Here is a 144,179-nt window from a genome sequence, read left to right on the forward strand (position 1 = left end):
TCGAAATTTCAAAACTTGAGTTTGTTAAGAAATGAAAGATTTGGTACCTTGGAGATGTATTATTACCTGGGTTTTCAAATAGCGAATCTCCTGTGAGTTCTCAACGAAAAGCCCATGAAGATCCTTTTGTTCGATTAAGTCGTCTAAAGTATCCACTTTAATGTATTCGATTGACGAAAATTCAGATTTCATGGTACTTCCTAGCACAATAACGAAGAAAAGTATGAAGGTAGACCAGAAACTGAGAATTATTCGCCTCGATATCAAAATCGGATTTCCAAGCATAGCTGAAAATATTGAACGAGGGTCGGTAAAAATTCTGGTAAACTTATGAATTAATTAACACCATTTTAAATTTGCTTCTTTCATAAAATAATTTTGTTGGAGTTACAACGAAAGACGAGCATTAAAATAAAGTTAACAGTTTCTTTTTTTCACATAACCACTCACTGAAAATTTTAAACAGCTTTTTCGTTAAAAAAACGCATTTCGTTTATTATTTCGTTTACAATTTGAAAGTAACGAATTATTTTAATGTATTAACATAATATTCCCTAGCTCGTGCTGTTGACTTTACATTGACAAAGAGTCCAATTTTCCTAGAGAGTTTATAGTATCCGTGGGCGTCTTACAAGACAAGAACTTTTACGCCCAAAATAGCTTATAGGATATTCTCTCAGAAACGGTTTTAATTATCGCAAAAGCAAAAAAAAATTTTAAACTCCAAAATGCTTTGCTTTAGCGATTATGGCTCTCATGAAGCTAATACTAACGTTCGGAGAAAAAGAAGCTCAAAAATCTCCAACTAGTGTCGCAAATCGAGTATGAGAAGGATTTGAATGTCTTCCTATTATTGGTATGAGTCATCTTCGGTTCATAGATGTAGCTCGGTATCATCCAGATTAACGATGTTACAATCAAAACAGATGGGATCATTATTGAAACCTTAAGAAGTTCAGAGAAAGTAGCGCTATTTAATTCATTACCTTATCGACATGCGCAAATTATTGACTTTAAAAATGTACTTTGCGAAAGAGAAATTGAAATAAAGAAAGTGGGGAACTAAGGAGAATGAAGGCTTTCCCTGGTGGGCAGCATAATACTTAAGATGGGGAATAATCATATGAGCGAACCCCATAATAGTGGTTCTCATTACCGTGGTTCCCTAAACCGGGATTTAACAAGATGGCCCAAGGGCTGGGCCTTAATAGTAGCCACATCCTTATCTATTTAATAAGCACATAAGTAAAAAGAAAAGAAATATAAAGACCAAAACACACAATTTCAAAAGTATGCGACCCCACTTATAAATAGAGCCCTCCCTCATTCCCGACCCTTTAGAGATAAATTAGAGGAATAAAACTAGCCGCTTCTGTCTAGCCATCGTGGTACAGTGGTGTGTTACTACTGCGTGAGCGACCCAGGTTCGAATCCCGGCTGCGACCAAAAAGAATTTAAATTAAAATAAAATCTCTAACCGAGCTCAGCTCCCCCTATGAGTGGGGTACTATCGAATTCCTTTTAAGCTAAAATCTAACGGTAACGAAAGCGACAACCCCGACCACTACTACAACTACTACGGCTCGGGCCAAACTAAGAGCCTATCGTATACTACGATGTGGCTAAAAAGAAATAGTCGTTTATGGTGGTGTAATTTGAGTTATTTGAACTAAAGGAATATTAAGTCTGGTAAGGTTAATCAGTGAGCACAAAAATAGAGGAGAGTCGGAGAGGCCAAATTCTCCGTCAGCCCCCCTTTCAAAAACGTTACCAGTGCCAGTGGCTCTCTAGGAGCGTGGCGCACATGCGCAATCGGCGCAACCGAGAGAGAAAAAAGTCAGAGAAGTTTGTTTACATTATTACGGCCGAGGCTTGAGTTTTACGGTGTCGGTGTCTCGGTGATACTCCGATACTCGAGCCGCTTCGCGAATCTTGCGTGCCTACAGTGCTTCGACGACGGTAATTATCAAATTTGTTTCTTGTTTTTAATCTACTGACCTTTACCAGTGTTTTATTTTTTAACCTCTCATTATTCAAAAAAAAATAATAAATATGGTTATAATAAAGTATTGTTATTACCGCGGCTGTCGCAATAATTCGAGGCATTGGGACACTGCTCTGTTGTTCAAGGGGAGCACATGTGTCCTTTTTATCTTTTCCGTGGTTAAATCAGTTCTACCGTACGAAATAATCCATCTTTACATAGGTCAAATCTAGTTTTATGTTTGGGGAATGCCGGAATGAATTGAATTTAATATCGGGGCTACAGTTTTTCGTATTTGTTACAGTTTTTGTAACAACATTTCTTATAGGAAACCATTATTAGGCTTACAAATTATTAAAAATTGTAAATTAACCGTAGACAAAGCTACAGTAACCACGCTGAATGCTGATCTCTAGTGTGTAATGTTAGCCTCTCTCTAACCGCATTTTCGGGTTTACCCTTTTTGAATTTCCCTCTCAAAGGATCACGTGACGTCTTACTCCTCGGCGGTGCGCCGAGGTAGATGCGCGTAAGAGCCATGGTGCCCGGCCGTTATAAAGTACCTTCCCTCTTCCATCTCTGACTCTCCTTTGGATAATGTGCTCCCTGGGTTAATTAGGTAAGTTTTAGATGTACTTGATAGGTAAGCGTAGGTTTGTTTGTACTTGGCAGTAAAGGTTGTACTCGATAGGTTATGGTTTTTTTACACAAAATAGAGGTAAACTTTAAAACTAATAATTTTTCAACTACTGTTTCCCCAAACATCAGCCGCTTATTCCAATTTAGCATTTTTGCATAAAACCGCTCTTTTTTTTGGAATCGCGGTTGTTATTTCGGGAACTCCTGTTACATGGTTCACCCTTTAAGACGTACTCCAGTCTTTTTTGGTCGACCAAACAGACCTCTACTTTGATATTAAGTTATAATTTTCCTCTCTTCGATGAAAACTGATGGAATTTTCAGGCATATTGGTTGATAGAATATTTCTGATTGTATGTACTGATAGTTTTTGTAGTCCCTAGTTCCCAACCTTGGAAAGGTATTTCGGTTGGCCTGTCTACTCGGTATTCATCCGCTAGTTTTCACCTAGTATACCACAGGGGCCAGAAATATTTTTTCCTTTGGCTGAGGGACAACGAGAGTGATACGTAGCCCACCCTTTCCTTACAGCCTCACTTTCTGGTATTTCTGTTTGCCTTAGATGAAGTGTTATAAATGTTTTGAACGACTTTATGTAAGGGTAGATGCTGCATAAAGTGTTTTACCGATGTTTGGAAAGTGATGACTTCAGATGTAGTTTTCACAATCTTCTCAGGTGTTCTGGAAAAGAAGTAGGTGTCGCTACTGCCATATACGTGACTGGGACACCAAGGGTACAATTTAGGCAATAGTGACAATTCAAATGGCGTTATAAAAAAGTCCACTTTCTGAAATTCAAATATTTTTTAAATTGTAAGAGATAGTATTCTATAACTGATTTATTCAAGACCTTAACATCAAAATAAGCAATTTTTTCTATGTGGAAATTTTACCCGGCGAGCACACTCTCCATACTTATCCTAACGCTTTTGATGTAATGGAGGGATAATTTGTAATGGATGAATAGCAGAAACATCTTATATATAAATGCTTGTACGATCGCTTTTATGTTAATTCTTTATGCACACTCACAATTCGTTACTGAATTTGAATGATAACAGTTATACCATAAGATCATAAGATATGTCCCATACGTTTGTCACTGCTAACTGAGAGCTTGTAATGAAGTGATGTCGGTTAGGAAGATGGACCGCAAAACCAAGTATAGTCGGTTCTCGCGCCGCTTTCGAACTAGCTCTCAGTAAGCCTCTAACACAAAAAAGTACAGGTAGTGTCATACTTATGGAATACACGTTATAAACCTATGGTAACACTAAGTGACCGTTATGCAAGTCGTTTTGTTGGATTATTCTCAACGGTGGCTCGGCAAACCCCTAGTCATTAAGCCTGCCAAAACGTCATATCCTAGACCAGTAAAAGTTTAGGTTTATGATTAATTTCAAATTAGAAATCGTTTTAGAGATTTTCATAGTTTAAAAAAAAGTTCTTGCTAAATAAAAAAAAACGTCAATAGGTGCAAACACTATTTAATTTTTACTGTTTACATAGACCGGAAATTCTTCCTGGTTGGTTGCTTAGCGAGTGTCTTTAATAGAAGAAACCACATGATCCAAATGTTAACTATCGCATCCTACCACATGCACCCTAAGCTAAGGAGCATTGTACAGTACCTTTGCTCCCTACTCTTTTTATCCAGCATTGGTCGGGTATAGTCATGCCCTACCAACTCCGACAGTGTATGTAAGCAGTATTACTTTTCTCTCATTAAAACCTCTTGTTAATTAAACCCAAGTCTCGTAACTCAATCATATATCAACGTCAACACAAACACATTTATACCCGGACATAATGCGTTTTTAACACATTATATTAATTGTTTCTTAATGCCGTTCATATTCAAACTTAATTTTACAGCTTAGTTTCAGTCGTATTTCCCTATATTATAAAGAGTAAACTAGAAAACAAGCAAGAGCAACCATTTGAGTTGTTTAAAGAACTTTATTCAGCCTGTACTACGATATGTGATGGAACAGAATTGAACTGATCCAATAGCATTTAGAGGTATTTACTACACTCTCTCGACTTGCGTGTGTAAATCCCGTACAAATTATCCCTGCACAACACCAACGCTTTAGGACTCGGAGAAGCAATGAACGCAAACAGATACTCCCTTTGAGAAATTTGAAAACTGGTCAGAGGAAATAAAGTTCTCTGTCCCGTATTATAATATAGTAGAAAAACTTACATGTGAGTTTGGAGTTTTAGGGTTCATGTTCTGGAAAAACTCGTAGTTAACGGGTTCAAGATGAATGCTGTACAAAAAATCTATAATTAGAATATGATATTTTTGCTTGCACTAAATACTACAACTTAAAAATCAAACTAACCTGGTATTATACATCATGGCTAAATATTTTTTAGTTTCTCTTAACAGGATCATCGCGTATTCCACTATTTCTTGCTCCTAATGTATGGGCATTAGTTAATAAATTGCTTTTTACAACATTGTGTTATAAATGACGTATATTACGATAGCTTTAATAATTTAAACGATGTTAAAATATAAATTTAACATGGTTAAATATAAGGAGGCTGTGATGTCACACATTTCTAGCATCCGATACCCTAGTCTTTTAAGTGTAACCTGGAGTTCATAATAACCCCCTTTGGGGAAAAGTACGAAACTAACCATAGAGCTAATGGTAAAAATCGCGAACAACAAGATTTTGTCGTTGCACATAGAAAGGACTAGCCTGTTGATGGGCATACAACTTTACAGTAGATTGTAGTGGTATCTATGCTCCTTGTTTTCGTTCCAAAACTTCCGTTGGCTGGGATCTCCGTCGTTGAGAAAAATGGCGACTATGGTGGACGTAGAAACACGATGTAATTCTTATGCTAAAGATTCTGGGAATGAATTTGTCCAAACCATTTTAATTTAACCACGGAATTCTCACTCACACATTTCACAACAAAACATTAATGATCATCGTTTAATTTTTTGTAGAAAACTAGAAACCATCGAAAAGCCAGCTTCTTAGCCAATGCTTAATTTCCACCACGCCGACAGACGCGAGCCATTTTCGCTCCCAAAATCACAAGATAAAAATAGTGCTTAAGCGGAAGTGTGGAAGTTAATGCGCGTGGGTGCTAAAAATTGGATTAACTATTTCTTTGGGAGTTAAGCGGTGTATAAATCCGCTGAGCTTTACGGCGAAACTTTGAGGTTACGGGCTTTTTAACCGGTTTCGTACTTCCCCCCGAAACGGGGTTAATATGAACTCCTGGTGTAACGTATAGTTAAAGGTTGGTCCAGTAGCTCAAAACTTTAAATTTTTCTTCCAAAATTTAACCTAATTTATTTTTATTCCATCCATTTTAGTTGAAGTAGTTTAATTAATTTATTAAAAACCGCGAGTATCAAGATGCAACCACTGATTATCGCTCTCTTCAATGGGAATAAGTTTTACAACGATGCAAGAAATCAATTTCCGAATTTTTAGGGTACACCAAATATTTTAATAGAACAAATATGGATTTTTACCCTTCCCGCTTTTTATGACACCTTCGCGAGCGGTTTTAAATACTCCGTTTTTCATGAAATTCCGTTAACTATCGTAATATACTTATATGCAGATTTGTTGTATTATTCATTTCAAGACGACACTCACTGCCAAATATCCAAGTCTTAATTCCCTGAGGTTCAGGAAACTAAAGAAAAGGTATTAGATGTGGAAAATGTAACATACGTCACTTGATCAGAGAGGTAACAAGTTGTAAATCCAAAATATTATCTCTCCGAGGCGGGTGGAGGACTACCTACAAACTTTTGTAACTATATGTAGTTATTGCTGTTTATTGATAAGCAAACTGCAGAAGTTATAATTATTGATTCATTCATTCATAACAAGGTTGGCGTCTAAACACTATCCTTTCGTTTTACCTCAACAATAATGTTAGTTTGCCAGCTTGAATACCAGAAGTTGGATGAGGACTAGAAGTTTTGGGAAACCCAATTCCTCGCTCGACATGAATTTTTATCTCCAAAATATGGGTCACTCCAAGCGGAATATGGAGGTTGGTCCTCAGCACAGAGAAGGTCGAGATAAAAGTTTTAGGCTAAGTCACAAATTTTGGAACTCTATCAATATTCTCTAGGCCCCCAAACACTCCAAAACTAGTTCACTAGTGCCAGGATCTATTGCCTAGGCCTGTGCGAGTACTCGATTAAAGGCAATTACTGGATCGAGACTTGAGAATCAAAATTTTAGGACTTGAGAAATATTTCAAGTCCTCAAAAATCCTTAATACTATTGGACTCAAGAAGGACTCGAACCGAGGCTTTGTGACTTAGCAAGTCCAAAAGTATTTACCTTGAATTCGGTGACCCGGAATTTTAAGCAGAGCGCGGCATCTAGTGAGGTTTTATCGATTTAGAATTTAGAGTAGACAGGTAATTGGACAAATATTGGTTCGCAGAAATGCTGTTAAGCAAACCAAAAGTTAAAATTACTGTTTTGCGCGTTGTTTTCGTAGGACTGCCCACTAACCGAGCTGAGCGAGCTTTTTAAAAGCTAGGCTCAAAAATGATCGAGACGAGCCGAGCTGGCTTGGTTAACAAATATGTTTTACAGAAATTGCTACTACCAACTTAAGACTTGAGTTCGACAAGAAAAGCTATCCCATGTTTAGGAATGTGGTGGTTCAGTAAAACCCGCTCGGTAAAAAGTAAAGAAATCGTTATATGTTCACGGTTAGAGGCGAGAGACAGCAAATTTTCTCATGCTTTATTTCATGTAAAAATACAACGGAACGCTATTGATGGAGAGGACTGAAAGGAAAGCACTATTTCAGTGACTAAGCTCGCTATCAGGCTCGCGAGTTTTAGTGGCTCGATACCTATCGTCTCGGCTCGACCTTATAAAAGCTCGCTCGTTAATTATTCGAGCTGCCAAAGTGTCGGCTCGCTCGTCACAAGAACGAGCTGGCTCTAGCTCGTGCACAGTCCTACGTTTTCGTTATGTTTACTATTTTATAAGTCCTTTTTAGTAGATTTTAAATTATTATTTTTTTTTTGAAATATAATTATGTAAAATTAATTTATTAATAGTATAAATAGAAATAATTTATCAGAACTCAACTAGGACTTGAAACAATTTATCAGAACTCAACTGGGACTTGAAACAATTTACCAGGATTCGACACTGACCCTGAAACATAGTTCTGAAGCTGACATCAGGACTCAAGGACTCGATAGCATTTAGAAAGCTCGATTCAAGATTCTATAAGAGCTTTTTTAGGACTCGAGACCCGACTAGAACCCTAAAAAACGGGACTCGCACAGGAGTATTAATTGTTATATTGCCATTGCTACAGCCCTTTAACTTCTAGTCCTCCCCCTACTTCTGTGAATACTACTGTGATCTATCTCTAACCGCACTAGAAGAATTTAAACAAAGAATTGTTAACGAAATTACAATCAGACGCTCCGTGATCTTGATGTCATGACATGTGGTTCTATTAAAGGGATAGAATCAATCTTTTGACTACTAATGAAAAGCTTTCATTTTTTTAAATCAGATAGAACCTAAAATTACGTTTTCAAAAATATATAGATATTGATAGTTTTAATAACTTAACTATTAAAAGTATTAGTTTGCGGCACCGCTCCGATCGCTGCCCCCTCTACAGTCGATTGCAAATACACGAGCGAAAAATCTAAATTACTCCCGCGACCCTCCTCTCGCTCGGAGGTACAGTAGATTTACTGCTAAAAGTAGTTTTCATACTATTCTGCATTTTCGCCAAATTAATATACAATATTTCGATACGGATGCTTTGAAAGTAATAAAGGAAGGTAAATAGTTTCACTGTAATTTTGGTAAAAAAGTGAAAGTTTTACTATGTTTAATTACAATTAAAAATATGTTAAAACTTAGATTAGCGCCATTAGGCTAAAATAAAGCCATACCATTATTATACCTGGAAGCTAAGCCTTTGCCAAAATAGCGCAAAAGTGTGGTGTTTTGGACATTACCTGTAACAATTTTGACAAATCTCTATCATCCTTACTCTACAACGTAACCAAGAGTTAAGAGAACAAAGGATAATAAACATGAAAAATCAGAATTATGTTTACAAAGGTCTTCTCAAATATGCGCCACTTCCCGAATCCCCATTGAAGGTGAAAAACTACTATACAGTGGTTTAGAGCTCCCTACATTCTCCTATTTCCAAACAACCAATGAATCAAGAGACATTAGTAACGTCACTGCGTGAAAAACAAGTTGGGCGGTATTTCGCGGCTAGTTTGAATTTCAAAATATCTAACGTACTTTTCTTAATTTTAAACGTTTTAATTCGATATATTTTTTGGCACACATAATTTTAGGCACATTTTTTTACCTAAAACTGCCCTCATCTTGTACTAGTCGGAAAACATTGATTCTATCTCTTTAAACAACCTAAAATAATTCATTATAATGTTTGTTTAACTTTGGGTTGGAAAATTAAAAATAATAGGGTTCTGTAGGGTTCCTTGACATATGAACACAATGCATAATTAGCAGTGGAATCTCTATAATTGCTAGGAATTATGATAGGCGTTCGATTATCTTAACTAGTGATGCCGCGAATATTGATTTTGCCGAATACCGAATACCGAATATTCGGCCATGCTCTCGGCCGAATCACCGAATATTCGGGCGTGAGATATGTGCAACTCGCGCGAAACCGGTTATGAGCTGTAACCCGTTCCGCGAAATACGTACATCCCCGCACGGACCGCAATGGGACAGGTCTCATCATGGGAGAAGAAGGGTATGGAATGGTGAGGTGAATAGGCAGACGGCTACGCGAAATGTAGGGTCACGTGGGAAAACTCTCCTCTCCTCTCGGCACTAGCTGTAACGCGATTACTGCTCTGCGCAATATTGGCGCGCAAGCAGAAAGAGGGATACACTGTTTAGACATGGAAGAACTCGCGTAGTTCTTCCATGGTTTAGATCCGCTCTCTACCGCCTCTGCTACAGCGCGCCTGCGCGGAAGCTTTCAACGTTGGTGATATACTCGGGAAGGAGGGAATGAAAAGGGGGAAGTAACGATTTTTCAACGCGCTCTCTTTAACACTATAGGACCCGTCTATAGCGTTTTTAGGTTTTTGGCTCATTTGCGAGTAGATCGTGTCACTATATGCTTTCTTTTATTCATCACAACTTACCACTGGTAGATTATAAATATTAAAGTAAAAATTGTTATTGAAATAAATAATTTTTTAGTAATTTTTCCGTTTTTTTCCTTCATGACTGGAGATTCGGTATTCGGCCGAATATTACGAAATATTCGGCCGAATACCGAATACGAAAAAAATGGCCGAATAGGCCGAATACCGAATAGTAACCGAATATTCATGGCATCACTAATCTTAACAGCTCGATGTATAAATTTAAGTATGTCGCACAGTAGTTTTCGTTGTTGATTTCTGATATTATGAAAAAAAACCAACGTTCTCTACCGCAATGGACAGAGTCACGCGAGAAAACTGATTTGCCGTTTATCCTGAATCGACATCTTTTCTGTTTTATTTCAACTATGTTGTTACTTGTCTTATATTAACTTTGGAGAGTTTCCATAATTTGTAACACAACTATGAAATATATGTAATGACCATATTACAGCTCTCTCACAATCCAACAGTAGGTATGGGACAACTTGTCTCCATTCACGCTCTTCTCTCTCAAACCTTCCCTCATTGGCTAACAACTGCTTCCGCTCGCTTGCCCCACTAAAAATTTATTTCGCGCCAAAATCATTCCCCTGTTTTAGTTCACATTTTCACATATACCCTTTTCCCTTCAGTGCTGAGTGAAAATGCTGATGCACAAAGAGTTATATCGTCCAGTATATGGTATGACTTCATACGCAATCTTCATTACTCATCCTAAATTATCTTTGACTAAAGAAGTTTCAATTAACAGATGTTAAACTTAATTCAATAAAAATAGTTGGTATTAATTATTCCCCATTACCAAATTACTTAAACAAATTCTAGTTAAATTATTTCAAGAAATCATAGTCCAAATATATTATATTTCTAAACTTCGCTGTTATTAATGTTTGACACCGGAATTCTCGGGGTATAAGGCAGTCGACTCCCATTAAATGATAAGAAAGTTTTTGTTGGAGTTTACATTACATGCGGAGGTTGGGCGTTTCTCGTAACATTGGCTGAGAGATGAACTTAGATAATAGAAAATCAAGAATGATTAGTTTATTGGGAAATTGTTTGAACTTCTAAATTTAATATGTAAAATGACGATTTTATGAATGACATTTTTTTATTTTTCTATTAGGTTTTTATCACATGTCAAAAAAGAATGTTACAACTGATTCAGGTTATATGTTCACGGTTAGAGGCGAGAGACAGCAAATTTTCTCATGCTTTATTTCATGTAAAAATACAACCGAACGCTATTGATGGAGAGGACTGAAAGAAAGCACTATTTCAGTGACTAAGCTCGCTATCAGGCTCGCGAGTTTTAGTGGCTCTATACCTATCGTCTCGGCTCGACCTTGTAAAAGCTCGCTCGTTAATTATTCGAGCTGCCAAAGTGTCGGCTCGCTCGTCACAAGAACGAGCTGGCTCTAGCTCGTGCACAGCCCTTCGTTTTCGTTATGTTTACTATTTTATAAGTCCTTTTTAGTAGATTTTAAATTATTATTTTTTTTTGAAATATAATTATGTAAAATTAATTTATTAATAGTATAAATAGAAATAATTTATCAGAACTCAACTAGGACTTGAAACAATTTACCAGGATTCGACACTGACCCTGAAACATAGTTCTGAAGCTGACTTCAGGACTCAAGGACTCGATAGCATTTAGAAAGCTCGACTCAAGATTCTATAAGAGCTTTTTTAGGACTCGAGACCCGACTAGAACCCTAAAAAACGGGACTCGCACAGGAATATTAATTGTTATATTGCCATTGCTACAGCCCTTTAACTTCTAGTCCTCACCCTACTTCTGTGAATACTACTGTGATCTATCTCTAACCGCACTAGAAGAATTTAAACAAAGAATTGTTAACGAAATTACAATCAGACGCTCCGTGATCTTGATGTCATGACATGTGGTTCTATTAAAGGGATAGAATCAATCTTTTGACTAATAATGAAAAGCTTTCATTTCTTTAAATCTGATAGAACCTAAAATTACGTTTTCAAAAATATATAGATATTGATAGTTTTAATAACTTAACTATTAAAAGTATTAGTTTTCGGCACCGCTCCGATCGCTGCCCCCTCTACAGTCGATTGCAAATACACGAGCGAAAAAACTAAATTACTCCCGCGACCCTCCTCTCGCTCGGAGGTACAGTAGATTTACCGCTAAAAGTAGTTTTCATACTATTCTGCATTTTCGCCAAATTAATATACATTATTTCGATACGGATGCTTTGAAAGTAATAAAGGAAGGTAAATAGTTTCACTGTAATTTTGGTGTTCAAAGTGAAAGATTTACTATGTTTAATTACAATTAAAAATATGTTAAAACTTAGATTAGGGCCATTAGGCTAAAATAAAGCCATACCATTATTATACCTGGAAGCTAAGCCTTTGCCAAAATAGCGCAAAAGTGTGGTGTTTTGGACATTACCTGTAACAATTTTGACAAATCTCTATCATCCTTACTCTACAACGTAACCAAGAGTTAAGAGAACAAAGGATAATAAACATGAAAAATCAGAATTATGTTTACAAAGGTGTTCTCAAATATGCGCCACTTCCCGAATCCCCATTGAAGGTGAAAAGCTACTATACAGTGGTTTAGAGCTCCCTACATTCTCCTATTTCCAAACAACCAATGAATCAAGAGACATTAGTAACGTCACTGCGTGAAAAACAAGTTGGGCGGTATTTCGCGGCTAGTTTGAATTTCAAAATATCTAACGTACTTTTCTTAATTTTAAACGTTTTAATTCGATATATTTTTTGGCACACATAATTTTAGGCACATTTTTTTACCTAAAACTGCCCTCATCTTGTACTAGTCGGAAAACATTGATTCTATCCCTTTAAACAACCTAAAATAATTCATTATAATGTTTGTTTAACTTTGGGTTCACTCTAAACCGTTAATACCTCTTCACAGAGAACATGAGAAATTCTAATTTTAATTCATCTCATATCGGACCTGTAGTGCTTACTTTTCATTTCACTACGATCAACAAACAAACATCAATGGAAGGAATGACATTAAGTAATACTCTTCTTTATACCTAGCAACACCTAAATCAACGCTTAGGTTATATACAGGGTGTTTCTGATAAGTCTGCCATAAATCAAGGGGCGTGTTCTTTGGGTCACACTGAGTGGAAAGTGTCAAAGAACATGGGGTGTACAAGAATTTGCAACGAAGATATGGCCCCCCAAACATTGGCCCCTAAAACAAGAAAATATTCGAAAATGTAGACTAAAACAAATTCAGCCTTATCAACTTGTTTAGAAATAATGAGACAATTTCAATAGTTTCCCTCTAACATCGTTATTGAACTTTCACCTGGCAGAAGTGTATTAACTGAGTAGAAGTATGCCTACTATAGTAAAGTAAATTCAAAGTATCATGGTACCTTTCGGTTGGTATTACTTTTATTCTTAACAAGTTAACATGGACGTTACAGGTATTGTTCAAAATGTCCACCAGCGGCGTTAAGACAAACATGAACCCGTCTTTCGAAAGATTCTTGGACATGTTGGAAGATTCCTGGCATGTTCCTGATTGTTTGACAACCTTCAATAATTCGTCTTCGCAAGTCTTCCTCATCACGGACTTCATTCTTGTACACGATGTCTTTGAGATGACCCCAAAGATAGAAATCGCACGGATTTAAATCCCGAGATCTGGCTGGCCACGCAACTGGTCCTCCACGCCCAATCCACCTCAAATTAAACGTAGCATTAAGATGTTCTCTAACTGCACGGCTGAAATGTGGGGGTGCCCCGTCGTGCATAAACCACATGTCACGAAGTAATGCTAACGGTATGTCCTCGAGTAGTTCAGGTAAAGTGTCTCTTAAGAACGTGAGATATGCTTCACCATTTAGTCTGGGTGGAAGAAAATGCGGACCTAGTAAATGATTACCGACAATGCAGCACCATACGTTTAAAGAAAATTGCTGTTGGTGACTTCTAACCAAGGTTCTTAAACTTGCATCCGCTTATATAGGTTGGCTTATAATGGGGGGTAATTTTTCGGAGTTTTGGAACGGATGGTGGGGGGGCACGACACCTATGTTTTCCCTAGGAGAGACGTCACTGAATGTCTTAAAAAATAAAACAAGACGTAGCGTTTTTGCCCTCGATTTTTTTCCATTCTCCTCTCCTCGCCTCTCCCATCCTCTACCCGAGAGCATGCCGAGAGTCTCGAGTAGAGTACCCATCAGCTTCGGGCCTTCGGCTCGGCCGCCGCTCGGGTTCATGTCCGTTGCATTTCATATATATTAAAATATAATGATTGACATAGTTTAACCAAGGTAAATAATTGCCAATTAGGCTATTATTTAGTATTTAAATATTTAGTTTTCACACTGTCCATGTCACGTTAATTTTAGACTGACAACCAATGTAATCTAATTTCTAAAGTGTAGTTAACCAAGGCTTAATTCTTACAGGTTGATATTTTGTATTTGATTGGGAATTTCCTAAGGCAAATAATGCCGGTTTACACTGCGCGGTTTAGCAAACCTCAGTTGAAGCAAATAAATTTTTAAAATATCCATGGTTGTGTTTTATTTAATATAGTAAGGTATCAATTCACTTTTAATATCTCAGTTGAAGCAAACACCCTTTTTAAGTCCCAAGTTCAATAGAGACAGACAAAGTCATACATACTATGAGCCCGCCTTACTCGTTTTGGAGCTAATCCTAGACATTCAGCTACGTCACTCACCCCATGCAGGCTCGAGTGCGACGAATTTCGGAAGAAAGCCCAAAGTTTGAGAGAGATAGTCCCCCCTTGACTTCTAACACTAGTTGCGTGTGGGTTTAATTGGCGCCATTCGTGGTGGTTGTGATAGTTCAGAATTCCATCCCGGGAAAAATGTGCCTCGTCGGTTACTAAAAGGACCCGTGGAAATTGATTGTCCTCTACTCTGGCCAAAAACCACTCGCAAAAGTCGATGCGTCTTGGATAATCTGCCGGGTTAAGAGCTTGCACCTTTTGAATATGATACGGGTGAAACTGATGTCCGCGGAGAATTCGCCAGACCAAAACGTGATTAACATGTAATTGTCGTCCAACTTGTCTGGTACTTGTCGAGGGGTCCTCATCGAACATGGCAAGGACGTCTTCCTCGATTTCCTCCATGTCTTCTGGAATGTCTCGCTCTCGAATGTTGTTGGGTTGTACTTGTCCGATGTCCCTCAAGCGCCTGTCAACAGCCTCGAACGTACGACGATTTGGTATGCGTAATTGCGGAAATTGTTCCTGGTATCGCCGCTGTGCTTCCACTGAATTGCCCTGCGCCAGTCCATACATGAGATGCATGTCTGCATATTCTGCATACTGTACTACCACACGTTCGTTCGAAGTGATACTGTGACGTTATCAACAACATCGCGTTACTTTATAGCAAACCACTGTTTAGTTTTTACGTTTGCGTCATGACTGTCAGCATTGTTTTTTATTCACGGACTTCATTCTTGTACACGATGTCAAAAAAATCTTTGAGATGACCCCAAAGACTTTTTAGCAAACCACCGTTTATTGTTTACGTTTGTGAATAAAAAACAATGCTGACAGTCATGACGCAAACGTAAAAACTAAACGGTGGTTTGCTATAAAGTAACGCGATGTTGTTGATAACGTCACAGTATCACTTCGAACGAACGTGTGGTAGTACAGTATGGCGTATACCAATGCAGAATATGCAGACATGCATCTCATGTATGGACTGGCGCAGGGCAATTCAGTGGAAGCACAGCGGCGATACCAGGAACAATTTCCGCAACGATGCATACCAAATCGTCGTACGTTCGAGGCTGTTGACAGGCGCTTGAGGGACATCGGACAAGTACAGCCCAACAACGTTCGAGAGCGAGACATTCCAGAAGACATGGAGGAAATCGAGGAAGACGTCCTTGCCATGTTCGATGAGGACCCCTCGACTAGTACCAGACAAGTTGGACGACAATTACATGTTAATCACGTTTTGGTCTGGCGAATTCTCCGCGGACATCAGTTTCACCCGTATCATATTCAAAAGGTGCAAGCTCTTAACCCGGCAGATTATCCAAGACGCATCGACTTTTGCGAGTGGTTTTTGGCCAGAGTAGAGGACAATCAATTTCCACGGGTCCTTTTAGTAACCGACGAGGCACATTTTTCCCTGGATGGAATTCTGAACTATCACAACCACCACGAATGGCGCCAATTAAACCCACACGCAACTAGTGTTAGAAGTCACCAACAGCAATTTTCTTTAAACGTATGGTGCGGCATTGTCGGTAATCATTTACTAGGTCCGCATTTTCTTCCACCCAGACTAAATGGTGAAGCATATCTCACGTTCTTAAGAGACACTTTACCTGAACTACTCGAGGACATACCGTTAGCATTACTTCGTGACATGTGGTTTATGCACGACGGGGCACCCCCACATTTCAGCCGTGCAGTTAGAGAACATCTTAATGCTACGTTTAATTTGAGGTGGATTGGGCGTGGAGGACCAGTTGCGTGGCCAGCCAGATCTCCGGATTTAAATCCGTGCGATTTCTATCTTTGGGGTCATCTCAAAGACATCGTGTACAAGAATGAAGTCCGTGATGAGGAAGACTTGCGAAGACGAATTATTGAAGGTTGTCAAACAATCAGGAACATGCCAGGAATCTTCCAACATGTCCAAGAATCTTTCGAAAGACGGGTTCATGTTTGTCTTAACGCCGCTGGTGGACATTTTGAACAATACCTGTAACGTCCATGTTAACTTGTTAAGAATAAAAGTAATACCAACCGAAAGGTACCATGATACTTTGAATTTACTTTACTATAGTAGGCATACTTCTACTCATTTAATACACTTCTGCCAGGTGAAAGTTCAATAACGATGTTAGAGGGAAACTATTGAAATTGTCTCATTATTTCTAAACAAGTTGATAAGGCTGAATTTGTTTTAGTCTACATATTCGAATATTTTCTTGTTTTAGGGGCCAATGTTTGGGGGGCCATATCTTCGTTGCAAATTCTTGTACACCCCATGTTCTTTGACACTTTCCACTCAGTTTGACCCAAAGAACACGCCCCTTGATTTATGGCAGACTTATCAGAAACACCCTGTATATTAATAGCTTAATTAATTTATAAAGACCCATTTCAAATATTATTGTCAAAAGATGCTCTTGGAATATCGAAATGAAACAGAGCTTTATAGCTGCAAAACTAATAAAGGCATCGAAATTCCGAAACACATTTTTGGTTTGGATTGTGAAAATTAAAAATAATAGGGTTCTGTAGGGTTCCTTGACATATGAACACAATGCATAATTAGCAGTGGAATCTCTATAATTGCTAGGAATTATGATAGGCGTTCGATTATCTTAACAGCTCGTGTATAAATTTAAGTGTGTCGCACAGTAGTTTTCGTTGTTGATTTCTGATATTATGAAAAAAAAAACCAACGTTCTCTACCGCAATGGACAGAGTCACGCGAGAAAACTGATTTGCCGTTTATCCTGAATCGACATCTTTTCTGTTTTATTTCAACTATGTTGTTACTTGTCTTATATTAGCTTTGGAGAGTTTCCATAATTTGTAACAGAACTATTAAATATATGTAATGACCATATTACAGCTCTCTCACAATCCAACAGTAGGTATGGGACAACTTGTCTCCATTCACGCTCTTCTCTCTCAAACCTTCCCTCATTGGCTAACAACTGCTTCCGCTCGCTTGCCCCACTAAAAATTAATTTCGTGCCAAAATCATTCCCCTGTTTTAGTTCACATTTTCACATATACCCTTTTCCCTTCAGTGCTGAGTGAAAATGCTGATGCACAAAGAGTTATATCGTCCAGTATATGGTATGACTTCATACGCAATCTTCATTACTCATCCTAAATTATCTTTGACTAAAGAAGTTTCAATTAACAGATGTTAAACTTAATTCAATAAAAATAGTTGGTATTAATTATTCCCCATTACCAAATTACTTAAACAAATTCTAGTTAAATTATTTCAAGAAATCATAGTCCAAATATATTATATTTCTAAACTTCGCTGTTATTAATGTTTGACACAGGAATTCTTGGGGTATAAGGCAGTCGACTCCCATTAAATGATAAGAAAAAGCCCAACGTCATAAGTTTTTGTTGGAGTTTACATTACATGCGGAGGTTGGGCGTTTCTCGTAACATTGGCTGAGAGATGAACTTAGATAATAGAAAATCAAGAATGATTAGTTTATTGGGAAATTGTTTGAACTTCTAAATTTAAAATGTAAAATGACGATTTTATGAATGACATTTTTTTATTTTTCTATTAGGTTTTTATCACATGTCGAAAAAGAATGTTACAACTGATTCAGGTTGTTTTATAACATTTTAAAACTATTAATAATATATTGCACATTAAAACTAATTTATCCATATTTTCAAAATATGACACTAATTTATTTAAATATTTACAATGTAACACTATTATTAACCAAAAATGTTTTGATTAGAATCAAGACCTAAAAGTATCGATAAGACTGAGGGTATCACTTGTCTGAAGGATCAGATATTAATTTTTCTTTTTAATTGAAACTTATATGCATGCTTAAGAAAAAACAACGTTCCATTACCGTTTTCCGTTCAAATCAATTATTTTACTGGTAATCAATTTCAAAAATTTACTTATCTCGGCTTTTCGACCACAATTCCATTCCCCGAAAACATTTTATCATTACATTAATTACTTTTGGGAGAGTACGTGTATGGTTTTGCGTTTTAAAAGGTTCCTATAGACGTTACATCCCCATTCGTGACCGGCACGCTTCCCAGTGGAACATTTTTATTATTCTAAAACCAATGGCGCCAAATTCAATAGGGACAGTAACATTTTTACTCGCTGTTTTGCAAAATGATGTAATATCGAGTGTACTTTAGTGAACCGTCGTATTAATCTTTCTCATAGTTCAGGGCATGATCAGTGTTACTGCCCAATTTCTCTCTCTAGTTTCTAACAATGGTTAGAGACTATTTGATATGGCACGGCACAACGTTATATACATTTGTAAATTCTAAGTAGCACAAAAGGAAAAAGAATCAATTTTTTTATATTTTGGTTTGAAAGAAATAAACTCATCATAGTAGTTATAACGAACAGAAATTCAAGAGAATGGCACCGGTAATGAGCAGCAAAAAGAGAGGAAAGTTTGCTTCAAGGTAGCAGAGGGACATGGTAGTGAGAATAGTAATCTATAATTTTGTTCGTTCAAACCTTAATATATCGTGAAAAATTCAAGTGAGGAGGCGCCACTACCTAGAAAGATTGATTTTGGCAGATAACAGCGAAAAAATTATGTTCTACACACACTGGGACTATGGGAGAATTTCTGGGCCGCAGGTCGCACATGATGAAATTTCAACTCAAGTTTACATCAATTCTCCCTGGTCGTACTAGTAGCAGGTTAAGCTACAGTTTGCTCAGGTCCTGTTAGTCTCGAAAGGGTTATATAGTCCTTGTAACTTTCAAAAGGTTGTTGTCATGGCTAAACAGACCGCTATTACAGTTTTTTTTATTGTTTTATAGGTTTTTTTGACACGTTATCTCCCAAAAGTAATTAATGTAATGATAAAATGTTTTCGGGGAATGGAATTGTAGTCGAAAAGCCGAGATAAGTAAATTTTTGAAATTGATTACCAGTAAAATAATTTATTTGAACGGAAAACGGTAATGGAACGTTGTTTTTTCTTAAGCATGCATATAAGTTTCAATTAAAAAGAAAAATTAATATCTGATCCTTCAGACAAGTGATACCCTCAGTCTTATCGATACTTTTAGGTCTTGATTCTAATCAAGACATTTTTGGTTAATATCTGTTCCTTCAGTCTTCATTTTAATTAAGAATTTTAAGAAACTGTTTTACATTTTCAAAATCTGCACTTAGCAGAAACATATATAAAGGGGACCATAACTTTAGCTCAATCAGACATTTATTTATAATGATACTTCAAAAAAAAGCGTAAATCAATAAAAGTTTGTATTCTTATTGTAATTAACATAATACAATTCCTACCAATCATTTACTGAAACGCGAGACGCCCACCCACAAGTACCTACAAGCACCTACAAGTACCCATAAGTACCTACAAGCACCCACAAGTACCCGGGACAAGCACCCGGGTCAAGTACCCACAAGAACCTACAAGCACCCACAAGTACCCGGGACAAGCACCCGGGTCAAGTACCCACAAGTACCTACAAGTACCCACAAGTAATCACAAGCACCCACAAGTACCTACAAGCACCCACAAGTACCTACAAGTACCCACAAGTACCTACAAGCACCCACAAGCACCTACAAGTACCCACAAGTACCTACAAGTACCCACAAGTACCCACAAGTACCTACAAGTACCTTCAAGTACCCACAAGTACCCACAAGTACCTACAAGCACCCACAAGTACCTACAAGTACCCACAAGTACCTACAAGTACCCACAAGTACCTACAAGTACCTACAAGCACCCACAAGTACCCACAAGTACTTACAAGCACCCACAAGTACCCTCAAGTACTTACAAGCACCCACAAGTACCCAAAAGTACCTACAAGCACCCACAAGTACCCACAAGTACCTACAAGCACCCACAAGTACCCACAAGTACTTACAAGCACCCACAAGTACCTACAAGCACCCACAAGTACCTACAAGTACCCACAAGTACCCACAAGTACCTACAAGTACCCACAAGTACCTACAAGTACCCACAAGTACCTACAAGTACCCACAAGTACCTACAAGCACCCACAAGTACCTACAAGCACCCACAAGTACCCACAAGTACCTACAAGTACCCACAAGTACCCACAATTACCCACAACTACCCACAAGTACCCACAAGCACCCACAAGTACCTACAAGTACCCACAAGCACCCACAAGTACCTAAAAGCACCCACAAGCACCCACAAGTACCTACAAGCACCCACAAGTACCCACAAGTACTTACAAGCACCCACAAGTACCTACAAGTACCTACAACTACCCACAAGTACCCACAAGCACCCACAAGTACCTACAAGTACCCACAAGCACCCACAAGTACCTATAAGCACCCACAAGCACCCACAAGTACCTACAAGCACCCACAAGTACTTACAAGTACTTACAAGCACCCACAAGTACCTACAAGTACCCACAAGTACCTACAAGTACCCACAAGTACCCACAAGTACCTACAAGCACCCACAAGTACCTACAATCACCCAAAAGTACCCACAAGTACCTACAAGCCCCCACAAGCACCCACAAGTACCCACAAGTACCTACAAGCACCCACAAGTACCTACAAGGACCCACAAGCACCTACAAGTATCCACAAGCACCTACAAGCACCCACAAGAACCCACAAGTACCCACAAGCACCCACAAGAACCCACAATTACCCACAAGCACCCACAAGAACCCACAATTACCCACTAGAACCTACAAGTACCCACAAGAGCCCACAAGTACCTACAAGCACCCACAAGTACCCACAAGCAACCACAAGCACCCACAAGTACCTACAAGCACCCACAAGTACCCACAAGCAACCACAAGCACCCACAAGTACCTACAAGCACCCACAAGTACCTACAAGTACTCACAAGTACCCACAAGTACCCACAAGTACCTACAAGCACCCACAAGTACCTACAATCACCCACAAGTACCCACAAGTACCTACAAGCACCCACAAGTACCTACAAGGACCCACAAGCACCTACAAGTATCCACTAGCACCTACAAGCACCCACAAGAACCCACTAGAACCCACAAGTACCTACAAGTACCCACAAGTACCCACAAGAACCCACAAGAACCCACAAGTACCTACAAGCACCCACAAGTACCTACAAGTACCCACAAGTACCCACAAGAACCCACAAGAACCCACAAGTACCTACAAGCATCCACAAGTACCCACAAGAACCCGGGCAAAGCACCTACAAGAGCTCAAACGCCATGTTTTTCTTGCTTAATATCCCTCTAACGGCGTGAATCACGACAAAAACGCCGTAAGTCCAATATAAAAAATTAGGGCTAAAATGCGTGTCTCTAACAGTGGTAAAACGCCGTAATTCCAATCCCCAAAACAACTTAAGTCAAGGTATGTGTTAATAATGATAAAAATCAATACTTAAACTTAATTTATCTTAATGAAACTAAGAAAAGGCACATCTATGGACTGTTATCTTTCATTTAAGATGGTTCCCAAACGTAACGAATGAATAGTTTTCTTTATACACGATCCCAATTAAGGTCATTTTTCAAAAAAATCCCATGTTATCTCTATGGAACAATATAGTATCTTTCACCAAATGTCGGATTAATTTTATGGATTCTAAAACCACCCTTAACAACTTTTTTCTTTATAGAATTAACTATTAGTTGGATCTCTTTGAAATTTTAACCACAAAATTAGGGCCCAAATTTTAGTTCACTGGCATAATTTCAAAGCAGCAAACACAATACGAAAAAAGTTACGGCCAATCAAAGAATCCTCCTTTAGCATTACAGGCAGTATCAAGTCTTATCTAAGAGAGCGACCGCTCTCCTAGAAGAGCGACCGCTCTCCTAGAATATTCCCATTTTTAAAATGTGCCACTATTTTATTTACAATTATAAATTCCTATGTGATAAAATAATTCACGTTGTAACATTCCTATGTGATAAAATATTTCATGTTGTAACACTCCTATGTGATTAAAAAAAGTTTATTTTATATTTTAAATTTAGAAGTTCAAACGATTCTCTAAGATTCAAAAAATTCCTGATTTTCAATTTTATAACGTAATCCCTCAATCTCTTTTTCTGGGTTTAAAATTTCGCGGGTAATTCAGAGGTTAGAGGTTTGTAACGTTCTTTTGTAAAAATATATAAAAATAGTCGAGTATATAATTATTTTGAGAAAATATAAGAAATTCTAAGTTTTGAAATAGCTCCAAATCTCACACGTTTATTTTAAATTCGGGCTTCAGCTGCCAAACATGATATATGGGTCGCCAAGTTTTCGGGTACTTGGATCCATGCTCGGTAACTAATCTTTTACTTGTGTACTGAGAGGGGACTGCTGGACAGTTCATCGCCGCCATACACATTTAGCGACATTTATCTCTATCTGAAGCACGGCCTTGTTCTAAAATTAAACCGTTACACCCTTATTGGGGCTAATAAGTAAATTTATTTAAACAAAATATTTAAAATCTTTATTTGGATGGTAGTTTTACGCGCTTAACATTATTTGTGTGCTTGCATTGTTTTATATTATTTGTCGGTAAATATTATGGTTCATTGGCAATTCAATTCGGAACCTTTTACTAGTTTAAGCCTACACACAAAACCCCTAGACAACATTTTGTAATATTTTTCTCGCTCAACCCAATAGTGAAATTGACGCGAGTTTCCGGGCATTTAACTTGTAGCTGTTAGTTAACACAACGTCTATTTCTTTTAGTTTTAAGGAGACTAACAGAAATCGCTACAGGTTTTTAAAATCGACATCCATGCGTAGTGCCGAAATAAGCCAGGTCTCCCTACCCTGAGTACTCAGGTTTGTTATAATAATTTTGGCGAAGACGTGAAAGATAACTTAACTTATCTTTTCTCTTTGGTAACTAATGAAATACGAGGTGTGATAATGACGAATAGGCTCGAAGCTTTTCTTAAGACACAACGTCTCATGTTTAACCAACACTTAGCAAATGTAGCAATAATATATATAGGAAATGAAATTATGCTACTTCCATTTATAGAAGTTGGATCTGGGTGTCGTTGTGTAAGAAATATTCAGATCAATTGCGCTGTACTCGTCGTCCATTTCCGGGCCTGTTGCTCATGCAAGTGGCTCGCCAAATACCACTCGTATGTTCTTAATCTCAAAATTCACATTTCGACTTATAACGTTTGTGGGAAATAAAAGCTGTAGCATATACAAAGCATAGCTACCAAATTGGCACACATTACTTATTTATCTAATACTTGCTTAGCACTTTGATATACCCTTTATTAAACACGACCGAAACACAAAGTTTAGTTCTCGTTGTTAAATATTTCCTTGGATTACATTACTGTAGTTTGTATGAAATTTAAATTTTTTTCTTATATGAAAACTGCAAAACACAAAAACCAAATGCCTCAGACTCGGTTGTTTGAAGATTCAAACGGATTTTGAAGAACGTTTCTGGCTGCTTTAAGCAAAAGAAACCCATCAATTGTAATTATATTTTGTAGGAGAGTATTATATGAAGAGAAAATCTCCATTCTTATATATTTGACTCCGAAGTATTTCCATCATCTTCAAACTTTCGGTAGGGTCGATTCAAACGCCCCGATTTATTCGAAATTTATGCTATTTCTCGAGTAAATTAAATGAGAAACCAATTCCGAAAATTTCCATAACGTGGCAGCATTAGTCACGCTTTTACCGAATCGCGAGGTTTTCTAGGAAATATCGTCTACCAAAAACTCTTTATTAAAATTTCTCTACAAAATACGATTTATAAAATGAACGTTTCAGTACATACGACGCTACACATCATTGTGACTTCGAGAAGAACGGTAAGTTACCTACCGAACCATCAGCTGTCTCCCATTTTTGTCCTTTTAATGTGCTAAGACTACATCTGAAACCTATTCGATATAGTAAAATATTCAGTATCTGATGAAATAAATGTCTAAGCGAGTAAACATTGAAATACGAGTGTATGTAAATGGATTGTTCCTGGAAACTAACAGCTAAAGCTAATTTAATAAAACGACTTTTCTACTTGAAAAACATTGGTTTGAATAAATAAAGAAGTGTACAGTACGTTATTTTCGTGACTATGTGAAAGTTACGAGGCTCTAGAAAAATCTGTACTTTTTTAACTACAGCCCCTTTCAGACGTTGCTTTTTGACTTAACTATATGAGTAGAAAAATGGATCCCCGATCAACGTTTTTATCACCATGTCTTTGGTGCGGAGTCAGCGCATTCATTTTTAATTCTATACACACCTCTTAACTAGTCTACGAAGCTTATTTGTGTTGAATCATCTAATAAATCAAAAAGAAGAATAATCTAAATAGGCCTTAATTGTAGGCTGAATTGAGTTTATTTTTTGTTTTTGCCCCTTGGTTTTAGCCTGCAAAATGTCTTCTCTATTTCGTTCAAGTTTGCTAAGCTGCAAATGTGTCATATGTGTCTTAATGACAACAAATATGGCTCTTTGCGTTTCAGTAATGCTCAGTTTCATAAGCAAAATTCGTTTTCACATTTTCAATAAAGATTTTGGGTGAAAATGGTATTCGGGAAGCTTTGAGCAAGTCTTAAAACCATTTTATTCATTGCAGTTTAAAACTATTGGTTTAAGCACACCAGTATTACGAATGTTTTGCTGGGAATAATGTTTTGTTGGGAAAGACAGTTTTATTATGTGCGTAACGTTCCATTCGTAAACGCTGAAACCATCTAAATACCGGATGTCCGATCTGAAGAAAATAAGATGGTCAAACAAGAGGCTCTGTTTGCCCTTCTTTTTTGGAACGGATTTATATTATGTCTAATATAACGCTGTTGAATAGTAGCGAATGCTGTTTGACATCTAGGTTGAAAAGCCTAATTTCAAGTTAACGTTTAGGCTTCCTGCTTTGTAGTTTTAGAGAAAATAGAGCCCAAAGTGCCCTACTTATGATATCCATGTTCCTTTATAACAAGTGGAAAGTTTTACCTCGTGTTTATGACGTTTCTGATTAAGGCCGATGCGTTACTTGACATTATAAAACTATCGAAGATCAATAAGAATGGGTCTTTCCCGTAATGCAATGCCTTTTTCTGTTTGTAACCATGAAGACAAAAATATTCCAGGTGAGTTAGAGTGCTCATTAAAACTGCGTTTCCCTTGTTGAAGAAGGGATCAAAGTTATTATTCTCCACCTTCTCCAATTCCTTCAATCTTCTTCTGTATTCTTTGAAGATATTCTGACTAGTAGCCTGTTAATGGGGATTTTTTGTTATCATCATTGAATTTTCCAAATTCATTTAAAGATAGGTTGACATGATAATGTTTTATGGGTTCGGTCTATGCTCCCTAACCTCATTAAACGAGTTTGTCCTTTACCACTGAAGCCTTACTATTGGGGATTTTAAAAATGAGGATAGCAGGCATTATGATTCCTTCATACCCTCACTTCCAAGAAACACAGAATTTAACATGGCACTAAACTTGAAGTCACTTTCTACCTCAACATATCTGGCTACGTCACCATGTAAAAGGAGACTCAAGTCCGGGTATTTCAAAATATCGTCGAAGTTATTTATGTTGCGATCAATGTGCACCGTCAATTTTGTCGACAGGTTGGCCTTTATGTTTTCTACCAGAAAAAAACAACTGACGAAATAGATCGCAAATACAAACTTCTTGGTAGTTTCGCATTTGTTAGCCAAAATAAGAGAAAGCAGTCTTAGACCAGGCACGAATCGACTGGCATACGCAAATACGACATTCCAAAGTTAGAAGTTAAACAAGATGAGGAAAAGATTGATAAAAACCCATACCTAAAAAGTAAAGAAATAATGAAATGTGAAATGTTTCGACTGTTTTTCTATGAAATGTGAAATTTTGGAACACAGAGTTCTAGTAATTTCCATCCACCTGATGAAGAGTAATATTAAATTGGAGAACAAACATGCCTTAGGATCAAAGACTTGAAGGACTCCGGTCAATGATATTTGGTATTCGGCTTCGCAGAAATACGACAGCATGTTGTTCTCTGTGTACCAAAATGGGTGCGTGCATGTTTCTTTATGTTTTTCAAAGCAATTAGTGTCAAGTCTATGATAGCCAATTTGAAGATCGAAGAACTAAAACGAAACATAAAATTAATATAATGTTCCGCTAGTGTGTGATGAAGAAAAAAAATACCTGCGGGTAGTTTTTATTCATCACAGGAATGAACGTAACATTTACCCTGAAATAAAGTAAATGTCCTCTGGTTAAAATTATTAACGCAAACGCTGGAGAAACTTACCTCCCTGCCGCAAACACGAGGAACTCAATGATTAGTTTGCTCCCTGGATGATAATGATTCAATTCGTACGTTCTCGTAATATAGTTGTACTGGTGCTAAGGAAACAGACGCATTATAGAATTTTGTAAAATATAGCTTATTTCTTGTGATTAAGTATATTGTGAAATATAGCTTATTTCTTGTGATTAAGTATATTGTGAAATATAGCTTATTTCTTGTGATTAAGTATATTGTGAAATATAGCTTATTTCTTGTGATTAAGTATATTGTGAAATATAGCTTATTTCTTGTGATTAAGTATATTGTGAAATATAGCTTATTTCTTGTGATTAAGTATATTGTAAGAAAACAAGGTAAGAAATTACTATAGGGTTGACGTGGGCGACACGCATTTAGGCGTATTTCTTAGGTCGTTTGACTCCTATCTTTCGTTGAACGGACTATATAGGTTTTCTGTCGCTTTCCCATTTAGAACACTATGTTTTTATCCGTGAAATATCGGAGTCGCCGCCACAGGGGCATGCCAACCACGGGGGCAGCGAGGGCGAGTCAAATTAGTACAATATTTCATTGAAAGAGAAATTTTTCATTACCCAGTATAAGTGTGTGTTGTATAAGTGAGAGAAAGTCCGTTTTTGGAAGTGATTAAGAAATTACCGGTCTCAATCATTGACATGTTTGTATTCTTCAATTTTTACTCTATGTAGTTATGTAATAACCAATGGAGTTATGTTCTGATGCCTAGTTATTTAGTGGTATGCTCGCGAATAGGCAGTGCGATTCCATAGATATTGCAATCGTGAAGGGGACTCTTAATAGTGACACCTTTGAAGGTTCAAAAATCGTCGCGCGAGGACGGTTTTGAAGTGAAGCTCAGGTTCTAAAACGAATTATGAAATGCATGTTAAGGGAGTGTAGAATCATTTTTAAACTCGTCCTGGAAATGAAGAATTTCTCATTGTGTGATAGTCGTGTATGTGAATATATCGTCCCTGACTTCCACCAGTTTTCCTTTCAATATACATCTATAGACAATGCTATGGCAACCACGGTTTTCTGTACAGTATACAGTGTTGCATTTCTTTCACATATAACCGTGGCTAATCATAAAGTTGATTGAGAAAAAGGGTGTTGCTGCTAGCGCTTAAAACTATTGTAGCTATCAACTTTGAGAAAGAAGAGGTAGGCTAAAGACATATTTACTATTTCCTACGATTTACGAAAAGAGAAAAAATATATGCTAAACTAGAAATGACACCTTATAATATCATGGCTACTGTATCCCACGAGTATTGAATTGATCAGGCATCAACTCTCAAGTTTATGCGGCCCTCTTCTTATTTTTATAGTGTATGCGAGACCCTGTACAGCCTTAGAATATTGTTGGGTACTGAACAACCTTAGCACATTGGTGTATGTACTTCGAAATGATTTTTGATCTAGTATGATTTTGGAAGGAGGTTAAGGTAGTTTGAAGTTGTATACACTAGTGCAAAATATTTTACACAACTTTCTCTACCAGTGTGGGATTTTGCACACGCTCCTATAGAAAGGTTTGCACGCCCTTGGGAGTCGAAAATACGGTAATTCATTATGTTTTACACCCATTGAAGACATGCACTCAGAAGTAATGACCAACTTTAACTTGAACCTTTAAATCACCTCGCCTAATTGAGCACTACTATATCTAGCTCAAAATTAGAAAAATAACTATTTATTTATGTACAAACAATTATCTTCTAAGGCTCCTTCGAGTGTGCGCACGTAAGTTTTTTGCTCCTGAAAACCTCACGTAATCCTAGGGTTAGCACTAAAGTTACAATAAGAGTGAAGTAATTATAACATAGTCCAAATTAGACCTTGTACTGACTGAATATTGGTTGAATATTCTACTCAAATGGACAATTACTGCCTCAAAAACTGTATTTTTGGCCAGAAAGATGAAAATGGGCGATATATTCCTTGGGTGCTACCACATAGCAAAAGCGCATAAATAACCAGAAAGTGAAGAACGAGAAGCCTAAACCGCAACGTGAAAAATGAGTTCCCCCAGAGTTACTTTCGCGTAGTTTTACACAAGGTACATGTGTAAGTTGGCTCGAAAATATAGTTCACTAATTTCTTTATTTTCATGTCGCCTGCTATAGTTTAATTCCAAGGCTTAATATAATCTAGTCATTTAGGTAGTCGGGAATCGGCACATTTGTCAAAATGTCAGATTTGAATTTAGCAAACATTTTAGAAAGCTACGAAAAGGATGACTTTTTCCTGATTGATAAAGAATAGAATGCATGAAAAACAATATCAAAATTCAACTTAACGAAAATTGAAAATTCCACGACGATTGAACCGAAAGAGCGCTAAAGAACAACCGTTAAGCCTAGTTAAGCAGCCGATTTCTCAATAGTATTCCCCACTATCCCCAGGAGCCGCTACCATCGCGAACTACTTTCCTCTTGTCACGTGACATTAACGATGGCCTAATATATCTCTGATTCGATTGGTAGTTGAAAACGAGGCTCACCAACCACCCATTTTTGTCCCCCCTTGCGTCTCATTTTACACGAATACCGTTGCTAAAGGCTGGAAAGGTTTAATGTTTTTCACTTTCTGATCTATGCGCTTTTGCACATAGCTTGTGTTTATATCAAGGCATCTGAAGCAAAACGCTTCTACTGCTGCCCCATATGTAGAAACCGAATGAAAGAAGCTTTCAAAACCACCAAGGAATTGGATTAAACAACGGATCAGATATTAACACTTAAAATTGAAATACAAAAACTCAGAACAGAACATGTAAGTTTTGCCAAAAATAAATGTCAATGCGGAGACCGAATTAATGTTATGGAAGCCCAATTTGAGAAAAATCTCCTTAAGTTTTGCCAGTTTCCAAAAGATAGTATCCGACACCGAAAAAAATGGTAAAACCTCGGACGCTCCAGCGTCATCATGGTTTCAGGGTTTATCTGCCAGAATATCAACCCTTGAGGCCCAACAAAACCACAACCCAATCGATGCTGGAATATCTATTTTATCCCGACCACGGCTCCCTGTTGTCCTGGGAAGGATACAGATGGACAAAAAAGAAGTAGTAATACTATCGTGGAAGTGGAACCAGGATAATATATCAACTACAACCACAAACCCCAAAAGACTCTTCTCCCAGGCACTACGAGCAGAATTTACCCCGCAACCAGCTGAACTCGTTCCACCAAAGAAGAAGGGGAAAGAGAAAATTATGGGCCAAATGCCACAGGAAATGGCTAATTTCTACGAATTAAGGTTCGAGTATATTATTTCGAATTTCTGAATCAAAGCCAAGGAGGAAAACATCACTAAATTTATCATGAAACACGAGATAACGCCGCTTCCTATCAGAAGGACACGCAGTTACAACACCGACTGGAGATCCTTCATAGTCAGGTACACGAATGAGACACCAATTATATGTGAAGCAAACCTCTGGCCGGCTGGAGTTACCGGCTCTAAATTTGGATCTAAACACCCGGTAAAAATCTGGCGACTCGATGCACACCCAATGGCCTTGGTCTTATCTTACATGCCTAACTCGAGGTTCGTGGTCTCGAAATGTCACAAAACTCAATCAACAGCAGGCTTAGAAAACCATCTTAATGACTTTGGCATAGATTGTGTTAACGTCAAGGTACACACAAAGTTTTATTTCGACTGAAATCGAGAATCTCCAACAAATACGCGGACGACAGCGCGCTTATAAAATCATCTGAGTGCTTTGGAAAGTTAATGAAAGAAATGAGCTCGGAAGTGGCCATTTTGAAATAGGCACTAGAAACACGGAATCTTATCTTGAACGAATTTAAGACTGAATATATGATATTATGGCCGAATAGTAAATCGCTGCCCACTGACTTGGCTCGCTTAACTAAACGGGTGTCATCCTAAAAATATCTAGGGTTAATAATCGATGACTCCCTATCTTGGAAGGATCACATTGACTATGTTTTGAAGAAAAGCACATGTATGATGGCAATTCTTCGAGCCCTCTATAAATCATTAAACTCCAAAAATATAAAATCACCTCTCCAAAGCTTTAATACAACCAATGCTTAATTTTGGTGACCTATTTTATAACTTAGCTAAAAGTTCCTGCTTAAGCAAGCTTCAAGTAGCCCATAATCACGTGGCCCGTTTCACCTCGAAAAAAAACGCACCTCGGCCACTGACACTCTTAAAGAATTGGGTTGGCTAAATCTAAAAAAAAAGAAAACTGCCCTGAGTACCTACTGGACCACTTCATTAAGCTAGATAATAAACTTATTTATACCATTTGAATTTCTGGGTAAACAATCTTCAGAACTCACTTGCAAAAAATAGTGTTTAGCATTGTGGCATTACACTATGGAACTCACTAAATAAAGATATCAAACGCTTGGAATCTAGTACGCTTTTTAAAAAAGAACTTTTGAAAGTCGATAGATTGTAACAACACTTTTAGTCATAATTATTTTAACTAAGTTCTGAGATTTAAATTTTAAATTTCTGACAACTTATTCAACATAATACATAATTTTACTAGTTTAATTTATTAATTACAAATAGGGACCGCTTTGTAAATCAGATTTATCTGAATGTGTTAGCTCCCGAATAAAAAAGCCTTTAATTATTATTAAGTTGTTAACAAATTCTAATCTAACTTTTAAGTATGATGCTGGAAAGACGAACTAAACAACTTGAATAAAACCTTTACTTACGTATAGCAACATGGCGTTCATTACATTTTTATTATCCATGAGGTAGGCTATTGTTTATATATCAAACGTCTCGAAACAAATACCATACAAGCAACAAGTGACTCTGGATTTGCAAAGAAATAATTGGAAGTTATACAAACAGTATTTACAATGATTCATCAAAAAGTTTATATATATGAAGTATAAAGTAGTGTCAGCGCTACTACTAGCCACAAACCTCCTGTTTCATTGGCAGACAAATATTTTAAGTTTCTACCACAATTTTACGAATGATTTTAAACATAAAACCTAAGACAAATTATACTAGACCCAAAATGGTAGGATTTTACTTTATCTAACTAACCCAACCAACACTGGTTTCTGACTAATTACACCACGGAGAGTTCGAAAAAAATTGTAAACCCGCCGCAAGTTGGCCAAAACTATTTTGAAAATTTCAAAATAGCGTGTAATTACCGTCATAAAGACCGCTGCGCGCCTAAACGCGTTCTGCACTCAACCTTGAAAAACTACTCGGGGGGTAAACGTAATAACAAGGACTCGCGACGGAAATATAGCTATGAAATTTTAAACACCCGCTGAAACATTTAAAATACTCATACCAGGATAGAAAAATATTTCAAAAAAGCTCCAATTTCAACAGAAGGGTCTTTCAAAGCCGCAACACGTACTAAGAGAGTCGGAAAAAACATTGCCGTACATTACCATGTGAACGATAACACCAAGATGGACAACGAAAATAAGTTTCTCTTGCATCCTAAAACTAAATCAGAGCTAACTACTTATCTATCTAAAAAACTAATGAGTCACTTTAAAGAGAGCATGAAAACTTTAATAATTTCATATCAAAATATTTTATCGGCGAATTTAATGAAGCCTTCAAAACGGAAGAAATGCAACATGGCCGGCATTACTTAGAAGAAGCGGACCAACAAATAATCCTTCACGCTTTAGATGTTGCAAAGAGAAATAAACATATCAAGTTGGAGATACACTCGCTAGACACCGATGTTCTGGTGTTATTAACTGGATTCTCCGAACAAATACCTACCAAGACGACAATGATTAGAAATAAGGAGTCATTTAAAATAAGTGATATTTATTATCGACTTGGACCTAATCAATCCAAGGCGTTAATTGGCTGGTACGTCTTTAAAGGATGCGATAACACAGGGTGTTTTGCAACAAAAGGAACAAAATTAAACTTAAGGCTTTTCTTGCCAGCGACGAAAACATCTTGAATGCTTTCTCACTACTTGGAACAACCTCAGAGCATGTTTCAGACGATATTCATAAGCAAATAGAAAGATATGTGTGCTTACTCTATAAGAGCCGTGAAGATAAAAATACGGATTCTATAAGAGAACTTCGTTGGGAAATATTTGCAAGATGAGGAAAAGAAGGCAGGCAACTTCCACCAACAAGGGCCACATTAGCTCCCCACAAAAATCGTGCTCATTTTCATACTTTGGTTTTAAAAACTTCATATACACCAATTCCGAAATTACCGTGACTGAGTTTGGATGGATTAACAGCAATGGTGCGTTTCGTCCAAATAGATGTACTTTGCCTCCAGCACCAGAAGCTCCTTTAGATCTTCGTAAATGCAAAAGCGCATAGATCAGAAAGTGAAGAACATTAAACCTTTCCAGCCTTTAGCAACGGTATTCGTGTAAAATGAGAAGCAAGGGGGGGACACAAATGGGTGGTTGGTGATACTTGTTTTCAACTACCAATCGAATCAGAGATATTTTAGCTCATCGTTAATGTCACGTGACAAGCGGAAAGTAGTTCGTGATGGTAGCGGCTCCTGGGGATAGTGGGGAATACTATTGAGAAATCGGCTGCTAACTAGGCTTAACGGTTGTTCTTTAGCGCTCTTTCAGTTCAATCGACGTGGAATTTCCAAGTTTCGTTAAGCTGAATTTTGATATTGTTTTTCATGCATTCTATTGCACCATTAAGTTTTCCGTCTTTATCAATCAGGAAAAAGTCATCCTTTTCGTAGCTTTCAAAAATGTTTGCTAAATTCAAATCTGACATTTTGACAAATGTGCCGATTCCCGACTACCTAAATGACTAGATTATATTAAGCCTTGGAATTAAACTATAGCAGACGACATGAAAATAAAGAAATAAGTGAACTATATTTTCGAGCCAACTTACGCATGTACCTTGTGTAAAACTACGCGAAAGTAACTCTCCGCCGCGGCATAAGACCAACTCTTCCCGTCGCTCTGTAAGGGGGACGGAAATCTTGAATCGACTATGGGGGAACTCATTTTTCACGTTGCGGTTTAGGCTTCTCGTTCTTCACTTTCTGGTTATCTATTCTAGGAGAGCGGTCGCTCTCTTAGATAAGACTTGATACTCCCTCTAATGCTAAAGGAGGGTTCTTTGATTGGCTGTAACTTTTTTCTTATTGTGTTTGCCGCTTTGAAATTTTGCCAGTGAACTAAAATTTGGGCCCTACTTTTGTGGTTAAAATTTCAAAGAGATCCAACTAATAGTTAATTCTATAATGGAAAAAGTTGTTAAGGGTGGTTTTAGAATCCATAAAATTATTAAGACATTTGGTGAAAGATACTATATTGTTCCATAGAGATAACATGGGTTTTTTTTTTGAAAAATTACCTTAATTGCGATCGTGTATAAAGAAAACTATTCATTCGTTACGTTTGGCAACTATCTTAAATGAAAGATAACAGTCCATAGATGTGCCTTTTCTTATTTTCATTAAGATAAATTAAGTTTAAGTATTGATTTTTATCATTATTAACACATACTTTGACTTACGTTGTTTTGGGTATTGGAATTACGGCGTTTTACCACTGTTAGAGACACGCATTTTAGCCCTAATTTTTTATGTTGGACTTACGGCGTTTTTGTTGTGGTTCACTTCGTTAGAGGGATTATCAAGAAAAACATGGCGTTAGAGCTCTTGTAGGTGCTTTGCCCGGGTTCTTGTGGGTACTTGTGGGTTCTTGTAGGTGCTTTTAGGTACTTGTGGGTGCTTGTAGGTACTTGTGGGTTCTTTTGGGTACATGTGGGTTCTTGTGGGTACTTGTGGGTTCTTGTGGGTTCTTGAGGGTGCTTGTAGGTACTTGTGGGTTCTTGTGGGTACTTGTGGGTTCTTGTGGGTGCTTGTAGGTACTTGTGTGTTCTTGTGGGTACTTGTGGGTGCTTGTAGGTACTTGTGGGTGCTTGTAGGTGCTTGTGGATACTTGTAGGTGCTTGTGGGTGCTTGTGGGTGCTTGTAGGTACTTGTATGTACTTGTGGGTGCTTGTGGGTACTTGTTGGTACTTGTGGGTACTTGTAGGTACTTGTGGGTACTTGTAGGTACTTGTGGGTGCTTGTGGGTGCTTGTAGGTACTTGTGGGTGCTTGTGGGTACTTGTGAGTTCTTGTGGGTACTTGTAGGTACTTGTGGGTACTTGTAGCTACTTGTAGGTACTTGTGGGTACTTGTAGGTACTTGTGGGTACTTGTGGGTACTTGTAGGTACTTGTGGGTACTTGTAGGTACTTGAGGGTACTTGTAGGTACTTGTGGGTGCTTGTAGGTACTTGTGGGTACTTGTGGGTACTTGTATGTACTTGTGGATACTTGTTGGTACTTGTCGGTACTTGTAGGTACTTGTGGGTACTTGTAGGTACTTGTGGGTGCTTGTGGGTGCTTGTAGGTACTTGTGGGTGCTTGTGGGTACTTGTGGGTTCTTGAGGGTGCTTGTAGGTACATGTGGGTTCTTGTGGGTACTTGTGGGTTCTTGTGGGTGCTTGTAGGTACTTGTGTGTTCTTGTGGGTACTTGTGGGTGCTTGTAGGTACTTGTGGGTGCTTGTAGGTGCTTGTGGATACTTGTAGGTGCTTGTGGGTGCTTGTAGGTACTTGCGGGTACTTGTAGGTACTTGTGGGTGCTTGTAGGTGCTTGTGGATGCTTGTAGGTGCTTGTGGGTGCTTGTAGGTACTTGTGGGTGCTTGTGGGTACTTGTTGGTACTTGTGGGTACTTGTAGGTATTTGTGGGTACTTGTAGGTACTTGTGGGTGCTTGTGGGTACTTGTAGGTGCTTGTGGGTGCTTGTAGGTGCTTGTGGATACTTGTAGGTGCTTGTGGGTGCTTGTAAGTACTTGTGGGTACTTGTAGGTACTTGTGGGTACTTGTGGGTGCTTGTAGGTGCTTGTGGATACTTGTAGGTGCTTGTGGATACTTGTAGGTGCTTGTAGGTACTTGTGGGTACTTGTGGGTACTTGTTGGTACTTGTGGGTGCTTGTGGGTACTTGTTGGTACTTGTGGGTACTTGTAGGTACTTGTGGGTGCTTGTGGGTGCTTGTAGGTACTTGTGGGTGCTTGTGGGTACTTGTGAGTTCTTGTGGGTACTTGTAGGTACTTGTGGGTACTTGTAGGTACTTGTGGGTACTTGTAGGTACTTGTGGGTACTTGTAGGTACTTGAGGGTACTTGTAGGTACTTGTGGGTGCTTGTAGGTACTTGTGGGTACTTGTGGGTACTTGTATGTACTTGTGGATACTTGTTGGTACTTGTCGGTACTTGTAGGTACTTGTGGGTACTTGTCGGTACTTGTAGGTACTTGTGGGTACTTGTAGGTACTTGTGGGTGCTTGTGGGTGCTTGTAGGTACTTGTGGGTGCTTGTGGGTACTTGTGGGTTCTTGAGGGTGCTTGTAGGTACATGTGGGTTCTTGTGGGTACTTGTGGGTTCTTGTGGGTGCTTGTAGGTACTTGTGTGTTCTTGTGGGTACTTGTGGGTGCTTGTAGGTACTTGTGGGTGCTTGTAGGTGCTTGTGGATACTTGTAGGTGCTTGTGGGTGCTTGTAGGTACTTGCGGGTACTTGTAGGTACTTGTAGGTACTACTGGGTGCTTGTAGGTGCTTGTGGATACTTGTAGGTGCTTGTGGGTGCTTGTAGGTACTTGTGGGTGCTTGTGGGTACTTGTTGGTACTTGTGGGTACTTGTAGGTACTTGTGGGTACTTGTAGGTACTTGTGGGTGCTTGTGGGTACTTGTAGGTGCTTGTGGGTGCTTGTAGTTGCTTGTGGATACTTGTAGGTGCTTGTGTGTGCTTGTAGGTACTTGTGGGTACTTGTAGGTACTTGTGGGTACTTGTAGGTACTTGTGGGTGCTTGTAGGTGCTTGTGGATACTTGTAGGTGCTTGTGGGTGCTTGTAGGTACTTGTGGGTACTTGTGGGTACTTGTGGGTACTTGTAGGTACTTGTGGGTGCTTGTGGGTACTTGTGGGTGCTTGTGGGTGCTTGTAGGTACTTGTGGGTGCTTGTGGGTACTTGTGGGTACTTGTGGGTTCTTGTAGGTACTTGTAGGTTTTTGTGGGTACTTGTAGGTACTTGTGGGTACTTTTAGGTAATTGTGGGTACTTGTGGGCGCTTGTAGGTACTTGTGGGCGCTTGAACTTTTAGGGTAGCCCTGACTATATTTTGTTTAAGGTTTTAAGCTTAATATTAAACAGACGTTAGTTTATGCTGCAAAAAAGTTTGAAATTGACAATCTCGGATCGTCTTTATGAAGTATTAAGGATATCCGAATTTCATATTGGGCTTATGACAATTTTGAGCTAAATGTTAAACGGACATAAATCAGCATTTTTAAAAATTTTGTAAAATTGGCAATTTGGTCCTATTTCTGGAATTTTTAGGGGGGCACCTCGCGTTTCAATAAATGATTGGTAAAAATTGTATTATGTTAATTACAATAAGAATACAAACTTTTATTGATTTACGTTTTTTTTTTTTGAAGTATCATTATAAATGTCTGATTGAGCTAAAGTTATGGTCCCCTTTATCTTAGTGCAGATTTTGAAAATGTAAAACAGTTTCTTAACATTCTTAATTAAAATGAAGACTGAAGGAACAGATATTAATCAAAAATGTCTTGATTAGAATCAAGACCTAAAAAGTATCGATAAGACTGAGGGTATCACTTGTCTGAAGGATCAGATATTAATTTTTCTTTTTAATTGAAACTTAAATGCATGCTTAAGAAAAAACAACGTTCCATTACCGTTTTCCGTTGAAATAAATTATTTTACTGGTAATCAATTTCAAAAATTTACTTATCTCGGCTTTTCGACCACAATTCCATTCCCCGAAAACATTTTATCATTACATTAATTACTTTTGGGAGATAACGTGTCAAAAAAACCTATAAAACAATAAAAAGCTGTAATAGCGGTCTGTTTAGCCATGACAACAACCTTTTAAAAGTTACAAGGACTATATAACCCTTTCGAGACTAACAGGACCTGAGAAAACTATAGCTTAACCTGCTACTAGTACGACCAGGGAGAATTGATGTAAACTGAAGTTGAAATTTCATCATGTGCGACCTGCGGCCCAGAAACTCTCCCATAGTCCCAGTGTGTGTAGAACATAATTTTTTCGCTGTTATCTGCCAAAATAGATCATTCTAGGTAGTGCCGCCTCCTCATTTGAATTTTTCATGATATATTAAGGTTTGAACGAACAAAATTATAGATTACTATTTTCACTACCATATCCCTCTGCTACCTTGAAGCAAACTTTCCTCTCTTTTTGCTGCTCATTACCGGTGCCATTCTCTTGACTTTCTGTTCGTTATAACTACTATGATGAGATTATTTATTTCAAGCCAAAATATAAAAAAATTGATTCTTTTTCCTTTTGTGCTACTTAGAACTTACAAATGTATATAACGTTGTGCCGTGCCATATCAAATAGTCTCTAACCATTGTTAGAAACTAGAGAGAGAAATTGGGCAGTAACACTGATCATGCCCTGAACTATGAGAAAAAACAATACGACGGTTCACTAAAGTACACTCGATATTACATCATTTTGCAAAACCGCGACTAAAAATGTTACTGTCCCTATTGAATTTGGCGCCATTGGTTTTAGAATAATTAAAATGTTCCACTGCGAAGAGTGCCGGTCACGAATGGGGATGTAACGTCTTTAGGAACCTTTTCAAACGCAAAACCATACACGTACTCTCCCAAAAGTAATTAATGTAATGATAAAATGTTTTCGGGGAATGGAATTGTGGTCGAAAAGCAGAGATAAGTAAATTTTTGAAATTGATTACCAGTAAAATAATTTATTTCAACGGAAAACGGTAATGGAACATTGTTTTTTCTTAAGCATGCATTTAAGTTTCAATTTAAAAGAAAAATTAATATCTGATCCTTCAGACAAGTGATACCCTCAGTCTTATCGATACTTTTTAGGTCTTGATTCTAATCAAGACATTTTTGATTAATGCGCTTTTGATTTAAGATTTTAAGTTCGCAAGTGTTGTAAATTAAAATGGTGTTGCTCTTTATTTCGGTTATTGTATTTAAATTCCGTAGATTTAAATTAATAAAAAAAATATAAAGGATAAAGAATATTTAAGTTGTTGAAGTGGTGTATTGCTAATTCATTTTGTTAAAGAGTATTTAAGCCTAGGCTATCGAATGTAAGATAAACACCAATTCGACAACATTTATTTAAACATTCGTCATTATTTAAATAAACTAAAATTAATTGAAATGGTGGAAGATTTTTTTAAGACAAGGCTAAATATTTTGTTTGAGATGTGATAAACCTGTTTCAGTTGAAAAATCAAACTTGGCAAATTCTCTGAAGTAGAATACAACTGCTTCCTGACTAATCTACTGGTCCAAATGTCATGAAATTTTAATGAGAGGTGTGTTACAATTAGAGATGGCCGATACCAGGCTTAACCCGATACCGATCGATACCGGTACAAACATGAACCGATACCGATCGATAACGAAATGGTATCGGTTCATCCGTACAGGCGCATACTAAGAAAGATTTTCGCTTATTAGTTGTTAGATAAACTGAATTCAGGTACTTTTTATATAAATGAGAACTCGTCACGATTGTAATTCATAGAAATAAGATATTATCACCATCATTACGTTACTGAAAGACCTAAAAATGTCATGTAGCGCCATATAACGCATTTTAAAAGAGTATCGGTTTAGTATCGGTATCGAACCAACCGATCCGATACTATCGGGAAACCCTGAGTATCGGTGCCGATACCGATATGGTATCGGTACCGGTTCATCCCTAGTTACAATCTATTCTATTATATTAATAAGGATTCAAGCTTCTAGAGTGGATAACTATTTTAATAAAACTTGATTTCCAATGTCATAATTGTAAATTAAGTACTTATTGCACAATATCTTTGTATCTAATGGCCCAAATGTCCAGAAAATTTAATTAGAGGTGTGTTACAATCGATTATATTATATTAAAAAGGGTTCAAGCTTTTGAAGTTGATAGATTTTTTAATTAAAATTAATTTCCCATGTCACAATTGTAAATTCAGTACTTACAGTACTTACAGAAGTATACTGTATAATCATTCAGTTCTGGTACTTACAATTGTTTTCCACATTAAAAAACCAACCCCATTATATTTATCCAATACTTGCCTTTAGGGAGTAATAGTTTATAAAACCTAGACCTCTTGCACCAATTTTCTGAGATTTGTAAACGTGCAGAGGGGCAGATGTCACGAAAACCCTTGTGGTGATGCCTAGCTGACACCAACATTTTTGAAAGTTATACTTACTTGTTGGGCGAGGTATTTAAAAAATCAATCAATTAAAATATAAAGTTTATCGTCAAAATAAGAAATGATAGCATCTTCAAGAAAAGTTGACAAATCCTAAAACAAAGCTTCAAAACTAAGATCAAGCACCACGCAAGAAGCTTCAAAATGTCATTGAACAAGCAGAGGATCGCTGTGAGGAAGCTTTTTGCTTATTGGGCCTCCTTGACAATTATAATTTAAAACTATCTCTCCACTAAATAATTCTTTTTACCAACTGCAACTGGTATTATGATACTTTTCCCCGACCTTTTTCAGTTAGTTTCTTAATCATGATTTTTCTATGTTTAATTCTTTGTTTTTGTAAAATGTGTGATATTTTCAATACATTTCAACTAAAATTGCGTTTACATAATAAAGTTCTTTTGGCAGAAACACAAGGGTTCTTCTGAACTTTCCCAAAATAGGTGTGTTTTAGGCTTTAGGGCCTATAATTTTGTTTAATTATAAGATTTTTTGAGTAATGTTAAGAAACACGTTTAATCTAGGAAAGGGAGTGAAAGTATTTTTTTTATAAAGCTAATTACTTATGAATTTTTAACCAGTTTTAGATAAAATCGATTGTAACACACCTCTAATTAAATATTCTGGACATTTGGGCCATTAGATACAAAGATATTGTGCATTAAGTACTTAATTTACAATTATGAAATTGGAAATTAAGTTTTAATAAAATAATTAACAAATATAGAAGCTTGAATCCTTTTTAATATAATATAATAGATTGTAACACACCTCTCATTAAAATTTCAGGACATTTGGACCAGTAGATCCGAAGATATAGTCAGTTTTAGCACTGAGCCCATCATTTTGGTTTTGAAAATAATTTTTATAAAAAAAAACTATCCACTCTAGAACCTTGAATCCTATTTAGAATAATAAAACACGTCGAAACACACGTCTCATTAAAATTTCTGGTCATTTCGATCAATAGGACAGAGGATCTGGCCAAAAAACCGACCTCCTCCCATAGAACGTAATGTTAATTTTCACAGACTTGGAATTTCCCGCCAAGAATCCAAAAGTTGCACTTTTTGACCTTTTGAAGGGGCTTCTATAGGGCGAGCAGCTTGCGTCGTGACGCGCGTGATGGAGTGGGCTATGCTCTGTCTCAGTCTGTCTGGCGCCGTCGTATCTACAAGTTTAGTTTAGCCCAGCATTTTTTTTTAATTCTAAGAAGTTGCATTTAATTTTGACTCTAAATTTAACGTTAATTGTCGCTTTAAATAGTTATAAAAATGGCATCAAAATTAAGGTGAGTGTTTGTTTGAACACTGATTATTTAAAACAGTCCATTGAATAAAGCCACGCGGCCCGCTGCCTCAATGGCCAAGGCTTAGGATTGAAACAGAATAAAATTAACTTTTCAGAGATAATTTAATATTTGGAATGGGAAATCCTTTACTGGATATTACTGCCAACACGGATGACGAGTTTTTACAAAAGTATTTGAGTTTTTAAGGGTGTGACGTGTTGTTTTTAATTAATTGCGTAAATGATTGAAAAAACGCGATAGATATGGTATGAAGCCAAACGACGCGATTTTGGCTGAGAAAAAGCATAAACCTATGTACGACGAAATGGTATCAAAATACAATGTTGAATATACCGCCGGTGGTGCTGTACAAAACACAATGAGAGCTGTTCAATGGATTCTTAACAAACCCAATACCTGCGTATTTATGGGATCAGTTGGGAATGATAATTATGGCAAAGTACTTGGGGAGAAGGCTTTGGAAGCCGGTGTTAACGTTCGTTACCAAATTCACCAGTCTGAACCCACAGGCACTTGCGCGGTAGTCTTAACTAAACAGGGAACAAATAGATCGTTATGTGCTAATTTGGGAGCCGCTAATCATTTTACCAAAGATCATTTGGAAAAACCGGATAATTATAAGTTGATTGAAAGTGCTGAAATCTTTTACGTTTCAGTATGTATCGTTTTAGACACAAAAGAGTCTTGTAGAAACATTTCTATGAGTTATGGTTTTTAGCAAGGTGTGTGTTTGTAATATGCACATCTTTTGTGATACTGTTTTTTGTACGTGAGTGTGTGTGTGTTTATGGACGCCATGTAAAGTATGGGTACACAATGGTTAATAAAAGAGGTCCACAATGAGCCCCCAATTTGCATGGGGAAAGCGGGAAATTGGAATTATTTCTGTGTTCACTCTCCTTTTTATATTGTCCCTTAATTTTTCAAATGGTATCTCCTCCAGTGGCAGCTCAAATAGAGTAAGAGACTTCAAGAAGCTTATGGTAAAAGGGGGTTGATTTTTATCTTTTATCTTGTACAAAATCGCTGTCAAGTGAAAGGGGGTAATTGGTTCCACTTAAATTTCTGTATTCCCACGAGGATGGGGAGTGTTTGTTTGCTCTATAACCAAAAGGGAATAAAAATGGGAAAAGTAGTTTTACAACACGCCATTTGTAACTTCAATAGAACTATCTCAGTTGTGACGTCAGCAGGGAGGAGAGACTTGAGAGGGAGTAATAAAGTGAATAGGTGGGTTCGTTCGCTTCGTGGCTAAACTAGTTTTTCTCTGGCGCTGGCTCTGCCACTCGTCGCGTCAAATTTAAAACCGGCTTTGAACTGGAAGGGGAAGGTTGTTTTTGAATATCCGTCATGGTGACTGGTGAACTATAAGAAGGGTTGTTGGCGGTAGTAAACGACGTCAGTCGTGCCTGCGCGTTAGCTAAAATCGTGGAACGGAGATAGAAATTCCTACCCTCACTTTTTCTCCCTTTACCATTTGTATGACGGTTTTTTAGCATTAAATCAACACTCCCTCTCAAGTCTCTCCTGCCTGACGTCAGTGTCTATCAGGGCTTAGTTTTGGCTGCTAGCTGCCATTTTGGTACCGCTTAGGTTCTATGGGAATCTGAAATAGGCCTATAGACCCAACCAGTAAATAAAAAATATGGCTTTGTCTTGTCTCCATCTGAGGAATAGGATCACGTGACTAACATAGTTGACTGTAGTACCACCATCTGTCGTTGAGCGACGAAAATAAATCTCTTATTTTTCTGATCGGATTAAAGGGATAGAATCGATGTTTTGGCTACTAATGAAAAGATTTCATATTTTAAAATCAGATAGAACCTAAAATTACGTTTTCAAAAATATATATATATTGATACTTTTAATAACTTAACTATTTTTAATTAATTTTTAAAAGTATTGTTTTTTGGGACTGCTCCGATCACTACCCCCTCCTGCGTCGTTTGGCAAAAAAACGGTTGAAACATCTACCCACCCCTCCATACGCTCCTCTTATTTGAAGATATGGTAGCTTTACGACTAACAGTACCTAGTTTTCATACTATTTCACTTGTGGATCACAAATAAACTTGGCCTTAACTTTTATTTCGATTTACGTGTTTTGAGAGGCGTGAAAGAAGCTAAATAGTTTCATAGCAATTAAATCGTTTAAGTAAGAGGTTTAGCACATTTAATTTGAAAAATACATCTTAAAAGCTTGAATTTAGGGCCACTTAGAATAAAAAAATCGATCATGGAAACTAAGCCTTTGCCAAAATGTCGTAGAAAGTGCGTTGTTTTTGACTGTACCAATACAGACTTGGACAAATCTCTGTCATTTCATAGTCTACCAAGTAACGAATTATCCGAATTTGAATTTTCCTCACTTGACTCACGAATTTCGAAAGATTCAACCGAGTCTAAACTATCGGATTCTACTACAGAGTCAGGCCCGTCTGATATTTCGGATTCCGAGCTACGACTCGACGTCGACGATGACATTTTCTATTTGGCTCCTGTAGCAGACGACGGAAAAAAAAACCTACTATCCTCAACTTGAGTTCCACTATATACTCCTATTTCCAAACAACCAATGAATGAGTGGACGTTAGCAACGTCACTAGGGTAACAAAACAAGTTGGACGGTATTCGCGGTTAGTTTGAATTTCAAAATATCTAACGTACTTTTCTTAATTTTAAACGTTTTAATTCGATTTTTTTTTTGGCACACATAATTTTAGGCACATTTTTTTACCTAAAACTGCCCTCATCTTGTACTAGTCGGAAATCCATGATTCTATCCCTTTAAAGTCTGACTCTTGGGGTAAAACAGGTTCTGCGCGTGGCAAAATCAAGCCAATCAGGTAATCCTTTTCTCGCCTCTAAGCCCGAGAACAAGATCTGAGCGGTTATAAAAATTCAAAAGATTTGTTGGTTGGGTTTATTGGTTTACAGATTTTATGAATAATTTTGATAGAGCGTGTAGTTATACTTGTATATAGAGCTATATCAGTTGAAGGGGGGAAACGTCACAGTTGGGCCTTCCAATAAACGAAGCCGGTTTTCACCCTCCCTCTATGCGGGCCGCTGAAGAACTCTATGCCAAATTCCCCGCACAATATGGCGCCAAGGCGGGGACTAGCGAAACCCCGCCTCAAAATCTCTCCTCCCCCCGAATTGAAATAGCTGTATAGTTTGGATATATAGGTAGTGCGTAAAACAAGTGTTGCCAGTCATACGTGACTTGTGCAATTCTACCTCTATCTATTACAACAGATACTGAAAAAGCTGGTAGTATTCTGTTCAATTCAGTATTTTCAATTCGGTTCCAAACCCGAAGAGATGCTGCTAGAGTCACGAATTACTACTGGCAACACGCGGTTAAAGTTAAGAAACGGGGAGGGGTGGGGTTAATTTCTCTAGCCCCCTAAGCGCACGCGCACAATCTGTATTACCATTCGCTTGTTAGAAAACGCGTGTACTTGATATTACGATAGCGAGGATGTTGGGGGGGGGATGAGAAATCGGCCGTTAACTGTGGAACGGTGCAAGTCCGGTGGGAAGCTTGAAAATGGGGAGGAATACTCGAAAAAAATGGCTGGCGGTCCACTTCAGTAACGTTAGACGAATCAGGAAGACCGCCCGCCATCTTTCCGAGTATTCCTCCCCCATTTTTAGCGTCCCACCCGACCTAAGTCGTTCCACAGTTAGCGTAACAATCCCTCCCTACCCCCAATCCATACCACACCTTGCTAATAGGAAAATCTTGACTTTCGTGACTTGCTTTTTTCGAGACTCTTTAGTTGAGGAATTTAAGATTCAAGTTGGGTAATTGATGCGTTTAATTCCTTTCGAAGGGTTTCTTTCTGACGGTCAGTCCAGAATCGCAAATGTTAGTGGCAGAATACGCTTCATCGCATAATCGTTTATTTTGCATGAACCTGAGTGCCCCTTTCATCAGTGCCTTTTATAAAGAGCCATTGATGAATGCGTTACCTTACGTTGATATCTTATTTGGCAATGAAACGGTTTATTTTATCTTCTTTTTCTTAATTAAGTTCAATTTAGAGATAATTTATCTTGACAATTTTGATAAACAAATAGTTCTAACTCCAGCTTTGTTTTTTATGTATGGTACATTTAGGAAGCCGATACTTTCGCTAAAGAACAAAATTTGGGGGTAAAGCAAATTTTCAAAATACTCTTGTTTTTAAAGGAAGGTTGAAAGGGAAAATCAAGCGAGCGATTTTGCTTATCACCCTCCCTTTAAAAACAAAAGTGTATTCATTAGCTTTTTATCTTAGGTAACGTGTAGGAAAGAGATTGCTCTGAAAATATGTAAAATGCCAAAAATTAATGATAAACGATCAAGGACTACCATAATTACTCAGGGAAAAGATCCGGTAATTGTAGCCAAAGGTATTTAATTACGCATTCTTTTAATTGGCAATATTTCAAAATTAAATTTCTAGATTAAAAAAAAATTAGTTGTTTTTTGATAAAATAATTATTTTGAAGCGTGTGTCTTTTAAATCTTTTAATTTTAGACAATGAAATAACAGAGTACGAAGCGGTTCAACTAGACAGTAACTTGGTTTTTGATACAAACGGAGCCGGGGACGCGTTCGTCGGAGGTTTCTTAGCGCAACTGTCCCAAAATCAACCCGTAGAAATTTGCGTAAAATGCGGAATTTTCGCTGCGACTGAAGTCATTCAAAGATCTGGGGTGACGTTTCCTAGCTCATATTCCTTCAAAGTTTAACCAAAAACAAAGAATTTAAAAATAATAACAAAATTATTGAAATTTAGGCCTAAAAACAATTAAAATAAAAAATAAAATCGCAAATTATTTTAATGAAGTCTTAATTTAAAACTCGATCAACTCTGCAATTGATAGACAGAAAATTGCAAAACATTGAAAACAAACAACGGGTTCCTATATAGATTTAATTTGAATAAGAATTAAATTTGAACTTTTTGAATTTTTTTTTACAAGTTACTAAATAAATAAGGAGCTTTGATTTATTTCATCTTTATGTAAGAAAAGAAAAAAATTCCGAAGGCTTAGCATTTCGTTTTGGTACTGGTAGTTGGTGTGTGCGTCGGTGTAGGGTTCATTTTTACAGCTTCTACGAAAACTGAGTCATTTGTGTTTCATCTTTGCCTCTTTGAATACCCCCTCCCTTTCTAAGGATGATTTGTGACTGCATCCCCCATTAAAATGCTTTCTTAAGATTCAGGTCGTGCTACTCTCTCCCCCCCCCCCAAAGAAATGAAACGTAGCTGGTCTAGACTGCCTTTTTCAATATATGCAATTCCAAATTTTATGAATTATAGCGAATTTAAACATTTTATTCGTGAAAATTTATATCGCGTTCAAAAAATCTCCCTTCGATCTTCCGATAAAGAATTATTAATAGATTTAATTTTAGAAGTAGGAATGGAGAACAGAGTGTTGTGGCTGGGCGCGCGTCAAAGTCCCGGAATCAACCTTTTAACGGGACGGGTGGTGGGGGGTATGAAAGAAGAGGCGGAAGGGTCATAGCAACAGAGTTAACAAGATGACTCAGTCATATTTCTTTTTACCGCCTTCTAGTGACAAGAATTAGTATTACTATATACATTATAAGATGACCCCAGCTAATTTAGAATTTCGGGTTTTTTTTTATTTTTTATAAAATAGCATTCCTATTATGAATAAAATAAATCTAGTAATAAACTACAGTAACTTACTCATTAGGTTCATTTTAAACTTAACCTACTGAACTTTATCTTAATTAAATTACAGAATAAAATTTATTAAACTAGGGTCGGTACTGGTAAATGTGAACGATTCTATATTTTCTTTAACATTTTGTAGCTAATTTTTGGGCGGCTTAAATTCCTTTTAAAAGGGCTCTATTTGTAGATTGAATATTGAGGATTAGGATAAAAATGGTATGAACATTGTAGGAATACGTGGATGAAAGATACGAACTTATATACACACCAACTCGGACTAATCAACTTAAGTTGATGCCAATTTTAGGTGTTGCTTTATACAATACCATCGGGGAATAAGCTTTGGCAAAAGTTACAATAATCCCACGATAACGAACCTTTAATCGTTAGATAGATCACGTTTTTCGCTAGAAAATTGATATTAATATCTGTGGTTTCGATTCGGAATTCGATTTTATAAATAGAGTTGGAAAAAACCAAGTAAAAATTGCAAATGTTTCAAGGTTAATTAGAATCCTTTTTAAGCTATTTTACTATAAAATAAAAAGTAAAAGTGGTGTAAGGAATCTACGTTCGGATAATATTAACTTTAAAATACATCATTGAACCAAAAAAGACTCAAATGTCGCGCCATTAGTAAGTTTATCAATTTAGCGGTAAGAGGGCGGTAGCTACCACTACTTATTGGGCGGGAAAGCGAGAAAACGAGACAGCTGGTATGCGAGGTATCGAAATAAATAGGACTTCTCAACAAATTATTGAACATTTTGACTCGGGTATTGTTTTAACTATATCCTATTATCGTATTATCACTTATCACATCTGCGTAAACTTTAATCTAGGTGCATGAATTTAGGCCCTACGTAATGGTAGCTCCTTCAGGGTTGCCACGGAATTTTCAGAACCAAATTCCCTGACTTTTCCAGGTTTTCCCTGACCTTTTTCTCAGATTTTCCCTGACCTTTTAGGCCGAAAGTGTGAATGTTTACAGCACGTTTTAAGTGCTTATAATTAAATAAACTCTCTACATTAAGTTGTCCCATGTATTTGTTGCACCAAAACAAATAAGAAACATTTTAACTATAAATAACAGTCTAATTACTTTACAAAAACAATTCTAGACATTTTTAAGGATTAATCTAGAGTTTTCTGTGTTGAGAGAGCATGAGGAGAAACTTTGATCTGATTCTTGCGTCAGACTATGACAACTTCGTGCCTCATAAAGCTAAATTCCCACTCGACCGAAAAAAACCGGCGCAAATCACGCAGCATACAGTAGAAATTTTACCTTATACCGTCGTCCGGCTGTAGACTGTTAACACTACGACTGAATTTTGAGTTTGGCGGTAAATATTTTTGGGTCACGTGACAGATTAGAGTGGTTTCCATAACATTTATTACGTAATCTGAAATGAAATCTCTGTCCCATTGCCGCTTAGATCGTACAAGAAAGTATATTTTGTAACCTCCTCAAAAAAGACTTCCTTATTAACATCTTACCTCTATATACTTCCATTAGATACATTTTTCTTTCTTCGTGGCATGATTCCGACCAAAAAAAAATACATGGCGACTATCAATCTATCTAGCGTATGCGTGCACTCTGGAAATTTATGACGTAGTCAGCGGGATAATTTCATTGTCTGAGACACCGGCGTAACGCCGAACACGACCGAAAAACAGAACACAACTTGCGCCCGGCCGAGCGGAAATTCCATCGGGCTAGGCCTAAAGATTTTTCGGTCGAACCCCTTTCTGCCGGGTCTCTGTCGTGATTTCCGTCGAGTGCGAGTCTATCTTAAATGTAGCAGGTGATATTGTAAAACCAGCCCCACTGATGTCAAGTACATTAAACTTAACTTGTTTGAGCGAGTTGCCGCCTCTGTTTCTATCGAGGTAATGTGGTGAAATATTTTTGACTGTGATAAATGAGATGAACTTAAATTGGCATCATTTAATAATAGAGCTTTTTCAATTCGGGGGTAAGGAGAGTTTTTGAGGCGGGATTTCGCCAGTCTCCGCCTAGGTGCCTTATTGTGCGCGAAATTTGGCTTAGAGTTCTACAGTCGCCCGCACGGAGGGAGGGTGAAAACCGACTCCGTTTATTGGCAGGCCCAACTGTGACGTTTCTCCCTTCAACTGATATAGCTCTATGCAGGCACATTTTATTTCAAACTCATTCAATGAAACCTTCTAACGTTAAATTATTATTTAATGCAAATAAAGATACAAAAATGTTACATTTTAAACGTCATCTGGTTCATCATCCGAATCAGTCTGATAATCAATGTATACGGTTTCATCGTCATAGTCACCCTCCCTCCGTGTGGGCCACTGTAAAACTCTTTGCTAAATTTCGCGCACAATAAGGCACCTGGGCGGGGACTGACGAAACCCCGCCTCAAAAACTCTCCTTACCCCCGAATTGAAATAGCTCTATTATTAAATGATGCCAATTTAAGTTCATCTCATTTATCGCAGACAAAAATATTTTTCAGCACATTACCTTGATAGAAACAGAGGCGGCAACTCGCTCAAACAAGTTAAGTTTAATGTACTTGACATCAATGGGGCTGGTGTAGAAACAAAGTTAAAGTTCGCGCCCAAACAAGCCGTTATAGATGGCGCCAGTTTACCCATATTTGTTATTGATTTTTTACTCTTGCTATTTCAGTACATGTTGTAACCTTCGGAAATAAACTTATTCTTTGTCTTTTTTGTACACTAACATGTTGTGCCAGTATTTTTGCTTTCTAGAATAGGAATTACCTAAGTATTAGAAGTAATTCCAATAGGTTATGGGCCTCGTACGCGGAAGAAAGTAAAAGGTACTGAACGAATTAAACAGAAACTAAGTAATCAAAGGATTATCAGGTTAGCTGTTCCCAATATAATAGGGCGGGGTCGTTAGTAAGAACAAAGAATGGCGTCGGAGATAATGAAGGTTCAGTTCGCAAAACTGAATAATAACAATTATAAGACGTGGAAATTTAAAATGGAAATGTGCCTTATTAAAGACGAGTTATGGCATGTCGTATCTGACGCAGCACCGGAGCCCGCTACAGATGCTTGGACAAAGGCAGATGGAAAGGCGAGAGCATCAATTAGTTTACTCGTCGAAGACAATCAACTGCAGCATATCCGAAACAAAACGACAGCAAAAACCGTTTGGACAGCTCTAAAGGACTACCACCAGAAAAGTACCTTATCATCCAAGGTATTTCTATTAAAGAGGCTTTGTAGAAGTCAGCTTAGCGAATCTGGAAATATGGAGGCACATTTTATGCTCTACTGGATCTCGTAGACAGATTAAGGGGATTAGGGCAAAACATCCAAGAAAATCTAGTGATGGCATTCCTGCTGTGTAGCTTACCTGAAAGCTACGACACGCTAGTGATGGCATTAGAGACCAGACCAGCAAGCGATCTAACGTTAGAGCTAGTCAAAGGGAAATTGATTGAAGAATTTAAAAGACGGGAAGGCTCTATGGAGAAGCAGACTCATAATGGCGAACGGCAAACAGCGCTACAAGCTTACGCTGGTTCGGGCAAGAAAAAAGGCGGTGGAGCTAAAGGCTCTCAGCCGAGAAGAAAAACGGGTTGTTATGAGTGCGGGAAGGCAAACCACTTCCAACGGGATTGCACACTGTATAAAGCAAGACGCGTGAATGAAAATCAAAGAAACACGAGAGAACACGCGAGCTTAGCCACACAGGATCCACCCAAAAATAGTTATGCTATTTTTAAAATCACAAAGAAACCCTCAAGAAACGGTTGGTACATAGATTCAGGGGCCACATGCCATATGACGAATGATAGAAGATTTTTCACCCATCTGGACGAAACCTTTAAAGACGTAGTTTACACGGCTGATGATTCAACGTTAGAAGTAGCCGGAAAGGGTTTTGGTATTTTACAGTGCCGTAAAATGAACAACCAGAGCATTGAGATAAAAGTTACAGATGTCTTGTATGTACCACATCTCAATGGAAGTCTAATATCAGTTCGAAAACTGACCGAGAATGGCTTACGTGTGAATTTTGAAAGCACACGTTGCACGATTTCTGAGAATAACCAGATTACAGCAATTGCGAATTGCATTGGAGATCTATATCAACTAGATCAACCAGAAACGGCTATGTTGGCGAACCATGGAGTAGCGAAAGACTGTATTCACGTCTGGTACCGTAGATTAGGACATAGAGACCCAAAAGCTCTTCAGACGCTAGTCAATAAAGAGTTAGGAACAGGAATCAAGATGTCAAACTGCAACTGCAAAGAGACGGTTTGTGAGACCTGTATGAAGGGAAAAATGGCACGTTAACCATTTCCTACTTCAGAAACTAGATCAAGCAAAATGTTGGATCTAATTCATACCGATCTCTGTGGGCCTATGCAGACGGTGACGCCAGGAGGAAGAAAATATGTCCTCACGCTTATCGACGACTACAGTCGGTACACGACAGTTAAGCTGTTGAAAAACAAAAACGAAGTCGCTGAACAGATAAGAAATTTCGTTAAGCTATGTGAAACTAAATACCAAAGAAAGCCGAAATGTTTCCGATCGGACAGAGGTGGAGAGTACGTGAATTAAGAGATTACGGAGTTCCTAAAGGAAGAAGGAATCTAACTGCACCATACACACCACAGCAAAATGGCATAGCAGAAAGGAAGAACCGATCCTTAATGGAAATGGCACGCTGTATGCTAATGGACGCTCAACTACACAATCGGTTTTGGGGAGAGGCCGTAATGAACGCCTGCTACCTGCAAAACCGACTACCAAGTAGAGTTTTGGATAAAACCCCTTTTCAACTATGGTTTGGAAACACACCCGATTTGCGTCATATCCGAACATTTGGAAGTACTGCTTTTGTTCATGTTCCGGATGAAAAACGTAGGAAGCTGGATGGTAAAGCCACTAAGTTAATTTTTCTGGGATATGAAGATGGATCAAAAGCCTACAGGCTTGTCGATATTGCAACGGACAAAGTCACTGTCAGCAGAGACGTCCGGTTTATGGAAGAACACTGTCAAGGTATACGCACAGCAGGAACACTGCACCCTGAAAATTAAAGTATTACCATTGAAGTGGAACTTCAACTAGCATCTGTAGAAAATCCACCTATCGTAGAAACGTCTAGTAATGATGACGAAAGCGAGGTAAACGGCAGTGAAGACGGAAGCGATGGAGGTGAAGTTGAACTAGAAGTAGTTAACGATCAAAGGCAAGTTGATCAAGAAATACTTGACGACGATCAAAGACAGGTTCGAAGATCGGTACGAGACAACAAAGGCCAGCCACCAGAGAGGTTAATTACCACTATGATGACGAAACAAGAAAAACAAAACGGAGATCCTCGTTCATTAGATGAAGCACTCTCGAGTCCTCATAAAAATGAATGGATGGAAGCCATGAATGAAGAGATCACGTCTTTAAACGAAATGGGAACCTGGAGCTTGGTAGATTTACCACCTGGTAAGAAAGCCGTAGGCTGCAAATGGGTGTATAAAACCAAAACAGATTCCAAGGGAAACGTCAGTCAACACAAGGGACGCCTTGTTGCTCAAGGCTTTACGCAAAAATTCGGAACCGATTATGACGAAGTTTTTGCTCCCGTAGGAAAACACTCAACGTTACGGACTTTGTTAGTTCTAGCGGGTCACCAAAAGATGACTGTACGTCATTTTGATATAAAGACGCCATTCCTCAATGGAACATTAGATGAAGAAATCTACATGAAGCAACCTCCTGGATTTGTTGATAAAGATTCACCGGAAAAAGTATGCAGACTTCAACGAAGTCTTTATGGCTTGAAACAGTCAGCACGCATTTGGAATGAACGGATAAATGCGGTGCTCGAGGAGGATGGTTTTCAGAGAGGGTTGTCTGACAAGTGTCTTTACACTAAGAAAGTAGGAAACACGTACGTGTATGTTTTTGTCTACGTCGATGATATAATTGCAATTGCACCAAATGATGGCATCGTGGATAAAGTCTACGAATATTTGAAGAAAGAATTCGCCATTAAAGACCTAGGAGAATTGAAACTATACCTCGGCGTTGAAATCGAACGCGATGCGTACGGGATTTTTAAAATCCACCAATCGGGCTATATTTCTCGCATACTAGAGACATTCGGTATGGAAAATGCAAACCCAGCGAAAACACCATTAGACACGGGCTATTTAAAGGATGCAGAAGAACGTCTAGAAGACCAAGAAATGCCAAATAAAGAAATATATCGGCAAGCGATCGGTAGTTTGTTGTACGTAGCCACGTGCACGCGCCCAGATATCGCGGCAAGCATTTCGATTCTAAGCCGAAAAATCACCAATCCAAGTTCAACAGATTGGACCGCTGTCAAGCGCGTGATGCGTTATTTAAAAGGAACCCAAGGTTTTAAACTGATGCTTGGATCAAAGAACGCTAAATCCAAAAATCTAACGGGATACGCGGACGCCGACTGGGCTGGAAACAGCGTTGATAGAAAATCAAACATGGGCTATGTTTTCATGTGGCTCGGTGGTACTATAAGCTGGACTTGTAGAAAACAAACAAACGTAGCACTCTCTTCTACCGAAGCTGAGTATGTAGCCTTAGCTGAAACCTGTCGAGAAGCACTCTGGTTGGAAAAGGTACTAAAAGACCTGAAGCAAGAATGCGGCAAAACTAAAATGTTTGAGGACAACCAAAGCTATTTGAAAATGGTTGAAAATGAAAGTGTCACTCAACGGACCAAACACATTGACACAAGGCACCATTTTGTTAAGGATTTGAAAACTGTGTTTAGTTTTGAGTATTGCCCAACAGAATTAATGCTCGCAGATTTACTTACTAAACCATTAGAGCGAATGAAAACGAAAGACCTGTCAACGTCGCTTCGACTAACTGAGTAAAGGGAAACTAATATTCTACAACTTTGAGAGAGGGTGTAGAAACAAAGTTAAAGTTCGCGCCCAAACAAGCCGTTATAGATCGCGCCAGTTTATCAAATATTTGTTATTGATTTTTTACTCTTGCTATTTCAGTACATGTTGTAACCTTCGGAAATAAACTTATTCTTTGTCTTTTTTGTACACTAACATGTTGTGCCAGTATTTTTGCTTTCTAGCATAGGAATTACCTAAGTATTAGAAATAATTCCAATAGCTGGTTTTACAATATCACCTGCCAAATTTAAGCTGGACTCGCACTCGACGGAAATCACGACGGAGACCCGGCAGAAAGGGGTTCGACCGAAAAATCTTTACGCCGAGCCCGACGGAATTTCCGCTCGACCGGGCGCAAGTTGTGTTCTATTTTTCGGTCGTGTTCGGCGTTACGCCGGTGTCTCAGACAATGAAATTATCCCGCTGACTACGTCATAAATTTCAAGAGTGCACGCATACGCTAGATAGATTGATAGTCGCCATGTATTTTTTTGGTCGGAATCATGCCACGAAGAAAGAAAAATGTATCTAATGGAAGTATATAGAGGTAAGATGTTAATGAGGAAGTCTTTTTTGAGGAGGTTACAAAATATACTTTCTTGTACGATCTAAGCGACAATGGGACAGAGATTTCAATTCAGAGTACGTAATAAATGTTATGGAAACCACTCTAATCTGTCACGTGACCCAAAAATATCTACCGCCAAACTCAAAATTCAGTCGTAGTATGAACAGTCTACAGCCGGACGACGGCATAAGATAAAATTTCTACCGTATGCTGCGTGATTTGCGCCGGTTTTTTTCGGTCGAGTGGGAATCTAGCTTTATGAGGCACGAAGTTGTCATAGTCTGACGCAAGAATCAGATGAAACTTTCTCCTCATGCTCTCTCAACACAGAAAACTCTAGATTAATCCTTAAAAATGTCTAGAATTGTTTTTGTAAAGTAAATGCTCTCTTAGACTGTTATTTATAGTTAAAATGTTTCTTATTTGTTTTGGTGCAACAAATACATGGGAAAACTTAATGTAGAGAGTTGTCATAGTCTGACGCAAGAATCAGGCCGTCAGATTAAACCTAAGCCACGTATTTTCCAGTCAGATTTTATATTCTGTTATTTAGCACGACCAGATCTATCAAACAACCACGGATTCATACATGTACCTCATGAGGTAAGAAATCATACCTCATTCGACCATTTTAACCCCCGTCTGATTTATTGATGGCCCCCTTTGATGACGTCAGATTTCATATATTTGGAAACGCCATTTCCAGTTCTATCATTTGCCACCTTTTTTATTCATGTACCTCATGAGGTAAGAAATCATACCTCATTAGGGTCAAACATGACCCCGCCCCCCTCAAATGCCCCAGCTGTGACGCGTAAAACGGCCAAATCTATTAATGAGCATCAAAACTGAACTCATTCCAATGGTCAGACCTTTTGTACTTCATGAGGTAAGATCCAGGCCACTGGCTCTTGGTCTACTAACACTGTTAAAATCTAGTTTTCTTGACGTGAGCGGGACGTGACTTCTTCAGCCCATGAACGCTAGATCTCTAAAGGGTAGATCGTTTGCTTTATAAAATAAATAAAAAAGGAACGGCCACGGTCGTTAAATAGTTTTTTTTTCAATAGGTTTGTGAAGAGTCATAAAAAACTGATTGACCTTGACTGTTCCGAAATTCACCCCCCCTATCGCTTCTCCTGATTCTATGCTAAAGAAGGCTCGGTTTTACAGTGGAAGGGGGCGTTTTCCGGCCTAGCGGTCCCCGCTCACCTCATTTCAGTGAGCCCGAGCGCGAATTGTGCGAGGCTCATTAAAATCATTGATAAAATCACCAGCCCGAGCCGAACCTGAAAGTTTATGTAAAAGATTTCTGAGCCTGAGCCCGGGCTCGTAATGCGTCACAAATAAAGTGAGCCTTGAGCTGAGCCCTGGTTTAACTGTAAAATTAACGAGAGATTGAGCTCGAGCGAGGCCAATTCAAAACTATGAAACCGCTCATTTTGAAAGGGCGCTCACTGTTTCGAGACTGCGCTCAGCTTGGTTTAGCGCCGCATTCAGTGCCAAGAGAAAACAGTGTAACTCTTTGGTTTGGTTAGTAAATACACGGGCCACTAAACTAAGAGGACATTTCACCGCTAGCTTTGCGCACACAATCCGCTCGCCTCTTCAAAGAAAAGGGCTCCTATGTGAGTGAGGAGGGGAAAAGCGGATTGAATAGGAACTTGTAACACGTACCGCAGCGCCATCTACCCTGAAATGGATTTATCCTCGCACTTTGACTCTGTTTTCTGCTACTGTTTATAGCGAGGGTTGGCGTGCGAAGATGTTTACATTTTTACACAACAGTTAACTACTGTTAGGTTTAAGGTTTTAATTTAACTTATAATTAAAAGTTGTACATATATAAATCACAATTATAAACTATTGCATTTAGAAAGTAACCTAACCCTCTGTAACACCACACCAGCACGCACCAGATAATCCGCCTTTCCCAAGCTACGGAATATTTAAAAATGGATGCGTTTTTCAAAAATACTGTTTTCCATCCTCACTCGACTTGTTAACGAAATGACGTGCTTTGTCCGCTAGAGATGACAATAGTAAAAACCGTTTGCCTGGAGAGACGCCCGATAACAGAGCTGGAATGTCCTCTTATATTAAATCCCCTTTGTTAACTCTAACTTCCGGCGATAGGGAATAAGGTGGATTAGCTGGGGTCATCTTATAATGATCATAGTAATACTAATTCTTGTCACTAGAGGGCGGTAAAAAGTGTAATATGACTGGGTCATCTTGTTTTTTAATACAAGTCGGCTATGGCTAAACACTCTTTTTACGTAGTGAGTTATCGTGTAAAAATAGGTGCAAAAATTATTTATTTCAACATCTACACTGCTTGAAAGAAATATTCTCCGGAAATACGAGACTAAGCTCGAGCTTTAGCTTACAAAACTGAATGAGCCCGAGCTCGAGGTGAGTCTTAAAATCTATCGATTTTGAGCCCAAGGTGAGCCCGCGAAAGATATTAGAGAGAGAGAGCTTGAGCTCGAGCTTAGCCCATAAAAATTATGTGAATAAACCCGAGCCCGATGTAAGCTGATTTATTAAAACTAACTGAGCTTGAGCTCACATTGAGCTCTAAGGAAATATGGTTTTAATTTCGAGCTTGAGGTGAGCTCGTTATTAATTTCTATAAAGTAACGTGAGCTGAGCTGAGTCCAAGCGATGGTGGACAGGTATGTTTTCCGGTCCCTTTAAAGATCCAGCGTTCACTTTCAGCCAATAGCTGTTTTTCTCCCAATAGGGAAGATTTTGGCGTAAGAGTCGCACCTAAACTGGAGATCTGAGAAAAACTATCTCGAGGTGGGAAATGTGTCGCCCTTCTTCAGTATTGCTACACAAGAGAGGGGAGTCCCAAACCCCGCTTTAGGTTACTTCCTAGTCTAATTTAATGGACTTCTGACCATAGTAAACAACTATCGTTTTTTGCATATACGTTTTCTACACTTTATGACGCGTTTAAGAGAACCACTGTATCAGTAATTGCTATAACAGGTAAACAGCTATTTCGGGAAACCACTATTAAGGGAACTACTATAATGAGGACAGCTATTATGAAATCCGCTCATACGGAAACCGCTCATATGAGGGCTTCCCATAACAAAGGTGCATAGATAACCAGAAAGTGAAGAACATTAACCCTTTCCGGCCTTTAGCAACGGTATTCGTGTAAAATTAGAAGAAAGAGGGGCACAAGGGGGGGTTGGTGAGCCTCGTTTTCAACTACCAATCGAATCAGAGATAGATTTGCTCATCGCTAATGTCACGTGACGCAAGTAGTTTGCGATGGTAGCTGCTCCTGGGGATAGTGGGAAATACTATGGAAAAATTGGCTGCACAACTAGGCTTAACGGTTGTTTTTCTTTACCGTTCTTTCCTTAAAATCTACGTGGAATTTTCCAGTTTCTTTAAGTTGAATTTTTATATTGTTTCCAAGACTTTGTTATTGTTTTTATTGAAATACCTCGCAAAAAAACAGCAGAAGGCAAAAGCCAAACTACCCAATATAATTTCTACGCTAAAGGTGGCCACAATGTTGGTTTACAAACTCAATGGATTTGGAATTATCCATAGCTAAACCAAATTCTTATGATGTCAGTCCAGTTTGACACTTTAGTAAAGAAATTGATATTAGCGTGGGAACTGAAAAGTGACCGTATAACGATATCAGAATTAAAACTGAATCACTCGGTTCTGATGTAAATAGTGTTGAAACTCAAACAGAAAAACATGTGTTGCACCTTTACGTTTTCTGTCTTTATCAATTACGAAAAAGTCGTCTTTTTCTAAATGGTTTGCTAAATTCAAACCTGACATTCTGACAAGACTGTCCCGAATCCCGACTACCTAAATGACTAGATTACATTAGGCATTGGTATTAAACTATAGCAGACGACATGAAAATAAAGAAGTAAGTGAACTATATTTTCGAGCCAACTTACGCATGTGCCTTGTGTAAAACTACGCGAAAGTAACTCTCCGCCGCGGCATAAGACAAACTCTTCCCGTCGCTCTGTAAGGGGACGGAAATCTTGAATAGACTATGGAGGAACTCATTTTTCAAGTTGCGGGTTAGGCTTCTAGTTCTTCACTTTCTGGTTATCTATGCGCCTTTGCCATAATAATAAACAAACCTTGTTAGCCATGAATGAAGTACGCGTGAACAAAACGATGCATCATCTTCTCTTGATTCCTGTAAGTTTTAAAATAATATTTTTAATTGCAGCGAAGTTTTATGTGTAGTAATTTTGACACTCATATTTTTGAGAAGTGAAAACCAATATGAATAATTGATTGCAATATTCCCATTTTGACTTCGATTTCGTAAGTATGTTTTCCGTGAAGTAGAGCGCTGTCAGTTAGGGTGTGTAAGACGAGGGTAACGACTACCAAAGGATAAATAACCGACTCAATTACCAATCCAAATTCATCATTTTTGTCGTCCTGAAAAATTTCTCAAACTTTAAAAACACCAGGCATAGAATATGAATTTAGAATCTTTACTAACTTGTAAATAGTATTTTATGATGGCGGATCTAAGTTTAATCGTTTCCGTTAGAGTAACGAGAAACCAAAACAGTGTCAGGATTCCTGACAACACTGGGCCACCCCCTCTAGCGTAAATAATGAGAAATAACGCCAGGGTCTGAACACATAAATTAAAAATTATTGAATTAAATGTGTCAAGAAATGTCATGAAGAATTTTAAAAATATACATGTAGAATTTAAAAGATCTTAGTGTAGAATTTAAAAGATCTAAGTGTAGAATTTAATAGATTTACGTGTAGAACTTAAATGATTTACGCGTAGAATTTAAAATATTTACGTGTAGAATTTAAAAGATTTACGTGTAGAATTTGAAAGATTTGCACGTAGAATTTAAAAGATTTACATGCAGAATTTAAAAGATATACATATTGAATTTAAAAAACTGTTTACATAAGTTCCGAATTGAAGGACCACTTCCAAATTGTCAACGACTAGAAAGTCCCCGTCGTAAATTTGTTTTCCAAATTTTAAGGCGCTAATTGCGGCGAGTAGCAAAACCAAGAGCTGAAAACAAATGGCAATAGTAAAACCTACTTATTAGACTTTTTTCTAACGGGACCAATAGGAAGAACCAAAACAGTGCATGTTGTTCTGTACATTGATGTTTTTTGATCGTTAAGTATTAAAGGACTTACACTTTTTGTAATGGAAAGATGAGAACAACGAAAGCTTCGTCGTGGCGCCTTAGCGATGAGCGCTACTTCCAAAGGAAGAAACAACCATAGTATGGCGCAAGGCACCCAGACCAAGATGGTCTTTTGAAAACATGGCGTGAAGTCCGGATCATCCGTGTGCCATGCCAAATTTGTGTTCTTTCACAAATAATTACACATGCCATGATTAATCGCAAGCATGAAAGAGGGAGATACGGTTTCCATTGAAATTTCATAATCCCTCTTATAGCGATTTCCAGGCTCTATACATATTTTTAGTGGAACACCTCACCAGGCGTTTTACCTTCATTTAGTCTAATATTTCCAAGGCACGTAACATACCTTCGTACTATTTGTTCCTGCAGAGTCAAACACTCGGGAAATTATAAGCATGTGTCAAGAAATCTTTGCGGAGTGAGTTTTAAAAATTTGTATGGGGTAAGCCTTAAAGAGCACCACTAAACCTTGATCCGAATCGGCCCTATCTTTTACATTAAATGTAAATTTTCGATCCGATGTGCAAAGTCGGCTTCCATCACGTTAAATACTTTTAGGAAAAGATTTGGTTTTCAATTTCTACAAAACGTTCAATGGAAACCGTATGTCCCTTAAAACTCAATTTCATAAAATGTTATAATCAGAGCCCTGCTAAGTAATAAAACACGTAACATAAACAAAATGTAGACTCACAAAAGTCATCCAAAAGTAATGAACTCATTTGAATATGAATAACACTAAAACTTTCATAAAACTAATAAATTTGAGCAATTGGCTTAACAGACTAGTCGCTGTGATCCTTCCAACGTTTTCCAATAAGCCGTAACTCTAAATTTAGACCTTGATCGAGGTTCGTTCGTAAAGCACAACTGTTTTTCAGAAAAACATTCGAGTACATTAGAGCCGCGTAAAAAATTCCAGAATTCAGGCGATAAAATCCTTTGCATGCTTTTTTGACCTGTACATTTTGTCCTTAATATTTTAACCGAAATTTATGTTATAATCGTCTGATAGCAAACGATATATCTTGTTCGAAAAGAGAAAAGTTTATTTAACAATTTATCCTTCTACAGCCTAATCAGAAAGGAATAAGAATCTTTATATATAACCGACCGAACAAATAAAACCACGTCAAGGCTGTACAGAATACTACAAAAACCAGGAGTCCATTACACTGAGGGGGGGGGGTTATGGACTCCTGCTAAAACCGATATAAAACCTATCTTCAAAGCAGGGTTCGAATTAAAAAAAAGCCCAGAAAAACTCCACGGATTTGATTGGGTTTTACGGTACTTTTACCCAATTAAAAAAACCCACTAATAAAGCCACTTAATAAAACTCATAACTGAGACCGTCAATTTTGATTAATTTGAATGCCAGAATAATTGCTTTTTAAAGATAGTTTAAGACATTTATTGTTTTAATTTCAAAAGTGTTATTTAATAATATGTATTATTTTTTATGAAACATTTAAGACTTTTTTTAGGGTTCGTACAAAATTTTTGGAATGAAATTCCCTGACTTTTCCAGGTTTTCCCTGACTAAATTCCAGCAATTTCCCTGACCATATGCAATAACTTACAAGGCGTAAATATATGAAAACCAATCTAAATTCACTCGAATCATTTTTGCACGAGTTGTCATTGTTATAAAGATAAGCCAATTAATTCGTTTAAATTTAACCATAAGTAAATAAATAACCGGAGCGAGCGAAGCGAGCTCCGCGAATTTGGGGTTCTGCTCAAGTCTCAGACAACACTTTTTTGGTCACCCTTATACTGTCATCCAGACTATCAATTTCCCACCAATATATTTTTCCCTGACATTTCCCTGACTTTTCGCTGACCTTTTAGGCCCATTTTCAATTTCCCTGACTTTTCCAGGTTTTCCAGGTCGTGTACGAACCCTGTTTTTATTAAGCTGTTACTTTTGAATGACATTTTCTACCATGCACGCAACTGCTAAAGATAAAAACGCAAAAACCTAAAAAAAAACCAGAATAACGAAATAAAACCAGGCGGGTTGGGGTTTTTTTTTAATACAACACGGGTTTTTTTAACCCTTCTTGAAGGGAAGATAATCAACCGAGGAGGGTTAAGACTTTTAGCAAGGGTACTTATTTCTAACCAGTATGAACCTTTGAACTCCAAAGGGTCCACGTCGAAAATCTAGGTTAGACCATCAGGGCACTAAGCCCGTGACAAATGTGGATAATACACCAAAATTAATTAAAAAAACTTTAATAATAATTTTTTAACATTCTCCGTTTTCGAAGCAAGTATTTATGCTTTCTACTCTTCGAATAACAGCTACTTCGTGTAGAGAAACTATAATCCTGTACTGAGACCTTGGTAGACGCAAGTGTTATAGATGAAAAGCAAATCCCCAGAGTTGTCTATTTCAGACCGTTCTTTCCCGTCTTATTCAAACATTAATTTTACAATGGATAATTTTGTCTTTAGTCAAACTTTTTCTTAATTGGTGAAATTAATTTTGAGATATTTCCTGTTTCACTGGTCACCTTGAATTCAACTGAACATTTTTGAGGAAGCCGAGTTTGAAAAATTAAAAATTTTCTTACATGTTAATTTGTAAAATTTAATTTACAAACATTGTTCATACAGATTAAAAACTAAACGTCACGTTAAATAAAGCAATTGAAATGTTATATTAAAATTTACACACGTTTAACAGCACGCACCACTAGTTTCGCCTAGTCAAAATTGTTACAGGTAATGTCCAAAACACCAGATTTTTGCGCTATTTTGGCAAAGGCTTAGCTTCCATGTATAATAATGGTATGGCTTTATTTTAGCCTAATGGCCCTAATCTAAGCTTTAACATATTTTTAATTGTAATTAAACTTAGTAAAACTATTACTTTGAACACCAAACTTACAGTGAAACTATTTACCTTCCTTTATAACTTTCAAAGCGTCCGTCTCGAAATGAGTTATATTAATTCGGCGAAAATGCAGAATAGTACGAAAACTATTGTTTAGAAGCCAGTATGTACAGACTGGTGTTCATGTGGGATGGACAAAATGCCAGATGATGGTGTTGTTTAGAAGCCAGTATGTACAGACTGGTGTTCATGTGGGATGGAAAAGGGCCAGATGATGATGGTTGTGTTGTTTAACAGCCAGTATGTACAGACTGGTGTTCATGTGGATGGACAAAAGACCAGAAGATGGTGGTGTTTAGAAGCCAGTGCGTACAGACTGGTGTTCATGTGGGATGGACAAAATGCCAGATGATGGTGGTGTTTAGAAGTCAGTATGTACAGACTGGTGTTCATGTGGGATGGACCAAATTCCAGATGATGGTGTTGTTTAGAAGTCAGTATGTACCAACTGGTGTTCATGTGGGATGGACAAAAGGCCAGATGATGATGGTGTTGTTGTTTAAAAGCCAGTATGTACCAACTTGTGTTCTTGTGGGATGGACAAAAGGCCAGATGATGACGGTGGTTTTGTTTAAAAGCCAGTATGTACAGACTGGTGTTCATGTGGGATCCACAAGGGCCAGATGATGATGGTGGTGTTGTTTAAAAACCAGTATGTACAGACTGGTGTTCATGTGGGATGGACAAAAGACCAGAAGATGGTGGTGTTTAGAAGCCAGTGCGTACAGACTGGTGTTCATGTGGGATGGACAAAAGACCAGAAGATGGTGGTGTTTAGAAGCCAATATGTACAGACTAGTTTTAATGTGGGATGGACAAAATGCCAGATGATGTTGTTGTTTAGAAGCCAGTATTATAACCATCTTAACTCGAAAATCAAATTAAATTTCCGATTAAATCTTAAAATTAACAACGAAATACCTTTAATTAACACAATAAAGATAATACTAGCCCTTTAAACTTAAACCTATCCCTTTAAAACAAACTGAAAAGAGATTCACGGTTTCCAAAAATAACTACAATGAAAGAGGAAATAGCCCATCAAATTTGGCAGCGAACTTTTAGAACGATCCTATACCACAGTATCCACAGTGAAAAATGAAATACCTAGCAACGAAAACTTTTTCCAAGAAACCAGAGTAATACTACGCTTATTTAGACCACCAAGCAACAAGACCTTGAGTCACTATCCTGGTACCTGGCCCGAGAAACTTCTAAAACATTTTTCTTTAACCCATAAACTGACCAATCCGTATTTGGTCCCAAAACAAAAAGTTTTGCCTATTCGTTGATAACATGAATCCGCCCGGCTACGTCATAAATATGGTCCACTATTCGCCAAACCGAAGTCAATCAACAAACGTCATTGTCCCAGAGATCCTCGCAAAACCTAGAAGTTATAAATACGAAGTCCCTCCTGTCCCACCCTCAGTCAATACCTGAACTGTCTAAACGAGACCCTGTCGGCTCACCTTAAAGAAATCCTAAGACATGCGGAGATTTTATTTTAAATCGAAACCTTTATTTTTTTCGATACTTTCATTTTTATTCATTTGATACCTTTATTTTTCATAAAGTTGAATATTTTCGGAGAATTTATTTTTAACCCCTAGAAGAAGAGAGTGCGCGAATTATTATTAAATCGAGAAAGAAAAGAAAAGAACATAATTAACCCTTAAATCGCGAAAGAAAAAACAAGTTGGAAAAACCAAAATATTACCTATCCGAGTCAAGAAGAGGACTACTACTACAAACTTATTAACCTAGATATAGGCCTAGAATTATTTCTCTTTTCTGAAGTAAAAATTTACGAATTATTAAAGCAGTACTCCAAGCATAGCGAATATACAGTAAAGCAGACGACATTTACATCCAATAAAGATATGTCTTGGACACATTTAAATCAGTAAATGGGGAAAAAACAGGAAATGAAGGGTATAAATTTTGGAGGGATATAATCTTTATGTGTTTGAAAAGGCTCAATTGTCTACGCCTCAATTGTTAACCCTATATTCTTACAGCTACATACACAACTGGTTAGCAGTAAAAACACTATTGTCTCGTTTCACCTCAACGATATTCTTAGTTTGCCAACATGAGTGTTAACGTTACATATCACCAAAGCTGACTTGTGGTTAGACGCACTGAAAGTCAATGCGCACCATAATAAGAATGAAAACTTCTAAGCTATACCCGATAACGATTACCCCTTTCACTGATCTAATTCCTACCATGATGCTTTCTTCTCTTATAAAATATAAACCTGATTATTTAAACGTGTAATTAACTTTCGGCTCACTCTGAACCGTTAATGTCCCTTTATTACAGACACGAAAATTAAAACCCAAAGTTTACTTCACCTCAGGTCTCTATTATTTACTTTATGATTCACTAAGCCTATTGTGGAAAATAATTGATTTACCCGCCAGAGCCCAGGCCTTAGCTTTCTTCACGAAATGATTAAAGCAAGGATTATTCTATATACAGATGTAGTATAGATTAAGCAATATATAAACAGCCATTTCAAATAACAATATTAAAAAATGTCCTTGGAATATCAAAATGAAACAGAGCTTTCAAGCTGCAAAAGTACTAAATGCATCGTAATTACGAAAAATATTTTAAAATATTCACTTTATTTTATGGAAAAAGAGAATATTAAGGTTCTGTAGGATTACTTTACACATCAAACAAAGCGAACTGCTAACGCAGCCCACTAGAGTAACAACGGACGGACACACACAGACAAAACAAGTTGGGAAAACCAAAATATTACCTCTCCGAGTCTAGAGGAGGACTACTTACAAACTTATTTTCCCAGATATGGAAATGTTTCTTTTTTTTATGAACAAATACTGAAGTTAAAATTTATGAAATATTAAAGCAGTATACAAAGCATAGCAAATATACTGTAAATCAGACGACATTTTACATCCAATAAGGATATACTCGTACACATTAAAATCATCCGATGGGGGAAAAACGGGAAATGAAAAGATAAAACTTTGGAGGGATATTACCTTTACGTGTTTGTAAAGGCCAAATTTTCTACTCCTCAACTGTATACCCTCTATGTTCAAAGCCATATTCACAACAGGGTTGCCATGTAAACACTATCCTCTCGTTTCACCTCAACGATTTTCTTACTTTGTCAACATGACTTTTAACGTTACATAACACCAAAGCTAATTTGTGGCTACACACACTGAAGGTAAATGCGCACCATAAAAAGCATAAAAACACGAAGCTATAATCCGATTACGATCAGACCTTTCTCTGATCTGGGCTGCGTTCAGCAGAGCTCACCAAAAAAGACAGCGGATTTTGGAAAACGTTTACCTGTGAGCTCTGTCGTCATAGCTTTTCTCCGGTCATTGGTGTTTTAAGAATAACTCTAGCGCAATAAAGCGTGCAAGGTACCAAGGCTTAACAAAAATTGTATGATAACATATTTTAAGAGATAGATAACAACAACTTTTATAATTAAAATTAGAAACTAACATGTCTCTTAAACTTCTCGCGTGATCAACTTGTTTCACGCCAATTAAATAGCTATAGTCCCATCAGAATCAGCAAGAGCTATTTGTATTAATTCCTCCATGCTTTTTTCGCCAAGCTGAGAACTACGCGTTTTACGTCACGTTATCTAAAAACCCGACTATTTTCCTTGAAGTACGCGCTGGCTCAGCGCTGAGCACCGTGACGTCAAAATTCAATAACAAAAGCCCGTTCTGTAGGTCACTGCTACCAGCGCTGCCTATTGATTAACAAAAATTCATTTGACCAATATAGTTGCGTTCTTCTTGAAATCACTTCAGAAAGAATTATGCTATAAACAGATGTAGTATAGCTTAAGTAATATATAAACATCGATTTCAAATAATAATAATTAAAAATATTCTTGGGATATCAAAATGAAACAGAGCTTTATAGCTACAAAATCACTAAAGGCATCGAAATTACGAAAAATATTTCCAAATATATATTACACATTATGAGAAAACCAAATTTTAAGGTTTTGTAGGATTTATTTCCACAAAACAAAGCGAACTGCTAACGCGGTGCACTAACGGACGGACGCACACAGACTAAAACATAGGCTGCTTTTTAACTCTTTACGTTTTAATTTTGAGTTGAGAAACTAGATTATCTTAAATATTAAAATAAATATAATTAATATTAAATATTTTCTTCGTTAGTTGTTCGCCTTATTGAGCGTTACATCGCGTTTATAAAGAACAATTAGACATTCTTGAGAGACTTGACTAATATTGGCGTTTGAAATGAAGCATACGCCGGTTGCATTACCTTACTCAAATAGGTAGTATATAAGGGTGTCGAACTTTAGTTAAAAGCAAGAACAACCGCAATTGCGAAAACCTTTGGTGGACAACCCACCCTAGGGAGGCTAGACGTTTCTCGTAACCCTAGCTGATCGCCGCGAATGTCTTAAACCCAACGATGACGATGGAGTAGAAGCCAGGTGTACAGACTGGTGTCCAAGTGGAATGGACGAAGACCAGAAGATGGTGGTGATTAGAAGCCAGTATGTACAGACTGGTGTACATGTGGGATGGACGAAGACCAAAAGATGGTGGTGATTAGAAGCCAGTATGTACAGACTGGTGTCCATGTGGGATGGACGAAGACCAAAAGATGGTGGTGATTAGAAGCCAGTATGTACAGACTGGTGTCCATGTGGGATGGACGAAGACCAAGAGATGGTGGTGATTAGAAGCCAGTATGTACAGACTCGTGTCCATGTCGGATGGACGAAGACCAAAAGATGTTGGTGATTAGAAGCCTGTAAGTACAGTCTGGTGTCCGTGTGGGATGGACAAAGACCACAAGTAGAGGAGCTATTTCCGTTACTGTGAAAGCAGTTCGGAAATGGCGAACACGTTTGCTCCGATTTGGAAACTGCGAACGCGGTCACGTGGGTGTAACAACAGACACACAGACACACAGACATACAGACACACACACACGATCGTTACAGAACCTCTCCGTGACATACGTCACTCGGAGAGGTAAGAATAGACTGCTTTTTAACTCTTTCCGTATTAACTTTGAATTAAGAAACAACATTATCTTAAATATTAAAATAAATATAATTAATATTAAATATTTTCTTCGTTAGTTGTTCGCCTAATTGAGCTTTACATCGTTTTGATAAAGAACAATTAAACATTCTTGAGAGACTAGACTAATATTGGCGTTTGAAATGAAGCATACGCCGGTTGCTTCGGCTTACTCAAATAGGTAGTATATAAAGGTGTCGAACTACAGTTAAAAGCAAGAACAACCGCAATTGCGAAAACCTTTGGTGGACAACCCACCCTAGGGAGGCTAGACGTTTCTCGTAACCCTAGCTGATCGCCGCGAATGTCTTAAACCAAACGATGACGATGGAGTTAGAAGCCAATGAGACAGATTGGTGTCTGTGTGCAATAGACGGAAGACCAGTAGATGGTGGTGTTTAGAAGCCAGTATGTACAGACTGATGTCCAAGTGTGATGGACAAAGACCAGAAGATGGTGGTGTTTAGAAGCCAGTATGTACAGACTGGCGTCCAAGTGGGATGGACATAGACCAGAAGATGGTGGTGATTAGAAGCCACTATGTACAGACTGGTGTCCAAGTGGAATGGACGAAGACCAGAAGATGGTGGTGATTAGAAGCCACTATGTACAGACTGGTGTCCATGTGGGATGGACGAAGACCAAATGATGGTGGTGATTAGAAGCCAGTAAGTACAGACTGGTGTTCGTGTGGGATGGACAAAGACCAGAAGATAGTGGTGTGAGAACTCAAGTAGAGGAGTCATATCCGTGACTGTGAATGCAGTTCGGAAATGGCGAACACGTTTGTTCCGATTTGGAAACTGCGAACGCGGTCACGTGGGTGTAACAACAGACACACAAACACACAGACACACACGATCGTTACAGAACCTCTCCGTGACATACGTCACTCGGAGAGGTAAAAAGATCCTGAATTACAACCCTTAAATCGTGATAGAAGAAAAAAAAGATCCTGAACCCCTAAGAAGAATATGGAAGAGGAGCTACTTGGCGTAAGAAATTAAAAAACTTGAAACTATTGATTAACTGGCTTGAAACTATGGTTAAAGAACTTGGATTATGGTTGACGGATTGATTCATTTAAAAAAAATCTTCACTTTCTATTTTGAACATTATTCTTTTAGTGCATAATTGCACGCTTTTAACCTAACAAACCCCTAAATTTAATTTTTAAAATCTTAAAGCCTGTAGGAGGTAATCCTATTAAGGAGCCATTTCAAAGAGGTTATAAATTGCAAACCTCCCTTAGATGTAAGTTTAATTGTCTTGTTCAATTTCTTATTTTTTACCCCTATAAAAGTTTGTGAAAATTTATGAATAAGATTGATTATTATGTTGATTATTAAAATTTGGATTAGAATCTATTTTGACTCTCACTTGACACATACCATCGAACACGGTCACTTTTGATTCAGAAATTTTATAAGCCCCTCATTTCCGCTAAAAAGGCTCCCCACAACTGACTGCATTCTAACATATAGTCTAGCGTTTACGAGGATGAATCATTAGTGTAAAAAAGAGGTAGGTGTTTGTCTTATACTTTAACCCCTCTAATAAGAATGAAACACCCCACCTTACCCCCATGAAATCTTAAAGAGCATAAAGAAAAGACTCATAACACACACAGACTGACACGTCGAAATTAGAACCTCTCCTTGACATACGTCACTCGGAGAGGTAAAAATTAGGGGTGTGCGAATACCACTTTTTGAGTATCGAACTAGTTACGGAATACCAAAAAAAAAAATTCCTTATCAAATACAGAATCGATTCCAAATTGAATACCGAAAAGTCGGGCCTTGCCTTTTCCTGCTTCTAAAATTACATCTATCCCTGATCACACCAACATTGAGAGAATAATAAAAAAGGGGGAAGTTATTCAAATCCCACAAACAACTGACGCCAGTACACCGCGTCTATACTCTCTAGTTCCAGAGTTTTATGGAAATTTAACATCTGCCATAAAGTAAAGGTATTGGCGGAAAAATCGAGGTGGTAGATTTAATCATTGAAATCCTAGCTCACAAACAACACTGAGTTCAAAAGAACACTAAACTTCATTGCTATGTAAGTTTTTAAATTTTTATATGAACCTTTTAGCACATTTCAGTCCCTACCTGTAATACTTCTTAGTCATGTAATTTATTGATGTTTAGCGCCTTTCCAACAAAATATCCAAGGCAGGACGTTTAGATTTTTGCAAATCGCAATTAACTTTCCATAAACATGACTTTTTACAGTTATACAAAGATGTCATTCCTTCAGACTCTCGTTCGCTCATCTTTGATTCTTTTTACCTCTCCGTGTGACGTAGTCCAGGAGAGGTTCTGTAACGGCCGTGTCTGTCTGTGTGTCTGTGTGTGTGTCTGTCTGTCTGTCCGTTGTTACACCCACGTGACCGCGTTCGCAGTTTGCGTATCGGAGCAAACGTGTTCCCAATTTCCGGACCGCATTGACAGTTCACAGAAATTTGGAAAATTGTATTTCTCTCCGTTTGCTACTCTATACTTGAGTACTCACACCACCATGTTTGGTCTTCGTCCATCCCATATGAACACCAGCCTGGTACTTTTCTGGCTTCCACCACCACCACCATCTTCTATTCTTTGTCAATCCCACATTGACACCAGTCTGCACTTACACTAGCTTCAAACACCACCATCCACTGGTCTTCCGTCTATTCCACATAGACACCAATCTGTATCATTGGCTTCTAACAACACCATCCACTGGTCTTCCGTCCATTCTACATAGACACCAATCTGTATCATTGGCTTCAAACACCACCATCCACTGGTTTTCCGTCTATTCCACATAGACACCAATCTGTATCATTGGCTTCTACTCCATTATCATCGTTTGGTTTTAGGATATACGCGGCGATCAGCTAGGGTTACGAGAAACGTCTAGCCTCCCTAAGGTGGGATCGCCACCAAAGGTTTTCGCAATTGCGCTTTTTCCTTACTATTATAATGGAAACGAATCGTATATATACCCCAAATTTGAAAAAAGCGGGCAAGAGGGGTACCCTTCACTTTAAACGTCAATATTAGCAAAGTTTGATAAGATAATAGGTATAACTTTATTTTAAACGATTTAACTATTATTAATGTTAATTATTGAAGATTAAAATAATTAAAAATAATTATATTTATTTAAATATTAAAGATAAACCTCTCGTGCAAAGAGAGAGATTATCATTGCCTCCTATATCTACCAAGGCCCGTGCATGCGATATATTTCATTCATTGCCTCCTATATCTATCAAGGCCCGTGCATTGTGATATATTTCATTCATTGCCTCCTATATCTATCAAGGCCCGTGCATTGCGATATATTTTTCAAAACAACAACAAAAATGGGAAACCCCAACTCAGAAACATAATAACGTTTTCATTGGATACTTAAGTTTATATAATCTTCTTGACACGGAGAGGTAATATTTTGGTTTTCCCAACTTGTTATCCTGATGTTATCCATTTTTAGTCTGGTGGAGAATATCGAATTTCAAGGTAATTACTATCTCGCTTATTAGGAGAAATTACGAGACTTGTCTCCGACCAAGGTTACCACCCTGTATAGAAATAAAATATGCTTTAAGATACATGTTTTGATCTGAGATTGGCTACCATAGACTTTTGTGTTCTACAACTTCTACAGCCTCATTCTGAGTGTTATAATTAAGCTTCAGGGGGTTGTTGTAGCGTGAATAGATAGAAGCAGATCGATTTCTAAGAAATAATTCATCAGAACATGATATATTTTTATTTCTCTAAATAGAATCACGACATGAAAAAGCCAGTAAGTTTGTCTCCGATTATTTTCGATTATTTGTTAGTTTAACTTATATACACGTTTTTACTTTTGCGCTCTTTAGAGCAGCGAAAGTATTGTTCCGACCTCTGTTGGCTGGACGGCTGGCTGGATTTGGTGTAACCGCATAATAAGTTTCGTCATAAATAAACTTTTTGAATTTCAAATTTCCCGCGAATTTTTTACTCGAAATTCATCCGTAGTACACCTCACACCTCATAGGTGGCGTAACGTATTTAATTTCAATTGAAATTATTTTTCTGTCGGCGCCGGGCCTCGAACCCGCAATGTCCCAATCCATACGAGACGTCAGTGAAGAACGCCCGAGCGCGCGCCTTACCACGAAGCCACGCTTGCTTGTAATATAGAGTCAGATAATTTATAGTGAAGAGAAGAGAGAGGTACAACGATACGGACCCCCCCCCACCTCCCCGACGCCCGCCACGAGACGAGAGAGAGAGGACCCCCCCCCCACCTCCCCGACGCCCGCCACTGGATGCTGTCGAATATATATTGTATCGCGCTAGAGGAGGAGAGATCCAAGAGACAGACAGACTTCGCACGCGCGCCAGACTGCCTTTAGCGCTGTGTTCCTTGCAATTTTTTTTGCTATTTAATAATTATTATATATCTTTTTAATCCTAGGCAAGATTAGATTTCTACTTGGGAACATAAACATTACAATTAATACTATCATATTAATCAAAAAAGAAATTAAAGTTCTCCCCGACTGAAGGCGCGATAAGCAGAGAGAGTTTTCTAATTTCACCAATGATATCGTTTTTGAAGAATCGTCTGCTTAAAAGTTAGGGAGGTTGATTTACTAAGATGATTGATGATTAGATAGTTTAATCAGGTGTTTAAATGTAACTTAATTCCGGCGATACCATTAATGACAAACGCAGTCAACATACTCATGGTTTAATTAAAGTTAATTAAATTGAATTGCTCAAAGATAATTATAAAATTAAATCAACAACTCAACTATCGGCTCAACGATAATTTGGCTAGTTTTTGTCAGTTTTGCTGTTTATTTTAACGTAATTAAACAATGGTTAAGTACTGCAGCGTGTATGGGTGTAGAAATAATGCCACAATGAGTGGTGTCCGCTTTCACCAATTTCCACGCGACGTTAAATTGTCGAAACAATGGGATATAGCTTTAAAAATGGGTAAACCACACACCAAGTCCATGGTTGTCTGCTCCCTTCATTTTAAAGAAGATTATTACCGACCTCAACCGAAATATGAACATTCAGGTATGTTTTAAGCGTATAATATTAATTTAAAACCAATTATAATTAGAGTTATTATTGTAGATAAGTTAAGTTACCCTCCCAGACCCTTGGCTGTTCCTTCCAAAAAACTGCCGTTAAGGAAACATGATCAACAAATATTGAATGCCACCTCCATAATTTCATTAACAGGATTACAAAGTAAGGGTCTATTTGATGCGATCATTAAAAATATTAACAGTAAATTCATACCCCTTTTTCATGGACAAATAAGGTAGAGAGGGCCAAGAATGGGGGAAACTACGAGTCTCGAGATAGGGTATTTTTGACACTCATGAAACTAAAACTTGGCATTTGATTTCATTCACCGCTCTATCAGCTTTGTTTGGAATAAGTAAAGTTCAGACCTCAAATCATTTTAAATTAACTCTTACGCAGTTCCCAAGCTTGTTAAAACCCGTGAAAAAAAATGCAAATAAATAATGCATTAAAAATAAATAAATTTATTTATTATTTATTAAATAATAAATTTTGAAAAACAATTTTATTTAATAAATTTGTAAGGTTCTATCACATTTTAATGAACTTAAAAATATCACTTCAGCCTTATTTGCGCCATTACATTCCGTCCTTTTTATTCCATTTCAAATAATTTGGAATGTAGTAATTAAAATAAGCAAAAAACCTTTTGAAAAAAGTAATTTGTAATCTTGGTAAAAGATTGTTAATAAATTTTTGGTCTTTTGGCACATCAATAACAAAACAGTCATCTTCCAGTTTAGAATAAATTCCAAAATGACAACTTTGAAGTCCTAAAAGTGCCAAACTAAGTTGCACTTGCCCATAATACATTTGTTTGGGTTTCAAAGAAAATGTTCCGTCCTTCTTGATTACGTAAGGAGTTTTCTTGAGGACTTTTCTAAGTTTCCTTTTTCACCAATGACTGGACACTTCATTTCGACCAAATTATCGTTGACTAGACCGTCAGGGGAACACCCCAAGAATGGATAAGAAGGGCTGACTTCGAAACCAATCCTCGTTACTTTTAAATTAGACTTTTTTTTCAAGCAACAAGAGTTTTTTTTTTGTTTATAATTCCATACTGTGTGAATTCATTTCCCTTAAAGTTTGACTGAAGAGCTTTTCGAATTTTTTCAGTAGTATCTTTTAGAAAATATGTGTAATACTTGTAGCAATTTTGACAAGAGAGAGAGAGCAACAGGTACTAAACAAAATGAAAACAGTATTACCAATTTTTATACTAATGTTATGACCAAGGCTTAAGAGTTTACATAACTAACTTGGTTAATATTAGGGTGATTAGGTTTTCAACACTTACCATTTTTGAAAATATTCTCTTCTGAAAATTGTGGTTCATTCATTGCAAGAAATTTCGAGAACTAATTTTCATTTGGCACTGAAATATCAGTTTAAACATCACATACACATTGCCGCTGATGCTGCTACAGGTGACAGGTCTCAGGCCTGCCATTATGGTTTCCCCTAGATCAAGCTTCGTGTTTTCTCCGCACGGTGGCACTAGTGAAACTTTTCGTTCTAGGCGCGGAATCTGGCAGCCCTGAACTAGGGAAATTTTGGTCCAAAAAGGGAAATTTTAAGGGTTAGAAAGGGAAATTTCATTTGTCCCACCTGGCATCACTGCTTTGAATTTCCTTTACTCTGGTTCTCTTGCGAACTCTGTGTTTAACGGCTGTGGAAGATTTCTTCTGCTTTTTGTGAATGCTAATTGAAAACTTATTGTTCGAAATAAGTATTTGTTTTGAATTTTGTTACCATAGTTCTCATTTTTTTTTATTAGGCCTATTAATTTACCACTAATTATAGTTTATTTTCAGAATTAATTTCAAGTAAGTATTTATTTCAACGGGTAGTTTTGTTTTCTATCATTGTCATATTTTATTATTTGTTAGGCCTATTTACGCGTAAACCAAGATTGTTTTCAGGATATCGAACAAGTTATGAACTAAGTTAGGACATTTTCAACGGTGTGAAATCAAAATTGACCTTGTGCCGTTTTACTCGGCTGTTATACAAATACGAGAGAGTTCAGAAATGGCATCTAATGTGAAAGAAACAGCAGCGGAAAAGATGAGAAGGCTACGTTTGAATCCAGAATTCAGAGAAAGAGAAAAAAATCAAAGACGAGAGAGATATGCGGCAAAAAAGAAGCTAGAGAGGCAGTTGGTGTTAGAATCTCCTGCTAGTCAGGGCCCTTCTACCAGTGAAAGCTCTTTAACTCTGCAGAACCCATCAACTAGTCAAAGTTCTTCAACTCTGCAGAACCCATCAACTAGTCAAAGTTCTTCAACTCTGCCGGACCCATCGACTAGTCAGAGTTCTTCAACTCTGCCGGACCCATCAACTAGTCAGAGTTCTTCAACTCTGCCGGACCCATCGACTAGTCAGAGTTCTTCAACTCTGCCGGACCCATCGACTAGTCAGAGTTCTTCAACTCTGCCGGACCCATCGACTAGTCAGAGTTCTTTAACTCAGCAGGACCCATCAACTAGTGTGGGCTTTACTTGTCAGGACCCATCAGCTGGTCAGCATCCTTTAGCTTCAGTTGTGGATCAGAAAACTAATAACATGCAAAATTATCTTTTGAAACGGAGACAAAAGCGAGCAGATTCTAATTATGCTCAATCTGAGTTAGAAACGGATAATCTTTCTAGGAAGAAAAGAAGAGGAAATATGGATTATGCTAAGGCGGAAATCCAGAGAGATAATTCTACAAGGCAAATTAGGCGTGAAAATTCTGTGTACCGTGAAGCCGAAAACCAGAGAGATATTTTGTCAAGAATTGATCGGCGTCAAGATCCCAACTATAGAGAAGCTGAAATGCAGAGGGACAACGCTACAAGGCAGATTAGAAGACTTGATGAAAATTATGCTGAATTCGAGCTTATGACAGAGTATGCTAGGAGAACCGTTAGGAGACAACACTCACAATATTTCGAAAACGCCTATCTGCAAAATATATCATATGGTCCAGATTATAAATGCGAATGCTGTTCTGGACTATTTTTCCGTACTTCTGTTAAAAAAACAGAGTCGGTGAAATACTTGTCAGTTGAAGGAGTACATGAGAGAGTGCTTCCGTCACATATTTTGTTGTGTGGTTCTTGCCACAGCTACGTTTCTAGAAGGAAAGTACCACCACTCTCCAGAGAAAACGGCTATTTTTTTCCTGATTTGCCCATGGAGTTGAAAGATCTTACAGAACTTGAATGTAGAATGATTTCTCCGCGATTACCGTTTATGCAAATAAGAAAACTAGGAGTTGATCAGCAAAGAGGCATTCGCGGTAATGTCGTAAATGTGCCAGTTTCAATCGACTCTTCTGTTTCAATTCTGCCCAGAGGCCCCACTGACACTCAAGTTATTCAAATTAAACTCATGAGGAAGAAGGAATATCAACACCACTATATGTTTGAAACAGTTCGTCCCAGAAAAATACTGGATGCTTTAAAGATTCTAATAACAACTCCTTTGTATTTGAAACATGAAGTTACAGTTCCAGATGAAGTGGCTTTGGAGTTCAGCGAATCTAATAGTGTAAATTTCGTATCGAATGAGGAAGATATGCCAACTGAAGTAGAGCACACGCCCCCTGTTGGTACAGATCAACTAAATAATTTCGTATCGAATGAGGAAGATATGCCAACTGAAGTGGAGCACACGCCCCCTGTTGGTACAGATCAACCAAGTAATTTTGCTGTAGAACCTCAACAAGCACCTGACAGCGACCAGGAATGGGACGAAATTGATGAAGAAACAGCATTGAACAATGGCAACAGTGATACCCTTTTGCTTTCATCTGAAGATCTAATTACGCCCCAGATTGAGAGTATTGCTTATGCTCCTGGAGAAGGGCAGACACCACAATCAATTCTTTATGATGAGGACTCCGAATACCTTTCTTTCCCGAGTATTTACGCTGGCCAAGCTTTGAAGCTACCACCTAAGGCAACGTACACACAGCAAATAAAATGGGAGTTCAGATGCAGCGATAGGCGTTGTGCCTCTAGTATTCCAAAAATATTTTATTCCTATGTTAAATTAGTATCGTCAAAACTACGGAGCGCTACTAATATTTGCATGAGAAAAACCAAGTCCAAGGCTGGCCAAGCATACACAGCGGGAGCATTAACAGCGCCTGGAAGTTTGGATTCTTTGGTGAAACACGATGATGGTTACAAAGTTTTGGAAAGCGTCAGATCTTCCCCTGGCTATTTACAACAGCGTGAGAAAGATCTTCTGGCTATGGTTCGCCAACTTGGTAATCCTACGTGGTTCCTCACGCTGAGTGCCGCTGAGACGAAATGGGAAGAGCTTTTGGGGTCCTTGTGCGTCATTGCCGGGCACCCTCGAGAAACTGCGAAAGAATATGTAAAAACCTTGGGATTTATGGAGAGAGCTAAGCTTATCAACGAGGACCCTGTCACCTGCAGCCGATATTTTGATTATCGTTTGAGAGAATTTTTCAAGTTTCTGCGAAGCAAGGAGTCACCGATTGGAATCATTGATGATTACTACATTAGAATAGAGTTCCAAATGAGGGGATCACCACACGCCCATATTCTACTATGGAATAAAAACGCCCCACAATTGAGAACCGATAACTCCAATCTAGAAGAGGTTATCATATTCATTGATTCCAACATTACCTGCTCGAAAGGGGATGGAAGTGAAAAATGGAACAACTTGGTCAAGCTGCAAACTCACAAGCATTCCAAAACCTGTCGTAAGAAGAACGATAGTGGACAGTCATCGTGTCGTTTTGGCATACCTTTTCCGCCAATGGGAAGAACCCTTATTTACGACCCTTCTAAGCGTGATGAAAACGAAAACGTTGAAGAGGTTGAAGCCTTAAGCAAATTGGTGCGAAATGCTATCGAGAATTTGAAAGTCGAAACTGCACCGGAAACATTTGAAGAATTTTTGGAAACGCTGAACATAACGGAAGAGCAATATATTGCAGCTATAACTTATCCAATTAGAAGGCTCACTGTCCTTCTGAAAAGGTCGCCGCAGGAAATAAGAATTAATCCATACAACAAGAAGATTTTGGAGTTATGGAACGCTAATATGGATCTTCAATACGTCCTAGACCCGTACGCCTGCCTCATGTATATAGTTTCCTACATCGGCAAAGCCCAAAAGGGGATGTCACAGCTCTTGAGGGAGGCAATCAAGGAAGCGAAAAATAAAGGCAGTGGTATAAAAGAGAGATTAAAAGTTATTGCTAATAAGTTTATTCATTGTGAAGAAATTAGCGCCCAAGAATGCTGTTACATACTACTTTCCATTCCAATTTGCCGGAGCAGTCGTGCTCATATTTTCATAAACACTTCACCCCCTGAAGAAAGGGTACACATTTTGAAAAGACCATCTGAATTGGAATTATTGCCTGATGATAGTACTAACGTTTTTTCTGATGGAATCATCGAGCACTACATTGTGAGGCCCGATGAACTGGAAAATCTCAGTCTAGCCGCTTTCGCCTCATGGTATGAGTTTTCCCGAACCAAACGCAATAGGAGAACCCAAAATTTGAACGAAGATGAAGACCAAGAAATTGAAACGACTAATGTGGAAACGTCTCTTGAGCTGAAAGATTCTTCAGGATACGTCAGGAAAAGGATGCAGGCTAAAGTAATCAGATTCAAAAAGTACAGTATGGTGAAAGATCTCAAAAACTACTGTCGAGTGGAAATTATGTTATTTTTACCTTGGCGTTGTGAGGAAACCGAATTGCTAGAAGCTAACGTAGAAGAAATTTATGAAGCCCATAAGCAGGAAATATCTGAAGCTAGAAGGGAATTTATAAGTGAAGTTGATGACTTGGATCTGGACCAAATGATTCAAGAAGTAAGAGAAAACCAACACTCAAATGACGTTCAAAATATTCAACCTATGATTGAACATCAAAACGAGCGTGATAGAAGTTTCACATTGGATGACCCGGAATTTTTTGTCAACTCTCTTCAAGAAGCCGTTTGTGACGTAACTTCTGATATTCAACAGTCTAGCGCTGCCGACTTCACTCCAACAATTACTCTTGTCAACAATGAAGAATATTACAGCATGCTTCGAAAACTAAATTTAAAGCAGCGAGAAATTTTCTGCTACGTACTAAATCATTTCAAAACATCTCAAGAAGAACCTCTGAGGATTCTGATAACAGGCGGTGCTGGTGTTGGGAAAAGTCTCTTGATTCAAGCCATTTTTGAAGCCGTATCCAGGCATGAAAAGAATAAACCCGGTGCCGATCCATCACGATTATCTGTTCTAAGAACGGCATTCACCGGGAAAGCGGCTTTTAATATTGATGGTGTCACTCTTCACTCTGCCTTTAACTTGCCAACAAATCAATTTTCTGGCAAGATGAATCCTTTGGACAACGACACTTTGAACAGAAAAAGATGTTCACTTTTAGGCCTGAAACTTCTGATAATAGATGAAATATCTATGTGTGGAGCCAAAATCTTCAATTATATTAATGTAAGAGCCCAACAAATCTTCGGATCTCCAAAGCATTTTGGTGGTATTTCAGTTGTTCTCGTGGGAGACTTCAACCAGTTACCCCCTGTTGGGGATAATTACACATTTATGCCCTTAAAAGAAAAGAACAACCCCTATGCGGCCCTAATTGGAAGTCCACTGTGGGAGGAATTTAAGTTGTATGAGCTTGATGAAATTATGAGACAGAAAGATGACAAAATATTCGCTATGGCTTTAAATCGAATGTCCATGGGAGAGATGACACCCGCCGACGTTGACTTGTTTAGAAGCCTGGAAACATCTATTTCAAGGCCCCTACCTATGGAAGCCCTTCATTTGTTTGCAACAAATGATGAAGTAAATGCGTTCAATGAATCAAAGTTATGTTCACGGAATGCTGAAAAGATATGCTCTGTCGCATTTGACTCGGCTACGGGTGACGCTAGCAATGAAATCAAAACAAGAATTCTTGAAGCCGTAAAAACCTTGAAACCCCAAGAAACCAGCGGTTTACCAAGAGAATTAACCCTAATGGTTGGTATCAGGTACATGATCACCAATAATTTGAACACCGCCGATGGTCTAGTAAATGGTGCAACTGGAAGGTTAAGAAAAATACAGTATGGTCAAAATCAAAAAGGTGAACAAGTCCCCGTTCGAGTTTGGATTGAATTTAACGATAACAAGACTGGAAAAGAGACTAGAGCCCAGTCTCAAGGATTAATGATAGCCAATAATATTAATGAATTATGGACGCCTGTTGAGAAGGTTGTCAGAAGTTTCACTAGACGTTCAGGACAAAAAAACATCTACGTTTCAAGAAAGCAGTATCCTCTAGTAATTGCCGAAGCTATTACTGTACACAAGAGCCAAGGAGACACCTATTCCGAAGTAGTTGTTCATCTTAATCAAAAGCGAAAGATGAAAAGGCCTCAGTTATACGTCGCTTGTAGTAGAGCCAAAACTTCAAACGGTTTGTTCATCGTGGGAAAGTTCACGGCGCCTAACCCAGTGGTTAAAAGTAAAGACTCTGTTGCCTTAGAGATGGAGCGACTTCGAAAAGATTGCCCGTTGATGCTACCTATTTTGGATCAAAAAACGTCTATTTATGTGCATAACGTACAGTCTTTAAACTGTCATTTACAAGATGTAACCTCGGATCTCAAGATAATGGAATCGGATATGATATTTCTTGTGGAAACCTGGGCCAAAGAAACTGACAATTTTAAAATTCCTGGATTTTCGGAGCTAAATGGTATATGCCTTCCTCGTCAGTCTCGACGAAAACCATATGGAGTATCAGCTTATATCAAAGAAACTGTAACTCACACCAGAATTCGTATGTACACTTCCGAACCAACAACAACCTCTCATATTGAATGCTTGTGGCTGGATGGATCGTTAAATGATTTACGCCTTTCTGTACTAGCAGTTTACTCTTCCCCAGCTTGCAACATTCGCGACATAATATATGGTATTGGGAAATGCGTGGCGGAATATTATGATGAAGATATTCCCAGCGTCATTGTTGGTGACTTCAACATTAACCTTCTTGAGACATCATCTCTTGAAACCAAGAAGCTAATCGATTTCTTCTCTGATAATGGGTTTCAACTTTTACAAGGTCTTAACTTGAAGCAATCAACTGATGGTGGTACTCAACTGGATTTAGCATTTGGCGATGAGAAATTTTCCACCATTTTCAGCGCTAGTTATCGAGAATGTTACTATTCTTATCATAAAGGAATATGTTTACAGTTTAAATAACCTAGAATCTAAGACATCATCTGACTTCTCAAACCAATTTTTCAAATTTTCAATGATGAGCATTGTTCCGGATGAAACTAGAAGATCAACATTGATCTCGATGAAGCTACAAGATCAACAGTTGTCTGGATAAAACTACAGGTCAACAGTTGTCTGGATGAAACTACAGGTCAATGGTAGGCTTGGGAACCTAGTTAAAGAAAACCATATTAGGCTTGGAATCCTAGTTAAAGAAACCCATATTAGGCTTGGGATCCTAGTTAAAGAAACCCAAATTAGGCTTGTCGCCCTAGAGAAAGATGCTCTCACTCGCAATAAAACATGATCTAATGTTATAATCATATTTTTTTAAGTAATTAACAGAATTCCAGATGAATCTACAAGTGCTACTTGAAACTTCAAGATCTGCAGTAACAAGATGAAACTTCAAGATCTACATTAACAAGATGAAACTTCAACTACAAGGTCAATGGTGGGCTTGGGAACCTAGAGTAAGAAACCCAAATAAGGCTTGGGATCCTCGAGAAAGACACCCATATTAGGTTTAGGATCCTAAAAAATTAAGCCCACATATATGCTACAAGATGAAAGGTAGCCCAAATCGAAGTACTTGATCTACAATGTCCAGATTGAGCTACCTACAACTGTCAAGATCAACAGTGGGCTTGGGATCCCAGAAAAAGATACCCCTATTAGGCTTGGGAACCTAGAGTAAGAGACCCATATAAGGCTTGGGATCCTTGAGAAAGACACCCATATTAGGTTTAGGATCCTACAAAATGAAGTCCACATATATGCTACAAGTTGAACGGTACTATGGTAGCCCAAATAGAACTACTTGATCTACAATGTCCAGATTGAGCTACCTACAACTGTCAAGATCAACAGTGGGCTTGAGAACCCAGAAAAAGATACCCCTATTAGGCTTGGGATCCTTGAGGGAGACACCCATATAAGGCTTGGGATCCTTGACAAAGACACCCATATAAGGCTTGGGACCCTTGGCAAAGACACCCATATAAGGCTTGGGATCCTTGAGAAAGACACCCATTTACGTTTCAGATAATAGGATAAAAGAGGCCCTCCATATAAGCTGCAACAACAACATTAATCCAGATAAAACTAAGAAATCAGCACTGTTTCGAGATTGAAGTAAGTAAAACTACGAGGTCAAAAATACATTATACTTGTAATAGAGCCAACACTGCAAATTAATCTTTTTGTAAATAAGGGAATCAAGGCCCCCCAACGAGGGAAGCATTTCCAAACTGTACAACTACTAATTTTTCAATTTAATTTCAATTAGTAAGAAAGTAATCTAACAATTTTGATAAAGAAAGAAACCTACTAATGTATGATTCTTACTCATTAGACAGGCTATTTGTTTTCTCTGGTATCAAATTTCAGACAACATGACTGGGGGCTAATTCTAGGCAATGGTTGTATATTGGTATAATAGTACAAACATTGAATAATTTTAGCCATCAGTCATATATTATGCTACAAATGCTACTTTTGCATTAAGAAAAAGTCAAGAATTTGTTCATTGGACAGAAATTTGTTACTAATTTCATTAAACTGTAAACCAAAATCATACTAGATTGATTTTCTCATAATCGGAGTATTATTTTATATTTAAATTAACAAAACCAGGTTCCAGTTCACTCACAGAACAGATTTTGTTAATTACTTATTTAATTAAACTGTAAACCAAATTCTTACTAGATTGGTTTTATTCATAATCGGAATGCTATTTTATAAACGATGGGAAAAAAACCGGAAAATTTTAAATTTGCCGGGGTCATAATTCTACTCACTAGAGGGCGCGCAAAAGTGTAATCTGGCCGGGGCCATCTTGTTCTCTTTATTTTCTAATAAAACATTTCGTTTGTAACAGAGGGTAAGCTTGCTATTTTCATTGCGAGTGAATTCAGATAATACAATATGTTTGGTGCTTTTTCGATTTAAATCCTTCCGCTATGGTTAGATGTTAGATTATTCGTCTTAATCCAAATATTCCTTCGTAGAAAACCGCTTAGATTTAATCATAATAAATTTTATTTATTTTATCAAAAACATTGCGCCATGAATAGAAGCCAAGTTCCGCTTTTTATTCGAGTTACTGAGCTTTAATAACACGCATTTCGTTTATTTCTTTTAAACACCGTATTAAAGGCCGTGTCTCTCCTTATTGCAATAAATTTACAATATAAGGTTTAAGAACGATTAAATCGTTTCACTTACTTGCGTTGTGAATAGTTTTTATTTTAATAATTCATGCTTGAAAATAAGTTCTATGGTTTATATGACATAAATGTTATAATTCCATAAAACAATTTCTGTTTATTTCACTGATAATCTTTACGTATAGATAGTAAGTTTACTATTTGTTTAGTTTAATAATTATCTCATCTTTAATATCACGTTTCTCTTTAATTTCTTTCTCTTACAGATAGTAAGTTAGTCTGCTTTGCTCAATTTACGATTTGAACTAGAAATACATTTTTCTCTACATTTCCCTGAAAACCCCGGCTATTAACAGTCAGTAAGTATTCTTTGATTATGCCAAGTGCTAAATTATTAATCGTGCGTCTGATTTGAGAATATAACAATTTTGTTTTCATTTTGAAACGTTCCACTTTGTATAGAGAGTAAGATTTATCGGTTAAGTTGTACATGATTTCGGGAGCCATACTTCAAACTAGAAGGAAGGAATAAATTCTCTTACTCAGAGCTACCCATAGTCTACTCTCGTTATGCTTACGCAGTTATTATCAACCGGTGGTTTAATAGACGTGCCAAACTTGACGTATGGGTGGAAAGTTCCTTCCATCTTTTTTCATTTATGGCTCCGTGATACATTCATGGAGGAAAAATATTAAGAAGAAGAAACGTGTCTGGCTTCAAGCAATCCGATAAGTGGATAATAAGGGTTGAAATGTAGGCTATTTTGGTGAAGTTTTGAGGACGATAAAAGGTTCGTTTAATTGCGTAGTCATGTTTTCTCATTCTGCGGCCCCAGTAGTTCCCCAACATGTTTATCTCATCGAACACTGTTAAAAAATGCTGTCCCAATTTGGAAGTAAAAGTTTCCAAACGGCTGACTCTGAGACAGCTCAGTTTTTCGTCTATTTTTGGATAACGTAAATTGTGTCCAAAAAGGGACGATCAAATGATAAGCCTGATTTGGAGTCTCATCCAAAATTGGATCCAGCATCATTAGGGATCAATTATGACGCAGAAATGGTCAGCATATTATCCATATTTTACGCAAGTTGGGGAAATGTACTCGTAAAATTCCAATATCAAGCGCATATTTGACTAATGTCTAAGAGATTTTGAACTGCAATGATAACCACATTGAATAAATTTCTAATCGATATTGGACTAATATCGAGCCCATATTGATGTAATATTTAACCGATCTCTGCCTAATATCTAAGCGACATTGGATAATTGTCGAACAATATTGGACTCATGTGAAGCCTATATACAGGCTTGATTATTTACTTCACCGAGTGCCAGTAATATGGAGAGGTCCAGTTCTTGACGTCTTCATCTGTCAGTGTGTATGTCTGTCTGTCTATCTGTTGGTCTGTTGTTACTCCCAAGGGACCACATTCGCAGTTTCCTAATCTGAACGTAAGTGTTCTCCATTTCCGGACAATATTCACAGTTTACGGAAATCTTGAAAACCGTAATGACCCAAGTAAACGCTGACCACTAGTATAATATCTGTCGTCACCAATCTGTCTAACTACACCATCTTAAGGTCTTTCAGTCACTCGCGAAAGAGACATACTCTAGGCGTCAAACGTCAATAATAGCAGAAGTAATATAAGAAACCTCCCTACGGGAGGGAAGTATACAAGACGCCATAGGTATAACGTTAAAACACGCGAGACATCCTCGAACCGCCAAATACCATATTCAGACACAGATGATTCCTGATATTACTAATAAATATTCACATACGGTTATTTCGAAACAAAAATCTAGTTTGAAGATGATGAACATTATGAATACAAGAATAAAATTTCGAGATAGATAATAACACCATTTTAAAATCTTTCTATGTATAGTGTTAGTCATATACCTTGGCTAGGTAAGGATTTAATTAAAATTTTATGCAAAGACCTATGAAAATCCTATAATCTAGTCACTGCCTGTCTATTAATGATTGATTATCATCAAAATCTAAAAATACTGCATGAATTATTTCATTGGAAAAGTTTAAAATTACAATGAGTTTGTGAAATTGACAAACTTAAGCAGCCGACGCAATCACTTAAGCAGCCGACGCAATCGCTTAAGCAGCCGAAGCAATCGCGAGATCAGAGAATGTATTCCTACGCTCTACGCGGCCCAGCCCTATTTTTTAAACTTTGTTTACGGCCGTATAAGTGCGCGGGGACATTCGCGGTACGAGGATGTATCGGGAATAATTCGCCTTTGTACACTTTCCTCCCGAAGGGAGGTTTCTTATATTACTTTTGATAATAGCTAGGTTCAAATTATAATAAGAAAAAGTCTCTTTAAACGATACAACAAGAAGTGTGAAAAGTAACTCCCGATTAACATAATTATTTATTCAAATTTTGGAGAAAAACCTCTCTCTAGTCAAAGTTTATATAGGACGAGTAACGAAGATTGCATATGAAGTCGGTAGACCGGATACATTTTATAGTTTATGCAAAAAGCGAGTAATTAAGACTTTACTCCACTGTATCATGAAACTCAATCCAAACTTAATATAGGACGAGTATTGATATCGTTAGTTAATAAAAACGGGATAGAGAAGTCGTTTTGAGGTAAATAATCGAAAGATATTTCAATTGTGACTCTAAAATATAGTAGGGGTTGGGAACGAGTGGATTTTTATTTTGCACACGCCATCATAGATGGCGTTATTATTTTGCACACGCCATCATAGATGGCGTTAGCAAAATATTGCTCTATACGGAAAATTTGACGAGGGAGAAGCCACTCTGTAATAAAGTCTTTCTGAGGGTGTAAGATGGCAAGCGTATAACGCCGTTTAACGCGAAAATACACTCGGGATTACTTTTTACAGTTTTTATTTCAATATTAGAACGGATTGTAGGCATATCGCCCGAATTTACGGCATTAAAACCTCCAAAGAGGTAATACCGGGGGAATACGCCAGTGGCTGATCCCTCGGACGAGGTTGTTCGCTTTTCGACTCTTTCGAGCGATGTTCGGGGCTCGCGAGGTTCGCCTAGGCGCCTCGCTATCACGGCGATTCGATATTATGTACGTAGGTAACCTCGTATTTTAAGCTTAAGATGATACTGAGTGGAGATTGCAGCTGTGAAGAACCGAGCGCTATTAGGGGCGCCTCAGCTTTATCGGGAGACGGGAGTCTATAGTAATGTACGCGGGAAGCTAATATTTTCAGTCGGCAGCTCTAAGCCTTTGCTTAACTGAATTTTCTACTTTGATTTAAATATTAATTTTTTAAGCTAAGTATAGTTTTTGCGATCTAAGTGAGACCATTTTTGTTCGTAATATATTCTTTTACTAATAGCTCAAGTGTTGTTATAAAATTCTAATTTTAAAGTAATAAATGAATTTATCGTAGGTAATTAATTTACTGCCTTAGTGTAATTTATGCTGAAATAAAATTATGCAGTGAAAGAGGAAGTGACGTACATTTGGGTAAGTGTTTCGCAGGAGATTCAAATGTCGATTTGGGCTAAAGAATAAGAGAATAATTTGAGATGGTGAAATGTTTGGCGGGAGATTCAAATGTCGATTTGGATTAAAGAAATAAGAGAATAATTTGAGATGGTGAAATGTTTGGCGGGAGATTCAAATGTCGATTTGGATTAAAGAAATAAGAGAATAATTTGAGATGGTGAAATGTTTGGCAGGAGATTCAAATGTCGATTTAGGTTAAAGAAATAAGAGAATAATTTGAGATGGTGAAATGTTTGGCGGGAGATTCAAATGTCGATTTGGATTAAAGAAATAAGAGAATAATTTGAGATGGTGAAATGTTTGGCGGGAGATTCAAATGTCGATTTGGATTAAAGAAATAAGAGAATAATTTGAGATGGTGAAATGTTTGGCGGGAGATTCAAATGTCGATTCGGATTTGGGTTAGAGAATAAGGTTTTAAGCTCTCTTTCCTTATGGAACCAACCCTAATGTTTACATTTGGATTTGGGTATTTAATCATTGAAATTTTTAGAGAATAGTGTCAAGTGTTCAGCTAATTTCCGCTCTCGCGAATTTCCAGGAGGCTCAAAGTATTTGACTTATATCCGCCCCTTTTCAACCTTGTCTTGCTGTGATTTATTTCGTCGGTTTTATTTTAAGCAGGGACAGAAGTAAGATAACTTTGAGACACTTATAGGGGTCATTGCCTCACTGGACCAATGTCCTATAAATTGATTGGGTGTGCAAAATGTTCTGGTTGCTGGACCAGCTTGTTTCTTCTCCGAGTGACCTAACGTGTCTGTCTGTATTTTGTTCTAACTTCTGCAATTGCTTATCAATAAAGGGAAATTACTGCATGTCTAGGTAAATAGGTGTGAAGGTAATCCAGAAATACTATTGCACTCCGCCCTTTTTACCTTTACCCTTTTATATTATACTAACCTATCTTTGTTCGGGTCTAGCCTATAGGGCGTTTATGTTGAGTTAGTAAGGTTGGGTTTAGCAACAAGAATCGACGGCATCCATTTTCGGATTAAAGCTTGGACCCTTATATCGCTTGCCACCCAAATTGGGATTATTTTGTGTAAATTTGGACAGTGATTGGACTCATTTTTCGAACAGTGAATCCTCACACTTGTTGTCAAAAATAACAGGGTGGACCCAGCCATATTTTTTTCTTCTTTCTTTTTTCCAAGCTTATTTTATTTATTCGGCCAAGTCTGAGCATAAACTTAAATTAATATTTCTTTTGAACATTCTGTTACGCATAGGAGGTAGGAATTCTGTTGAATTCGATTATTCATTTATTAATTCTTTGCCCAGTTTGATAGCATTTATCGTTTTTATTTTTTAACATTGTGTTATGCATAGGCGGTAAGATGTCTCTGTTATATTTCAAACATATATTTTTAATTATGTGAGAAGACTAGTTTAAATAAAATTCATTTTATTTTACTCTTAAATATTGCGTTTCACATAGGATGTAAGATTTTTTTCTTAATTTCGAATTTTTAATAACAAGAACAAATTCAGGATACCATAAGAACGTGAAATGGTAACATTATTCTCTGGTACCGCGGAGTCTTACTTCTTTCGAAAACTGTTACCGCCTTCGGTCTAGGTAACGCCTTAAAACCCGTTTTTAGCTCCATCGATGGGTTATAAATCACATTCAGCTTGTCTAGCCTTAAGCCCTGGCGTTGTACGCCAAGGCTTGAGAAATCCGTTGTAATGATTTTGCTCCAGATAAATCTGGCTCTCTAATAGAAAAATCTAGAATCTTTACAACTTCATTATGGTCCACTCTTTTTAAATATATCAGTTCATCATTAACGATTAAAACAGTTTTATTCATGAAACAGATCCCAACACTCCTACTCCTAGACCTGGCCCCTGTCAGACTCCATTTTCGGTCACTGTCGGAACAGCTAGGAACGTGAAATGAATGACTCTAGAGGGCGCTAGAATATTCCCAAAAAATATAAGCCCCTCCCTCTTATTATGAAAAGTATGACTTCAAGGCGCAAGCATTGTCTTGTTTCAACGTTCTCGAGGTATCCTTAGTTCGTTCTTGTTAATAACTATATGCCTATATATATCTCATATCTTAAATTTAATAAACATTTTACCCATTTTGACAATATATATATTCACTTCTTGACATTGCGTTATACAAGTTGGTAAGATTTCTGAGCTTTTCAATTATTTATTTATAAATTATATTCATTATTTGAAAACCATTTTTTTTTTATTTTAAACACTGGTTTTGTTTGTATAGGCGGTAAGATTTCTCAGTTTACCGCAAATATTTACTTCTTATTTGTGTGCCTAGTTTGATAACATTTATCTTTTTTATTTTTAAACATTGTGTTTTGCTTAGGATGTGAGATTTTATTTTTTTTGGATTATTTCGATTATTTAAAAACTACATGCCTATTTTGACCATATATATGTTTTTATATTTTTGTGCATTGTGTTATGCTAAGTTGGTAAGATTTCTGCGCTTGTCAATTATTAATTTATTAGATCTATTAAAATTTTTGAAACAGTAATATTTTTTATCTTAAACTTTGTATTATGTCCCTATAGGTGGTAATATATCTTTGTTAATAGCAAATATATATTTTTTAATTATGTGTTAAGCCTAGTTTGAAAAGATTTTCGTTTTATTTTATTTTTAAACATTTGGTTTTGTTCAGGAAGTAAGATTTTTCTGATCATTTCGATAATTTAATATTTCGATGCCCATTTTAACAATATCAGAAACCGGTTTATGTACTAAGAACGTCGGATCATAGCTGTAGTCTCTTGTACTACCCTCGCGGTATACGGACTAAATACCCCCAAGACAAAAGACCCCCGGTCATAATCCCCCCATTTTTAAAAACGTTCAAAATCCCCCCTCTCTCAAGACAAAATCCCCCGGTCATTTTCCACCCATCGTAGTTAAGAGTACAAAATCCCCCCACCCTCTAGACAAAATCCCCCACCCTCTAGACAAAATCCCCCCACCCTCTAGACAAAATCCCCCACACTCTAGACAAAATCTACCCACCCTCTAGACAAAATCCCCCACGCTCTAGACAAATTCCCCGGTCATAATCCCCCGACAATAAAAAATACAATATCAATATTATCTAAAACACTGGAAGCCTCAGCGATCTGGTGGCGTAGTTAATTAATTAGCTGGCACCTTTTCCAAAATATTTTCCTATTAATTAGCTGGCACCTTTTCCAAAATATTCTCCTATTAAATAGCTGGCACCTTTTCCAAAATATTCTCCTATTAAATAGCTGGCACCTTTTCCAAAATATTCTCCTATTAATTAGCTGGCACCTTTCCAAAATACTCTCCTATTAATTAGCTGGCACCTTTTCCAAAATATTCTCCTATTAATTAGCTGGCACCTTTTCCAAAATATTCTCCTATTAATTAGCTGGCACCTTTCCAAAATATTCTCCTATTAATTAGCTGGCACCTTTTCCAAAATATTCTCCTATTAATTAGCTGGCACTTTTTCCAAAATATTCTCCTATTAATTAGCTGGCACCTTTTCCAAAATATTCTCCTATTAATTAGCTGGCACCTTTTCCAAAATATTCTCCTATTAATTAGCTGGCACCTTTTCCAAAATATTCTCCTATTAATTAGCTGGCACCTTTTCCAAAATATTCTCCTATTAATTAGCTGGCACCTTTTCCAAAATATTCTCCTATTAATTAGCTGGCACCTTTTCCAAAATATTCTTCTATTAACTAGCTGGCACCTTTTCCAAAATATTCTCCTATAAATTAGCTGGCACCTTTTCCAAAATATTCTCCTATTAATTAGCTGGCACCTTTTCCAAAATATTCTCCTATTAATTAGCTGGCATCTTTTCCAAAATATTCTCCTATTAATTAGCTGGCACCTTTTCCAAAATATTCTCCTATTAATTAGCTGGCACCTTTTCCAAAATATTCTCCTATTAATTAGCAGGCACCTTTTCTAAAATATTCTCCTATTAATTAGCTGCCACCTTTTCCAAAATATATTAGCGACCAACAAAGGTATGCCTTTTCCAAAATGTTATTTTTTACATTTATTGGGGGGAATGTGTCCTGGGGCTGGGGGGAATTTGTCCTAGGGCTGGGGGGAATTTGTCCTAGGGCTGGGGGTATTTTGTCTTCATCATCCATTCGGGGGAAATTGTCCGGGGGATTTTGTCTCCTACCTGAGGGGATTATGTCTTTTTCTTCTCTAATGGGGGGATTATGTCCGGGGGATTATGTCCAGGGGGGATTATGTCCTACATTCTACCCTCGCATACTTTATTGGTAAACTTTGTCTGCTTATATTTTGACTCCACCCACAAATTTTGTTTCTAGAGGTCAAAAATGTCATTGTTATCTCTATTTTCGTGGTTAAATATTTTTTTTTCGAAATTGCTCCAGTGGTAAAAAAGCAAAACGGACAACAATGCCATATAACTGCCGATTTAGTAGAATTAAGTTTTAAAGTTACGAATATATTTAATTGATGCTTCCTCAAATATTTTCTTCAAGTATCTGGTTTTTCTTTATTTTGTACTATAATTGCTATTGTAGTACATTTATAAGTTATCATTTTTATTTACTTGCCTTATGCAGTATCTATATTTAAAGCCCAATATATGAGAGAATAAGGCGGATAGATGGCCAGCGCGAGTTTTGAAATAATAAACCACTCCCATCAAAACATAAAAAGTAGTCGAGGATGGGTAGGAAATTTACTAGGTTCAACCTTCTTCTTACGTAAATCCGTTTTTGACAACGTATATATAAATATATATACATTTTAATTTTTGCACATTGCGTTATGCAAAGTTGGTAAGATTTCTGAGCTTGTCAATAATCTAGTTATTAGTTCCTTTCCTCATAATTTGATTACAATTGTTCTTTTTATTTATTGCGTTTTGTCTGTATAGGCGGTAAGATTTCTCTTTTTATTGCAACAATATATTTTTTAATTATGCGAAAAGAGTAGTTTAATAATATTTCTGATTTATTTTTGCTATGAAACATTGTGTTTAGCATAGCGTGCAAGATATTTCTGATTTTTTCAATTAAATAATAATAATAATATGCGTATCTTTTTTTTTAATTTTTGGCATTGTGTTTTGCAAAGTTGGTAAGATTTCTGAGCTTTTCAAATATTTACTTATAAATTCTATTCATTATTGGATAACAATTATTTTTTTATTTTAAACATTATGGTTTTGTCTGTATAGGCGGTAAGATTGCTCAGTTTACCGCAAATATTTACTTTTTATTTGTGTGCCTAGTTTGATAACATTTATCTTTTTTATTTTTAAACATTGTGTTTTGCACAGGATGTGAGCTTCTATTTTTTGGATTATTTCGATTATATATAAATATATGCCTATTTTAACCATATATATATATATATATATATATATATATATATATATATATATATATATATATATATATATATATATTTTAATTTTTGCACATCGCGCTATGCAAAGTTGGTAAGATTTCTGAGCTTATCAATAATTTATTTATTAATTCAGGGGTAGATTTAATTTTAGAAGTAGGAATAGAGAAGGGTTAGTATTTGCTTCAGTCCGACTCATAGCCCAGTAAAGAGCCTCTCCCAACAACACGTAACGAAAAGTTTAAAATATCTTATTGGCTCACTTAAACTACGTTTTGATGACGTTGCTGTCAGGGACGGCGAAAAATTCGTAATTCGTCTTTACCTCTGTCGCTATGTCCCGCCTCTTCTTTGATACCCCTCCCCCGTCTCGTGGAAGGGGGTCCAGGACTTTGACGCGCGCCCACATTACTCTGTTCTCCATTCCCACTTCTATAATTAAATCTATTCCTGATTAAATCTTTTCCTAATTTTATTACGACTATTCATATTTATTTTATTGCGTTTTGTCTATATAGGCGGTAAGATTTCTCTGTATATTGCTAAAATTCATTTTTTAATTATGTCTAGAGTTTGATCTATATTTTTTAAGTATGTAAAAAGACTAGTATAATAATATTTCCGATTTATTTTATTATTAAACATTGTGTTTTGCATAGCATGTAAGATATCTCTAATTTCTTCGTTTAAATAATAATAATATGCCTATTTTGCAAATATTTTTTTCAATTTTTGGACATTGTGTTATGCAAAGTTGGTAAGATTTCTGAGCTTGTCGATTATTATTTTATAAGTTCTATTACTAATTCAATTACAATTATCCTTTTTTATTTTAATTATTGTGTTTTGTTTGTATAGGCAGTAATTTTGTTTTTTTGCTAAATTTTACTGTTCATTTTGTCCAGAGATAAAACTTTTCGTTTTATTTTACTTTTTTAAACATTGTGTTTTGTCTGTATAGATGGTACAATTTCGCTGTTTATTGAAAATATTTATTTTTAATTATAAACCTAGTTAGTGAAAATTTTCGCTTATTTGCAATGCTTAGCCCGTAAGATTTTTCTGTTTACTTCATATTGTTTTTAATAATTATTTTCCTTGTTTGAAGACAGTCTTTTTTGTTTTATTTTGAACATTGTTTTTTGTGTAGTCAGTAAGATTGCATATCTGAATGATATATATTTTTGTTCAATGTTTACTAGGTCCAATTCTTATTAATTTTTATTTGCTTTTTAAAAATTGTGTTTTGCATAGACAGTAAGATTTTTCTTTTTATTTCGGTTAATTCAGTGAATAGGTTGACAACAATATTCGTTATTTTTGTCTTTATTTACTTTGTCTTTGAAAAGGAGGTGAGATTTTTCTTTTTATTTCGACAATTTTTATTATTATTGATTTATTAGTTTTATACCTTGTTTGATAACTATTTCTGTTTTCTTTTGTCTCTGAATATTTTGTTTTGCATAGCCAGTAGGATTTTTCTGTTTATTTCGAGTTTTTATTTATTAGTCTTATACCTTGTTTGATAAATATTTCCGCTTTATTTTGTATTTCAATGCTTTATTAATTTGAAAACTATTTCCGTTTTGTTTTTCTTAATTATTATTAATTTTTTTTGATAAAAGGTGAGATTTTTTCTGTTTATTTCGAGTTTTACTATATTAATTAATTGCATAGTTTGATAACTATTTCCGTTCTTTTTTCTTAACATTTTTTTTTCGATAGAAGGTGAGATTTTTCTGTTTATTTCGAGTATTTTCATTAGTTATTTACCTAGTTTGATAACATATTCCATATTATTTTGTTTTTATACATTTTGTTTTCCATAGTCGGTATGATATTTCTGCTTATTTCGAGTTTTATTTATTTACTCTAAGCGTAGTTTGATAAACATTTGGATATTTTTTCATCATTATTTTTTGTAAAGGCAGTAAGATTTCTTTGTTTGTTTCGATTAATTTACTGAATAGTTTGATAACAATTTCCGTTAATTTTATTTTTACTTACCATTTGCATAGGAGGTAAGTTTTTTCTGATTCTTTCTATTATATTCCTTATTAATATGCCTAGTTTGAGAGCATAATTTTTTTCTTCAATAGAATGTAGGACATATTCCCCTTACATATGGGAAAGATTCCCCGGACAATACCCCCCCCCCAAATGCATGTTGATGACAAGATACAGGCCACAGGATAAATTTCCCCAAAATGTGTTTACGATAAAATACCCAAAAGCACGGTTTATACATTACACCACCAGAACCAGTTCACACGAAAGCCTGCAGTATTTTACGACCTTACTATTCACTATGACGGGGTATTATGACCGGAAGGTTTAGTCTAGAGAGTACTTTGTCTAGGGAGTGGGGCTATTTTGCATTCTTTCCGAGGATGTAAGGAAAATGTCCCGGGGGATTTTGCCAAGAGAGCCTTTCAGACTTGAAAATTCCGTACCGCATAAGATAAGCGATTAGAAGCCACAAGTATACAAAAGAGTCATTTCAAATAAGGTCTTAGTTTCTTAAAAATACAATTTCACGAACTTTAGTCTTGCATGCCTTTTTTGAAAATACTCTATGGATTTAAGAATTTATATTTAGGATTTACTTCAAATTGGTGCTCCATATCACTATAGAATAGCTGTTCTGGTACAACTTTGATTTTTTTTTAAGTTTCCTTACATGACAAGTGCTAACACGTGGGGTGGCGTAGCGGTTAGCACTTTCGCCTCGCAGCAAGAGGATCCCAGGTTCGATCCCGGACTGTGGCACCGGGTGAAAATCTGGGAACAAATCCTTCTGCGTAGAGTTTGTAAGTTCTCTCCCCGCTTGGTAAAAGGAGTTTTCCTCCGCGGTCTAACCCGGTTTCTCCTTTCTATCAAAACTTGCAGAGGTTAACGGTAATAGTTAGTATAGGGCGCTGTAGGTTAGCTGTGGCATAGGGGCTAGCCACCACCCCCCTATGCATTGTAAAGGGACTCACCTGTAAACCAGCCACAGGCTTAGTGTGGATATCCCTTCATAGACAAAAGCTTATATTATTATTATTATTATTATTTCCGAAAGCGTATTTGTCGAAATTCAACTAGCTTCCCGTCGTTCGTTAATTCTTGGTACTACATATTTTCCCCCCAGCCTATCCGACCTAGAGTATAAACAGTACACTAACCAATTATTAACAGACATTGACCCTTCCGAGACCAATGTTATCTTACTTGGCGATTTTAATTTATCGGGCGTCAATTGCACGCTTTGCAGCGCTTGTGTCCCATTCGACCGAATCCCAATCGACCGAACGCGTTTCCCATTCAACCGAAAACAGCCCAAATGTGCGGTTTGGGGAAAATATATATCAAAATTTAAAAAGCAAACGTTTTCACTTTTTTTAAGGCTTTTTTTCCCCCTACGGTTTTCGTTGTATATATATATTGATGTTTGAAATGTAAAATTTAACTTTAAGAGTGATTGATAACTGAGAGAATTGCTAATAAAGGCGGCTTTCTTTACATTAATAATGGCTACTTGTTTCAATTGAATAAGAAAAAGGATAAAACTAGTTACTATAATTGTAGAAATCCCTCCTGTAAGGTTCGAATAATAGAAGTAACCTAACCTAACCTAACCAAACCAAACCAAACCTAAACTAAACCTAAACCTAACCCTAACCTAACCTAACCAAACCTGACCAAACCAGACCAAACCAAACCAAACCAAACCAAACCTAACCTAACCTAACCTAACCAAACCTGACCAAACCAAACCAAACCAAAACCTAACCAAACCTAACCTAACCTAACCTAACCTAACCTAACCTAACCTAACCTAACCTAACCTAACCTAACCTAACCTAACCTAACCTAACCTAACCTGACCAAACCTAAACCTAAACCAAACGAAACCAAACCAAACCAAACCTAACCAAACCAACCAAAACCAAACCAACCAAAACCAAACCTAACCTAACCTAACCTATCCTAACCTAACCTAACCTAACCAAACCTAACCTAAACCTAACCTAACCTAACCAAACCTAACCTAACCTAACCTAACCTAACCTAAACTAAACCTAACCTAACCAAACCTGACCAAACCAAACTTAACCTAACCAAACCTGACCAAACCAAACCTAACCTAACCTAACCTAACCTAACCTAAACCTAACCAAACCTGACCAAACGAAACCTAAACCTAACCTAACCTAACCAAACCAAACCTAACCTAACCTAACCTGACCAAACCAAATCTAAACCTTACCAAACCAAACCAAACCTAACCTAACCTAACCTAACCTAACCTACCCTACCCTAACCTAACCTAACCTATTCTAACCTGACCAAACCAAACCAAACCTAACCTAACCTAACCTAAACCTAACCTAACCTAACCAAACCTGACCAAACCAAACCTAAACCTAACCAAACCTAACCTAACCTAAACCTAACCTAACCTAAACCTAACCTAACCAAACCTGACCAAACCAAACCTAACCTAAACCTAACCTAACCAAACCTGACCAAACCAAACCAAACTAAACCTAACCTAAACCTAACCTAACCAAACCTGACCAAACCAAACCAAACCAAACCTAACCTAACCTAACCTAACCAAACCTAACATAACAGTAATGTTTTGGAAAAGGCATATTATTTGAGAAGTCAATGAAGCTAAACATGAACATTTCGGAAAAGGCGTTCCATAGTAAAATGATTTGTAAAATTTTACTAACCTAACATAACGAACCCAAACCTAACCTAACATAACAGTAAAGTTTTGAAAAAGGCATATTATTTGAGAAGTCAATGAAGGTATAAAACATCAATATTTTGGAAAAGGCGTAACATTGTTAAATGATTTTTAAAATATTACTAACCTTAACTTAACCAAACCAAACCTAACCAAACATAACAGTAATGTTTTGGAAAAGGCATATTATTTGAGAAGTCAATGAAGCTAAACATAAATATTTTAGAAAAGGCGTAGAATAGTTAAATGATTTATAAAATATTATTAGCCTAACCTAACCTAACTTACAATTTCCTTCTCTGGGTTTGAACCCGAGCCTCTGAATTAAAAGCCTGATATTCTACCATGCTGCTGCAGTGATTGGAAATCCTCACAGACATTTAATTAACTAATTCTTTCAAATAAACTCCCATTCAGCAGAAACCCGCCATTGGGCTGGAAATTTACATATATTCTCCATAAAAAACCAAAAAGCGGTTTCGGTCGAATGGGATTCGGTCCAATGGGATAATACCTTTGTAGCAGTCAGGGCTGCTCTTCCCTCATTAGATCTAAAGCTGCACCCATTTTTGATTTATGCTTTACTCTTAATTTGACCCAAGTTAACATTCCTTCTAGCACAGTTAATCTCTTAGATTTGTGCATAACTAATATTAATGGTTTATTAGTTGAACCCCTCGATGACCCATTTGTTGATATTGATAAGTTTCACCCGCCTTTCTCTGTTACACTTACCGTTGACCTTGGCCCTGAGTCTCCACCTCGGGGTTCTGCCTTTGCTTACGCTAAAGGGGACTACCATCTCCTTTATACTACCCTTCGCGATTATGATTGGACAGACGTTCTTACTTCCACAAATGTTGATTACTGTGTCGATATTATTACCAATCGTCTCGTTGACACCATGAATCTGGCAATCCCTAAAAAACCTAAGCACGGCAAATCGCAATATCCCCATTGGTACTCTTCTGATCTTAGACTGACTCTCAGAAGAAAGCGGTACTTCTTTAGGAAAATGAAGCGTACTGGTGCGATCGCTGATGGTATTGAATTTCGTAGACTTCGTGCTACTGCTCGACGACTTCTCGCTCGTGATCGTGCCGTTATGCTCAAGTAGACGTGCCAAGATGCTCTTTCGCATCCAAAGAAATTTTGGAAATTTTTCAAGGGCAACCTTCGGGATAGGACCCATTCCCTTGCTTTAAAACGGGGCAAGGAATTGGTCTCTGATCCTCACACGCTTGCGGAACTTTTCAGGACCCATTTTTCAGCTATTGCTGTCGATAATACGAACCCTGCCGACACTTACACATTTGATGCCTCTCACTTAGTTACGCACCCTTACTCTAATCAGACCATATCACTCGCTGACATACACCAGGTAATCATTAAACTTCCGGCTAAGTTCTCAACAGGGGTCGATGGTGTTCCCCCTTTTGTCATCAAGGGTTGCGGAGATATCCTCCTACCTCTGTTGGAACATGTTTTTAATTTATCACTTTCAACTGGCATTTTCCCTTCCCTTTGGAAGCAGGCTGTTGTGGTACCCGTATTTAAATCTGGTGCCGCTTGTGACTCTAAGAATTACCGCCCGATCTCATTATTGTGTGCCCTAGCTAAGGTTTTTGATAAGGTGATGCATACCCACGTCCAGCGTTGGTTTACCATGTTCCCTAATGATTGCCAGCGTGGTTTTGTCCCTAGCAAATGCGTGGACACAAATCACGCTGCTTTCATGAACCTCGTCGCCCCTGTCGTTGAGACTCGCGGTCAAGTCGACGTGATTTACTTGGACCTTGCTAAAGCGTTTGACAGAGTTTCTCATAGATTTTTACGGGATAAATTATTTACTTATGGCATGAGCGGAGTACTTTTGGATTGGATCTATAATTATTTACACAGTCGTACAAATGTTATCAAGTGCAATGGTTCTATGACTTCGGTATCATATCCCGTCAATTGTGGAGTCCCACAGGGTTCGTCCCTGGGGCCTCTACTTTTCAACATATATTTGTATGATCTTCAGTTCAAAGTTATCCACTCCAACCTGCTTCAATTTGCCGATGATAACAAAATTTTTAAAATAGTCGATTCAGACCATGATAGATTGCTTTTGCAAGGGATATCGACGCTGTGGCACAGTGGTGTGTTCATAATAATATACCGATCAATCCATTAAAATCAGTTCATGTTACCTACACTCGACGCATAAGTAGAGCAATACCCACTCATTATGTTATTGATAATTCTGTCATACCTATCAAAGATAAGACCAAAGATCTCTTGGTGTTATCTTTGATTCTAATCTTCTTTTTACTGACCATTTCCATGGAGTTGTAAATAGATGTAGGCGCACCCTCGGTGTAGCCCTAAAAATTACCCGTAAACTTGGCTCTCTTGTACATTTCCGACTTTTATACCTAAGCCTTGTACGTTCACGTGCCGTATATGGATGGGTTGCTTGGACTTCAAGGTCAAAGTTCTTCTAATAATTAATAAAAATGTCTTCGTGGACAAAGACTAGAAAAAGTGAATGATAAGTGTTAAAAAATGGATTAGAACTGTATCTAAAAATAATATTTAATGTTGGCAAAAATTAGATTAGATTTTAAACTTAAACGTTATCGTTAAAAAATAGACCAGCCGGATGATGTTTTTTAAATTACTATCATTTGTATATAAAAACTAACTCAGAATCAATTTAATTATTCAGTTCTAGCCTAGATATTTCTTGAGTTAGTTTGTTGTTTAATCAATCCCAAGACGCGGTGTTATAACTATATGCATTTTAAATAAAGTTTAAGTTAATAAATCCTGGTTGTCTTCATAAAATAGATAATTCCTTTAGCCACATTGAGATAAATTGTCCAAATCCCCAGTTCGCTTAAATTCCCATTCACCCCGAAAGCCTACTTGAAATACGACATTTAACATTGGTGCCGAAACCCGGGACAAAGGAATTACAGAACAATCAGTGAACGATGAACGAGTTAGAAAAATGCAAGAAGAAACGCAAGATAGTTAGAACAGCCACTACGAAACTTCTGCAAAGCTTGGACGACCTGATCACCGTTGAAGATTACGCCGACGACGATATCAGAGAGATTGAACAACTCTTGGAACAACTGAAAGTTAAGGAGAAACTAATGAAGGAACTTGATGAATCTATAGAAGCCGAGATAGTAGACGAAGTTGCATACGAAGAAGAAGTCCGCAGAAACATGGACTATTCGGAAAGAATCACGGCAACTATGACTAGGACTGATCAACGACTTCGAAGCGTACGAGAAAATAACGACGGAGCCCGCAGAACGCGATCTCCAGTTCCAGAAGCCAGACAAGAAGCAAACCGTACCGTTAGAATGAACGTCAAACTTCCGACAATAACCATCGAAAATTACGATGGAGACGCAAGCCGATGGCAAGATTTCTGGTCGCAATTCAAAGCAGCAATACATGACACCGATCTAGAAGACACCGAAAAATTCACTTACCTCAAAACTTATCTAAGTGGGGTCGCATTCAATGCCATCGCAGGTTTATCTCTTTCCGGCAACAACTACGGCGAAGCCGTGAAAATCCTGAAGAATCGCTTCGGAAGAACAGACCTGATTATAAACGCCCACATGAACAAGTTGCTAAATCTTCAACCAGTACGACAAGCGAAGGACCTCACTGGCCTCCGAAGACTACATGACGCTTGCGAACTACAAATAAGAAGCTTAGCCTCGTTGGGAATCGAATCTAAGACGTATGGAACACTGTTATGTCCTATTCTAATGCAAAGAATCCCCGAAGAAATCGTCTTACAGTTCAGTCGCAGTTTCGAGGCGGACGCCGAATGGAGTGTTGATCGACTTTTGGAATTTCTACAGAAGGAACTTGAAAGCAGAGAAAGAACCTTCCAATTAACCACCCGAGATCATAATACGACGTATACTAACCTCGATACGAACAAAACAGATCCCTGGGAGAAACGAGATTACAAAAATCAATGGAAATCTTCAAAGGTTCATGCGTCTACATCCGCTCTCAACACTCAAGTCAAAGCAGTCTCAAACGAAGAAACTAAATGCACCTTCTGCCAATCCGAAGATCATGGAATCGAAGAATGCAAGGAACTAAATTTCGAAGAAAGAAAGGAAAAATTCAAGAAGACTGGACGATGCTTCGTTTGCGCCAAGAAAGGACACTTATCGAGAAGATGCAAATCTAAGACAAAATGTCATTTTTGTCAAGCCCGGCATCACGAAACCGTCTGTCCAATAACATATCCTCGAACCGAAGAGTCATCAGCAAGCTCAGCAAACGTCAACGTGAAAGCAGTCGCCTCTGAACTAAGCGAATCTGACAAAACGACCGTTCTTCTACAAACAGCCTATGCCATCGCCGAATTCAACTCGAAAAGACAAGTTGTACGTTGTCTACTGGATGGAGGAAGTCAGCGAACATTCGTAAAGGAATCCATTTCAAGACTTCTAAATCTACCAGTAATTGGAGTCGAAACCGTTTCCATTCACTCTTTCGAAAGCGAACACGTCATCCCACAGAGCAGAAATCGGGTCCGCTTAACTCTGAGCAATCCAGACGGCACGGAATCAATTTGCATCGAAGCCCTAGAAACGCCGAAAATCAGCAGTGCCTTGATAGAAGTACCTGGTCACGAGATAATGGTCCAAATGAAATCCCGAGGTCTTCGCTTAGCCGATCAATCCTTAATCCAACCCGACTGCTCGAAAGAAATAATGGTTCTTGTCGGCGCGGACTTCTACTGGAGAATGGTTAACGGCGATGTCAAACGGCTCTCACATTCGCTTACGGCGGTACACACGATGCTGGGTTGGACCATTCACGGCCCTACGACAATCTCTTCCATGAACCTGGGAATCTCTCAATCCTCGATCATAACGCCCAGACAGCAAGAGACGGTCGAAGCTCACCCAGCAACTAAAAACGTTTTGGGAAGTGGAGGCATTGGGAATCATCGATCAAGTACAGCAAGATGATACAGAAAAGCAAACACTCCAACATTACGAAGACTCTATAACACAAGACGAAAACGGTCGATATCAAGTACACTTGCCGTGGAAGACCTCCCGCAAAGAACTGGGTGACAACTACAACGTCGCAGCTTGCCGATTCCGTAACCTGATTAAACAATTCCAGAAAAATCCCACTTACTTCGCCCAATATTCCGCTGTCATCAACGACTATTTGCAACGAAAGATCGTAGAGAGAGTTCCTGGTCACGCCACTAACGGAGAAGTTTATTACATGCCACACCGAGGAATTGTAAAGAATGATCGAGTTTCAACGAAGTTACGAATCGTCTTCGACGCATCTTCAAGGGCCAAGAATTATCCTTCCCTAAACGATTGCCTGTACACCGGACCTAATCTTAATCCAAGCCTTTTGGGAATTCTCATTCGCTTTCGAAGATTTTCAATCGGTTTCATGGCTGACATCGAGAAGGCGTACCTACAAATCAGTCTCAATGAACAAGACAAGGACGTTGCAAGATTCCTTTGGATCGACGGAAACATAAATGATCCTGAACGTCTCAAAGTCATTCCTCTACGCATGTCCAGGGTTCTTTTTGGCGTAAATGCCAGTCCATATCTTCTCGCCAGCACCATAAAGAAGCATCTTCTACAATTCAAGGAAAGATGCCCGAAAGCTTGTGAAATGTTAATGAAATGCTTATACGTGGACGACTTGGTAGCGGGAGCGGACGACGTCAACGAAGCTCTGGAACTCACAACGGACGCAGAAAGAATCCTAGCGACAGCTCAAATGCCTCTTAGAAAATGGAAGACCAACTCATTGGAATTGCAAGGACATTGGAGCAAAGTATTTCCCTCGGAAACCATTCATCTCCAAACTAAAAACGACGCAGTCGAAACAACAACAACGCTTCTAAAAGTTCTTGGCGTAATATGGAAACCAGAGGAAGATATCTTTCAATTCGACGCAAGTCCGCTTCTAGAAATGCTGACTCTCAAACGGGACACCAAGAGATTCGTTCTCAAAACCGCTTCTCGTATCTTCGATCCAATTGGTTTTCTATCGCCGTACGTCATTCTTATCAAATGCCTTTTCCAAGAGATGTGGGAACGAGGAAGCACTTGGGATGAAACCCTCCCTCAAGATCTATTGAAGAAATGGAACGAATGGTGTCAAGATCTTCCTAAAATCAACGCAATAAAGATTCCCAGATGTTACCACGCGCTACCGAAGAAACAACGAATTTTCCATGAACTTCATTGCTTCACGGACGCAAGCGAAAGGGCTTACGGCGCTGTGGTTTACCTGAGAACGGCATTTCCCAATAATGTATTTGAAGTTAACATCGTATCTGCAAAGACCCGTGTTGCTCCACTCAAGAAAGCAACGATCCCAAGATTAGAGTTATTAGCCGCCGTAATAGGATCACGGCTTATGAAATCCGTCGCTACCTGTTTCGAGAATGATCAACCAACTCAACATTTCTGGACGGACAGCATGATTGTCTACCATTGGATAAGAGACGCAACCACCAACTGGAAGCCATTCGTCTCGAATCGCATCGTGGAAATCCAGATGAATTCAGAACCCAGTCAATGGTCCCACGTACCCGGTCCCGATAATCCAGCCGACATTCTCAGCCGAGGCATGAAAATAGAAGCTTTACACAACAGTGAAAACTGGTGGCATGGACCCAAATTCCTCTCAAAACCAAACGATCTTTGGCCGAAGAAGATTCAACCAACGCAGCCAACTGAAGAATTACAAGATCCAGAATTGCGACGACAAAGGAAGATAGTCCAAATTACACAAGCGACCTGCCACATTCGAATCCAAGAGCCCGTCATAGTTGCTACACGCTTTAGCGCCCTTAACCGACTTCTACGCGTCACTGCCTGGGTCCTGCGATATTACCACAATCTCAGACACAAAACTAATAGACGACATAGTAATGAACTGGAGATCACCGACTTGGACGCAGCTACTACTTATTGGATGAAACTTGTTCAACTTGAAGTCTTTTCCGACGAAATCAAGTGCCTAGCAAGCAATCAAGAAATAAAACATGACTCCAAGATCAAGAACCTTCGACCTTTCCTAGACGACCAACTCATTCTACGAGTAGGAGGGCGACTACAACAATCTCAATTCGACTTCGACGTTTCTCATCCTATAATTCTCCCTGGGAATACTCACTTTGCCAAACTACAAATTATCAACAGCCATGAAAGGATGTTCCACTTGGGCCTCACTAGTACTCTAACACATCTTCGAGATCGTTTTTGGATCCCAAAAGGGCGTCAAGTCGTTAAACAACTCCTGTCAAAGTGCTGGATATGCCGAAAGCTACAAGCGAAAGCCATCACTCAAGAAACCGCACCCTTGCCACGAGATCGTATTTCCAACACAATCCCATTCCAAGCAACGGGCATCGACTTTGCGGGTCCGATTTTCGTAAAAGTCAACACCGAAACAAGAACGGAGAAAACGTACGTCGTACTATTCACATGCGCAACGAGTCGAGCAGTTCACTTAGAACTTGCAACCAACCTCAGCACGGAAACGTTTATACTAGCGCTGAAACGATTCATCGGAAGACGGGGCATATGCGAAGTAATTCTATCCGACAATGCCAAGACGTTCAAGAGAGCCAATGGAGAAATACAGGACCTCTGGAAGAAGATATCTAAAACCGAACTCAAAGAATTCTTCATCACCTCTAACATCAAATGGAAATTCAACGTCGAACGAGCACCATGGTGGGGAGGATTTTTCGAACGCCTAGTGAGAACGGTCAAGACATGTTTAAAGAAAACCTTAGGTCGCGCCTTAGTCAAATATGAAGAATTGGAAACCTTATTGGTCGAAATCGAAGGTACTATAAACTCTAGACCATTAACTTATTTCAACAGCGACCCATCCGAGCCATCTCCATTGACGCCCGCTCATCTATTAATTGGAAGACGCCTCAATTCCCTTCCACCGAAGATTCAACTGAAGGAAATTTCAAACCGGAGCGACATGACAAAAAGATGGCTGTATCGAGAATCATTGCTCAATAAATTCTGGCAACGCTGGCGCAACGAATATTTGCTCGAACTAAGATCTGCCCATATGTCTTCTGACACCAAACCCTCGATGTATCTACAAATCAATGACCTGGTCTTGATACATGAAGACAAGTGCCCTCGACACCTTTGGCGAATTGGACGAATTGAAGAGCTATATCCCGGCAGAGACGGAAAAATTAGAGCATGCTTAGTGAAAACAGCAAAGGGTACTCTTCGCAGACCGGTGCAACTCCTGTACCCAATGGAACTAAAGGATAGCGACTCTCAACATAAAATATTATCGGGGGGAGGATGTTAAAAAATAGATTAGAACTGTATCTAAAAATAATATTTAATGTTGGCAAAAATTAGATTAGATTTTAAACTTAAACGTTATCGTTAAAAAATAGACCAGCCGGATGATGTTTTTTAAATTACTATCATTTGTATATAAAAACTAACTCAGAATCAATTTAATTATTCAGTTCTAGCCTAGATATTTCTTGAGTTAGTTTGTTGTTTAATCAATCCCAAGACGCGGTGTTATAACTATATGCATTTTAAATAAAGTTCAAGTTAATAAATCCTGTTGTCTTCATAAAATAGATAATTCCTTTAGCCACATTGAGATAAATTGTCCAAATCCCCAGTTCGCTTAAATTCCCATTCACCCCGAAAGCCTACTTGAAATACGACATTTAACAATAAGAGAACAAAGTGGAATGACCGAAGTACAGATATTAAACTTTTTCAGTTTAAAGACATGATTATAAAACATCAATTAAAAAGAAATACTTATCTTCGTTTTTTTCACCAAAATTACATTTGCATTGTTTTCGAAAGACCGATTATTCATTCTATATATCCTTTTGGTATTAACAGTTTTCGAATGAAAAGGATTAGAATAAATATCCGAGTATGGATATGGTATTTTTAAAGGTTCCTCTTTTCGAACTTAAGAGAAAACGTTGTTTAAAACGACTAAATGCAACCGAAGTTAGAAATTTTATCTTTCATCATGATTTACATTTTAAACGTCGCTTTAGGGTGCTTTGGTATTGCGCCTGCATTTATACGACCACGATTCGATTGGGTCCCATTTTTTGGGTCGACGATTTAAAATGTTTTATAAATCAATCATTAAAATTTGGATAAAAGATATTATTAACAAAAAAACCTTTGGTATATTATTGAGTGCGTTAGAACTGTTTTAAAAGTTGTGATTGAATTAGTTCGGTACGACTTCGACTTGCTATTTATAAGCAAACGTATAACACGAAACACGTAAATGGACACCGACAAATAGTGGGCTGCGTATTTATTTCACTATTGGGCTTAGTTTCCAGTATGAAAACGTATTGCAGTTCAAATTTAAAGCTGCAATCCATTTAAATATCACTAACGTGGAACTGTTTCAATCATGGTCTACACTGGAAATCTAGCAGTAAATATAAACGATGTCGCATGTATCTGTTATACAGTAAAGATTTGACACGAACCATTTTGAAAAGAATGGAAAATTTCATGATTCAAAATTTTTGGGCAAATGTAATTTTGGTGAAAAAAACGAAGATAAGTATTTTTTTTAAATAATTGATGTTTTATAATCATGTCTTTAAACTGAAAAAATTTAATATCTGTTACTTCGGTCATTCCATTTTGTTCTCTTATCATTCACTTTTTCTAGTCTTTGTCCACGAACACATTTTTATTAATATCTGTTCCTTCAGTCTTCATTAAATTAAGATTGTTAAAAAACTGTTGCATTTTTAAAATCTGCACTAAGCACAAACATAAATATAGGGGAGCTTAAGCATAAGGGACCTAATATTGCTAGTTAGTGACTAATGCTTTCAGGTACCAGTTAATCAGTTATCACCAATGAGATTAATTTTTCACTGAAAACATCAAATTTTCATACTAAAATTATTTTGGCCTTTCTTTATCCCCTGGTTTTGAGTATTAAAATATTTAAAATAACTCTGAGAATTATCTAGAATCATTTCTACTGATATTTCAAATTCAGAAGAATCAAGAGTCATCGTTTTGAGTCTTTCAGATGACTGGCTTGGACTTATGTTACTGGTTTTCGGTTTTCGTTGTAGCAGTCTAACTGAGACAAAGTTTCTGCCTGACAGCATAGCCCACTCGATCCGCGCTCATGGACGCAAGCTGCTCGCGCTATAGAGAGCTTTCAGTTGGAGGAGGATCTAAGCCTCGTGAGAGTCGTGACATCATTTACGCTGCCATATTGGTGGGTTTAAAGCAGGAATGAAGCTGAGACCACCCAATATGTCTACCAGAACAGCGGTAAGACTTGGGAGGGTGTGACGTACTACAATCCCTTCTGAAAGCTCTCTATATAATAATAATTGACCAGGTCACGTCGTCTGCTAAACTTAGGAATTGGCAATTAAACTTTTTGAGTTAATGTCTGGACTCTGGTTACCCTTGAATTTTCTTACTGGTCATTTGCCCTGTGCCACCGTCTTATTTCCCACACTGGACAAGGAAGCATTTCTCATAAAGGATAATGGCCATCATTATTGTGTAAGAGGCAACCCCGTATTTGTTTACCCTGCCCATAGCCCACTCGATCACGCGTAACACGACGCAAGATGCAGAGGGCAGTGCAGCGTCCGTGAGCATGGATCGAGTGGGCTATGCCCTACCTGGCCAAGTCAACTGGCTTAGGTGAAATATTCATTACTTCTATGCGATTTAATTCAAGACATTCTTGAACGAGTCATCTTGTGAACATTTTGTAAGACAGGCTTCTGGCGCTGGGTTTTTTTCTGAGCCAAATTTGCTTTTTAAATTTGAAAAAATTAATTTCAACCTTTTTTCCTCTCTTCAGAAATTTAATAATCGACAAGCGCGTCTTTGCCAAATATTTAAGCGCAAATAGAGTAATGATGAGGGAACTATTTATATCGCGTATGTGATTCGGTTTAGTAACCTTGCTCCAAATGTTCCGATATTGAGAAGAATGACGTTACACTTACCTCGCTTTGTGGCACACTTCTCTCGAAGAGAAGTATTATATACTTCTGCTGATACCCATTTTCCACCATTAACGAAACTTTAATAAGAAGCATACGGCTGTTCTTATGTTTCTAACGTGCTCATTTCTAGAAACTCTCATAGAACCAGAGCGGATCCCATAATAGCGGTCTCAGAGACCTGCACGGGCCGAGTTTTTCAGGCCCGACCCAAGCCCGGCCCGGTTTTAGAATTTTGATTAAGCCCGAAACCCGGCCCGAGTCCGAGTACATAGTTGGTTTTTCGGCCCGGTCCGGCCCGGCCCGGCCCGACACATTGAATGAATTGAACAGGCCCGGCCCGGCCCGGCCCGTTACACGTAGTTCAGTTGTAATTTTTATATTTTTTTACATAAAATCAATGATTTGAATTCATATTTGCCTTAGCGTCGTGTATTATTTATTTCTTTTGATAATTGTTCGTTACATTTGTTCTTAGAAGCTTATACTCATTTAAATAATCTTTCATTTGAACTTTGGATTAAATGAGAATCAAGTTCGGCCCGGCCCGGCCCGGCCCGGCCCGGCCCGTTAACTTCCAAAATTTTAAAAGCCCGACCCGGCCCGGCCCGTTAATTTCCAAAATTTTAAAAGCCCGACCCGGCCCGGCCCGATAAATTTTCAAAAGTGGAAAGCCCGGCTCGGCCCGGCCCGATCGGGCCGGGCTTGAACCCGGTCCGTGCAGGACTCTGAGCGGTCTCAATAACCGCGGTCCCCCAAATAGCAGTTTCCCGAAAACGCAGCATATATACCGTTACGGAAGTTCCCAAAAGAGCAGTACAACCGACTAGTGAAAAACTACAGTCGTTTATGCTGTAGGTTTGGTTAGGTGAGGTGAGGTTTGGTTAGGTGAAGTGAAGTTTGGTTAGGTTTGGTTTGGTTATTTGAACCCCAATAGTATTAGGGTCAGTTTAGGTATTGTTATCCTAAGCCGAGTAGTATTAGGTCAGGTAAGGTTAGGTCAGGTTGGTGTATGATGACCTGGTTGTACTTAATTGGCAAGGTAAACTGTGGGGCCACGAATTGTTGAACACTCAAGCTAAAAACTGCTATTTTGAAAACAGCAGCCGCTATTTCTTGAACAGCAGTTTTGAACAACTGCGCTTTTTTATGGTAAGGTACACCCATTCATGACAATTCTTTAAATCTAAATATTTCAGAGCGGTATTGGCGATGTTTGGGGAGGAAGAAACGAGATTTTCGATTACATAACGAAAAAGTAAAATACACTTGTCATTTTATGAAATTAGGACTAATATACCAAGCCATTTGATAATAATAATAGACGAGTTCTTGTGTGTTTTGGTTTCAATATTCTACATTTATAGCATATAGGCTATAGGGATAATTCTCGCGGTGGCAGGTTGACACCTGAAATGCACTTATTCGCTTATTACGTCACTATGGCCCGAGTTCGCTAGAGTACCCGACTCATTGAAGACGGGCAGGGAGAAAGTTGCAACTACTTTTATCATAGGCGTAGAGTTTCCCAAACCGGCCTGGACCAATACATAGCATGATAGCATCATGCATGATGCATGCATATGATGTAAAAAAATTCATAACGAAGATTGAGTTATAAATTAAATTTATTATTATAAGTAAAAATCTTTACAAAAACATTGAGCCTTCCACTGTCAAAGCTAAGTAATGATCGAAATTACTCTAAATGTCTAGTATGAGGGCAATAAATTAACAGATTCGCCGTGTTTTCCCCCTTGGTGGCGCTTTTAGTACCGTAAAATAAACATAAGTTCAGCCTCATGACCCCGTCGACTGCTATAATATTAGGGCAAGATATAGACGTAGAGCGGTGAAGCCGAGGTCGCGGATAGTTAAAAAATGTTTTAGAAAATTTCCGAAGACCTTTATTATACAATCATTCCAAAGAAGTAAAGGATAAAAAAGTTAAGGTTAAAAAAATGAAATGTTATGAAGAGGTAAAAAATCCTCTAATGGTATATGAAAACTGTGAATTAGCAACTTCAAGAAGTTTTGTTTTACTGAAAAAACAACGATGTTAAAACCTCATAATTACTTTTTTGTCCATACAATCTAACCTATAGATTCAATAAAAAGTGAATAGCACCTAAAAATTACGTTAATTTAAAGGTGAAACCTTTCTCTTTCATAAAAGTTTTATCCTATGAAAAACATTAACATGTTCAAAAATGGGCCAAGCCTCGCTCGTGCCCTCGTAAAACGTTCTGAGATCCCATGTAGAGCCAAGTCTGCCTTTTGTTCTCATTCAATCGCCAATTGAGCAATCATGTTATAAATTAAGTCCATTTCCTAATTAATAACCAATATTCTTTGACTCTATCATTATTATACATCTTTGTTCGTATCAAAAATATCGTGACTTGGCAATCGCAAGTAAGTAATATTAAAAGGAAGTCGAGGGGATATTCACTAAATCGTTGCCGATTTTAAAATAATCGAAGAGATATTCACTAAATCGTTTATGGTCGAGGGGATATGTACAAGTTTATAAGGCGAGTTATGCATAACCTTATGTACACGTTTATAAGGTAATTACCTGCGCTTGCCAAGTCACGATATTTTTGATACGAACAAAGATGTATAATAAAGATAGAGTCAAAGAATATTGGTTATTAATTAGGAAAAGGACTTAATTTATAACATAATTGTTCAATTGGCAATTGAATGAGAACAAAAGGCAGACTTGGCTCTACATGGGATCTCAGAACGTTTTACGAGGGCACGAGCGAGGCTTGGCCCATTTTTGCACATGTTAATGTTTTTCATAGGATCTCACTTCTTTTTGTAGACCCTCTCGTTAAACTTCGGTAGTTATATTAAAACAAGACCCTCTCGTGGTACTTCGTTTGCCAATATAATCGCTAACGTTTGTCAATATATACGCTGAATTACCCCTTTCGACCCGCAGAGAATATGCAATAACGATTGTATGCGATATGCTAATATAAGAATGTAGCATCAGTTACGACACATTTCTTTTAAACTACTACTCCTATTAGCTCTAATATATATTTAACTTTCGGTTAACTTCGGACCATTACGTCCTTTCATCAAGAACACACACTATTTCAGTTGAAAAGACGGCAGCGCCATCTAGTTTTAAAATAAAGAACTAAAGAACAATTTTATAAAAATTTCAGGATGTTTTAATTTTTCTGTGCTTTATAAAATAAATGAAAACTAAATCATGAATTTTAAGTTTCTATCTCCCCTAGAAGTACCTTAGAATTTTGATGATCAGTGAGTGACAAAATAAGGTAAATTTCACCTACGATATTTCGAAAAAGTATATAAGGTAGGAACTTGAATTTTGGAAACTATAGCTAAGATTGACAGTCCTCGCGGCAAGCAAAATTTCAGACTTTTACCTGTACCCATCACGAAGTTACAGTGGGCTTAAAAGTGCCACGAGTTGCTTCGAGAAAAGGATGTCAGTGCTCGTCTTGGCTGCTCCCAGATAATTGGCGCCTAAAATATGAACGATAATTTATGGAAGACCCTGGTCGTAACGGTGATAAAAGCGCCACCTCGTACACACAATGGGTAAAAATATTTCCTCTATGAAACTGGATATTTCCCCACGTAAAAATCGACACGCATGGGCCTAGTTCATTTCGGAGGCTCCGTTGAGACTCGAATCAAAAGCTAAAATTCAAGCCCAAATTGATAGCGGGAAAGATGTTCAATTGCACCGAATCTGCATGGTGCAATCTGTTTTTTGCTATTAACGAACTTGCTTCAATTATTGAGTAGAGCTGCATTTAGCTATCTGTAATACCAAGAGTGTTGTTTATGTACCCATTCCAACGGTTGTTATATCTTTAACATTATTGATATCGACGGTCAATTTATTCATTTGATCTACTTTTGAAAAAATATTGCTTTTTATTTTCAGAAATTTCGTCAAAAGATTTTGCGAAATAAGCAACAGCCGTTTCAAGTTCTGGGCCAATGTACGTTTAAAATCTCAAGTGATGTATAGATTTCAAATTTTGGTTCCATTTCATAACAAAATTTTAAAAAAAGGAAAAATAAATATCATGCAAGCTTGTTTCGGTCTACGTTATAACGTATATCGCAAATAAATTTCAGATCATAGATATGTATTGGATGATAAAAAATACGCTATACCATTACGAAGAATTTAAATTAAAGTTTTACCTGTGTTATTTCTTTTGCGAAAAGATCTTCACAGCTTCTTCGAAACCTGAACAGGAAATTAAAAAAGTATCACAACTTTTAGAAATGGATGGCATTGTAATTTTATAGACAAATTGGATGACTAATATTTCAATCAATTAATAAATGATAGAAATATTCTGTTACACTCTTAAATTTCATTGTAGACCGTATTTTTCTTGGTGGTTTCCTTTTCATCATTTCTTGTTGTTTGTCGCTAAGAAAATCTGTCCACTTGTATTTCGATAATTCGAAACGTAGAACACCAAAATTGTCAAATGTTATCACGAAAATCTTCACTAATTCTTTCAGCAATGTCTGGAACTTAATATCAACATTTTTTTCTGAAGGTAATTCTTTTTTATTTATGGTAAGCATATATTTAGCCTGTACCTACCATTAAACTGAAAATATCGCTACATTTACTCTAGAGTTCAATAATTTCTAATAACTAAATAAAACCAGCAGTAAAATAAGGGACTAGAAGTGAAGTGCTCTAGCATTGGTAATAGATTCTGGCACTAGTGAACAAATTCGAGGATTTTATGCCGCTTCCATCGCGCCTACACTAAGCGGTGGAACACAGACGCGGGTGCTTGAATCTAGTTTGGCCGTCTACCACCGCGAGCGTCTCACGTTTTGGAGGGAAAATTCAGAAACCGCTAACAGAGGGCCAACCGTTGGTGTGTTATCAAGAATATTCACTTTCGCCAAGTGAATACTTTGGTTAGCTCGATACTTTTAGTCCCTTATCTTACTTCTGATAAAACTTATATTAGAAACGAGGTCGTAAGCTTTGGTCAAGGCGGCACTAATCCGGCAACTAAAAAATTTTTAAGCCATGAATTCGAGTTAGAAATATTTTTGGAATTGACTCCCTTCAGTGTCTGGAAAGCAGAACCCCCTTTTTCCTGTCTTTCCTAGAAGGCCGACTACGATATAGACAACAACAAATGTTTCTGTATTCCCGTAAAAAACCTGTTCGATTTAAGGACAATTTTGAACTTTTCTCTAAAAAAATTCCATTTTGTGCACTCCTTTCACAATATTTTTCAGCTTATCCGAGGAAAAATCAAGGCAAACCATTTGAAGAAGTAATATTGGCAGTTTGGTTATTAGCGTCTACAGTGATCCTTGCCTGTGTTGGCGCCACCATGCGAGGTCAATTTTCTGAAATAAACTACAAAACCCTGGATAAGTTTACGGATATTTTTGCTAAAGATGGCACTGGACCGAAGCTACAAGGATATGTCACTGCTCACTCATTTGAACACGTTTATTACCAGCAATGGGTCAAGTTTTATCTTGTGCCGGTTCTCTCTTTATTTTATTTTCAATGTTCGCTTATATGACAGGTAGCGAAAAATCCCTTGCATAAAGGGGTTCCGGGTGCGTTACCAATTCCCAGTAACAGCAAATGTATTGTGAAATTATTGAGCGAAAGGCGAGGCGCCTACCTCATCAAAGAAGGCGACTTTAAATCAAACATGAACACTATCAAAACAACAAACAAATGGTTTTATTCCGAGTCGGTTCACGTTAAACAAGAACCGCCTTACTTTGAATTTAGATTCTTGCCGCTTTCGAGCCACATCAACGACACCACCAAGACGGAAATTCTTCGAAAAGTGTTAGAACCGGAGCAGGACAATTTGGTCTCGCCGATTTGGTCGCGGGACTAATAGGTCTCACCGATTTGGTGTCGGTACTATTTGGTCTCGGTACTATTTGGTCTCAGGACTATTTGGTATCGTGATTATTTGGTCTCGGGACTATTTGGTATCGTGATTATTTGGTCTCGGGACTATTTGGTATCGTGATTATTTGGTCTCGGGACTATTTGGTATCGTGATTATTTGGTCTCGGGACTATTTGGTATCGTGATTATTTGGTCTCGGGACTATTTGGTATCGTGATTATTTGGTCTCGGGACTATTTGGTATCGTGATTATTTGGTCTCGGGACGGTTTGGTCTCGTGATTATTTGGTTACCTAATTCGTCGCCACCTTTTCCAAAATATTCTCCTATTAATTAGTTGCCACCTTTTCCTAAATATTCTCCTATTAATTAGCTGCCACCTTTTCCAAAATATTCTGCTATTAATTAGCTGCCACCTTTTCCAAAACATTCTCCTACTAATTGGCTACCACCTTGTCCAAAACATTCTCCTACTAATTAGCTGCCACCTTTTCCAAAATATTCTCCCAATAGTTAGCTGCCACCTTTTCCAAAATATTCTCCAATTAATTAGCTGCCACCTTTTCCTAAATATTCACCTATTAATTACCTGCCACCTTTTCCAAAATATTCTGCTATTAATTAGCTGCCACCTTTTCCAAAACATTCTCCTACTAATTAGCTACCACCTTTTCCAAAACATTCTCCTACTAATTAGCTACCACCTTTTCCAAAACATTCTCCTACTAATTAGCTGCCACCTTTTCCAAAATATTCTCCAAATAGTTAGCTGCCACCTTTTCCAAAATATTCTCCAATTAACTAGCTGCCACCTTTTCCTAAATATTCTCCTATTAATTAGCTGCCACCTTTTCCAAAATATTCTGCTATTAACTAGCTGCCAACTTTTCCAAAATATTCGCCTATTAATTAGCTTCCACCTTTTCCAAAAAACATTCTCCTACTAACTAGCTACCACCCTTTCCAAAACATTCTCCTACTAATTAGCTCCCACCTTTTCCAAAATATTCTTCTAATAGTTAGCTGCCACCTTTTCCAAAATATTCTCCAATTAATTAGCTGCCACCTTTTCCAAAATATTCTCCTATTTATTATCTGACACCTTTTCCAAAATATTTCTATTATTGCTAATAAATTGTTCGTGGTAAGAGGCGGGCTTTTAATACTCATATAAATAATCTTCTTACCCCCAAACAATGTTGGGTTGGGTTAGGTCCCGAGACCCATTTGTCCCGAGACCCATTTGTCCCGAGACCCAATTGTCCCGAGACCCAAATGTCCCGAGACCCATTTGTCCCGAGACCCATTTGTCCCGAGACCCATTTGTCCCGAGACCCATTTGTCCCGAAACCCAATTGTCCCGAGACCCATTTGTCCCGAGACCCAATTGTCCCGAGACCCATTTGTCCCGAGACCAAAACGGCGAGACCAAATCGGCGAGACCATAACGGCGAGACCAAATCGGCGAGACCATAACGGCGAGACCATAACGGCGAGACCAAATCGGCGAGACCATAACGGCGAGACCAAATTGTCGCGTACCGTGTTAGAACTAATACTTTCCATTATTCTAATTTTATTCAGTTTTAGAAATTGAAATAGCCAAATTTTCAGTTTGCTTTTTAACACGGAACACCAATTCCATCGCTGGACGACGCCAGAGTCGAAGGCGCTGTTGGACCTCGTTACTTGCCAAAAACCCGAACCGAAAGTCAAGTCATTAAACTTCAGCACCGTTTCTCTCCCTTTCGAATTTTGGGTCAAGGGTATAGTCGTCTCTTGTGTCGTTGTGGCATTGGAGATTTTGTCAGCGTGCATGATCAAAAGAAGGGAAAAGAAGAAATCAACCCGAGCTTTCTGAATGATCAGTTTGTCATGTAGTCAGTTCGTTAACCAATGCTAGCAGTTCCCAATGTGGGGTTTAAAAATCTGTTTATATAATCACTGTGTTGGAAAATCTTAATTCTTAAAACTTAAATGTTTTCTTGAGAAACTAACTTTACGATTATACACTTCAAACTTAACAGTGAAATTGCATTACGATTCTTAAAATAAGTATTTATAGAAAGTATTTTTTCATCCAAAGTCTGAACACTGATGATTTTTAGCCACATCGTATGATATCTACAGGACACATCTACCTTGAGCTCGGCATTATCTATCCATTATCCACGTCATTATATCTTTATCCATAATCGAAAACTATCCACAGAACTTACGTGATAAAAAGTATTATATCCACGACTTTGTTTATAAATAATAGGTTATCCACTAATTTGTGGATAATGGATAGAAAATGCCGGCGGTAGTAAACCTTTTTCTAATACGACCAAAAAACACAAGAAGACACTGATTTTCGTAACACGGTTCTCAGTTTTATGTGGGGGTTAAAATAGCTTTAGCATGAGTTTTTTCCCTGTTGGGCTTGAATAATGCACCCGGGTCACTAAATAAAATCTTCGCGCTTTCACTGATAACCTTCAAACGACCCAAATCACCAGTCTCCAAAATTATTGAGTTTGAAGAGTTGAACAGCTACAGTTTCCATTCAAACTTTCCCACAGCCAGGCCGGAGCCATCACCACACTCAGAAAGCACAACAGAAAACCACCAAATATTTCCAACTTCAGACTGATCAGGCTGAGGGATTAATACTGGGTATGAAATTCTGAATCCCAGTTCATGCCCAACCTGATATATTTATATTCGAGGTTTCTTGTAGCGACATCTTCGAGCTTACGCTTAAAACACTGTTCGAATATACATTTCTTATCGTAATTTAAAAATTAAGCTTCAAAATCCCAAATATCATAAAATTCGTCTGACTTTTATGCTTCGTCAGAAGTAAAGTTTGTGTAATTGACATTATTAGAACTTGAGGTAATAGGTAAAGGATCACCGAAAGCAAGGCGATCTATTTTTAATAAATATTGACTAATCTCCCATGCTATCAATAGCAATAATATATCATGAACTAAAGAAGATTTTGATTTATATATTATTCAAAATTTCAAAACCACTAACAAATAACATTTGTGGTTCGTTAGATAATAGAGACGGGAAATGACCCTTTTCAGCCAGTTAAGAGTTGACTTGACTAGTGACTACCGCCTTAAGAGTTTTTTAGGGCCACCTAGGAGCTGTTCAGTGTTCACTCGTTTGGTATTTATCGCATCGAGGAGCTGTTCAACAGTGTCTTTAAGGGTCAGAGTTACTGGACTAATTTTAACACTATTAAAGGGGCTTTTCACTCTCGGAATTCTTTGTTCCATCATCCATGTCGCTGTACTACAATTATAACAGAAGTGAATATTTTGAAGGAAGGATATTTTTTCCTGAGATATAAATAGGTTGAATTACGGTTTGTTTTCGATAGAATAGAATGCCTAATAAGAAGTGGAGTATGGCTTTAATATCGACCATCTTGTTATATATAGAAGCATAAGTTCATATGAGTTTCATACGTTTGCCAATGGTTACTGAGAGCTTGTCATGAAGTGAAACGTCATAGATTCTCGTAAAGCGACGCCTCGTGAGGCGCTGTGAAAGGCTTAGTATAGACTTTATAGAAAGATGGACGGCAAAACCGATTGTTGTCAATTCTCGTGTCGTTTTCGAACTACCTCTCAGTAAGTCTCTAGCATCACGTGTTAGGTCATACTTATGGAACATATCTCATAAACTTATGATAGAAGCCATTGTTTGATCCATACATTTTGTGAAAAATGAGGTCACTGGCAAGTTATGCGCGGTAACGCGAGAAGATGTTTCTTATTGGATATTGGCTTGTCTTAGATATACAACAAATGGTAAAATTCCATTTCGAAGAAATTCGAAACCTTTTTAAACTATATTGAAATATTTGGAAAACTCCACAAAGAGTTTTCAGAAAAGAGGTTTTTGTGTCTTATTGAGCTTTCACGTGAAATATTTGTGATTTAAAAATTATTGTATTTACTGAAAATATAACATAAACGGAAAATAGATACATTGCAAAGGTTTGTGTATCATTTCAAAGACTTTGTGTAATTGTATCACCATTGTTTGGCTCTCGAAGTTGAAGACGCAAGCTGGATGGCGCGCTTAATTCCCCCCTTGCTTTGCTACTCAGCCTTTCTTTTCGCTTGCGCGACCACCAGCTTGGGTCCTCAACAGTGCGTTGTATCACACCTCCTCGGTGGTGAGAGCTGGTCAACCACTGCGTTTTGTGGGCTGAGTTGATACGCGCCCTTCCCAAGTCAAGGTGTGCTGGTACCGTGCTGAGGGCTGTGTGGTACCGGGGAAGTTAATCTACGGTATCTCGAACGGTCCCCTCGGGGCACCAGGCGAAACCCCGTTGTAATTAGCCTTCCACCCGGGTTGAGGACTACCGGGTGGTGACCTTTTACTTGCCTCATTACTCGTGGATCTCTATGGATTCTCTAAAAACTAAAACTAAAAACAAACCTGGGCATGGAGCCGGTTCTACCGGTACCCAGCCTTCTCTCAGGGAAGGAGGCAACTCCCAACCTGCTTCTGGGCGTGATGCTGCCTCTGGCAGCAACCACCCGCAATCGGCGGAAGGCCAAAAGTCACCTCCTGCTCCTCAATCGGGTTCTACCAGGTTGAGTGAGGCTAATAGGAGGCGCAAGGCCAACCGCCGAAGAAAACAATCCCAAAAAGATGGCCAGAACTCTGCACTGGGTGCAGGAGATACGGGCCGAGATGGGACTCCTGTACCTTCGGGTGCTGGGAGTAACGTCTTGGGTACGGACTCTACGCCTGGTGCAAGAGAAGCTACCATCTTTTCTGGAAAGAGAGCTAGGGCTGAGGACCCTGATCCCTCGCCTAGCTTACAAGCTGCGGCGTCAAAGAAGACCAAGTCTTACTGCGACGTCGCTAGTATTGTCAAGATGGCCATTGTTAAAGATGGCTATCCGACCAATGCAGTCACGGAGGAGGACGTTGTTCCCATCCAGGCCGCTATACTTGACGCACTGGACGCTGAGCTTTCTTCGGGAAGCTCGCTGCCGCGTCCTCTCAATTTCCACATCATGGCTGGGGCCATGATCTATTCTTGTGGGGATTCTGCGACCGGCGATTGGCTCGTGAAGGTGCTACACCATAATGAGCGTGCCATAGGGGGAACACGGCTTTCAGTCATGAAGGCCAGTGAACTCCCGAAGCCGTTCAAGGTGTCCTTCCGGACCAAGGACCGTCGCACCACTGATCCGGCGGCTCTTCTCCGGCGATTGAAGGCCTACAACGGTAGGTTTCTGACCGACTGTTGGCGGTGCCTGAAGTCGTTAGATTAGAAGAGCACCAGAGGCTGGATCTTCTTAATTGATGGCTCCTCCATGGAGGCCATCAAGGAGGCCGGCTTCGAGGGTCTTACTGGCGTGGATGTCGGGACTTTTAAAGTCCTGAATGCGCCTAAGGACCCTCTCCAGAATGCCCTTGAGGCTTCGGAAGAAGAAGGCAACACTGCAGCCAGCGTGAGTGGGGAGCTGGCAGCAAATATTGCTGGCATTAATTTAGAGCCATCCCTTCCAGATAGCTCAGACATAGACCTCGGGACAGAGTCCGACTTTTTGAAGGACTCTGATACCGAGGGGACCCACGCTCCTGTCACTAGGATGGAGTTAGGGGCCGAGGGTGCTGCTGGTGGAGGCGTGGGAGATACCGGTCTTGGATCGGGACTCCGCGCTACCGCCAAGCAGTAGCCGGGGCCGCCTCTCTTCCTGCGATATGAGCATCAAGGTGATCCAGATCAACCTGCATCACTGCAAAGCAGCCTCGGCAGTTTTATGCCGGAGGTTTGCCTTAGAGGGCCTGGATGTGGCCCTCATTCAGGAACCTTGGATTCATAATGGTAAAATCCTTGGTTTAAAGAACGCAGGTAATATCTCTTATGACTTTACCTCACCCAACCCCAGGGCGTGTGTTCTGACCAGGAAGGGTCTTGATATCCTTCCGCTTCCGAACTACCTCACTAGGGATACTGCTGTGATTAAGGTAATGCCCTCCTCTTTTGGAGAGGCAACTGGCCTTACCATGGCGTCCGCTTACTTTCCCCATGATGCCACGGGTTCCCCTCCACCACAGGAGGTTGTCGCTCTTGTCGACCGCTGTGAGAGGCAGGGGGACAGGCTCATTTTGGGCTGTGATGCCAATGCCCACCATGTCACGTGGGGCAGCAGTGACTGCAACAGACGTGGTGATGAACTGCTTGAATATCTGGTCGGTACGAACCTGCATATTCTCAACAGGCACAATGAGCCAACCTTCGTTACTTCTAACAGAAAGGAGGTCATTGATGTCACCCTGGCCACAGACAATATCAGTCTGTCGGTTTCCAACTGGCATGTGTCTAATGAACCGTCTCTTTCGGACCATAGGCACATCTGCTTCTCGGTTGCGGTCAAGTCAACTTCGGTTAAGACGGAACTGCGTAACCCCCGTCGGACCGACTGGTCCGGCTACAGGGAGGAACTTCGCCTCCTTCTCAGAGGTAATGCTCCAAAGCTTTCCTCGGTGCTGGAATTTGATTCGGCAGTTGATCTCATGCAACAAGCCATTATCGATTCCTACCACCACAACTGTCCAGCGAAGCTTGCCAGCCGGCCAAGGCTCGTTCCTTGGTGGAATACGGAACTTGGCAAGCTTCGCAAGCTCACTCGGAAACTCTTTAATAGGGCTAAGAGGACTGGGGACTGGACTATTTATAGACAGACCCTCAATAAGTATAATAAAGCCATCCGGGAGGCCAAGAGGAACTCCTGGAGGGACTTTTGCGGTAGCATCTCTGATGCCCCCGCTACTGCCAAAATCATGAAGATCCTGGCTCATGATAACACTCACCAGCTCAGCACCATCAAGGTGGCGGATGGTGAGTTTACCAAGTCAGGGACTGATACCCTTAAGCATATGCTTAAGGTACACTTCCCGGACTCCAAGGCCTTTGACCTCACAGGCACCGGCGCTCCCCCCGTGCACTTTCGGAGAGCGCACAGGGCGGACTGGGGCATCGCCAATAAGGTAGTTACATACTCTAGACTTCAGTGGGCTGTAAACTCGTTTCAGCCCTACAAGTCCCCTGGCCCAGATGGCGTCTTTCCCGCCCTCCTCCAGGAAGACATAGACGCCATTGGCCCTTATCTGTGCAGGATATTTAGAGCCTGCATTGCTCTGGCGCATATTCCAGATGTCTGGAAGCGCTCGAAGGTTATCTTTATTCCCAAACCTGGGAAGACGAGCTATCTTGAGGCTAAGGCATTCAGACCTATCTGTCTTACCTCTTTCTTCCTAAAGACTTTAGAGAAATTGGTGGACAGGTATCTGCGGGATGGTGTTCTTTCCCACACACCCCTGTCCACTTTTCAGTTTGCCTATCAGAAAGGCAAGTCCACAGAGACGGCGCTTCATGGCATTTTGAACTGCCTTGACAAGGCCATCGAGTTCAAGGAGATGTCTTTGGCCATCTTCCTTGATATTGAGGGTGCCTTTGATAGGGTCTCTAGTGAAGTCATCCTTCGCGCTGCGGAGCGGTTTGGTATTGACGACACTTTGTGTCGTTGGATAAAATCCATGCTCATGTATCGCAGGGTGACGGCGTCTCTTCTCGGGGAAACCTTGGAGATCTCCACCGACCGTGGCTGTCCTCAGGGAGGGGTTCTTTCCCCTCTTCTTTGGTGCCTGGTGGTGGATGAGCTGCTGGGTCGACTCGGGGAGAGGGGATGTCACTGTTTTGGCTATGCGGATGACATCGCAGTGATTGTTACAGGGAGGTTCCCTACAACTATCGCTGCACTGATGAAATCTGTCTTGCATGATGTTGAGGATTGGTGTAGGGGTGTTAACCTAACCGTCAATCCCAACAAGACTGTCCTTATACCGTTTACTCGGAAAAGGACTAATGACCTATTCAACGATATTTCCTTCTTTGGACAGGTTTTAAAGAAGTCCTCCGAGGTCAAATACCTTGGCGTGACTTTCGATGCCAAGCTTACTTGGAAGTCCCACCTTGATCTGAGTATCAAGAAGGCCAAAATTTTATTTTGGCGTTTAAGAAGTTCAGTCAGCAAGTCCTGGGGCTTAAGCCCTAGCGCTGTAAACTGGATTTATACCAGGATCATCAGGCCAGTGGTCTCCTATGGAGCTCTTGTCTGGTGGCCCAGGGTTCGCCTTAAAACAGCCCAAGATGAACTACGCAAGCTTCAAAGGCTGGCGTGCATCGGTATCACGGGGTCCATGAGAACAGCCCCCACAGCTTCTCTGGAAATCCTTCTCAATATGCTTCCTCTTCACCTTTTTATTGAGGAGGAAGCTATTATGGGAGCCTGTAGGTTCAACAACCTCGGCTGGTGGAAGCCCAAGCATTGGGACTTCAGTCACACCAAGCTTTTCATTGAGTACAGCAGTACTGAGCCATCACTCGTGATGGTCTCAGATAAGTCTGTTATATCATACCACTTCGACAAGCCCTTCAGCGTGCACTTTCCCAGTCGCGCTGATTGGGAGACACCCCCAGTCCTCGGGACTGGGGGGAGTCCGTCTGGTTCACGGACGGCTCTAAGACGGACTCTGGAGTTGGTGCCGGGGTCTACTGCTTGACCAAGAAGTTTGGTTTTTACGAGAGCCTTGGCAACTATGCCAGCGTTTTCCAGGCGGAAATCATGACCATTTGTTTATGCGCGGATTTCTGCAACAAGAAAAACTATCGCGGACGGACGATTCAGATCTATTCGGATAGTCAGGCCGCCCTCAAGGTGCTGAATCAGTGCCTTGTCGATTCCAGACTGGTGCTCAGCTGTCTGGATCTGCTGGGTTCTTTGGCTGCCCGCAACAAGGTTCAATTGCTGTGGGTGCCAGGGCACTGCGGATACCTGGGCAATGAGAGGGCTGATATGTATGCCAAAAGGGGGGCTGAGGCGAAGTTCTTCGGACCAGAGCCTGCGGTTCCCATCCCCCATGGCATCATTCGCCATAGGATTCACTGCCGGATGTCTACACTTCAACTGCAGCTCTGGCTTGAAATGGATGGACAGAGACAGGCCAAGGAGTTTGTCCCGGGTCCTTCTATCACTAGGGCAAAGGAACTGCTTGCCCTCACCAAAAACAAAATTAGGCTGGTCACCAGTCTCCTCACTGGACACTGCCGGCTGAATAGACACCTGCACTTATTGGGCATCGTTGATGACCCACTCTGTAGGTTCTGCCGGGAGGTAGAGGAAACCTCCTCCCATATCCTCTGTAGCTGCGACTACCTCGCGGCCATGAGGTTCGAGCATTTCGACATGCATACTATGGAACCTCACCAGTTCTCTACTGTCTCGGCCAATCGGATTCTCCGATTCATCGAGGCGACAGGACTCTTCGTAGTCTGACAAGCTCGGGGCGCACAATATACCCTTGGTATCGGTGCTCGGCGCGGCGACGCGCCACCCCCTTCAACAGTAGCAATAGCATCACCATTGTTTGTCATATTAATTTTAAAGCGCAGTTACAATTCAATGGAAACTATTAAAGTTTAATCCAATTATATTAGCCGATCAACAATTGTAAATATTCACAAGACCATCGATACTTTAATCATAAACATATTATTAAAATTAATTGAACTTTTTAACTTAATGTTTTCGATTCGTATTTTAGAATTGTAGTTTAAAATTAAATAAATGTTAAAATAGATATATTGGATGGTGTTAACCTTAATCGAAATATTAACGAGGATAGATAATTGTTTTAAGCATTTTATACGAATTAAGATATAAAACTAACTATAAATATCAAGGCACAAGAAAAGCACTTTTGAGTGATAATTCATTATTTTAAGCACTTTACATTTTTCAATACGATTAACTGGATTTTGATACTAGCCGATCATTAGTTGCAAATATTAACACGTACATCACAATTGTAAACTAAACATTTTATTAAAATTAATTTAACCTGCGATAGCCCGTACAAACATTTATGGCTGCATTTCGACTTAAAAGTAGATTATTCAGAATCTGCAAAATATTGCAAATATACTGGAATATTCTGGAATAAACATGAAAAAGCGTCAACGTTAGACAAAATTTAGATGCATTCCAGAGAGCACTGGAGAGCATTTTAGAAGTTTTGCAGGAAAAAATACCTGCTGCTGGCAAACTCAGTACAGCAAATATAAATACAAAATACAGCTACTCTAGAGTCATGAAATAGCTACATTACAGCTGGAAGGCAGAGATGAGACAGAAATTCCCGTAACAAATCAGGTTGTTTGTATAGCTCACTAAAGGTACCTTTCAGATATTTTGTATGCATGTTACAGTCAGAAAAGATAAATCTTCCGAATTGGGGAATAAAATGGGCTCCGGAGCGAATTTATAGTTTACTTAAACAAGAAAACAAAACAACCTAATTTTGGTTTTCTCCCTTTCAATTAAAAGTTTAATATTCTTCAAAAAAAATCTTTTGGTTTTCTCCGTTTCAATTTAGAATTTTATAGTCTTCTATGCTTTAATTAGTGTTTTTTTTTTTGTTTTTAGCCATATCGTAGTATACGATAGGCTCTTAGTTTGACCCGAGTCGTCGTCGTAGTAGTAGTAGTAGTAGTGGCCGGGGTTGTCGCTTCGTTATCGTCAGATTTTAGCTTAAAAGGAACTTTATATTACCACAACCCACCCATAGGGTTTACTGGGTTCGGTTAGAGATTTAATTTTAATTAAATTTTTTTCAGGTCAGACCCGGGAATCGAACCCGGGTCGCTGACGCAATAGGCAGACATTCTACCAACTGAACCATAGGGACTTGATAGAAACTGCGAGTTTTTTATTATTGATTCTTATCTCTAAAATGTCGGGGTGATGTGGGGTGGGGTACCTCTTAATCTGTGGGGTCGGAAACTTTTGAATTTTTATCTGTGGGGTCGGATACTTATGAATTTGTATGTTTGGGGTTTTTATATTTATTTTCTTTTTATGTATGTACATTCTACCAACTGAACCAAGATACTTGATAGAAACTCCGAGTTTTTTATTATTTATTCTTATCTCTAAAATGTCGGGGTGATGTGGGGTGGGTACCTCTTAATCTGTGGGGTCGGAAACTTTTGAATTTTTATCTGTGGGGTCGGATACTTATGAATTTGTATGTTTGGGGTTTTTATATTTATTTTCTTTTTATGTATGTGCTAATTAAATAGATAACAATTTTCCCCGTTTCCTACCGCGCTCCTCATGTGTTTCGTTCTCGTTCGGTAGCTATCGTCATCTATGTTATGTTTGACTGGAACGTTTTGGCGGTTAATTCAAATGTGGGTTTAGATAGAGCTAAAATAGTGTTAAATGAGCGTTATGCGTTTGATCATTTTAGCATTGCTAAAGGTAATTCGAGGGGATAATCACTAAAATGCGTAATCACTATAACTAAACTTTCTCTTTAAAAAGTTTCTGGGCATAAGTCCTTGTTAGAAATTTATAAGATGCGATAAGTGTGCATCGGCATAAGTCTATGTTGTAAACTCATCGAGGGGATTATCACTAAAAACTATCTGTTCTTCGATTCGCCGGAATATTAGAATTACAGCATAAGTAAATTTATACGGTTATAATTTAATCACTGTTTAGAGTAGGGAAAAAGATAGCGCTATTCACTCATTAGGGTAAGGTATAGAGGGGCCATTCACTCGTACGATATGGCTACTATTACGAGCCCTTTGGCCGTCTTGTTTGGTCTATTCTCCATCAAGACATGGAACGTCTCCCCAATTCCTTTCCATATTAAACAACATATTTTATTCACTCATTTTCTGTGGTTTTACGTGTCTTTCTCTTGGATTCCGTGGACCGGGTTTTGTTTTCCTGTTTTTATATCTTAGAGATAATAGCAGCGGCGTTATTTTAAGGTTCCCCTTTCACCCGGGGCCTCTGCTTGTTCGTCACAGAGAGGGAGGATGTAACGGGGAGCCCGTTACAAGAAATCACCATTAGACTGTGCTCCAGTATCGAGCGGCAGAACCTAAACAAGTCGTCTGCTCGAGAGCGGGGATTGGCTAAACCCCGGAGACCAGAGAGGATAGATCTAACCCAGGAATCAGGGCAGTTGAGCAGGAGCTGCCGTAGCAGTTACAGGAAGACCGGATTCAGAATTAAGAAGTTTATAAAGATTTAACCGTATTTACGTTTCTGTATAACTATATTTATCGGAGCAATGTTATCAAGAAATAAATATGTTAATTTACATTACGTAATCGAGTGATTCCGGATTTAGGGAAAGAGTGGCGCTTACAACTACAGCACAGTAATTGTAATATTTTAAAAAGATAAATCTCTTCAAAATTTATACTCTTCATTTCCTGTTTTTTCCCCATTGGCTGTTGCCTTGGGTACAAGACATATCTTTATTGGATGAAATATGTCTGCTTTGCTGTGATTCTCTAGGCTTAAATAATTTTTTAATGCTCTAAATAATAATTTAATAATTGATTAGTTTTAACTTCTGCAATTTTATATCAACAAAGAGCTATAATTCCATATCTAGATAATATACAAAAAAGTTACGACCAATCAAAAAACCATCCTTCTACATTAGAGGCAGTATCAAATTTTATCTAAGAGAGCTTCCGCTCTCCTATAAGAAGATTTTAGGTAATCATCCTGACTCGGATAGGTATAATTTTGGTTTTCCCAACTTGTTCACTCTGGCCTGAACTCTACTGTGTACATTATATGAACACAACTTCCGTTGTTTGCCAGAGAAGTTTATACACAAAGAACGAAATAATGATGCTTTCGAACTATAAAGCACAGTGAGGTAGTGTGTTTGGGCAGTTTAAAATTTCAAAGTTACGAGTTGATAAAGAATGAGAAACTCAGTTTTTAGTTTGCAACTAAACATTGTATGCATTAGAAAAACCGAAAACGAGTCTAGTAACAATTTTGAACTACAGGAGTGACAGATGAAACCGTACACAAATGACACATACAGGAAATTTAAAAAGGAAAACCAAAAATGAAAGCATAGTAAGGTACACTTTACTGGTATAAGGATTTGATACAGAAAGTAATATTCACATCGATATTTCATGTGCACTTAAAATATCGTTGAAAATATAATTCTAATTTTGCTTCCTTATTTTTTTTAAAAACCATATAATGTCAAAAGTGAACCAATAATTTGCTAAAATGTAGTTTGTAATTCGAAATAATATGAAAGCGGATCATAAAGTGAACTTGTTATCGCTCGCAAGAGGGTCTTGGGTTCGATCCCGGACAGTGGCACCGGGTGAAAAACCTGGGTACAAACTACAAAGCCTTCTGCGTAGAGTTTGCAAGCTCTCTCCCCACTTGTTAAAGGAGTTTTCCTCCGCGGTGTTACCCGGTTTCTCCATTCCATCAAAACTTGCCGAGGCTAATGGTAATAGTATAGGGCGCTATCGGTTTGCAGGTGGAGTGGCGTAGCGGTTAGCGCTTTCGCCTCGCAGCAAGAGGATCCCAGGTTCGATCCCGGACTGTGGCACCGAGTGAAAACCTGGGAAAAAATCCTTCTGCGTCGAGTTTGCAAGTTCTCTCCCCTCTTGTTAAAAGGAGTTTTCCTCCGCGGGCTAACCCGGTTTCTCCTTTCCATCAAAACTTGCAGAGGTTAACAGTAATAGTTAGTATAGGACGATGTAGGTTAGCTCTGGCATAGGGGCTAGCCAGCACCCCTCTACGCATTGTAAAGGGACCCACCTGTAAACAAGTCACAGGCATAGTGTGGATATCCCTTCAGAGACAAAGCATAGATTATTATAGGGGCTAGCCACCATCTCTATATGCATTGAAATCGTTACCCATTGAAATATAGGCCACTGCGTGTTATGGGCACGAAATAAAGATTGATTATTATTATAACACAGGCTCGCCGGATTATGATTTCGTGAAGTCAGTTTTCGTTTGCACCTGCTGGAAAAACACCGGTCGTTTGATTCATAGAGCTTGATGCGTGCGCTCCCGTAGTTGTAGGTAGCAAGTGACATCTGAAAAATGTGATATTCTTTAGGATGTTCTCAAAGAGTCAAACTTACCAAAAATATAATTTCAAAAAACAATGTTTCTAATCAAATATCAACAAAACTTGAAGTTAGAATTTATTCTACTTTTTTCTAAAGAATAAACAAATCTTCTCTTAAAGTGTGTATTAAAGCTTGATTCCAATTTGAAATGTTCATGGTTTTATATTTTCATTTGAAAATAGGACAAAATCGTATTCTGGAATTTTCCTTTAAACAAACTAGTGCATCATAACGCTCATTAAAATAGGATAAGCCTTCGTGAGGAACGAGTAGATCGTTAATTTTTAAACCGTAAGTTCCGATAGCAAACAGTTAACAATAACGGCTGAAAACTGAACGCAGCTTACCTTAGTGTACCTAATATTATCGTGAAAAAATTGAAGATAAACAGAAGAGTGAATTGTATTTTTGTTAGCTGAGAACGGTAATCAAACGCTAATCGTTATTTCAGCGGATAATGGTAGACATCATCGTGTGCATTCGGTAATTTTCTAATGTACGCTCCATTAACGACCAGAATCATTATCGTGGTTGTACATTTTATGGTTGTTGTTCATAGTAGTTTTGTTTTATAAAACACGACCGACTGTGTCAAATTTATAGCGCTGTCATATGTATAGTGTCATCTCGAGGAGAAAGTCGGTGAAATTCTTGTCTCTCTTTTTTAAAACTAAAATAATATGCATTGCAAGCAATAAACTGGAAAGTAGGTATTGTATTCCCACAAAGGTATGTCAGTAATGATTTCTATTGGCATTTAAACGGAGCAGCTTTATCAGACACAGGATTGAAGTTTCATTAATTGGTCTCCCTAAATACTAGTTCTGGGTGACAAATTACTAGCAGCCAGTGGGAAACAGATTTAACTCACCCCTGAAAAACGTTTATTAAAGTCAATGAACATTTTTCCTATGTACAGTCCCGGACAAAAGTTTCTGGACATTTTCATTTGGCTGCCAATTTGTTCCTATTTGAGCTAGAGTAACAAAATAGGACTTTCTAAATTGGTTTACTTCTCAAAATTATTTTAAAATTACAAATGACACTGTGGCGCTAATAGGGCGTTAGCCATAGCGGAAATAGTAAAGCCCCCCGATAATGACGTTACGAAATAATGCTTCAAATGGATCAACAATGCTATCGTGGCACGCGTCTTGTCACGTAGAAGCCGAAACTGTTTTCAAATTGTAAATCGGTTCCGAAAATCAAAAGTTATGACAAAAAACGTGACGTTCAAAACAATAGCAAATAAGCCTAACAATTATTAATTTTATCTATATCAACTTAGCTCCATATTAAATATTACGATCAGAAAAACAAGGTGTTCCAACCCGAGAATTTTTAGTTCCACACTGACATATGAGAAATGAGAACTTATGAATTAGACTCAGTCTCAGAAATGGAGGGTTGTTGGTGGCGGTTTGAAAACGTCTAAATATTTAGAGATTTGGATATGTTTAATGATTTTTTTTACAATTTCCTAGTTGCTAATACAGTGGGTGGATATTTGGGGATAATTCTTTTGACGGATATTTTACGGCAGACGGCGTTATCTGTTGAATCGCTATTAAAAGTTGGACGAGCCGCGGTATTGGATGATGGACAGTGTTTCAAGAATAAACTTTGAGAAAGTTTAAGGAGCAAAATAGGTGGCATGACTAGAATACAGGTGTAACAGAGATAGTTTATGGAGCAAAATAGGTGGCATTGTAGCGATTTTACTTTGGGTGGAGGAATAAGCAAGTAGGGCTAGCATACTTCTAAACCAAGAATCGAATAGGCTACAAAGATCCGTCGGGTTCAGCTACCCTCGGTTTATCTAACGGGGTAGATCATTAAATTAAATTAAATATAATTGGTCAGTTTGTCTAGGGGTTTTAAGGAGATAATAATAAAGAGGCGAGATTTCGAGTTACCAATGTTAACTAATGTTTAACATTTTATAGTTTTAATAATTATTACTTTCTGCTATTTAAAACTATGGTCATGACCTTACTTAAGTAAAAACTAGTTCTAACAAATTAAACAAACAAATGAAATAATGGAACGAATAATAAAATAGGTATGAAATTAAATTAACGCTAAAGCGTGAGATAACGTTACTGTTTTTCGTCAGGGTCGACGGCTCGCGGCATCTAGGAGATTTGTCCGAAACGGGTGGACAAGCGGAACGTGGTGGTAGAGTCGCGTTTTCGTTAGCGTCCGTGTCGCGGAAGGTTCATCAGCTCGCGTTTATTAATTAATCCATGTGGCGGCGAGATGAATAGTTCTTTACCAGCGGTAGCCCTCGTCGCTTACTTTTCAGTAATTCGCGCTTAAATTTTTGACTCGGGCGCGCGATGTCCTGCGTCCGGTATTAGAACAGTCGAGTCCGGCGAAACTTAGTCGCGGCATAGCGTAGCTGGTTCGCGTCTCGTGGCTCGGTCGGTGACGGTCTTGCATAACCTCCGGAGAGGGTCGGACAAACAAATTTTAATTCTGAATGAATCTCTTCTATTCATGGACCCGAGTTTTTATTGAAGTTCGCGTGAATGACCTCCTTCACGGGTCAGCCAATCATGGTGACGCTTTTGTGGTATTTTAGACCACGTCAGATTGACGTCAGCACTTGGGTACCGGTGTTACCTTGGCGACCCACGCCTTTTGGATATTTTTGGTCTTTGACCTCTTTGACTCTCGCGAGCACTTCTTATAAACTTATTTACAATATATACACTATAATACAACAGCTATGCATTGGCAACTCTCAATAGAATAAAGAAAAATATTTTGGGGCGCCCCTGTGGGCTTATAAGGAACGTTGAACTTGTCTGGTACTTGTCGAGGGGTCCTCATCGAACATGGCAAGGACGTCTTCCTCGATTTCCTCCATGTCTTCTGGAATGTCTCGCTCTCGAACGTTGTTGGGTTGTACTTGTCCGATGTCCCTCAAGCGCCTGTCAACAGCCTCGAACGTACGACGATTTGGTATGCGTCGTTGCGGAAATTGTTCCTGGTATCGCCGCTGTGCTTCCACTGAATTGCCCTGCGCCAGTCCATACATGAGATGCATGTCTGCATATTCTGCATTGGTATACGCCATGTTCATGTTTGTCTTAACGCCGTTGGTGGACATTTTGAACAATACCTGTAACGTCCATGTTAACTTGTTAAGAATAAAAGTAATACCAACCGAAAGGTACCATGATACTTTGAATTTACTTTACTAGAGTAGGCATACTTCTACTCATTTAATACACTTCTGCCAGGTGAAAGTTCAATAACGATGTTAGAGGGAAACTATTGAAATTGTCTCATATTTCTAAACAAGTTGATAAGGCTGAATTTGTTTTAGTCTACATTTTCGAATATTATCTTGTTTTAGGGGCCAATGTTTTGGGGGCCATATCTTCGTTGCAAATTCTTGTACACCCCATGTTCTTTGACACTTTCCACTCAGTTTGACCCAAAGAACACGCCCCTTGATTTATGGCAGACTTATCAGAAACACCCTGTATATATTTCAAGTTAATTCGAAAATTCGCGTGCCCTCAAATCAATCGTAGGTTGAATAATCATATCGTTTATTGCAGTAAAAACATTGACAGCAATATAAAACTACCCATTGCTCAGAGAATCTAAAACATGTTCTTAATCTTGAACCCCCTCCCTAAAAAAGTGACCACCTTTTTCCTGGTGGTTTCTCCTTCCATGCTTACCGGAAAGGCATCAAGTGCTATTTTTGTGTAATTACAAAAACTTAAGCTCCGTACAGACGAGCAAACGTTACATAATTTCTCCTTATTTCATGCGAAATAGTCACAATTTTACAAAATTAGATTTTTAACTAAATAAATTATTTTATTAAATCCGTTTGTGCAAAATTTGGTATCGATTACAGATATGGTTATAAAAGAAGTTTTAAATTGCCCCATATTGAAATCATACTTCCCCTTCCCAAGAAGAAATTAAATCGACTTAAAGGCTATACAGGGTGATGCAGAGATGTATGTGTTCCTTATAACAGTAGATTTTATGCAAAATTTGGAGTCAAAATATCCCAATTCCGTTTTGGTCTTAACCAAACTGTTTCAGAGTTACTAGATCTTAAACTCCGGGTCAATTTGAGCTCCAATACTCTCTTCAGACGAGGCGTAACATCTTGGTTTAATAAGACATATCTTGTTTAATACTGTTCTTACTTTTGAAAAGAAAACGGATTGCCAACCGATTTTAATTTAAGGGAACTCATATTTTCTGAAGAAAATCGCGATATTTGACTTCGCGTCTCTCTACATTTTTCAAACAAGCTTTGGTTTTAACGCGTCGTATGAAGAGGCTTTTAAACTACATTTAAAAAAAAACGTTGTAAATGAGATATCATCGGTGATTGCCAAATTAAGAAGTTAAACCAAATTATCACTTTTGCAATCATCAGGCCACCTGGTGAAATAGAGTAGAACCACCGAGAAACGTTAGCACGGTCGTTTGACTTTGACTCGTCTCTCTTTTCCACAAAGTCATCCTTCCGTAGCGCTTTTCCTACTGTTGGGGGAATTCATTCTTTGAACACTATCGAGACAGTATTATTTCCAGTGACGGTGATTAGGCTTATATTTTTTTTCTATTTGGCTTTAAATGCTGACTCTTAAATCTTTTTCGGTCATGATAAAGATAATTTGGGATTATACTAGCAGTAGGCAAGGTATATTTTGCTTCTTAGTCGGCTTTAGTCAAGGAGTCAAGCTATATAATTATGGATGCTAAGCCTGTGCCTTCGCGTACTGGTAGTCTGGTACTGCTAATATTAGCTCGGTCCCTTCCAGTTCCTACCATTTCTTACTACTAAAAATGCAGTTTTCATCCCAACTGCTAGCAGCCAATTATAGTCTGACTTTTACCTACGTAGGTAATGGGTAGAAAATGGTGGCCGATTTTGAAAGCGGTATTAGAAATTTGTATTTTTATTCACGTTTATCTTAATTAATAAATTTTTCTCCCGATTTTTACTGACTCCCATGTTTCAAAGGGTTCTTAATTTATGGAAAACTAATGTTAGTTTGCTCTTCTCAGATAAACTATCCCGTTAAGGAGCACATTCAATTTTTCGGGTCACACATTCAAGCCAATGCGGAAATGCCAATCAGTATTCGAGAGTCTTTTAAACGTCGAGCTAATCAGCCGTACATCAACGCTAATGAAGCGCATTTAGATCAACTTATTTAATTTGAATTAAAGACCTTATTATCAATTTCATTTTCCACTCACACTGAAAAAAATTTTAAAAATTATTTCGAAAATAAAACATGCACGTTCGGCCTCCGAATTTCATCCTCAAAAAATAGTATCTCAACTACAACATGAAGTGCTATTCATGCTTCTTCTGAAGAGTGTGTAAAGCTTTAGCTGACTGTTAGAAATGGCTTGGGGCAAAAGTGAAAATTTGGAAGAACTTAATTTGTCAATCACAGATGAGATCTCAATTAAATTGTTTCCTTACCTCTAGTTTAAAACTCTCTTCACACGACACGTAAAAACCAAAGCTTAATTGTTTGGAAAGGGTAGAGACGCAGTGTCACATATCGTGATTTTCTTCAGAAAACCTTAATTCCGTTGTACTAAAATCGTTTTACAATCCGTTTTCTTTTTAAAAGTAGCAATAGTATTAAACCTGATATGGCTTATTAACCGAGATATTACGTCTCATCTCAAGAGAGTAGGGCCAAATGAGTCCGGATTTTAACTGCTTCTAACTCTAAAACGGTTTGTTTAGACCAAAACGGCTCAGGAAATTTCGACTCGAAATTTTCCAAAGAATCTACTGTTATAAGGAACGCTTACATCTTTAAATCACGTACCCTGTGTAATCTAAATATATGAGGTCAGTTTTGGTCGTAAATCCTTTAAACTAATGTCCAATCTCGTAAATGCTAAGAAACATATCCTAAAAATTTGGATTTTCACTGATTTTGCAAATCAATTAAAAGCCCTCAAGAACCAGAAAACTTTCTGCACCCAAAAGAACATGTAATCGATTGTGGCAGAACCAAAATGTCTGTTACTGAATCGTTTGTATCCTCAGTGGGTTTATTGTTATAATAATTTTAGCACGCGATATGTCGTTCGACTATAGGATTATCGTCGGAGGCTATTCACAAACTACCATTCTACTCTTTTTTCTATAAATTGATAGGAAATGGCAGAGACATCATCAAAACTAGACTTTTTCGTCAGATTGTGTATATCCGACGTAAGATTTGCCGTAGTTTACAGCACCTTGAATATTGCTTCAAAGGAAAAATTAAATTCATTTTCAACAGGTTTTTGGTTACTGCATAGCCGAAGGTGATTCAACCATTACGGACGAAGCCCTTTTGTACGATTCTGATAGTATAGTTGTTGGTCATCTCAATGTCTTTTTTAATGCACTCGTAAGCCGACTGTCTAAGTAAGTAATGAAATTAACATATAATTATATTTAATCGTATAAAACCATAGCTATTTTTCGTCGAAACAAATTGATTGAAAAAGCACAATTAAAGAGATCTAGTCATTTAAAGTTCATTTTATCGAGCTGGAAAACGCAAATGAGAGCGCGAGGATTTCTACTTATATATTAAGTATTTAAAAGTAAAGATCAACCGATTCCATTCTGTTTACAAATATTGCGTTTATTCGTGGAAGGGACTGGTGGACAATTTATAATTTAAACCGCCAGGTTGAGAGGGAGTACAAGTCGGTCAGTTTTCCTGGGACCCGCTAGGACAGAATGAGTGCTCATTGTTTATTACAATCAATATGAATTGTAAAGTTCAAAAATCCAGTTAACCAGCCACCACCTTGTCTCCATAAGCTCAAACTACGGGCCACAGATTTTTTTATTGTCGCAGCCACGAGTTATTTTTTTAGTTTTATATCTGTTGAAAATAATTAAGTGTTATATCTGTTGAAAATAACTAAGTCTATAGAAATACTTTTTACTTTGTTTATTTTACCAAATTATAACGTGTTTTTATTTTTAAGATTTTAAAACCGTAATGCAACATATAGGAATAATTTGAACATATTTTTTGGTATGAAATGTGCATTACAAGCGGCTGTTTCTTAGTCTCATTTTAATTCAATAATAAAGCAAACCTGTTTTGATATACTGAAAGTACATTTTTTATACTAAACACAAAAGGTGCTATTTTCAACGATTTCATATTCATACTCCCTGATTTTAAAACGGTAAAATCTATTTTGAATTTCCCTTTCGAATGGGACTGTTGAATGATAGAGGTAATTAATATGGGGATGCCGAGGGGTCGGTAATTCATGAAATCACGTACGCTACCCGTGTAATCCAACTTAAGAAATCCGAAATCAATGCTGATTTCGAAATCAAATAAAAAAATCCGAAATCAATGCTGATTTCGAAATCAAATAAAAAATCCGAAATCAATGCTGATTTCGAAATCAAATAAAAAATCCGAAATCAGCAACGAAATCACAAAATCAGTAAAGAAATCATAAAATCAGAAAAAAAATCACAAAATCAAGAAAGAAATCACGAAATCTACAAAGAAATCGTGAAATCCATTACAAAATTTACGAAATCCAAAATCCAAAGAAATCACGGGGAAAATCTCAAAATCCGAGGAAATCACGCGAAAAACCTCAAATCCAACTAAATCAAGGGAAATATCGCAAAATCCGCCGAAATCACGGGGAAAATAGCAGAATCTGACGGAATCACAGGAAAAATCTCACAATTCAACGAAATCCATTGGATTTTATCGAATTCTGAAATCAAACAAAATCCGACGAAATCCGATGAAATCAAATGAAATCCGACGAAATCAAATGAAATCCAACGAAATCAAATTGGATTTCGAAATCCCGTACACTTTTTTCAAAACGTCCGACCCCTCGGGGGAAGCCCTCACATGAGTAGTTCCCGTATGAAGGGATTTCATAAAAGCGGTCCTCATAACAGCACTTCCCTAAATAGCGGTTTCCCGAAATGGCAGTTACGCGTTAGTGCAATTACCTATACAGCGGTTTTCGTAAACGCGGCATACCGATACAGCGGTTTTCGTAAACGTGGCGTACCGCTACATCAGTTCTTTATATATGGATAATTTGGTAAGGTTAAAGTTGATTATTTCAACTAAATAGTATTACAACAGGTCAGGTTAGGTTTTGTTTCGTTTGGTTAGACTTAGGTTAGTAATATTTTGGAAATACTGTAACAATGTTGCGCCTTTTCTAAAATACTGTTGTTTATCTTCATTGCCTTCCCAAATAATAATATGCCTTTTCCAAAACATTATTGTTTAAAATTATCTACTTTCAAAATAAAATAACCATTCTCGAATTATAATATGCCTTTTTCAAAAAATTAGTTTACAATACCTACATCTGAAATAAAATAACCTTTCTCGAATTATTTTTCTATCCTGGTATGAGAATTGCAAACTGATACAGCCTGAAGAATAGTACAATATTTAAGTGTACTTTAAAAAAATCATAAACATATCCGTTATTAAGTCACATTACTGATTAAATGATCACAGAAACAGGTAGTTTTTGAGACCAACAAATACAACTGTATTGTTATGAAATGCCCAAAACTCAACACAAACACTGCTATTTCCCAAAATATTGCACGAAGGTGTTCTATTTCAGAACACATTGTTTCCTTTGCCCCGTTGGAGTTTTTACAGATGACCCCTTAATGAAATTAGCATTGTTTTTCAGTTTCTATTTCATTTAAAGGGGTCACTGTAAAGTACAATAATCATTACTCGTAGGCGTGAGCCCTTTGGGCAAAATGTCTGAGAAATCACATTTTAAAATTAAAATTGGTCATGGAACCCACTTTATCGGTTATGTACTCTAGGAGAGCTAGTTTTATCCATGGGGTAGTCCGTTGAAATATAACACCGTGGTTAACCCCACTCTAATTGCGCTGGTTCGTGGATAAACGTAACGATTGTAGGTAAATTATAAGACATTGTTAAATAAAACCATAACTGATTTTTATGGTTTAGTTGATAAACGAAAAGTTCACAACATATTATAGTTTAATTCGGCATTACATTACATTTTAAACTGCCGGAACAAAAGAGTTGAAGTTTTTACAACTCTGATATGTTATAAGGACCCCTCTGAGTGCACAGCCTGTATCTGGTTGACCTAAGAATTGTCAAGGGCAATGACTTTTACAAACTCTTTTAAGTTACGTCCCACTATTAATTTTACAACCAGAGCTTTATTTTTAACCTCAAATCCATCCTCGTGCCACGATTTTTGAACTATCAAAGCCTTAACTTTTTCCAGTCCCCTTTACGATTCTAATATCCATGGCATCGCGTGCACTGCCCTTTCTACGTAGTACGTTCAGACTAACTATACAGGGTGTTTCTGGAAAGTCTGGCACAAATTAACAGGCATGTTCCTTGGGTCAAAAGGAGTCCGAAAGGTCCTATGACGTTTTGGGGTAAAGCGCTCCGTTGCGAAGTTATGGGCTCTCAAAAGTAGGCCGAAAAACAAGGAGATTTTGCAGAATTAGAGCACTAGTATTGTGGTTTTGACCCAATTGTTTTCGATTATTGAGCATAAGGCAATGATCGAAATAAGTTTAAACCTAATGGATGACCGTGAACGTGTTAAACGGCCAAAAGCGTTAATCCCTTTGTTGTTTTTTTTAATGATTGAAATTAAAGGTAAGGAAAGTAGCTCAGATCTGGGAGCACGGCAGTGCTCCCAGCCAAGTCGAGCACTGACATCCTTTTCTCGAAGCAACTCGTGGCACTTTTCAGCCCACTGTAACTTCGTGATGGGTACAGGTAAAAGTCTGAAATTTTGCTCGCCGCGAGGACTGTCAATCCTAGCTATAGTTTCCAAATTTCAAGTTTCTACCCTATATACTTTTCGAAATATCGCAAGTGAAATTTACCTTATTTTGTCACTCACTCACTCACTCACCGATCATCAAAATTCTAAGGTACTTCTAGGGGGGATAGAAACTTAAAATTCATGATTTAGTTTTCATTTATTTTATGAAGAACAGAAAAATTAAAACATCCCAAAATTTTTAAAAATTGTTCTTTAGTTCTTTATTTTAAAACCAGATAGTGGAAGACCGTGAACGTGTTAAACGGCCAAAAGCGTTAATCCCTTTGTTTTTATTAATGATTGTAATTAAAGGTAAGGAAAGTAGCTCAGATATCGGTTACTTGTTTGTTCAGATGTACTGGTAACTGACCAGTCTTTTATTCTTTATTTCAATAAGACACATTACTTTTACAATAATTCGAAAGAACCCCTTAAATTTTACAATAATTCGAATGAACCCCTTAAATTTTACAATAATTCGAATGAACCTCTTAAATTTTACAATAAATCGAATCGATTCCATTAATTTTACAATAATTTGAAACGAACCCATTACATTTACAATAATTCGAATCGAACCCCATTACTTTTACAATAATTCGAATGAACCCCTTAAATTTTACAATAATTCGAATCGAACCCCATTACTTTTACAATAATTCGAATGAACCCCTTAAATTTTACAATAATTCGAATCGAACCCCATTACTTTTACAATAATTCGAATGAACCCCTTAAATTTTACAATAATTTGAATCGAACCCCATTACTTTTACAATAATTCGAATGAAACCCAATTCCATTGTTCTACAAAAGCTGTTCAAAATGGGCACCATCAGCGTTTAAGCAAACTTGCGCGCGTCGTTTGAAAGATTCACGAACACGTTCGAAGATTCCTGGCGTGTTACGGATGCTATCACATCCAACAATTATCCTTTGTCGTAAGTCTTCGACATCGCGAACTTCACTTCGGTATACCAAGTCCTTGAGATGGCCCCAAAGAAAAAAAATCGCATGGGTTGAGATCGGGAGATCTTGCTGGCCACGCAACAGTTCCGCCTCGACCTATCCACCTCCGGGGAAACGCGACATCAAGATATGCTCTAACTTGAAGACTAAAATGGGGCGGTGCGCCATCTTGCATGAACCACATTATTTGTTGCATAAATTGGCCTCGTTGGGAACTAGCAAAGTACGCGGAAAGTCTAAGTCATTTACCCGTGCCACAAACCACTGGCAGACATCGACCCGTCTCGGATAATCAGCTTCATTTAAAGCTTGTACCTTTTGCAAATGGTATGGGTGGAACTGATGTCCTCGAAGGATTTTCCAGACGAGTACATGGTTAACGCACAATTGCCGCCCGACGTTCCTGGTACTGGTTGTTGGATCATCTTCGAAAATTGTCAAAACGGTGTCCTCTACATCCTCGGGAACAATCCCCGCACGAGGTTCAGGTCCCGACGGTTGAAGTTTCCCGGTTTCTCTCAAGCGTCTGTCGACTGCCGTAAATGTTTGTCGATTGGGAACTTGTCGTTGAGGAAAGTGCTCCTGGTACAAGCGCCGAGCTTCCACAGCATTTCCCCGAGCCAGTCCATACATAAGATGGATATCTGAGTACTTTTCATTCGTGAAGTAGACCATGATTAGTTCCAGATAAGCTTCCAAATGTGCACGCACGCCATGAAGCACGTTAAGGTACACACATTTAAGCCGTCTGTAAAAAAACATACAACTTCTGACGTTGAAAACTACCCTAATGTTTAGACCAACACAGCATAATTTGTTTTTAACGGAGGTGGATACGTCGAGGCGGAACTGTTGCGTGGCCAGCAGGATCTCCCGATCTCAACCCATGCGATTTTTTTCTTTGGGGCCATCTCAAGGACTTGGTATACCGAAGTGAAGTTCGCGATGTCGAAGACTTACGACAAAGGATAATTGATGGATGTGATAGCATCCGTAACACGCCAGGAATCTTCGAACGTGTTCGTGAATCTTTCAAACGACGCGCGCAAGTTTGCTTAAACGTTGATGGTGCCCATTTTGAACAATTTTTGTAGAACAATGTAATTGGGTTTCATTCGAATTATTGTAAAAGTAATGGGGTTCGATTCGAATTACTGTAAATGTAATGGGTTCGATTCAAATTATTGTAAATGTAATGGGTTCGATCATAGGCGTAGAGTTTCGTAAATGTTTGGTGGGGCCCGGCCCAACCGGCCTGGAACAATACATAGATAGCATCATGCAGGATGCATGCATATGTTGTATATAAATTTCTAACGAATATTAAGTACTAAATTTATATAAACTACATTATATAGTATATTTATTAAGTATATCCATGTACTATGTTTTCCTCTAAAGATAATGTAGGCCGTCTTAAAACAAATTTATCCATATTTGCGCATCACAATGCGAATGTAAAAACCCTTACAAAAATTTCGAGACCACTTTCAAAACTCTGGAAAATCACCAAATTAGGAAACTATGAGAGCGACTTAACCCATAAGACTAATTTATACTTGTGCTTCGAAAAATATTTTGAAAATTGTTTATCTACTCTATGGAGTTTTACCAGCGCCGCGCCTTACCAGGGATACTAGATGTTTAAAGAGGGATTATCAGCTTGAGCCTTTCACGTAAGTTCAGACGAGACTGCGGCAGAGGGTTTTTAACGGGGGTCTATAACGCGCGCCGTCTTGTTTTTCCCTATCAAGGACAAATTGAATTCCTTTTCCGAGAATTTCCCCATTTTTTGCGTTCCACCGGACCTAAGCCGTTCCACAGCGCGCCTATTTCTCTCAGATTTCGCATCCTCCCGCCATCATCCTTGATTTGGCTTTGAATTACACTAAAATCTACAAGTCCGGTAGACTGTACTGCGCATGACACGCCGATAACTCTGTCGCAATTTCCGTCTCCCTTCGAATCCCTCTTAAAGCAGCTAGTATCCCTGGCCTTACATTCGTCGCACTATTCCAAAAGCGGATTATGCTTCACACATAAAGTACGTAAGTCCCACTTTTCCATAGCTTTGGCCATAGATTTCATGACATTTCCGAAGTAAAAACTAAACAGACGAACAAAAAACTTTTTAACCAATCAAAAGTCCCCTAACCGTAGATAGCCTCTTTAATGCCGGACCAATCAGCGACGGCTATTACTATTTTTTTGAATGGGACCTCGACTCGACGTCGTCGGTGACATTACCGGGATACTCGAAAGGCAAATTTGCGGTATCGTTCGTTAGTCGTTATATTATATTAAACGTTTTAAAGCTCAAGTTTCGAAAATTTTCGAGTCATTTAATAAGTCTTCAACTAAATATAAGATTTTTTTAATTTCAACAGAAAAATAGCTCTGCGAATAACAGTAGACTCGAAAACTACACTAAGCTTCGGCTAGGTAATCTTTGGTATTGTGTATAGTTTAGACTAAAGAATATTCAGTCTTTATAGTAGTTCCGTAATATATGTACCTGATAAATCGGAGGTATCACAAGGATCCGAAGGAGCCGCCCTACCGAATTTTATTCCTCCGCATAAGGGGGGGGGGGATTCTTTCCCAGGAGCTTGGAGAATATCGTGTAGCTCCTCCAGGCACAATGACACATGTTACGTACTTCATGTGTAAAGCCTAATCGGCTTCTGACTATACTAGACTAGACTAGAGCATGCTAAAACGGGTTATTTTCAGAAGACCAGTTGCACTTTTCAATCCCATCCCTCCTTCCTTCCACTATTTGTGTCAACGGTCAACGAAATTGTTGTAGTATCTAAATTTAATTAGACGTGAAAACCATGAAAACCAGCCAATCTGGTTAGGATGGGCTGCCAGCCGCTGCTGCCTTGACCGGTCAACTCACTTTTTCAACGAAATGGAAAAAAAATCTCTTAGAAACTACACTTTTTAACCACATCGTATGATGTACATCAACGATGTGGACATTAGTATGACCTGCCCTGTTGGCGGTGGCATTGTAGGAGTATCTCTGTACTGCCTTTGGCAGTATAAAATTTTTCTTTCCTCATTGAAGGGAGACTCAATGGGCGAGGATTGTGGTGAGGTTATATTTTTCGTTCGTCATTGAAGTAAGAGTTAATATGAGAGGATTAAGCATTGCATTAAGTTGTACTAGTAAGGCTAAGCATTGTTTGTTTCACATTTGCTCTATGTTTCAAGCGAGAGAGAGAGAGAGGATTATGACATAGCCTTAAAATGGAAGGTTTAATACTCCCTTTAAAATTCCTATCACCCGTCGACAAGTATTTGACGCTTTCAATCCCACTTCCCTATTTCAACATTCAAAGAAATCGTGAGGAATTTTATAAGCAAAAGCTTCTCGGAACCGGGTTATTACAATTATAACATAAGTTAATTTTAAGCTTTCTGTTTATGTCGCACTATTTCAATTAAAACATAAGTGGATTTATTGAAGTAAGAATAATTAAGTAGATAACAATGTGGCTACTATTATGGCCCAGCCCTTGGGTCGTCTTGTTTACATTTTACAGAACAAAATAAAACTATTCTGTTCGGAAAACACTGCTCTGTAGTGGTTTTAATGGTTTTTTAGGGTTAGTTAAACGCAAAAATTATTTTTATGAGGTCACTATCTTCAGGATTTCGGTATTATGGATGACAAATTTTTGGAGGGGCCCGTGGCCACTTGTAAAATTTTTGGGGGGGCTCGGGCCCCACGGGCCTATAGAACTCTACGCCTATGGGTTCGATTCAAATTATTGTAAAATTAATGGAATCGATTCGATTTATTGTAAAATTTAAGGGGTTCATTCGAATTATTGTAAAAGTAATGTGTCTAATTGAAATAAAGAATAAAAGACTGGTCAGTTACTAGTACATCTGAACAAACAAGTAAACGATATCCTATGAAAAACATTAACATGTACAAAAATGGGCCAAGCCTCGCTTCGTGCCCTCTCCGCCGTAAAACGTTCTGAGATCCCATGTAGAGCCAAGTCTGCCTTTTGTTCTCATTCAATCGCCAATTGAACAATTATGTTATAAATTAAGACCTTTTCCTAATTAATAACCAATATTCTTTGACTCTATCATTATTATACATCTTTGTTCGTATCAAAAATATCGTGACTTGGCAATCGCAGGTAAGTAATACTAAAAGGAAGTCGAGGGGATATTCACTAAATCGTTGCCGATTTGAAAATAATCGAAGGGATATTCACTAACTCGTTTATGGTCGAGGGGATATGTACAAGTTTATAAGATGAGTCATGCACAACCCTATGTACAAATTACATGGTGAGTTATGCATAACCCTATTTACAAGTTTATAAGGCGATTTATGCATAACCTTATGTACACGTTTATAAGGTAAATACCTGCGCTTGCCAAGTCACGATATTTTTGATACGAACAAAGATGTATAATAATGATAGAGTCAAAGAATATTGGTTATTAATTAGGAAAAGGTCTTAATTTATAACATAATTGTTCAATTGGCGATTTAATGAGAACAAAAGGCAGACTTGGCTCTACATGGGATCTCAGAACGTTTTACGGCGGAGAGGGCACGAAGCGAGGCTTGGCCCATTTTTGTACATGTTAATGTTTTTCATAAGATCTCACTTCTTTTTGTAGACCCTCTCGTTATACTTCGGTAAATAAACAAGACCCTCTCGTGGAACTTCGTTTGCCAATATAATCGCTAACGTTTGTCCATATCTACGCTGAATTACCCCTTTCGACCCGCAGAGAATATGCAATAACGATTGTACGCGATATCCTAATATAAGAAAGTAGCATCAGTTACGACACATTTCTTTTAAACTACTACTCCTATTAGCTTTAATATATATTTAACTTTCGGTTAACTTTGGAGCGTTACGTCCTTTCATCAAGAACACAAACTATTTCTGCTGAAATGACGGCAGCGCCATCTGGTTTTAAAATAAAGAACTAAAGAACAATTTTATAAAAATTTCGGGATGTTTTAATTTTTCTGTTCTTCATAAAATAAATGAAAACTAAATCATGAATTTTAAGTTTCTATCCCCCCTAGAAGTACCTTAGAATTTTGATGATCGGTGAGTGAGTGAGTGAGTGACAAAATAAGGTAAATTTCACCTGCGATATTTCGAAAAGTATATAGGGTAGAAACTTGAAATTTGGAAACTATAGCTAGGATTGACAGTCCTCGCGGCGAGCAAAATTTCAGACTTTTACCTGTACCCATCACGAAGTTACAGTGGGCTGAAAAGTGCCACGAGTTGCTTCGAGAA

At 38.1% G+C, this 144,179-nt stretch overlaps 8 protein-coding genes and 3 long non-coding RNA genes across 14 annotated transcripts; 7 read left to right on the forward strand and 4 right to left on the reverse strand.

Moving 5' to 3' along the window:
• Positions 1–655: 655 nt before the first annotated feature.
• Positions 656–6,347, reverse strand: LOC149596259 (uncharacterized). Its single transcript, XM_089861484.1, has 5 exons — positions 6,256–6,347; positions 4,972–5,048; positions 4,830–4,896; positions 3,250–3,411; positions 656–945 (listed from the first exon to the last, which is right to left on the reverse strand). The coding sequence occupies exons 2-5, from the start codon at positions 5,022–5,024 to the stop codon at positions 769–771; spliced, it is 459 nt and encodes a 152-aa protein (XP_089717610.1). The 5' UTR covers positions 5,025–5,048; positions 6,256–6,347; the 3' UTR covers positions 656–768.
• Positions 6,348–13,804: 7,457 nt separating this feature from the next.
• On the forward strand, positions 13,805–14,604 carry LOC149596260 (uncharacterized). Of its 3 annotated transcripts, none has more exons than XR_016379363.1 (3): positions 13,805–14,119; positions 14,258–14,391; positions 14,545–14,604. It is a non-coding gene; the product is annotated as an uncharacterized LOC149596260 (long non-coding RNA). The 3 variants fall into 3 exon arrangements; XR_016379364.1 differs by lacking the exon at positions 14,545–14,604 and adding an exon at positions 14,456–14,493; XR_016379365.1 differs by lacking the exon at positions 14,545–14,604 and adding an exon at positions 14,456–14,493 and having other exon boundaries at positions 14,258–14,386.
• Positions 14,605–24,114: 9,510 nt separating this feature from the next.
• Positions 24,115–26,348, reverse strand: LOC149596261 (uncharacterized). The gene is made up of 3 exons (XR_016379419.1): positions 25,907–26,348; positions 25,542–25,804; positions 24,115–25,429 (listed from the first exon to the last, which is right to left on the reverse strand). It is a non-coding gene; the product is annotated as an uncharacterized LOC149596261 (long non-coding RNA).
• A 99-nt stretch (positions 26,349–26,447) lies between these two features.
• On the reverse strand, positions 26,448–31,650 carry LOC149596262 (uncharacterized). The gene is made up of 5 exons (XM_089861419.1): positions 31,572–31,650; positions 26,842–26,936; positions 26,736–26,781; positions 26,504–26,674; positions 26,448–26,465 (listed from the first exon to the last, which is right to left on the reverse strand). Exons 1-5 carry the CDS (start codon positions 31,608–31,610, stop codon positions 26,448–26,450), a joined length of 369 nt encoding a protein of 122 aa, XP_089717545.1. The 5' UTR covers positions 31,611–31,650.
• A 9,654-nt stretch (positions 31,651–41,304) lies between these two features.
• Positions 41,305–46,312, forward strand: LOC149596263 (adenosine kinase-like). Of its 2 annotated transcripts, XM_089861340.1 has the most exons (7): positions 41,305–41,457; positions 41,573–41,647; positions 41,719–42,133; positions 45,321–45,491; positions 45,608–45,643; positions 45,768–45,882; positions 46,011–46,312. In XM_089861340.1, the coding sequence occupies exons 1-7, from the start codon at positions 41,441–41,443 to the stop codon at positions 46,223–46,225; spliced, it is 1,044 nt and encodes a 347-aa protein (XP_089717466.1). In that variant the 5' UTR covers positions 41,305–41,440; the 3' UTR covers positions 46,226–46,312. The 2 variants fall into 2 exon arrangements, with proteins under 2 accessions (XP_089717466.1, XP_089717467.1); XM_089861341.1 differs by lacking the exon at positions 45,321–45,491.
• A 12,629-nt stretch (positions 46,313–58,941) lies between these two features.
• On the reverse strand, positions 58,942–60,199 carry LOC149596264 (multidrug resistance-associated protein 1-like). The gene is made up of 5 exons (XM_089861420.1): positions 60,194–60,199; positions 59,791–60,048; positions 59,627–59,740; positions 59,195–59,332; positions 58,942–59,130 (listed from the first exon to the last, which is right to left on the reverse strand). The coding sequence occupies exons 1-5, from the start codon at positions 60,197–60,199 to the stop codon at positions 58,942–58,944; spliced, it is 705 nt and encodes a 234-aa protein (XP_089717546.1).
• An 11,973-nt stretch (positions 60,200–72,172) lies between these two features.
• LOC149596265 (uncharacterized) lies at positions 72,173–73,685 on the forward strand. The gene is made up of 3 exons (XM_089861551.1): positions 72,173–72,946; positions 73,007–73,123; positions 73,197–73,685. Exons 1-3 carry the CDS (start codon positions 72,739–72,741, stop codon positions 73,238–73,240), a joined length of 369 nt encoding a protein of 122 aa, XP_089717677.1. The 5' UTR covers positions 72,173–72,738; the 3' UTR covers positions 73,241–73,685.
• A 1,844-nt stretch (positions 73,686–75,529) lies between these two features.
• On the forward strand, positions 75,530–81,214 carry LOC149596266 (uncharacterized). Its single transcript, XM_089861421.1, has one exon. The coding sequence runs from the start codon at positions 75,530–75,532 to the stop codon at positions 81,212–81,214; it is 5,685 nt and encodes a 1,894-aa protein (XP_089717547.1).
• Positions 81,215–81,295: 81 nt separating this feature from the next.
• On the forward strand, positions 81,296–82,933 carry LOC149596267 (uncharacterized). The gene is made up of 3 exons (XR_016379461.1): positions 81,296–82,366; positions 82,446–82,519; positions 82,587–82,933. It is a non-coding gene; the product is annotated as an uncharacterized LOC149596267 (long non-coding RNA).
• A 17,104-nt stretch (positions 82,934–100,037) lies between these two features.
• LOC149596268 (uncharacterized) lies at positions 100,038–105,429 on the forward strand. Its single transcript, XM_089861422.1, has 2 exons — positions 100,038–102,048; positions 102,095–105,429. Exons 1-2 carry the CDS (start codon positions 100,038–100,040, stop codon positions 105,427–105,429), a joined length of 5,346 nt encoding a protein of 1,781 aa, XP_089717548.1.
• Positions 105,430–119,634: 14,205 nt separating this feature from the next.
• Positions 119,635–133,257, forward strand: LOC149596269 (uncharacterized). The gene is made up of 5 exons (XM_089861423.1): positions 119,635–119,883; positions 119,948–121,171; positions 130,169–130,268; positions 130,605–130,664; positions 133,105–133,257. Exons 2-5 carry the CDS (start codon positions 120,030–120,032, stop codon positions 133,255–133,257), a joined length of 1,455 nt encoding a protein of 484 aa, XP_089717549.1. The 5' UTR covers positions 119,635–119,883; positions 119,948–120,029.
• The last annotated feature ends 10,922 nt before the right edge of the window (positions 133,258–144,179 follow it).

Source organism: Phalangium opilio, unplaced genomic scaffold, assembly GCF_054372755.1.
Source record: "Phalangium opilio isolate 3A_F unplaced genomic scaffold, DU_Popi_V2 ptg000390l_1, whole genome shotgun sequence".
Lineage (NCBI taxonomy): Eukaryota > Metazoa > Arthropoda > Arachnida > Opiliones > Phalangiidae > Phalangium > Phalangium opilio.

What these genes read in the sequence shown, in the direction of transcription:
- LOC149596259 (XM_089861484.1), bottom strand. Translation starts at nt 5,024, where the DNA reads ATGATCCTGTTAAGAGAAACTAAAAAATATTTAGCCATGATGTATAAT. An exon ending in CTAAAACTCCAAACTCACAT is followed by an intron (nt 3,412 to 4,829) that starts GTAAGTTTTTCT and finishes TTTGAATTTCAG; the next exon opens with AAAGTGGACTTTTTTATAAC. An exon ending in TCATCACTTTCCAAACATCG is followed by an intron (nt 946 to 3,249) that starts GTAAAACACTTT and finishes GAACTTCTTAAG; the next exon opens with GTTTCAATAATGATCCCATC.
- LOC149596262 (XM_089861419.1), bottom strand. Translation starts at nt 31,610, where the DNA reads ATGGATAATAAAAATGTAATGAACGCCATGTTGCTATAC. An exon ending in TGAACGCCATGTTGCTATAC is followed by an intron (nt 26,937 to 31,571) that starts GTAAGTAAAGGT and finishes CTGTTTCCTTAG; the next exon opens with CACCAGTACAACTATATTAC. An exon ending in TGAATAAAAACTACCCGCAG is followed by an intron (nt 26,675 to 26,735) that starts GTATTTTTTTTC and finishes GTTTCGTTTTAG; the next exon opens with TTCTTCGATCTTCAAATTGG.
- LOC149596263 (XM_089861340.1), top strand. An exon ending in GATGACGAGTTTTTACAAAA is followed by an intron (nt 41,648 to 41,718) that starts GTATTTGAGTTT and finishes AAAACGCGATAG; the next exon opens with ATATGGTATGAAGCCAAACG. An exon ending in TCCGGTAATTGTAGCCAAAG is followed by an intron (nt 45,883 to 46,010) that starts GTATTTAATTAC and finishes TTTTAATTTTAG; the next exon opens with ACAATGAAATAACAGAGTAC.
- LOC149596264 (XM_089861420.1), bottom strand. An exon ending in TCCTTCAATTCGGAACTTAT is followed by an intron (nt 59,333 to 59,626) that starts GTAAACAGTTTT and finishes TTATGTGTTCAG; the next exon opens with ACCCTGGCGTTATTTCTCAT. An exon ending in TCATAAAATACTATTTACAA is followed by an intron (nt 59,131 to 59,194) that starts GTTAGTAAAGAT and finishes GAAATTTTTCAG; the next exon opens with GACGACAAAAATGATGAATT.
- LOC149596265 (XM_089861551.1), top strand. Translation starts at nt 72,739, where the DNA reads ATGGTTAAGTACTGCAGCGTGTATGGGTGTAGAAATAATGCCACAATG. An exon ending in ACCGAAATATGAACATTCAG is followed by an intron (nt 72,947 to 73,006) that starts GTATGTTTTAAG and finishes TTATTATTGTAG; the next exon opens with ATAAGTTAAGTTACCCTCCC. An exon ending in TTCATTAACAGGATTACAAA is followed by an intron (nt 73,124 to 73,196) that starts GTAAGGGTCTAT and finishes TGGACAAATAAG; the next exon opens with GTAGAGAGGGCCAAGAATGG.
- LOC149596266 (XM_089861421.1), top strand. Translation starts at nt 75,530, where the DNA reads ATGCAAAATTATCTTTTGAAACGGAGACAAAAGCGAGCAGATTCTAAT.
- LOC149596268 (XM_089861422.1), top strand. Translation starts at nt 100,038, where the DNA reads ATGAACGAGTTAGAAAAATGCAAGAAGAAACGCAAGATAGTTAGAACA. An exon ending in CATTGGGAATCATCGATCAA is followed by an intron (nt 102,049 to 102,094) that starts GTACAGCAAGAT and finishes AACATTACGAAG; the next exon opens with ACTCTATAACACAAGACGAA.
- LOC149596269 (XM_089861423.1), top strand. Translation starts at nt 120,030, where the DNA reads ATGCCCTCCTCTTTTGGAGAGGCAACTGGCCTTACCATGGCGTCCGCT. An exon ending in GACGCCATTGGCCCTTATCT is followed by an intron (nt 121,172 to 130,168) that starts GTGCAGGATATT and finishes GTTTTTCGTCAG; the next exon opens with GGTCGACGGCTCGCGGCATC. An exon ending in TAGCGTCCGTGTCGCGGAAG is followed by an intron (nt 130,269 to 130,604) that starts GTTCATCAGCTC and finishes TTCACGGGTCAG; the next exon opens with CCAATCATGGTGACGCTTTT.